This window comes from Hemicordylus capensis, chromosome 3, assembly GCF_027244095.1.
Source record: "Hemicordylus capensis ecotype Gifberg chromosome 3, rHemCap1.1.pri, whole genome shotgun sequence".
Taxonomy (NCBI): domain Eukaryota; kingdom Metazoa; phylum Chordata; class Lepidosauria; order Squamata; family Cordylidae; genus Hemicordylus; species Hemicordylus capensis.
Genome location: NC_069659.1, coordinates 218,502,533 through 218,646,711, shown reverse-complemented (window position 1 = coordinate 218,646,711; position 144,179 = coordinate 218,502,533). Strand labels below are relative to the sequence as shown.

The following is a 144,179-nucleotide window of genomic DNA, read 5'->3' as shown; positions in this document are numbered from 1 at the left end:
TCCATCAGGGAAATAGATTGAGACCTACATGGCTCATTGTTAGCTACATACAGGAAGAGGGGAAGGGAGAAGACTGAAGTCTTTCACTCAGGCAAGAGAATGAAACCTAAAGAATCAGAGTACAGAACGTTCCAAACAGAACATTTGGAACAGAACATTCCGAAGATAACATTCTGGGCAAAATATTCCAAAGATAACATTCCAGATGGAATATTCCAAAGAGAACATTCTGGACATACAGACCAAACATTCCAGACCGAACATTGAAGTCGAAACATTCCGGACTGAACATTCCGGACCGAACATTCCGGACATCCAGACCGAAAATTCCGGACCGGACATTCCGGAAGGAACATTCCGAACAGAACATTCCGGATGAAACATTCCGGACCAAATATTCCAGAATGAACATTCTGAACAGAATGTTCCAAACAGAAAGCTCCAAACAGAACATTCGGAATAGAACATTCCAAAGAGAACATTCTGGGCAAAATATTCCAAAGAAAACATTCCGTACCAGAGATTCCTAAGAGAACATTCCGAACAGAACATTCCGGACCAAACATTCCAGACCGAACATTCCAAATAGAACATTTCGAACAGAACATTCCAGACTGAACATTCTGCACCGAACATTCCAGGTAGACCATTCCAGACCTAACATTCCAAACCAAATATTCCAGACAGAACATTCCAAAGAGAATATTCCGGACCAAATATTCCGGAGCGAACATTCCGGACAGAACATTCAAAACAGAACATTCGGAACCGAACATTCCCAACAGAAAATTCTGGACCTAATATTCTGGACTGAACACTCTCCCAACATTTCGGTCACAACATTCCGGAATAAACATTCCGGACGGAATATTCAAAACAGAACATTCCAGACTGAACATTCTGAACAGAAAATTCTGGACAGAACATTAAGGATACAACGTTCTGGAACGAACATACCAGACCAAACATTCCGGACTGAACATTCTAGACCAAACATTCCAGACCAAATTTTCTGGAGATCATTCCAAACAGAACATTCTGAATGGAACTTTCCGAAGAGAACAACCAGAGTGAAATATTCCAAAGAGATCATTCTGGAAGGAACATTCTGGATGAATATTCCATTTGGAATGTTCCATTTGGAATGTTCTGTTTGGAATATTCCATTCGGAATTTTCGGTTTGGAATGTTCCATTCGGAATATTCAGTTTGGAATGTTCCATTTGGAATGTTCCGTTTGGAATGTTCCATTTGGAATGTTCCGTTTGGAATGTTTGGTTTTGAATGCTCCATCCAGAATGTTCCATCCAGAATGAATGTTCAGTATGGATGGTTCAGTATGGAATGTACGGTTTTGAATGTTCCATTCAGAATGTTCCGTTTGGAATGTTCCATTTGGAATGTTCGGTTTGGAATGTTCCATTCTGAATGTTCCGTTTGGAATGTTCCATATGGAATTCTAATTCAGAATATTCCGTTTGGAATGTTCCATTTGGAATGTTCCATTTGGAAAGTTCCGTTTGGAATGTTCCACTTGGACTGTTCGGTTTCTTATGTTCCACCTGGAATGTTCGTTTTGCAATGTTCCTTTCAGAATATTGCATTTGGGATGTTCCATTTGGAATGTTCCATTTGGAATGTTCCTTTTGGAATGTTCCTTTTGGAATGTTCGGTTAGGAATGTTTAATTCGGAGTTTTCCATTCGGAATGTTTCATTTCGAATGTTTGGTTTGGAATGTTCCATACGGAGTTTTCCATCCAGAATGTTTGGTTTGGAATGTGCAATTTGGAATGTTACATTTGGAAAGTTCAGTTTGGAATATTCCATTCGGGATGTTCCTTTTGCTAAATTCCATTTGGAATTTTCCGTTTGGAATGTTCGGTTTGGAATGTTCCATTTGGAGTGTTCTATTTGGAATTTCCCGTTAGGAATGTTAGGTTTGCAATGTTCCATTCAGTATGTTCCGTATGGAGTATTCCTTCTGGAATGTTCTGTTTGGAATGTTCCATTCGGAATGTTCCATTTGGAATGTTCCGTCCGGAGTGTTCAATCCGGAATGTTTGGTTCGGAATGTTCCGAGTGGAATGTTCCGGTTTGAATGTTCCATTTGGAGCATTCCGTTCGGAATGTACCATTTGGAATGCACCCTTCTTAATGTTCTGTTTGGAATGTTCCATTTAGAATGTTCCATTCGGAAGATTCCGTTCAGAATGTTTAATTCAGAATGTTCCATTTGGAATGTTCCATTCAGAATGTTCCTTTTGGAATTTTCCATTCATTATCTTCCATTCGGAATGTTGTATACGGAATACTTAGTTCAGAATGTTCCATTTGGAATGATTGTTTGATTTGCAATGTTACATACGGAATGTTATGTTTGGAATGTTCGATTCAGATTGTTCCGTTTGGAATGTTCGATTTGGAATGTTCCATTCGGAATGTTCTGTTTTAATGTTCTATTCGGAATGTTCGGTTTGGAATGTTCCATACAGAATTTTTGATTCGTAATGTTCGGTTTGGAATGTTCTGTTTGTAATGTTCAATACGGAATTTTGGAACAATGTTTATTTTGGAATATTCCATTTGGAATGCTTGTTTGATTTGGAATGTTCCATCTGGAATGTTCAGTTTGGAATTTTCCATTCAGATCATTCCGTTTGGAATGTTACATTTGAAATGTTCTGTATGGAATATTCCATCCGGAATGTGCAATTTGGAATGTTCCGTTCGGAATGCTCCGTTTGGAATATTCCATTCGGAATGATCCGTTTGGAATATTCCATTCGGAATGATCCGTTTGGAATATTCCATTCGGAATGATCCGTTTGGAATATTCCATTCGGAATGATCCGTTTGGAATGCTCAGTTTGAAATGTTCCATTTGGAGTGTTCCATTGGGAATGTCCCATTTGGAATGTTCCGTTTGAAACGTTCCATTCGTAATGTTCTGTTTGGAATGTACTGTCCGGAGGTTGGGTTGGTAAAGCTCCATCCTGAATGTTCCGTTTGGAGAGTTCAATTCGGAATCTTCCATTTGGAATGTTACATTTGGAATGTTACATTCGGAAAGTTCCATAACAATGTTCCGATTTGAATATTCCATTTGGAATGTTCCATTTGGAATTTTCCATTTGGAATGCTCCATTCGAACATTCCAAACAGAACATTCCAAAGTGAACATTCCAAATGGAACATTCCAAATGGAACATTAGGAATGGAACATTCCAAAAGGAATAATCAAAACGGAACATTCCGAACAGAACGTTCCGAATGGAAGATTCCAAATGGAAGATTCCGAATGGAACTCTAGAAACGGAACATTCCAAATGGAACATTTCAAATGGAAGATTCCGAATGGAACTCTAGAAACAGAACGTTCCAAACCGAACAATCTGAAAGGAACGTTCCAAACCGAACAATCTGAAAGGAACGTTCCAAACCGAACAATCTTAAAGGAACGTTCCAAACCGAACATTCCGTATGGAACATTCGAAACTGAACATTCCGTATGGTAAATTCCAAACTGTACATACAGTACAGAACATTCCAAATGGAACATTCTAAATGGAACATTACAAACGGAATATTACGAATGGAACATTCCGAATGGAACATTCCAAATGGAACTTTCAGAATGGAATAATATGAATGAAACACTCCAAATGGAGCATTCCAAATGGAACATTCCGAATGGAACATTCTGAATGGAACATTCCGAAACTAACATTCTAAACAGAACATTCCAGCCCCGAAATTCTGAATGGAATATTCAAAATGTAACATCCAAACGGAACAATCTGAACGGAGCATTCAGAATGGAACATTGAAAACCAAACATTCCAAAATGAACATTCCATATGGAACATCCAAAATCAAATAAACCTTCCAAATGGAATATTCTGAAATAAACATTACATATGGAACATTCCAAATGGAACATTCCAAACTGAACATTCCGAATGGAACATTCCAAACAGAACATTCCGAATGGAACATATTAAACAGAATATTCAAAAAGTTATATACCGAAAGGAACATTCCGAATGGAACATTCCAAACAGAACATTCCAAATGGAACATTCCTAATGGAACTCTCGAAATGGAACATACCAAACCGAACATTTGAAATGGAACATACAGAATGGAACACTCCGAATTAAACATTCCCAACCGAACATTCCAAACCAAACATTCTGAATGGAACATTCAAAAGGAACATTCTGAATGGAAAATTCCGAAGGCAAAATTCCAAATGGAACGTTCCAAATGGAACATTCCAAACCTAACATTCCAAACGGCACATTGCGCTCCAAAATTATGAATGGAACATTCAAAATGGAACATTCCGAATAGAACATTACAAATGCAACATTCCGAAAGGAACATTCCAAACTGAACATTCCAGATGGAACATTCCAACCCGAACATTCTGAATGGAACATTCCAAACCAAACATTCCAAATGGAACATTCCAAACCAAACATTCCAAATGGAACATTCCAAACCAAACATTCCAAACAGAACATTCCAAATGGAACATTCCAAACAGGAATATTTGAAATGGTACATTCTAAATGAAACATACCGAATGGAATATTTCAAACGTTTCATTCCGGATGGAACATTCCAAAACCAACATTCCGGATGGAACATTTCAAACATTTCATTCCGGATGGAACATTCCAAACTGAACATTCCAAACTGAACATTCCAAACTGAACATTCGAACTGAAAATTCCGAATGGAACATCCCAAATGGAACATTCCAAATGTTTCGTTCCGGAGTGAACGTTCTGAACCCAACATTCCGGATGGAACACTCCGGATGGAACATTCCAAATGGAAGATTTCGAATGAAACATTCCAAACTGAACATTACGAAACGAACATTCCAAACGGAAAATTCTAAACTGAACATTCGGAATGGAACATTCCAAATAGAACATTCCGAATGGAAAATTCCAAATGGAATATTCAAAACGCAAAATTCCGAACGGAACATTCCGAATGGAAAATTCCAAACGGAACATTCCAAATGGAAAATTCCGAATGGAACTCTAGAAAGGGAGCATTCCAAGTGGAACATTCCATTGGAAAATTCTGAATGGAACATTCCAAATGGAACATTCCGAATGTAACATTCCAAATCGAACATTCCGAAAGGAAGGTTCCAAACCTAACATTCCGTAAGAAACATTCCAAACCGAACATTCAGTATGGAACATTCCAAATTGTACCAAACATTCAAAATGGAATATTCTAAATGGAACATTCCGACTCAAACATTCAAAATGAAACATTCCGAATGCAACTTTCCAAACTGAACATTTCGAAAGGAACATTCCAAACTGAACATTCCGGATGGAATGTTCCAAACGGAACATTCCAACTGGAACATTCCAAACTGAACATTACAAATGGAACATTCCGGATGGAACATTCCAAAAGGAACATTTCTAATGAAACATTCCATATGGATCACTCCAAATGGAACATTCCAAATGGAACATTCAGAACAGAACATTCCGAATGTAACATTCCGAACGAAATGCTCCAAACGGAACATTCCAAACGGAATATTCAAAAGGGAACATTCCAAATGGAACATTCTGAATGGAACATTCCAAACAGAATATTTTAAATGGAACATTCCTAATGGAACTCTTGAAACGGAACATTCCAAACGGAATATTTGAAGTGGAACATTCTAAATGAAACATACCGAATGGAACATTTCAAAAGTTTCATTCCAGATGGAACACTCCAAAACTAGCATTCCGGATGGAACACTCCGAATGAAACATTCCAAACTGAACATTCCAAATGGAAAATTCCAAACGGAACATTCCAAATGGAACATTCCAAACTCAAAATTCCGAATGGAACATTCCAAACTGAAAATTCCAAATGGAACATTCCAAATGGAACACTCCAAGTGGTATATTCAAAACAGAACATTCAGAATGGAACATTCCAAACATTTCATTCCGGATGGAATGTTCTGAACCCTACATTCCTTAAGGAACATTCCAAACCAAACATTCAGTATGGAAAATTCCAAATTGTACAAACAGTACCGAACATTCAAAAGGGAATATTCTAAATGGAACATTCCGAATGAAACATTTGAAAGAAACATTCCAAACTGAACATTCCGGATGGAACATTCCAAACATTTCATTCTGGATGCAACATTCCCAACAAAACATTCGGGATGGAACACTCCAGATGGAACATTCAAAACGGAAGATTCCGAATGCAACTTTCCAAACGGAACATTTCGAATAAAACATTCAAAACCGAATATTCCAAATGGAACATTCCAAACGGAACATTCCGAATAGAACATTCCAAATGGAACATTCCAAAAGCAATACTCCAAACAAAACATTCCGGATGGAACATTTCAAACGAAACATTCTATATGGAACATTCCGAAAGGAACATTTCTAATGGAAAGCAACAAACGGGACATTCCAAACAGATCATTCCAAATGGAACATTCCGAATGGTAAATTCCAAATGGAACATTCCAAATGGAACATTCAGCCCCAAAATTCTGAACGGACCATTCAAAATGGACCATTCCAAATAGACCATTCCAAATACAACATTCCGAAAGGAACATTCCAAACCAAACATTCCGAATGGAACATTCCAAACCAAACTTTGCAAACGGAACATTCCAAATGCAACATTCCAAATGGAACATTCCAAATGGAACATTCCAAACCGAACATTCCGAATGGAATATTGCAAACCACACATTCCGAAAAGAACATTCCAAACAGAACATACCGAACCAAACATTCCAGATGTAACACTCCAGATGGAACATTCCAAATGGAACATTCCAAAGGGAACATTCCAAACCAAAGATTCCGAATGGAACATTCCCAACGGAACATTCCTAATAGAACATTCTGAATGGAACATTAAAAATAGAACTTTCCGAGCGTAACATTGCAAACATTTCATTCTGGAACAGAACATTCCAATCATTAAACAAACATTCCCAATGGAACATTCCGAACTAAACAAACCGTATGGAGCATTCCAAATGGAACATTCCAAATAGAACATTCCAAACTGAAAATTCCGAATGGAACATTCCAAACCGAGCATTGCAAATGGAACATACCAAATGGAATATTCCAAACCCAACATTCCAGATGGAACATTCCGGATGGAAAATTCAAAACGGAAGATTCCGAATGCAACTTTCCAGACGGAACACTCCGAATAAAACATTCAAAACCGAACATTCCGAATGGAACATTCCAAACCGAACATTCCGAATGGAACATTCCAAACGGAACATTTCGAATAGAACATTCCAAGCGGAACATGACGAAACGGAATGCTCCAAACAAACGGAATGCTCCAAACAAAACATTCCAAACCAAACATGCCGAAAGCAATATTCCAAACCAAACATTCTGGATGGAACATTTCAAACGAAACATTCTAAATGGAACATTCTGAAAGGAACATTCCTACTGGAATGCAACAAATGGAACATTCCAAACGGATCATTCCAAACGGAACATTCCGAATGGAACATTCCAGATGGAACATTCCAAATGGAACATTCCAAATGGAACATTCCGCCCCAAAACTCTGAACGGAACATTCAAAATGGAACATTCCAAATAGACCATTCCAAATGCAACATTCCGAAAGGAACATTCCAAACCGAACATTCCGAAAGGAACATTTCTAATGGAATGCCCCAAAATTCTGAACGGAACATTCAAAATGGAACATTCCGAATAGACCATTCCAGATGCAACATTCCGAAAGGAACATTCCAGATGCAACATTCCGAAAGGAACATTCCAAACCGAATATTCCGAATGGAACATTCTGAATGGAACATTCCAAACCTAATATTCCTAACGGAACATTCCGAATGGAACATTCCGAATGGAACATTCCAAACCGAACATTCCAAATGGAACATTGCAAACCACACATTCTGAAAAGAACATTCCAAACAGAACATACTGAACCAAAAATTTCGGATGGAACATTCCAAATGGAACATTCCAAATGGGACAGTCCAAAGGGAACATTCCAAACTGAACATTCCGAATGGAACATTCCGAATAGAACATTAAAAATAGAACTTTCCTAATGTAACATTGCAAATGTTTCATTCTGGAACAGAACATTCCAATCATTCCAAACCCAACATTCCATATGGAACATTCCATATGGAACAGAACATTCCAATCATTGAAATGTAACTGAACATTTCGAATGGAACATTCCGCATGGAGCACTCTGGACGGAACATTCTGAAAGCAACATTCCAAACTGAACATTCCGGATGGAACATTCCGCATGGAACATACCAAACCGAACATTCGAAATGGAACATACAGAATGGAACACTCTGAATTAAACATTCCCAACCAAACATTCCCAACCACACATTCCGAATGGAACTTTCAAAAGGAATATTTCGAATGGAAAATTCTAAATGGAATATTCCAAATGCAACATTCTGAAAGGAACATTGCAAACCGAACATTCCAGATGGAACATAACAAACCAAACATTCCAAACGGAGCATTCCGAATGGAACATTCCGAATGGAATGCTCCAAACGGAGCATTCCAAATGGAATATTCAAAACAGAACTTTCTGAATGGAACATTCTGGATGGAACATTCTGAAAGGAACATTCCTACTGGAATGCAACAAACGGAACATTCCAAACGGATCATTCCAAATGGAACATTCCAAACGGAACATTCCGAATGGAACATTCAAAATGGAAGATTTCGAATGCAACATTCTAAATGGAACATTCTGAATGAAACATTCCAAACTGAACATTCTGAATGGAACATTCCAAACGGAACATTCCGAATGGAACATTACAAATGGAACATTCTGAATGGAATATTCCAAACCGAACATTCCGAACGGAACATTCCGGATGGAACATTCCAAAAGGAACATTTCTAATGAAACATTTCATAGGGATCATTCCGAATGGAACATTCCAAACAAAACATTCCAAATGGAACATTCAGAATGGAACATTCTGAATTTAACATTCCAAACGGAATGCTCCAAACGGAGCATTCCAAATGAAATATTCAAAACAGAACTTTCCGTATGGAACATTCCGAGTGGAACATTCCAAACGTTTCATTCCGGATGGAACGTTCTGAACCCAACATTCCGGATGGAACACATTCAGAACATTCCGAATGGAACATTCAAAATGGAAGATTTCGAATGCAACATTCCAAATGGAAGTTTCTGAATGAAACATTCCAAACTGAACATTACGAAAGGAACATTCCAAACGGAAAATTCCAAACTGAACAATCCAAACTGAACAATCGGAATGGAACATTTCGAATGGAACATTCCAAATGTAACTCTAGAAACGGAACATTCCAAGCAGAACATTCCAATGGAACATTCCAAACGGAACATTCCAAATGGAACATTCCAAATGGAACATTCCAAACCGAACATTCAGAAAGGAAAGTTCCAAACCAAACATTCCGTAAGGAACATTCCAAACCGAACACTGAGTATGGAAAATTCAAAATTGTACAAACAGTACTGAACATTCAAAACTGAATATTCTAAATGAAACATTCCAAATGAAACATTCGAAATGGAACATTCCGAATGCAACATTCCAAATTGAACATTTCAAAAGGAACATTCCAAACCGAACATTCTGGATGGAACATTCTAAATGGAACATTCCAAACAGAACATTCCAAATGGAACATTCCCAATGGATCATCCCGAATGGAAAATTCTTAATGGAACATTCCAAATGGAACTTTCCAAATGGAACATTGCAAACGTTTCGTTCTTGATTAAACATTCCCAAGAAAACACTCCGGTTGGAACATACCAAACGGAATATTTCGAATGCAACATTCCAAATGGAACATTCCGAATAAAACATTCAAAACCAAACATTCTGACTGGGACATTCCAAATGGAACATTCCAAATGAAAAATTCCAAACGGAACATTCCAAAAGCAATATTCCAAACCAAACATTCCGGAGGGAACATTCCAAACCAAACATTCTAAATGGAACATTCCGAATGGAACATTCCAAACCGAACATTCCGAAAGGAAGGTTCCAAACTGAACATTCCGTAAGGAACATTCCAAATTGTACAAACAGTACAGAACATTCAAAATGGAATGTTCTAAATGTAACATTCCGAATGGAACATTCCGAATAGAACATTAAAAATAGAACTTTCCTAATGTAACATTGCAAATGTTTCATTCTGGAACAGAACATTCCAATCATTCCAAACCCAACATTCCATATGGAACATTCCAGATGGAACATTCCGGATGGAACATTCCAGATGGAACATTCTGAATGGCACATTCTGAATGGAACATTCAAAACCATATATTCTGAATGGAAAATTCCGAATGGAACATTCCAAAAGGAACATTACGAATGGAACATTACGAATTGAAAATTCCGAATGGAACATTTCAAACGGAATATTCAAAACAGAACATTCCGAATAGAACATTCTGAATGGAAGATTCCAAATGGAACATTCCAAATGGAACATTCCGAATGGAACTCTAGAAACGGAACATTCCAAACCAAACATTCTGAAAGGAATGTTCCAAACCAAACATTCTGTATGGAACATTCCAAACCGAACATTCCGTATGGTAAATTCCAAACAGTACATACAGTACAGAACCTTCCATATTCCGGATGGAACATTCCAAATGGAACAATCTGAATGGAACATTCTAAACCGAACATTTCGAATGGAACATTCTAAACCGTACATTCCGAAAGGAACATTTAAAACCGAACATTCTGAACCAAACATTCCAGATGTAACGTTCAGGATGGAACATTCCAAACAGAATATTCAAAAAGTTATGTTCCGAATGGGACATTCCGAATGGAACATTCGAAACAGAACATTCCAAATAGAACATTCCTTATGGAACTCTCAAAATGGAACATTCCAAATGGAATATTCGAATGGAACATTCCGAACGGAACATTGCAAATGGAACATTCCCAATGGAACTTTGTATGGAACTTGTATGAAACTTTGCAAATGTAACACTACAAACGGAACATTTCAAATGGATGATACCAAATGGAACTCTAAAAATGGAACATTCCAAATGGAACATTCAAAATGGAACGTTCCAAAGGGAACATTCCAAAAGGAACATTTCGAATGGAACATTCCGCATGGAGCACTCTGGACGGAACATTCTGAAAGCAACATTCCAAACTGAACATTCCGGATGGAACATTCCGCATGGAACATACCAAACCGAACATTCGAAATGGAACATACAGAATGGAACACTCTGAATTAAACATTCCCAACCAAACATTCCCAACCACACATTCCGAATGGAACTTTCAAAAGGAATATTTCGAATGGAAAATTCTAAATGGAATATTCCAAATGCAACATTCTGAAAGGAACATTGCAAACCGAACATTCCAGATGGAACATAACAAACCAAACATTCCAAACGGAGCATTCCGAATGGAACATTCCGAATGGAATGCTCCAAACGGAGCATTCCAAATGGAATATTCAAAACAGAACTTTCTGAATGGAACATTCTGGATGGAACATTCTGAAAGGAACATTCCTACTGGAATGCAACAAATGGAACATTCCAAACGGATCATTCCAAATGGAACATTCCAAACGGAACATTCCGAATGGAACATTGAAAGTGGAAGATTTCGAATGCAACATTCTAAATGGAACATTCTGAATGAAACATTCCAAACGGAACATTCCGAATGGAACATTCCAAACGGAACATTCCGAATGGAACATTACAAATGGAACATTCTGAATGGAATATTCCAAACCGAACATTCCGAACGGAACATTCCGGATGGAACATTCCAAAAGGAACATTTCTAATGAAACATTTCATAGGGATCATTCCGAATGGAACATTCCGAACAAAACATTCCAAATGGAACATTCAGAATGGAACATTCTGAATTTAACATTCCAAACGGAATGCTCCAAACGGAGCATTCCAAATGAAATATTCAAAACAGAACTTTCCGTATGGAACATTCCGAGTGGAACATTCCAAATGTTTCATTCGGGATGGAACGTTCTGAACCCAACATTCCGTAAGGAACATTCCAAATTGTACAAACAGTACAGAACATTCAAAATGGAATGTTCTAAATGTAACATTCCGAATGAAACATTCGAAATGGAACATTCCGAATGCAACATTCCAAACTGAACATTTCAAAAGGAACATTCCAAACCGAACATTCTGGATGGAACATTCCAAATGGAACATTCCAAACCTAACATTCCAAAAGGAACATTCCACCGCAAAATTCCGAACGGAACATTCAAAATGGAACATTCCAGATAGAACATTCCAAATGCAACATTCCGAAAGGAACATTCCAAACCAAACATTCAGAATGGAACATTCAGAATGGAACATTCCAAACAGAACATTCCGACTTGAACTTTCCAAATCGAACATTCCGAATGGAACATTGCAAATTGCACATTCTGAAAAGAACATTTCAAACAGAACATACTGAACCAAACATTCTGGATGTAACACACCGGATGGAACATTCCAAATGGAACATTCCAAATGGGACAGTCCAAATGGAACATTGAAAACGGAACATTTCGAATGGAACGTTCTGAATGGAATAAAACAGAACTTTCAGAATGGAACATTGCAAACGTTTCATTCTGGAACATTACAAACAGAATATTCTGTACGGAACATTCCAATCATTAAACAAGCATTCCAAATGGAACATTCTGAACTAAACAAACCATATGGAACATTCCAAATGGAACACTTCAAATAGAACATTCCAAACTGAAAATTCCGAATGGAACATTCCAAACCGAGCATTCCAAACAGAACATTCCAAAGGGAACATTCAGAACGGAACATTCCGAATGGAACATTCCAAACGGAATATTCAAAACGGAACATTCCGAATGGAACTCTTGAAACGGAACGTTCCAAACGAAACATTCCAAACGGAACTTTCCGAATGGAACATTCCAAATGGAACATTCCCAATGGAACGTTCAAAATGGAACATTCCAAATGGAACCATCCAAACCGAACATTCTGAACGGTAAATTCCGAATGGAACACTCCACACCGAACATTCCGAATGGAACATTCCAAACGGAACATTCCAAACGGAACCTTCAGAACCGAACATTCGTAATGGAACATTCCAAAAGGAAAATTCCAAACGGAGCATTCCGAATTAAAATGGAACATTCCGAATAGAACATTCCAAATGGAACATTCCACACAGAACATTCAGGATGGAACATTCCATATGGAACATTAGGAACCAAATGGAACATTCAAACCGGAACATTCCAAATGGAACATTCCAAACCGAACATTCCGTATGGATACTTCCAAATTGCACATTCAGTATGGAACCATCCAAATGAAATATTCCAAAAGGAACATTCCAAACGGAAGATTCCAAATGGAAAATTCCAAATGGAACATCCCAAACGCAATATTCCAAATGGAACATGACAATCCAAACATTCAAAACTGAACATTCAAAACTGAAGATTCAATATGGAACATTCCATACCGAACATTCTAAAGAGAACGTTCCAGATTGAACATTCCAAACCGAATATTTCGTACAGGACATTCTGGATGCAACATTCCAAATCGAACATTCCAAACCGAACATGTCATGCTAAACATTCCAAACTGAACATTCAAAACCATACATTCCATACCGAAAATTCCAAACGGAACATTCCAAATGGAACTTTCCAAATGGAACATGCACAATGGAACTTTCCAAATGTTACATTCCAAATGGAACTATTCAAAAGGAACATTCCAAACGGAACATTACAAAAGGAACATACCAAATAGAACATGCCAAACGGAACACTCCGAATAGAACATTCCAAACTAAACATTCCAAACTGAACATTCAAAATGGAACATTCCAAATTAAATATTCCAAACATAACATTCCGAATGGAACATTCCAAATGGAACATTCCAAACAGAACATTCCAAATGTTCATTCCGAATGGAAACTTCCAAACGGAATATCCTAACCGAACATTCCAAATCAAAGAAACATTCCAAATTGAACTCCGTACTAAACATTCTGTATGGAACATTCCGGATGGAACATTTCAAACAAAACATTCAGAATGGAACCCTCCAAATTGAACATTACAAAACAAACATTCCAAATGGAACATTCCAAATGGAACATTCCAAACGGAACAATCTGATTGGAACACTCCAAACGGAACATTCCGAATGGAACATTCCAAACCGAACATTCCAAAAGGACCATTCCGGACCGAAAATTATGAATGTAACATTCCAAATGGAACATTCCAAATGGAACATTCCAAACTGAACATTCCGGACCGAAAATTCCGAATGTAACATTCAAGATGGAACATTCCGAATGGAACATTCCAAACGGAATATTCCGAATGGAGCATTCCAAACGGAAAATCCCAAATGGAACATTCTGGACCGAAAATTAAGAATGGAACACTCCAAACCTAACATTCCAAATGGATCATTCCGGACGTAAAACTCTGAATGCAACATTCCAAATGGAACATTCCAAATAGAACATTTCAAAAGGAACATTCACAAACCGAACAATCCGTATGCAACATTCCAAATCAAAGAAAGTTTCCAAATGGAACGTTCAGAACACAACATTATGTATGGAACATTCCAAACGGAACATTCCAAACAGAACATTCCAAACAGAATATTCCAAATAAAATCTTCCAAATGGAACATTCCAAAAGGAACATTCAAAATGAAAAAAGGAACATTCAAAACAGAGCATTCCGAATCGAACATACCAAATGGAATGCTCCAAATGGAACATTCAAAATGGAACCTTCCCAACAGAACATTCTGAATGTAACATTCCAAACCGAACACTCTGAAAGGAACATTCCAAACTGAACATTCTATATGGAACATTACAAATGGAACATTACAAACTGAACATTTGAAACCAAAGATTCCGTACAGAATATTCCAAACCCAAGATTCTGTATGGAACATTCCAAACCGAACATTCCGTATGGAAATACCAAATGGAACATTCCAAACCCAACATTGCAGATGGAACAATCCGGATGGAACATTCGGAATGGAACATAACAAAGCTGACATGGAACATTCCATACGGAACATTACAGATGGAAATTAAAAATGGAACATTCCAGATGGAACATTCCGAATGGAACATTCCAAATGGAACTTTCCAAATGGAACATTCCAAATGGAACATTCCAAATGGAACATTCCAAACGGACCATTCCGGACCGAAAATTAAGAATGGAACATTCCAGATGGAATATTCTGAATGGAAGATTCCAAACGGAACATTCCTAATGTAACATTCCAAATGGAACCTTCCGAATGGAACATTCCAAAACTAACATTCCAAACTGAACATTCAGACCTAAAACTCTGAATGGAACATTCCAAATAGAACATTTCAAAAGGAACATTCCGAATGGAACATTCCAAGCGGAACAATCCGAATGGAACATTCAAAATCAAAGAAACATTCCAAATGGAACATTCCGAACAAAACATTCAGTATGGAACATTCCAAATGGAACATTCCAAATGAAATATTCCAAATTAAACATTCCAAATGGAACATTCTGAATGGAATATTCAAAACAGAGCATTCCGAATGAAGCATACCAAACAGAATGCTCCAAATGGAACATTCAAAATGGAACCTTCCCAACGGAACATTCCGAATGTAACATTCAATACCGAACACTCTGAAAGGAACATTCCAAACTGAACATTCTATATGGAACATTCCAAACGGAACATTCCAAACCCAACATTCGAAACCAAGGATTCTGTACGGAACATTCCAAACCCAACATTCCGTATGGAACATTCCAAACCAAACATTCCGTATGGATATACCAAACCGAACATTCAGCATGAAGCATCCTATATAATAAAAGGCTAAGTGAGTGGCCGTGGCTTTGGAACGTTGGGGATCTGCGTCCCTGCCTCCCTGGGCTGTTCTGGGCCTGCACGAAGCGCAGGCCCAGAAGAGCCCAAGGGACACAGGACTGCAGACACCAGTGTCCCACAGCCACGGGCGGCCATTAGCCGGTGTGTGGCGGCGGGGGAAAGTGGCCGAGGCGGCGGCAGAGCCACCGCCTCGGCCATGAGCTGCGGCACGGCGAGAGGAGGCCGAGGCAACCAGAAGCGGCCGCCCTGAAAAAGGCGAGGGCAATGGCGGCGGGGGAAGACCGAGACGGGGGACAGGGAAGCTGGGCGAGGTGGCGGCGAAGCCGCCAACGAGGCCCCCGCCCGCTCACAACCGTCGCCCCCGCCTGCTCAACTGCCCTCCCAGCTGCCCAAAATCACCTTCCCCGCTCCCCCCCAAAAAAGATTAAGGGCCAAAATGGCCCATGAGAAGGTCGCCGCCCCCGCCTATCGCCCTCCCGCCCACCCAGCTGCCGAAGACCACCTTACCCGCTCCAGCCCGAGGGAAAAGAGAGGAGCTCACGAGCAGAGCTCCTCTCTGTGCTAAGTCACTGCTCAAACTGCCGCTATGGAGGCAAAGGACGCCTATTGCGTCCATTGCGACAGTATGGGCAGCAGCTTAACACAGAGAGTAGCTCTGTTCCCGAGTTCCTCTCTTCTCCTTCGGGCTGGAGCGGGTAAGGTGGGCTCCGGCAGCTGGGTGCGCGGGAGGGCGATAGGCGGGGGCGGCCACCTTCTCATGGGCCATTTTGGCCGTTATTCATCCACACACACACACCCCAAAAGTATAAGCAAAATAAGGAAGAACAAAAACAGAGACAACAACAACAACAAAAACAAAAAGAGAGAGGGGACAAGGGGGAAAAAAAGAGACAGAAAGAGAGAGAGAGAGACAGAAAAGACGGGATAGAAAGCTAGCGCCCGTTATCATAACGGGCTTAAAAATACTAGTTCCAAATAGAACATTCCCAATGGAACATTCCCAATGGAACATACCAAACGGAACGTTCCGTACGGAACATTCTAAACCGAACAATCCGAATGGAGCATTAGAATCTGAACATTCCAAATGGAACATTCCAAACCCAACATTGCAGATGGAACAATCCGGATGGAATATTCAGAATGGAACATAACAAAGCTAACATACCGAATGGAACATTCCATATGGAACATTATGGATGGAACATTCCAAATAAAACATTCCGAATGGAATGTTCCAAACTGAATATTCCAAACCCAACATTCCAGTTTGAAACCTCCGGACATAACATTCCGAATAGAACATTCCAAATCAAACTTTACGGATGGAACATTCCAAATAAAACATTCCTGATGTCACACTCCGGAAGGAACATTCCAAATGGAAAATTCCAAACTGAACATTCCGATCGGAACACACCAAACGGAACATTCCAAATGGAACATTCCAAACTGAATATTCCAAACCCAACATTCTAGTTTGAAACCTCCGGACGTAACATTCCGAATAGAACATTCCAAACCGAACATTACGGATGGAACATTCCAAATAAAACATTCTTGATGCCACACTCCGGAAGGAACATTCCAAATGGAACATTCCAAACTGAACATTCCGATCGGAACACACCAAACAGAACATTCCGAATGGAACATTCCAAACAGAATATTCCAAACCCAACATTCCAGTTTGATCCCTCCGAATGGAACATTCCAAACTGAACATTACGGATGGAACATTCCAAATAAAACATTCTTGATGTCACACTCCGGAAGGAACATTCCAAATGGAACATTCCAAACTGAACATTCCGATCGGAACACACCAAACAGAACATTCCGAATGGAACATTCCAAACAGAATATTCCAAACCCAACATTCCAGTTTGATCCCTCCGGACGTAACATTCCAAACCGAACATTACGGATGGAACATTCCAAATAAAACATTCTTGATGTCACACTCCGGAAGGAACATTCCAAATGGAACATTTCAAACTGAACATTCCGATTGGAACACACCAAACAGAACAATCCGAATGGAACATTCCCAACAGAATATTCCAAACCCAACATTCCAGTTTGAACGCTCTGGACGTAACATTCCGAATATAACATTCCAAACTGAACATTCCGAATGGAATATTCCAAATGGGACATTCCAAACGGACCATTCTGGACCGAAAATTACGACTGGAACATTCCAGATGGAGCATTCCGAATGGAACATTCCAAACCAAACATTCCAAACTGAACATTCAAAACGAAAGATTCCGAATGGAACATTCCAAACATAACATTCCGAATGGAACATTCCAAATGGAACATTCCAAACAGAACATTCCAAATGTAACATTCCGAATGGAAACTTCGAAACGGAACATTCTGAGTGGAACATTCCTAACCGAACATTCCAAATCAAAGAAACATTCCAAATTGAACTTTCCGTACTAAACATTCAGTATGGAACATTCCGGATGGAACATTCCAAATGAAACATTCTGAATGGAACACTCCGAATTGAACATTACAAAACAAACACTCCAAACGGAACATTCCAAATGGAACATTCCAAACAGAACATTCCAAATGGACCATTCCGTACCGAAAATTACAAATGGAACATTCCAGATGGAACATTCCGAATGGAACATTCCAAACAGAACATTCCAAATGGAACATTCCAAATGGAACATTTCAAACCAAACATTCCAAATGGACCATTCCAGACCGAAAATTAAGAATGGAACATTCCAGATGGAACATTCTGAATGGAACATTCCAAACCGAACATTCGAAACCAAAGATCCCATACGGAACATTCCAAACCCAACATTCCATATGGAACATTCCAAACCGAACATTCCGTATGGAAATACCAAACCGAACATTCAGCATGAAGCATTCCAAATGGAACATTCCAAATGGAACATACCAAACGGAACATTCCAAATGTAAAATTCTAAACCGCAAAATCCGAATGGAGCATTAGAATCTGAACATTCCAAATGGAACATTCCAAACCCAACATTGCAGATGGAACAATCCGGACGGAACATTCCGAATAGAACATTCCAAACCGAACTTTACGGATGGAACATTCCAAATAATACATTCCTGATGTCACACTCAGGAAGGAACATTCCAAATGGAACATTCCAAACTGAATATTCCAAACCCAGTTTGAAACCTCCGGGCGTAACATTCCGAATAGAACATTCCAAACCGAACTTTACGGATGGAACATTCCAAATAAAACATTCCTGATGTCATACTCCAGAAGGAAAATTCCAAATGGAACATTCCAAACAGAATATTCCAAACCCAACATTCCAGTTTGAACGCTCCGGTCGTAACATTCCGAATGGAACATTCCAAACCGAACATTCCGAATGGAATATTCCAAATGGAACATTCCAAACGGACCATTCCGGACCGAAAATTACGACTGGAACATTCCAGATGGAGCATTCCGAATTGAACATTCCAAACAGAACATTCCGAATGGAACAATCCAAATGGAACATTTCAAACCGAACATTCCAAACGGACCATTCTGGACCCGAAATTATGAATTATGTTCCGTATGGAACATTCAAAATCAAAGAAAAATTCCAAATGGAACACTCCAAATGAAATATTCCGAATTAAACATTCCAAATGGAATATTCCGAATGGAACAGTCCAAGAGGAACATTCAAAACAGAACATTCCAAATGGAACATTGCAAACTGAACACTCTGAAAGGAACATTCCAAACGGAACATTCTATATGGAACATTACAAATGGAAGATTCCAAACAGATCATTCCAAACCAAACATTCCGTACGGAACATTCCAGACCCAACATTACGTATGGAACATTCCAAACCAAACATTCCATACGGAAATACCAAACAGAACATTCAGCATGAAGCATTACAAATGGAACATTCCAAACGGAACATTCCGAATGGAACATTCCAAACGGAACATTCCCAATGTAAGATACCAAATGGAATATTCTGAATGGAACATTCCAAACCGAACAATTCGAATGGAGCATTAGAATCCAAACATTCCAAATGGAGCATTCCAAACACAACATTGCAGATGGAACATTCGGATTGGAAGAGAACAAATCTAACACACCGAATGGAACATTCCATATGGGACATTACGGATGGAACATTCCAAATAAAACATTCCTGATGTCACACTCCGGAAGGAACATTCCAAATGGAACATTCCAAACGGAACAATAAGAATGGAACACTCCAACCCAACCATTCCGTATGGAACATTACAAATGGAACATTCCGAACTGAACATTGCATATTGAACAATCCAAATGGAACATTTCAAACTGAACATTCTGAATGGAATAATCAAAAGCGAACATTCAGAATGGAGCATTCCAAATGGAACATACCAGATGGAAGACACCGCACGGAACATTCTGATGCAACATTCCAAATGGAATGTTCCGAACCCAACATTCCGGATGGAACACTCCAGATGGAACATTCCAAATGGAACATTCCAAACAGAAGATTCCAAATGCAACATTCCAAATGGAACATTCTGAATGGAACATTCCCAATGTAACAGACCAAACGGAACATTCAGAATGGAACATTCCAAACCAAACTTTCCGAATGGAGCATTAGAATCCAAACATTCCAAATGGAACATTCCAAGCCCAACATTGCGGATGGAACGATCCGGATAGACCATTCGGAATGGAACATAACAAATCGAACATACCGAATGGAACATTCCATACGGAACATTACGGATGGAACATTCCAAATAAAACATTCCTGATGTCGGAACATTACAAATGGAACATTCCGAACCAAACATGCCAAACCGAAGATGCCATACGGAACATTCCAAACCCAACATTCGATATGGAACATTCCAAACCAAACATTCCATACGGAAATACCAAACAGAACATTCAGCATGAAGCATTACAAGTGGAACATTCCAAACGGAACATTCCAAATGGAACATTCCAAACGGAACATTCCCAATGTAACATACAAAACGGAACATTCCGAATGTAAAATTCTAAACCGAACAATCCAAATGGAGCATTAGAATCCGAACATTCCAAATGGAACATTCCAAACCCAACATTGCAGATGGAACAATCCGGATGGAACATCCGGAATGGAACATAACAAATCTAACATACCGAATGGAACATTCCATACAGAACATTACGGATGGAAAATTCCAAATAAAACATTCTTGATGTCACACTCCGGAAGGAACATTCCAAATTGAACAATCCAAATGGAACTTTCCGATTGGAACACTCCAAATGGAACATTCTGAATGGAACATTCCAAACAGAATATTCCAAACCCAACATTCCAGTTTGAAACCTCCAGACGTAAGATTCCAAATGGAACATTCCAAATGGAACATACCAAATGGAACATTCCAAACCGAACATTCCAAACCGAAAATTACGAATGGAACTTTCCAGATGGAACATTCTAAATGGACAATTCCAAATGGAAAATTCCGAATGGAAAATTCCAAATGGAACATTTCAAACCGAACATTCCTAACGGACCATTCTGGACCGAAAATTATGAATGGAACATTCCAGATGGAACATTCCAAATGGAACTTTCCAAAAGGAACATTCCGAATGGAACTTTCCAAACGGAACATTCTAAAATGAATATTCCATACAAAATATTCCAAACCGAACAATCCAAACAGAATATTCCTGACGGAACACGCCGTATGGAACATTCTGAATAGAACATTCCAAACCAAACATTCCAAACCAAACATTCCAAACCGAACATTCTGAATGGAACATTCCAAATGAAACATTCCAAATGGAACATTCCAAACGGAGCATTCCGAATCAAACATTCCAAAGGGAGCATTCCGAACGGAACGTTCCAAATGGAACATTCCGAACGGAACATTCCGAACGGAACATTCCAAATGGAACATTCAGGAAGGAATGTTCCCGAATGGAACATTCCGAATGGAACATTCCGAATGGAACATTCCAAATGGAACATTCCGACCTAATACTCTGAATAGAACATTACAAATGGAACATTCCAAAGAGAACATTTCAAAAGGAACATTCCAAATGGAACGTACCGAATAGAACATTCTAAATGGAACATCCCAAACCGAACATCCCAAACCGAACATCCCAAACCGAACATTCCAAACGGAACATTCCAAACGGAACATTCCAAATGGAACATTCCGAACAGAACATTCAAAATGGAACATTCCAAATGGAACATGCCAAACATAACATTCCCAACAGAACATTCCAAATGGAACATTTCAAATGGAAACTTCCAAACGGAACATTCTGTGTGGAACATTCCTATCTGAACATTCGAAATCACAGAAACATTCCAAATGGAACATTCCGAACTAAACATTCCATATGGAACATTCTGTATGGAACATTCCAAATGAAACATTCCGAATGGAACACTACGAATTGAATATTACAAACCAAACATTCCAAATGGAACACTCCAAACGGAACATTCTGATTGGAACACTCCAAACGGAACATTCCGAATGGAACATTCCAAACAGAATATTCCAAACCCAACATTCCGGTTTGAACCCTCCGGATGTAACATTCCAAATGGAACATTCCAAACGGAACATTCCAAACGGACCATTCCGTACCAAAAATTATGAATGGAGCATTCCAGATGGAACATTCTGAATGGAACATTACAAACGGAACATTCGGAATGGAACATTCCAAACTGAACATTCCAAATCAATCAAAATATCCATACTGAACATTCTGAACAAAACATTCTGTATGGAACACTCCAAAGCTAACATTCTGAATGGAACTTTCCTAAAGGAACATTCTGAACGGAACATTAAAAATGGAACATTCCAAAATGGAACAATCTATATGAAACATTCTAAATGGAAAATGCCAAACCCAACATTCCAAACGGAACATTCCGAATGGAACATTCTGAATGGAACATTCTGAATGGAACGCTCCAAACGGAACATTCCAAACAGAAAGTTCCAAATGGAACATTCCGAATGGAACATTTCAAGTGGAACATTCCAAACCAAACATTCTGGACCGAACATTCCAGACCGAACATTCCAAATGGAACATTCCAAATGGAACACTCCGAATGTAACATTCCAAACAGAACATTCCATATGGAACAGTTCAAATCAAACAAACATTCTAAATAGAAGATTGTGAACTAAAAATTCCAAAAGGAACATTCTAAACGGAACATTCTGAATGAAACATTCCAAAGGGAAGATTCCAAATGGAACATTCCAAATGGAACATTCCAATCGGAACGTTCCGAATTCCAATTGGAACATTCCGAATCAAAGATTCTGGATGGGACACTCCAGATGGAAGATTCCGTATGGAACATTTCAAACAGAATATTCCAAACAGAATATTCCAAATGGAACAGAATATTCCGAATGGAATATTCCAAACAGAACATTCCGAAGAGAACATACCAAACAGAACGTTCTGAATTTAACATTCCAAATGGAACATTCCAAATAGAACATTCCAAACCAAACATTTCAAACTGAGGCTTCCATATGGAACATACCAAACCGAACATTCTAAAGCGAACGTTCCGGATGGAACATTCCAAACAAAACATTTCGTATGGAACGTTCCAAATCAAACAAACATACCAAATGGAACATTCCAAACTTAACATTCCGGATGGAACATTCCAGATGGAACATTCAAAACCAAACCAAACCGAACATTGCATACTGAACATTCAAAACGGAACATTCCAAATGGAACATTCCAAATGGAACATTCTAAACGGAATATTCCAAACCGAACATTCCGAACCGAACATTCTGAACCGAACATTCCGGATGGAACATTAAAAACGGAATATTCCAAATGGAACATTACAAACGGAACATTCGGAATGGAACATTCCAAACCGAACATTGCATACCGAACATTCAAAATGGAACATTCCAAATGGACCATTCCAAATGGATCATTCGAAATGGAACATTCCGAATAAAACATTCCAAACTGAACATTCCAAATCAATGATTCTGGATGGGACACTCTGGATGGAACATTCCGAATGGAACATTCCAAATGCAACATTTTGAATGGAACATTCCAAATTGAAGATTCTGTATGGAATATTCTAAACCAAACATTCCAAATGGAACATTCCGAATGGAGTGTTCCAAACCGAATATTCCGGATGGAACTTTCCAAATCAAACAAACATTCCAAATGTAACATTCTGAACTAAACATTCCGTATGGAACATTCCAAACCTAACATTCCTAACCGAACATTACAAACTGAAGATTCCGTATGGAACATTCCAAACCGAACAGTCTAAAGCCAACGTTCCGGATGAAACATTCCAAACCCAACATTTCATATGGAACATTCCAAATCAAACAAACATTCCAAATGGAACATTCTGAACTCAACATTCCGTATGGAACATTCCGGATGGAACATTCCAAACCGAACATTCCAAACCGAACATTCCATACTAAACATTCCAAACCGAACATTGCATACCGAACATTCAAAACGGAACATTCCAAACGGAACATTCCAAACCGAACATTCTGAACCAAACATTCCGGATGGAACATTCCATACAGAACTTTTCGAATGGAACATTCCAAACAGTAAATTCTGAATGCAACATACCAAGTGGAACATTCCAAAGTGAACATTCCAAATGGAACATTACAAACTGAACATTCCAAACCGAACGTTCCAAACTTAAGATTGCGTTTTGAACATTCCAAACGGAACATTCCAAACGGAACATTCCATACTGAACATCCAAAACGGAACATTCCAAACGGAACATTCCAAACGGAACATTCCATTCTGTATAGAACATTCCAAATCAAACAAACATTCCAAATGTAACATTCCAAACTAAACATTCTGTATGGAGCATTCCGGATGGAACATTCCAAACTTAACATTCCAGATGGAACATTCCAAATGGAACATTTTGAAGGGAACATTCTGGATGGAACACTCCGGACAGAACATTCCGAATGGAACATTCCAAATGTTTATTCCAGATGGAACACTCCGGATGGAACATTCCAAACTGAACATTCTTAATTTAACATTCCAAACGGAACATTCCAAACAGAACATTACAAACTGAACATTCCAAACCAAAGATTCCGTATTGAACATCCAAACCAAACATTCCAAATGGAACATTCCATACCGAACATTCAAAATGGAACATTCTAAACTGAAGATTCGGTATTGAACATTCCAAATCGAACATTCCAAACCGAAAATTCCAAACGGAACATTCCAAATGGAAAATTCCAAACGGAACATTCCAAATGGAATATTCCAAACTGAACATTCAGTATGGAAAATTCCAAACCGAACATTCAGCATGGAACATTCTAAATGCAATGTTCCGAATGGAACAATCCAAATGGAAAATTCTGGATTGAATATTCCAAACCCAACATTGTGGATGGAACACTCTGAATGGAACATTCCCAATGGAACATTCCAAATGCAACATTCCGAGGGGAACTTTCCAAACTCAAGATTTCGTATGGGACATTCCAAACCGACTATTCTAAACCGAACATTCCAAACCGAACATTCCATATGGAACTTTCCAAATCAAACAAGCATTCCAAATAGAACATTGCAAACTAAACATTCCATATGGAATATTGCAAACGGAACATTCCGAATGGTTGACAGTATCGAAATCTGCCGAGGGATCCAAAAGGACCAACAGAGTCACACTTCCTCTGTCAATTGCCAGTTGGAGATCATCCATCAGGCCGACCAAAGCAGTCTCCACCCCATAGCCAGCCCGAAAACCAGTTTTAAATGGGTCAAAATAATCAGTTTCCTCCAAAACTGTCTGGAGCTGTGAGGTCACCACCCTCTCAATTACCTTGCCCAGGCACAGAAGGTTGGAGACAGGCTTGTAGTTGTTCAAGTCCAAGGGATCCAAGGTAGGCTTCTTCAGAAGCGGTCTAATAATTGCCTCCTTAAGACAAGGAGACATCCTACCTTCCCTCAGAGATGCATTTATAATCTCTACCAGGTCTTCTACAACAACTCCCCTGCCAGATAATATAAGCCATGTAGGGCAAGGTTCAAGAGAACAGGTGGTAGGCCGCACCGTTCCAATCAGCTTGTCCACATCCTCAGGAGTCACAAACTGGAACCGATCATTTATTCAGATTGAGATGATTTTAATGTTTTAATCTCATGTAGTTTTTAATTTCAAGCAAATCTTATTGTATTTGAATGTGTCCTGTTTCGTTAGCACACCTAGACTTGCTTTAACTGTACTCATGGCCCAGTATGTACAATTTAAGTTTAACACTAATATTAAATGGTGCCCAAATGGTGGCAGGTTGGGGAGTGGGGAGCCCAGCTACCTGACAGCGAATGCACACATTAGCACCTGTCGAGGTAGAACAAAGTAAACTGACAGTTTTTTCTACTCAGGGCTGGAGCAGCAGGGGCTACAACAGCACTCCAGATGACATGAGCTGGGTTAACCCAGGCAGCTCATGTGTGAGAACGCACAGCCTTGAGAATTTCCCTTTGTCATGTGGAAACTCATTAGGCTTCCTTTAAAAATTCCCAAATATTTTTCCTTCAGAGGTTTGCTTAAGATTTCACTTTATACAAATTTCAGTGCCAATCCCAATAGCAAGGGGAAGACTGTTTGAAGAACAGAAATTCAACCCCAATTCCTTGTGCAAGTTGCACAGTTCTTTGAATTCTGAACCATGTTTGTTGTCCCATTGTGTTCATAGTTTACATCACTCCATGCATCTCCTTTCAGTATATTACTGGACTTAGGCTTATGCTTTAACCAATTATTAATGCAATGATTTTTATGGCCACCAAATGGTTAAAGGCATAGCAGCATCTAAGTGGATGCTCTCTGCTTAACCCTCATAACAGATTCCTGCTCTATTTTACCAGGTTTTGTGCTAGAAAATGAAGGGTGGGGTGGAATGGACAATTTAACAACAACAAAAACCCTTATATGACATGGCTGGCAGGAAGCAGAGAGTAAATAATTGAAGAAATTATTGTGTAAGTATCAGTTGCATGAGAAGACTCCAATGGGTTTTAAACTTGCATGAAGTTTCTTGTAAACAGAGCTCCAGAGGGATTTGGATCGAAGAAAAATATCCATTCAGGGCAAGGCAAGTGTGAAAACAAAGTTGCTAAGGTGGCAAGTGCTGAAGGTAGGTCACTTCCCCACCTAATGAGGTGCAGTTGATCTGTATCTGATTTGTAGGAGAGCACAAGAAGGCAGATTTTCTTTTAAGAGCTAAGAAAAGATGGACTCTTTTCATCTCTTGAGTTTCTTTTCTGTTGTGTTTCTCCTTCAATTTAATGCAAATCTCATGGCAGCCATTTGGACCCTCTTTAGGTATGTTAACCAGCTCTGAAGTAGCTAAGGAGGCTTTATTTTTGGCACTGGTCCTGAAGAACCTTTCTGAGATGTTTCCCAATGTTACTCAGCTGTTTCTCATCTGAATTTTAAAATTCAAACATCATGTGGACAGCACAATGCAATGTCCATTCCCCTTTTAATTAAGGGCAGTGGCAGTGATGCAGTGACAGGTGCAATAGTCCAAAGACTACCCTGATGGATTATTGAGCTAACTATTGTTGATCAAAATAATAGCCATTTCTGAGAACTACAAAATAATAGTTCTTGAGTGTTTTAAAGGTAAAGTGTGCTGTCGGGTCAGTGTCGATTCCTGGTGACCACAGAGCCCTGTGGTTGTCTTTGGTAGAATACAGGAGGGGTTTACCATTGCCATCACACATGCAGTATGAGAGGATGCCTTTCAATATCTTTCTATATGGCTGATGCTCGATATAGGTGTTTGTCTGGGAAACATACCAGTGGGGATTCAAACCGGCAACCTCAGGCTTGCTAGTCCTTTCATTTCCCCTCTGTGGTTTGTTTGTTTGTTTGTTTATTATTAAATTTTTCTTATATATTGCCTCCTCCAAAGACTCTAGGCAGTGGACAGCAATACCAGTACCAATTAAAAAGAAATAAAATAAAATAAAATAAAATAAAGGGCAAACGCCTGACAAAACATGTAGGTCTTAAGAAGGGCCTTAAAAGCAGCTAGGGAGGGGTTTGAATGAATCTGGGGGAAAAACAAGAGTGCTCCAAAGAAGAGGGGTGGCCACAGAGATGGCCCTTCTACGGGCCGAGGCACTGTAGACATTGTTATCAGCATTTTGTCCTCAATTTAGAGTAGCCTTAAGGAGATTATGCGTGCAACCATTAATTTTCTCACTATACATTTGAGCAAAAGAACATATGAATTGCTGTGCTGTGTCAGACCAAAGGTTTAGCATTCTGGTACCACTAGTGACCAGCTCACTACCCACACCTCATTTCACCAGCCAAGCTGGCGGTTGCCTTACCAGAGGAGGGCAGGCAGGGAGGAGTAACATGGCTTGTCACAGAAGAACAGCAAGCAAGGCGGAAGCTGTGCTGGAGCTGCCCTCAATGCCGGGCAGGAAGGCATCGGGGATTGCCAGCAAAGTCCTAGCTGAAACACATAGGAAGGGTAAGGGGGTGGGAAGAAGGGGAGAGGAGATTCTGGGAAAGGGAACTGTGTACAAATAAATGGAGGTAGTGGTGGGGAGAGACTGAGGAGAAGAGCAGGGATGAGAGAAGGCTGGGGTATGGCACTCTGGACCAGCCTCCAGCAACTTACAAGCCCCAGGCTGAGGAGGAATAGGCTAAGAAAACCCATTCCCAGTTCATACTGAGACCTTGGATAGGAGTACGGCAGGAGAAAAAGGATGTAGCAATTCCACATTCACAAATGAAGGATGATGACGAGGCCATCCCTTGCTGATTTTCTATATCATCTGGTACTAGGGCTGAACACAGAGTTTCAATTTGGCTATTATAGCAACTAGCCACAGTCAAACTATCTTCCATGCGTCAGCTTGCTCTGATCTCATTACAGTGGTCCCTCGACTTACGAACTACTCGACATAAGTATTTTTCGAGTTACAAATGGCAGTTTTAGATCCGGTTTTAGATGCGGTTTTTTCGACTTACAAATTTTTAGATGGGGCTTCCTCGACTTACGAATTTTACATGCGGTTTCCTTGACTTGCCTGCCTGTTTACTGCCTGTTTATTCTTGAAAAGAAATGTTCCTGTGCAGTTTGCAAGCCTTACTGGGGGTCTGGGTCTTTTTTCTAGGCTCCGGAACGCATTAATCCGTTCCCAATGCATTCCTATGGGAAACCACTTTTCGACTTACGAACTTTTCGACTTACAAATGTGCATTCGGAACGGATTAATTTCGTAAGTAGAGGGACCACTGTACTTCTAAAGGACAGAATAATCCCACAAGTAGCCATTAGGGGTGTGCATGAATCAAAATCTTCTATTCAATTTAAAGTCAAATTGAATCACAGACCCCTCAAACTGATTAGTTGAAAGTATGCAACTTAGCTGGCTGCCTCAACAAATCAGCCCCGAATCACCCAAATCAATTTGGGTGATTTGCGTGCCATTTTGAGAACCATTTCCCTGGAAAAATGGGTCTTAAAATGGTGCTTCCCCCCATCCCCTGGGGAGAGCTGGTCTACCAATTAGAATTGATGGGTAGACCAGCCCTCCAGTCCAGATTTAGCACATCATGCCACCTTGGAGGACGGGTCTACCATGATAGACCTGTCCTCTGATATGGGCTGACGCGCTAAGTCTGGAGGGGAGGGCTGATCTACCCACTGATCCCAATTGGTAGAACAGCTCTCCTGTTTTTCCAGGGAGACCAGCTCTCCTGTTTTTCCAGTTGGGATTGGTGGGTACACCAGCCCTGCACTCTGGACTTAGCTTGCTTTGTTAGCCTACCTTGGAGAACAGGTCTACATGGGTAGAGCTGTCTGAGGTGGGCTGGCATGCTAAGTCCAGAGAGGAGGGCTGGTCTACCCACCGATCCCAATTGGTAGACCAGCTCTCTCCAGAAAAAAGCACAATTTTGAGGCCCATTTCCCCAGCAAAATGGGCTTCAAAATGGTGTTCGAATCACCTGAATAAATTCAGGTCAATTTGGGGGTGATTCTCCTCAACCCCAAATCAGGCCCTCAATTTTGAGGGTGAATTGCTTTGGAGTCAAATTTGCGAATCACCGCCGATTCAACCTGAATTGATTCAACAGCAAATCGAATTGTACACCCTGAGTAACCATAATCTCTGTCATAGTATAAGATCTCTTATTATGAATTTTAATCTTCATCGTTTATTCATTCAAGAAGGGACATTTATATACATTCAAGATGCTAGCGAGGCATTATGCTACCACTAATGCTTTTCTTTAGAACTAGAGTTAAGATTGGCAAGCCTAATTCTCATGCATGGTAAATGGTAATCAGTACAAAATATAAGCATGAATGGGGTAGCATTGCTATTCCAGGCACCAATTTTTGGTATAAATCCAAAGGATTGTCAGGTGTATATCGTGTTGCTTTGTTCTCTGTATATACACCAAGAAAAAAACTGGGTTAGAGTTCTCATTTAACCTATGAAAATATCACCTGTTAAATGATGCATGTTGTTTTCTGAAAGGTACCTATTTGTCACTGTTTGCTGGGAAGGCCTTATTTTTAGCAGTTTTGATGGAAATAATGTGGAAAATGCTATACTTCCTCCAAAGTGCTCTCTCTCTCTCTCTCTCTCTCTCTCTCACTCACACACACACACACCCATCCCATGGCAGCAAAGATGACTACTGCTCCCCACTGAATGAAAGTCGCCCTCCCATATGCACCGTGGGTATTATAAGTACAGGCATTTTGGTTTTGTTAGATATTATAGCTCTGCCATCACCATTTTTGTTTCGAACAGGCCCTAGGTTTCCTGTTAAGGACAGCTTCACAATAATCCCACCCTGCTAATGGGCCATCTTTCAAACATTTGCACAAGAAACAGAAGGACTGAGTCTAGATGCTCCTTACACCCACCAGAAAATTAACTCTGATAGTAAAATTCTGGTTCAACTCTAGAGCATGAGGGCGGCACTATCACACTCTGCTATATAAGATGTCCTCAGCACAGACAGAGCATTCTCTGGGTGTGTCCATGTGTGTATGTCCTCCCATGTGTGTGTCTCCCACTATCAACTGTGCAATGCCTATAGTGTCCCCTACTATAACTGTGCAATATGAACCAAATTGGGTACAGTTGCAGGGACACATAGGCACACCACAACGATGTAGTTTGTGATGATGTCATCCACCCCAATTCAAGATGGCAGATGCATAAATGTTTGAGGCACAAGTGGGCTCACTTGTGAACCGCCCAACCAATTTGAACCAAATTTGCTACAGCTGTAGGGACACATATGGATGCCTCAATGGTGCCATTTATAATGATGTCTTCTACCCCAGTTGAAGATGGTAGATGCATGAATGTTTGAGGTGCAAGTGGGAACAGATTTGGACTAAATTTAGTACAATGGTAGGGATACCTCAAGTGCATCGTTTGTGATGATGTCATCCACCCCAACTCAAGATGGCAAACAGATGGACATTTGAGGTGCAAGTGGACAAATTTATGAACTGTCTAACCAACTTGTACCAAATTTAGTCCAGTTTTACGGATAGTGAAAGGAATGTAGGCAGATTAGTTCTTACTGGAACCTCTTAGTTTCTAACCCGTTAGCCATGCGAGCTATGCCTCCTCCTTAATATGATGATGATGATGATGATTATTTATTTATTTTATTATTTATTCACACTTGTTTATACCGGCCATAACTTACATCTCTGGGCGGTTTACATCAAAATAAAAACAAAGTAAAACATTAGTTAAAACAAAAATGCAAAGTTTAAAAGAATATTTTAAAACAGCATTAAAACAATATCAATTAAAAGCCTAGGTGAACAGATGTGTCTTTAAAGACTTTTAAAAAGCTGTCAGAGATGGCGAGGCTCTTATTTCACTAGGGAGTGCATTCCAAAGCCTCGGGGCAGCAAGGAGAAGGCCTGTCCCTGAGTGGCCACCAGACAAGCTAGTGGCAACTGCAGACGGATCTCTCCAGTGGATCTCAGTGGGCGGTGGGGTTCATGACGAAGAAGGCGTTCTTCACCCAGGGCCCAAGCTGTTTAGGGATTTATAGGTTATAACCAGCACCTTGTATTTTGCCTGGAAATATATTGGCAGCTAGTGTAGCTCCTTTAATACAGGAGTTATATGGTCTCTCTGAGATGACCCAGTGACCAACCTGCCTGCTCCATTCTGGACCAACTGTAGTTTCCAGACTACATACAAGGGCAGCCCCACATAGAGCGCATTGTAGTAATCCAGTCTGGAAGTTACCAGCAAATGTACCACTGTTTTGAGGTCGTTCATCTCAAGAAATGGAAGCAGCTGGCGTATCAGCCGAAGCTGTTAGAAGGCACTTCTGGCCATCACCTCAACCTAGGAGACCAGGGAGAGGCTTGGATCCAGAAGCAGCCCTAAACGGCATACCTGTTCCTTCTGTGGAAGTGTGACACCATCCAGAACAGGCAGATCAAAATCGTCTCTTGAGTTCTAACCTGCATAATGAGTACCTCCGTCTTATCTGGATTTAGTCTCAGTTTGTTATCCCTCATCCAGCCCATTACCGACTCCAGGCAGGCATTTAGGGAGGTTATGCCCTCTCCCGATGATGCTGACATGGAGAAATAGATTTGGGTATCATCAGCATACTGATAGCACCCTGCACCCAATCTCCTGATGATCTTTCCCAGTGGTTTCATGTAGACTTTAAACAACATCGGAGACAATATGGAGCATTGAGGCACACCATACAAGAGCAGATTTTGAAGAACAGCAGTCTCCAATGGACACCATCTGGAACCTGCCCGAGAGGTAGGAGCGGAACCACCGCAAAGCAGTGCCTCCAACTTCCAACCCCCTCAGACGCGCCAGAAGGATACTATGGTCGATAGTATCGAAAGCCACTGAGAGGTCTGGAAGGACCAACAGAGTCACACTTTCTCTGCCCATTCCCAATTGGAGATCATCCATCAGGCCGACCAAGGCAGTCTCCACCCCATAGCCATCCCAAAAGCCAGTTTGAAATGGGTCAAGATAATCAGTTTCCTTCAAGACTGTCTGGAGCTGGGAGGCCACCACCCTCTCAATTACCTTGAGAACCAAGGTAGGCTTCTTCAGAAGTGTTCTAATAATTGCCTCCTTAAGACAAGGAGGCATCCTACCTTCCCTCAGAGATGCATATATAATCTCTACCAGGCCTTCTACAACAACCCCCCCTGCTACATAATATAAGCAATGTAGGGCAAGGTTCAAGAGAACAGGTGGTAGGCCACACTGTTCCAATCAGCTTGTCCACATCCTCAGGAGTCACAAACTGGAACTGATCCAACCCAATCACACAAGAGGATGTGATTAGGTTGGATCACCTAATCACCACTGGACACCTCCACATCAGCCACTGAGGTAATTGTGGGAGATGAAGTCTAAGTTGGCCCGAATATGAGAGATTTCCCCCACCAGGAATTCATTAAACACATCACAGTGGGTAATACAGTAGATGGTTCCAGATTCTGATTCAAGGGAGGACGGGCACATACTAGCCCTCTCACAACCCTGAACAACTCTGCTGGACGTGAACTTGCGGATGCAATATGGGCAGAAAAGAATCACTTCTTTGCCGCACGTATCACCTGAGCATAGGTCCTCAAATGAGCTCTATGTTGCAATCTGTCGGATTCAAGCTGAGTCTTTCTCCACTTGCGCTCCAGTCATCTACCTCACTGCTTCAGCCCTCATAGTTCTTCCGTATACCAAGGGGCTAGTTTTGAAGTAGGTCAGAGAGGGCACTTAGGAGCAATCATGTCTACTGCCCCAGTGAGTTTGCTGTTCCAATTCTCCACCAGGGCATCAACAGGACCACCAGCAGAGCCAACACTAAATCCCTCCAAGGCTTCTTGAAATCCTATGGGATCCAATGACCTTCTTGGGTGGACCATCCTAATAGGTCCCTCACCCATGCAAAGGTGGGAAGTGATTGTGAGTCCAACCTTAACCAGAAAGTGGTCCATCCATGACAATGGGGAAATCACAGGATTCCCCACCCACGGAACACCACCCTGATCAGAGTGAAAGACCCAATCAAGTGTGTCACCAGCAATGTGTGTCGGCCCCGAGACTACCAGAGATAGGCCCATAGTCGTCATGGCCGCAATGAACTCCTGAGCTGCCCCTGACAAAATGGTCCCATAGTGAACATTGAAATCTCACAGCACCACAAGCCTGGGGGACTCCAACACCAAGTCCAAGACCAAGTCCGTCAACTCAGTTAGGGACTCCGCTGAGCAGCGGGGCGATCGGTACACCAACAGAAGTCCCAGTCTATCCCTAGTCCCCAGACTTAAGTACACACATTCATAATGGTCCGACACTCTAACAGGGATCCTGGTAAAGGAAAGGTTATTCTTATAGACCACAGCCACTCCACCTCCCTGCCCACGGTCCCTCACCCGCTCCTCAACAGTGTACCCTGGAGGGAGAAGCTGGGACCACACTGGGCCCCCAGCCTCCCCCAGCCAGGTCTCTGTAATACATACCAGGTTGGCACCTTCATCCAGAATCAAATCATGGATGGTTTCTGATTTGTTCTGGACTGACCTGGCATTACAGAGGAGCAAGGTGAGGTTCCAAGGGTGGTCGGCACTGCTCCCCAAGGTCAGAGCTGGCAGGACAGCCGGAAGGGGAAACAGCTATTAGATTTCCAAGTCCCCTTCTCCTGTAGTGACCCGCTGACCTGCCAATGTTACTTCTTCTGTTCCCCACCACCACCGGAATGGCCGCCCCACAGTCAGTGGACACGCCCCCTGTCTCCCCATCTCCAGGTAAGCCCAGACACATCCTAGGATTATCTCACCCAGGACTAATTAAAACAGAAGCCCCACTATTAAATGCCCCCCCTTACAAATACCTGGGCCAGGAGACCTGGCCCTCACCCTCGCTATCCCCCGAAGTGGGGATACTTCAGCCACTGGCAGAACCCTATATAGCGCTGAGCAGACAGCTCTAGGCAGATGGAATGCAGGAAACTGCCAGGTCACCCTCCTCCTTGGGCCCCAATCCTGCAAGGCCTCACCTCAGCACAATAGCCAGTCCTGGGGGGCAGATAACAGGAGAAGCAAATAGGCAGGCACCAGTCTCTCACCCTGGGGTCTACCTAGGAGCAGATGTTGTCTCTCCTCTTCTCTCTCCTGCAAGCTTCTGGAAGGAAAGATGATGATGATGATGACGACGATGATAATATAATATGCCACCCTGCCCTCCGAGTTCTTTCCTCTTATCCCCTCATGAGATCAATTAAGCTGAGAGACAGTCTGCACAGTACAACTGTGCACATACTGCACATGCAATTAGAGCACTGCCCAGTGCTGCGCATGTGTAAACATTGCCAACAGTGTTTCGGAACAGAGCAGTTCTGCTCCAGCTTAAAGTTGCACAAATGCAGTTGTGTGATGCAACATGCATTGGGAATAATGTTGTGCAACTGTGATTGTGCAATGTTAAATCAGAGCGTAAGTACCCTGTTCCACAACACCATTGGCAGTATTTACGCACATGCAGCAGTGAAGGCAGTGCTTCAACCACCCACATTTCACTGTGCAGTATGTCAGTGACTGACTGGTCCAATATCACACAATGAGCTTAATGGTTGAGTGGCATTGTGACCTGGATCTTCCTACCCCACTATAACACTCTAAATCCTACCCCAACCTGGTAGGGATTTGCACAGAACAGATTCTGTGCACTCCTGGAAAGGTGGGGGGGGGTGTCACCTTAAGGGGCAGGGAAGGCACTCCCTACCTGCCAGCCCCTGCCCTGCTGCTTTCCCTCCACTGGTGCTCTTTCCAAGAACAGGTGTGCGGGTCTGCAGCATGCCTCCTTGTGGACAGGATCAACATCACCACACAAATGGTCGATGTTCATGCATGTGTGTGCCATGCACACACGCGTTGGCCATTTGTGTGGCGATGCTGATCCCGGCTGCAAGGAGGCACACTGCAGCCCTGTGTGCCTGCTTTTTGGAAGAGCACCAGTAGCGGGAAAGCAGAGGGGCAGGGCTTGGCAGGTAGGCAGTGCCTTCCCTGCTCCTTAAAGCGACACCCCACCCACTCCAAACTGGTTCGAATGCCGGTTGCTGGAACTGGTTCCGCACTCCTAGAATGGAGCACCGAACAGTTCCTTGCACATCCCTACATCCTGGCTCCTGAGCCCCATAGCTATGCTAATCAGCCACTCCTGGTAGGATTTCTGGCTCACCTTTGTGCCTTTCAATGAGCTCTGGTACTGCTTATCCAGCCACGACTCATAGACAGCTCTGAGCACATTGGATCCCTCCTTTGTACATTCTCACTGCTCATCTGTTCCTCGCTGTCTTTTTCAGGACATAAGAAGAGCCCTGCTGGATCAGAACTGAGGTCCACTTAGTTGAGCATAAGATATTCAACAGCAGCCAGTCAGATGCCTCTGGGAAGTGGGGCATAAAGGCAACAGTCATCTCTTGCTATATATTCCCAGGAACTGGTATTCAGAGACATGTTGCCTTCTAATTATCAGGGTTTTGCATATTCCTCTGTAGGGTTACCAACCAAAAAATAAACATACAAAACATTAGAATAAATTCTGGCTGTTTGGGGACTTTTGTTTTTGCTTTGGAGCTAGTTGCCAGAAAAACAAGAGACAAGGTTGTTGTCTCCTTTAACCATGTTTTTTTTTTTTTTAGCTGTACTTCTCAGGTGAATAAATATTCCTTTTGTTTTGTGGACCTATCCAAAATTGCTCGACTGCCCCCTCAAATTCACCTAAAATACCCTGGGCTCTGCCCATAATTTTCCCCAGTCTCACTCTGATCTCCATCTCTTTACCCAAAAGACTCGACCCCATGCCCCACCCCCGTGCTCTGGGGATTCCTCTTCCTGAAATAGTTTGATTCCTACAAGATAGTGGCTGACATTCCCTGCAATGCTTGGACAATTGAAGGAGCACTTTGGGGACACAGAGTTTGGAAACTAGCCGTGCTTCTTCCTTCCCCAACAGCAGTAGTGGGCGAGAGGAGAAGTTCTTTTCATGGCTCCCTTCTCCCTCCTAAAGTACTATTCACTTGCATAACTGTCCCTGAGGGCTGTACAGCCTTCAGGGACATATTCATGCAAGTGAATAGTCCTTATGGATAGAGGAGAGAGCAGAAAAAATGCTCCCCTCTTCCACTGCTGCTGGGCTGGGGAAGAAGGAAGGAGAAGAATTTCCACTCCTCCAGGAGCTTTTACATTGTTGTAACCCTGTTGGGAATGTCAGCCACTGTGTGGAAAGCAATATACCTTTCCACATAGGCACAGGCAGCAACATAGGCCCAGGCAGCACAGACAGCAACCTATGGTTGCCTAATTACAGGTTTAGCCCTGAATATACTGCCTCAGATCTGGGGGATTACTAGCTGACTTTATAAAATTACCAGTTCTCAAAGGGGCTCAGAGTTTGCATTTGACTTTCTGTTATAGAGTATTCAAGTAATCTTCCTTCCTTCCTTCCTTCCTTCCTTCCTTCCTTCCTTCCTTCCTTTTGCCCACTAAACATAGTTCTAATTAAATGTCCTCACAAATTGTACAGTGGTTGTATTCCTCAGAATAATACTTACCTGGCATTTACATATTCAAGCTGAAAACTAAATTGAGTTGTAATCACAAGGTCTGAAGTTGCACAACTTGAAAGAGAGCAAAAACCCATTTATTTCCAGTACTGTGTTTTCCTGGTCCAATGCCTTTCAATAGCCCCTTTCAAAGTCAATACTTGTGCAACAGAAGGAATACTTCTATTGGATATAGGGGTAAAGAGCAGTGATGGGGAAGCTCTCTCAATGAAATCCATTTGCTTTTTCTGAGGTTTTCCAGGGAGTTATTTGCACTTGGCTTCAGGCTTCGGAGTAATCACTGAGCGAAGCCACTTCAAAGTACACTCGCTGCATTGAGGGAAGCAGCCCCTCCCCTCTGCTCTCAGTTTTATTTTGAGACAAGTCCACATGGCATGCTCCATGTTTTCCTTCTAGCCAATGGGGGCGGGGAGAGATAGCTCCTGCAGAGATAGATCTGCATTTCTGAAGAGAGCATGCCTCTTATCATGCTAATGATTCTCTGTCAGTGCCTCTCCCATTTGCTCCGGCATTTTCAGAAAAAAGTAGCTTAAAACCAGCATTTTAAAAACCCGGACACATGTTGAGAGAAGTGAGAATTTGCATCACAAAGCCCGGTTTGTGTGTGGCGTAGATAAAAAAATCTCAAAGGGACTTTGAGGTAAGTTTGGCTGGTGTGTGAATGCACACACTCTCTTCTGAAGGAGATTCAGGGCAGAAGCCCTGTGTGTAAAGCCTGCAGGGAATGCTTGAAAAGGGGGGTGGTCAAATAATTTTAGAAGGGGTGAGGTGTCCAGCAGCAGGGTCCTTGCCAGTGAGGCCTTGTTAACCTCTCAGCTGGAAATAACACCCCTGAGCTGGAAAGGAAACAAGGCATCTAGTACAGGGATGTAACTATAGTACGGCAAAGGGAGACAGTTGTCTGGGGGCCCACTGCCTTGGCCCCCCCCCCCCGAGGCAGGTCAATGACAGAAACACCCCCCAGCCACGCATCCACCCAGGCTTCCTTCAGCTGTATTCATCCTCCAAAACTGATGTGAGTGTTAAGACCTGGAGCTACCAGAACAACATGTCTTTCTTTAGTACCATTAAATGACTTGCATCATCCTCAATTTACAAAACCTTAAAAAAATAATTTAGGATGATCTATTGTGGCACATTGGTTATATAGATATATACATTTTACTATGCTTTTTATTACCACTATTCAGCCTCATTTAAGATTTCTTTACTTCATGAGCTGAGTATGAGTGAGGGATGGCACCATTTCAAAATCTTGTCTCTGGGCCCACTCCAACCTTGCTATGCCCCTGATCTAGTAGACATATTCGAATCACTATTGATTTGATTCAGGGGCTGCCTAGGTACTTTAGAGGGTAATTCTGCCTGATTAGAAGAGATAACTTAAAATTGGGCTGAAGAGCTTCAGCCCACCTTCCTCCCCTGATTCTGCTTAAGTACTTACCAGGCTGAATCAGGAGAAGATGTCATTTATTTTGCTCCTAGTGGTGAGAGAACAATAGTTGCTGTGGTATGGCTTCAGCTTAAAAATACTTTTTTCTTTCCCTGTAGTCTTGGGATACAAGCAGGATATTTGGGGAACTGTAGTTTTTTCCCTGATTGCAGCAGCCTCTGAAAAAAAACTATATAAGAATAGTGTCATTCATTCAAGAAAAGGGATGGCATATAAACATGTTGTAAGGATATGCTGATTGGATGAATACTTAACACATCACAGGTATGTTGTTCTATGCAATTAGTTGGCATATTTATACATAATTACATTCATATCTTTATGATTGACAACATAATTGTAAATGATAACTTATGATTTGTGAACGAACAATAAGATGAATAACTAGAAGGAAATGTTTATCTTCACGAGAGTTATTGAGAGAACTGTGACAAATGTTTTCCTGTGAACATTTTCAACACAAAAGCAATGTTTTGGAGTGGGAGGGCGGAGTGTGTAATGGGAAATAAAATCTTACTCCATTGTTTTGTTATCTGCTCCCTGATCAGCAGCTGTATTGATGTCATTTTTAAAAACTGTACCTTCTTTTTGATGGGAATAGTGGTCTCAGTCAATTGTGAATCACATACTGAATGTAACCAGATTTGGCTATGGGATGATGCCACAAAGCCTATTCAGAGTGATGACAGGGTTTCCTTGAGAAGAATCACCCTATCTGAAGGACTAATTTGGATTGTACCAAATTAGCATCTCTTTGCCCAGTTACCAGACCACTGCTAACTGGGCAAAGAGGCACCTTTTTAACATGGTTATTCTCTTTATTTAGCAGGGGGAAAGTAACTGGCCCTATACAACCCCAGTACAGTACTTCCAGTGACTGTTGCTGGTGTCTATCTATGTTTCTTTTTAGATTGTGAGCCCTTTGGGGACAGGGAGCCATCTTATTTATTTATTATTTCTCTATGTAAACCACTTTGGAAACTTTTGTTGAAAAGCGGTATATAAATATGTGTTGTTGTTACATTGAACAAACAGAGTCGGAATCAGGATCATGGCTACTCTCACCTGCTGGCTGAGCCTCAATACATGAACAATTAATATTGTTCACAAAAACATGTACACATGTATAGATACCTGTATGCACATACATGATGTCTGAATACAGCTAGTGGGCTTGTGTATGGACTCTTTCATAGGTTATGCCAAGTGCACATAAGGGCTAGGTGTAGGACTAGTGGGTGCGATCCAGCTGCCCAGTCTAAATGCATTTTACAGGCAAACCTCGATATTCACAGGGGTTCCGTTCCTCGCCTACTACCATGAATAACGAAACCGTGAGTAATGAGGCAGTATGCCTATGGGAAAAGGGAGGTTTGGTTCCAGAATGGACCCAAAAGGTGGAAAATGCAAAACAACCCAAAATCAACCCAAATCCAAAACAGTGAAAAAACACAAAAATAATTAAAACAGTTTACTCTACCATGCTCCCATGTGCTCAGGAATGCCCCCTCCACCCACGAAATGTTCCCCAAACCTCCCCAAACCACCGCAGGATTTATTTTTTTAAAGAAATGAGCCACAAAATGCTCCTCCTGACTCCTCCAGACAAAATGGTGGATACATTTTAACCCTTTCATATCTGTGGATAATTAAGGCAGGTGTCAGTTAGACACCCGTGAACACAGAAAACCATGAATATAGAGTCGTGCAAGTAATGAGGTTTGCCTGTATGGAGTGATGGGTTCCTTAGTGGGTGAGCACTTTCACCTACTTTTGCAGCAGCCCCTGAAAAAATATAACTGAATGCAAGCTTATTTTTTTACAGCTCATTAGAGTTTTAGGGAAAACACCACCTCTTCTAGTTCAACCTTAATTTTGAGTGATGTCAGTTTAGGAGGATATCCACCCTATTTTCAGGGCACCATCTACAGTAGTGAGGGCAAGCCCTACTCTTGTCCCAAAGCAACTATTCCTCAGGACTACATTTACTTCTGGCCAAGACACTGTTTATTCCACACCATTAGTGACAATTGTAATAAAGAATTAAGTAAAATGGATGACTATCCCCTATTGCTTTAGTTAATATTTATTTATTTAACATATTTTTATACCGCCCCAAACTTACGTCTCTGGGCGGTTTACAACCAGATAAAAACAAAGGTAAAACATTAGTTAAAAACAGAAACAAGAAATTTAAAACACAGCAATTTAAATTTTTTTAATATGATATTAAAATAAATCATTAAACTTTGCAATCCTGTCTTACTCCTGCACTGAAAACTGAAATGGGTGGTAACTTAAATTACCCCTGCCTATTTTTTTTTCCATTTGGAAGGCAAAATAGTCACTGCAATGGGTGGCTTCACATAACACAGAGAACTGGTTCCTGGAGTAATCATGCGAACCCAGCTTCCAGTGTCGGGAGAGTTATACTGACATTTGTCATGTCATCCATACCCACTAATGTTGGTATATTAAGATTTGAAGGAGGGTACATACGTTGGGTTCAGAACCAGAGGTTAGGCAGGATATGCTGATGCTGGCGGGTTTGGATGACACACCCAATGTCAGCATAGCTGTTTCAGTTCCAAATGTTGGACTCATGGGCACACTCTGGGAACCAGCGGTTCCCAGTTCTCTGTGTAGTGTGAAACCATTCTATGTCTTCTGCTGTAATAAAGCAGAAGCATTAGAATTACTATAGGATATGTGTTAAAGGAGATAAAGTTCAACTTCAAATAGGAAAGTTGATGTATTAAAGTGGAAGCATTAGACTTACTATGGGATATGTGCTAAAGGAGACAAAGTTCAACTTCAAGCAGGGAAACCTGATCCCTCCTGAGCTGCTAGCTGCAATGTTGTCTTCTAGCCATCCAAAAAGGGTGTTGTTGACACACAGTGGCCAGCAGTTACCTTGGCAAACAAGGACAACCATCTCATCCATCCATTTATTCTTTCTCTATGTAAACCGCTTTGGAAATTTTTGTTGAAAAATTGTATATAAATATTTGTAGTCATTGTCGTTGTCATCATTGTTGTCATCATCAATGGCAGTGGCTCATGCGGTAAGACCTCTGAGCCCTGTTGCCAGAGCCCCGATTCAGGCTTAGGCTTTGGGGTCTGGTTGCCAAAAGTTCTACAACCCCTTACAGGCATTTGAGATGTGGAGGGCTCGTCATTATTGTGTTGATTCCCCCAAATAGATATCAGTGTTATCGCACAGTGCTTTAGTTATGAAGAGAGTGCCGTGCAACTGAGTCTCCTTTGGATGCTATAGATTTAGCTAGAGTCAGCTGAAACATGGGGATTGGTGTGGAGGGACACAGTAATAATACGTATGTACAAATGAATAGCCTCTGCCATTTTATGGTGACACATATCTCCCAGCAGATGCCAGAGGTATTTATGTTGCTGAAGGGAGAGCTACTGAGAGCATTCATAAAGTACAGCTTTTATCTCACTGCTTCTAGCCTACTTCCAGTGATGTCTAAATAATGTTTACAATATCCACAGAGACAGATGGAGTTTGCAGGTGCATTGTGTGTGTGCGCACACACACATACTGATAACGCATTCTGGTATAGCAGTGCTGATGTTTTCTCTTCCTATAAAAAAGTGGTTCTTTCTGCTCTGGCTTTTAAGTAAATAATTCCTCACCCAATAAGTCCCTAGTAATAGGAATATTAATATAGTAACCTTTTATAATGCCCCACATTTTTTGAGTCTGTTTGTCTCAACCTATCTATCTACTTTCTTCTCTTGAACTGCAGGTGGGAGAGATACTGTCTGAAAGCTGAGAAGGAGAACAAAGTAACACACTAGCCTGATTCAGACATTATGCTGTAGGAATGTACAGATGTCTGTCCACTCATACATGTGTTTGAGTGACTGTATCTGTGTTCATTTTAAAAGTGAATCTGTATACAGGCCCTTCAAATGCATGGTATAGAGAGGAAGTGTATTCCTGTACCTGTGTTCAACATAACATGTGAATGACTGTACCTGTGTACAGATCTGTACCTGTGTACACTATACACTCGTCGTACAAGTGTTGAACATAATGTATTAATAGGCCTACTGTTTCTGGAGAATGTGCAACTTTCCAGCTGGGAGAGAGCCTCCCCCAATTTCCTTTCCTCCTAGATACTACAAACAAAAGTAGCACTGCTTTTCCTGGCTTGATATATTAGCAACCAAATTTCCACCCTCACCTCAGACCTATTTGCACATCTCAGACCTATTTGCATAACAACCAATATATCTCACACTAAGAAAAGAGGCTACAATTGCCATGCATATAAAAGCAAAGGGTCAAGAATGAACATGTGAATTTTGAGGTGAGTGACAACCAGTGCAGCTATGGTCTAGAACAGTGTTTCTCAACCACCGGTCTGCGGACCAGTGCTGGTGCACAAGGAATTGGGTACTGGTCCATGAGGCATCACTAATAAAAATCGCCCCCCAAAAAAACAATTCTGGGCTGACAGGGGCCACCAGTGGGAGCTCTTCAAAGTTCATGTCCAGGCAGCCTTTGCTGCTGGACAATGTTCATCTTGAGGAAGCAAAATGAATGTTATCCAGCAGCGAGGACTGCCTGCCTAGAAATGAGATCTGGAGAGCTCGCCTGGGCTTTGTGTGCCCTGGGCCCTGCCCCCTTTGCACATGAGATCACCGGGGGAAGGGGTGACGGTGGGGGGGGGGGCGATCCCTTTACTAACTGCTGGTCCAGGAAACTGCATACAAAGAATGTACTGGTCCATGACTCAAAAATTGTTGAGAAACACTGGTCTAGAACACTAGTGACAGTGCAGGCAGATGGGGGAGCTGTGCCATATTTTCCACCATTTGGAAATAGGGATGTGCAGACCGGTCTGGCAGTCCAGAGGTCTGGCAGACTGGTCCGGGGTCCAGGGTCGAACTGAACCACCCCCTAGTTCCGGAACTAGGGACCGGAACTGAACCGCCGGGTCTGGTCCGGCCGGTCCGCGAATTTTTTAAAAATTAAATTACATTTTAAGTATCGTTAGCCCCTTTGGGGGGCTTGCTGAAGCCGCAGGGAACCCGTGTGTGTGTGTGACCGCACGGGTTCCCTCTCCCCCAGCCGGCCTTCTTCATCACTGCCGCGACCCGCCGTGGCCGGGTAAAACTGAGCATTTTCAGCCCTTTTGGGCCTTTGTACAAGCGCATGGCAGCCATTTTGGGACTGGACAGGACCGGGGGGGGATTCAATGGGGGGCCGGACCGAACTGGCCCGGTTCCATTCAAGGCTTGTCCAGCCTCGAACCGAACTGGGCCATACAGTTCCATGCACACCCCTGTTTGGAAATTTTGATGGGAATTTCACTGACATAGTCACAAGAATGGAGCTTATGTATTGTTACTTCCCTTGCCTTTCAGCCAACAGCCCCTAAGGTGGTTTACCACAAAACTAAAAATAATAATTTAAAATGTCACAACAACAACAACAACAGTTTAAGATCAGTATATGACACCAGCCGAAAAGCCAGTTCAGCAGCAAAGAAAATGACCATCTACCTTCTCTTACGTACCTTTAAAGTCCTGGGGAAATAAAACATTATTCTCAATAACTGTAGTCCCTGAACAAAATCCAGCCCTCTCTGACATGCTGCCTGGTCTCATCCAGTTGTCAACACAGAGGCAAAAGAGGTGTGGAGAAAGTGGCAACTGTGGCTATCAAAGCACTCCCCCGCAGCTGTGAATTGCATGGGGAGATCAATAGAAGTGGGCAGGGGTTAGAGTGGCAAGGTTGGATTGGGCCTCAGGACAAGAAGTGAAGAAGGGCCCTTCGGCTCCCTACCTTCTTCCCCTCCTCACCTTATCTCTTCAGCAGAAGAACGAAATGACATGATGAAAACAAAACATTCTCGTCACAATCTTTCTCTCACTTCTATGCAAATAGTATCACACACAGAAAGATACTTTCTCACACACACTTGCACGAATGCCTTCCCCTGGTAGGGATGTGAACGGAACTGGCTGGTCTGGTTTGGTTCAAGTCCGGACTGGACTTGAACCCGATCGGGACAGTTCGGTCTGTCACCCGCCCCCCCCCGAACGACTGCCACCTCTGCTTGGTCCAGTCTGGGGGTGGGGTTTGCGGACCATTTTTCTATTTTTTTAAACTTATCCCCTCTCGGGGGAGTTCCTGGAGGAAGCGGGGGGTTTGTGGAGGTTCCCCTCCCCACACTGGCTTCCGTTATGCCCCCCCCTTTGGCCTGTTCAGCTGGCTTTTTGCCCATTCAGACGCTCTTTGGCAGGTTTTCAGCCTTCACCCAGCGGCATGGTGGCCATTTTGGAGGCTGTGCACCTGTGCACTTGGGCCACACAGAGGCCAATTGCACAGGCACATGGCCTCCAAAATGGCTGAAACTCGGCCGAAGAGTGCCTGAACGGATGAAGAGCTGGCCGAACAGGGGGGCATAACAGAGGCCAGCGGGGGGAGGGGGAACCTCCACAGACACTCACCCCACCTCCAGGAACTCCCCCAAGGGGGAATAAGGTGGTATTATTATTATTATTATTATTATTATTATTATTATTTAGAAAAATGGTCCATGAACCCCCAGAACATTTGAGGGTGTTCGGTCCGGGGTCAGAACAAACAGGGGGTGCTTCGATTTGACCCCAAACAGTTTGCACATCCCAAACAGTTTGCACATCCCTATCCCCTGGCTCTGTTCTATTGTTTGCTGTGAGAGATAATTTTATTAATTTATTACACTTTTAATCTTAGAGAAAAGCTGTATATACATTTTAAAAAATAATGAAACAACAGTGTTCTAGAGCACATTCTAAGCTCAAGCACCTAGCATTTCACTGAGGAATGTTAGATAAGGAACCCTCGGTGCTCTGTAGAGCAGTTTGAAAATTGCTGTTCAAATTAACAAATAATTTAACTCTGTTTCTGAGATACTTTCTAAAACTTCTTTTTTTTAAGCCTGTGTTTCAGGTGTCATTTTTTCTTTGGGAAAAAATAAATTAAAATTACAAGTGACATGTCAGTGTGATTACTGCAGCAGGAGTATGATCTCATTAGCACACATGACATCGCAATTATATATCTCTCAGCACTTTTCATATGGTAATAACAATCAAAGGATGGACCACATCCAAGCACATTTCATGCCCACTCTAGTCAGAACTTGTAAACAGGACAATTTGAAACAGCTTGCAATGTGACAGCTTAATGGGGACTATGGACAGACATGAGATTAGCAGTAAGGAGCAGATCGAGGAGTGAGGAAGAGAAAACCAAGTGTAACATAGTTTGTAAACCAGAGATGGCCCAAAAAAAAGTTTTTAAAGTGGATACTACGATTCTGCTAGTGGAAAATATTAAGGCCATTCACATGACCACAAGGGGGTGGGCGGGGGAGAAGGCAGGAGCCTACGTGCCTTCCCCCACATGACTAGAGCCCGACCAGGGTTCCACCACATGAAAGGCCGGCAGCGATCAGGAGTGGGATCTGGGTCACCAGGTATCCCACATTGCACCACGCAGGCAGAATGATGCCTTGGGAAAACTTCCTGCATCCTGGCTGCTCCTTCCCCTGGCTCTATGATCCAGTTGATTGAAGGCAGCATGAGAGTAGCTGCCAGCAGCATGAGCACCCAAACAACTGGGGAGTGAGGTAAGAGGTGCATGTTTGTCCTCCTACCTCACTTTAAGCCCAGGTTCCAAATCAAGGCTACCCAGGGGAAGAGTGGCGGGATCTGAAGTGATACCAGCATGCCATACGACCCAGCCCTACCTGGGCTAGCCCTGTCCTGCCTGGGTAGGGCTGGTTATGTGAAAACCCCAAATAAGTCCTGATAGATTTTAAGCTGGGATGTTTAAAACAGTGGCACCGCAAGGAAGAGTCTCTTCACTCAAAATGGATTGGAACTGTGTTTTCTATTTCAAAAAATTTAGTTCCCACTTAAAAAACGGTGTGTATCTCCTTATATCAGGGTTTCTTAAACTTGGGTCCCCAGATGTTGTTGGGCTACAATTCCCATCATCCTCAGCCACAAAGGCCATGACCAGGGATGATGGGAGTTGTTGTCCAACAATATCTGGGGACCCAACGTTAAGAAACCCTGCCTTATATGAACTTGTCTTGCACTGATTCAGAGTCCATTTTGGACTATCCAGCCTAGCATTGTCTACTCAGAATGGTGCTTTCCAAGGTCTTATACATCATCATCATCATCATCATCATCATCATCATCATCATCTAAAACATTTATATTTCACCCTGTTGTGCTCCAGGCCTCCTAGGGCAGTCTGCTCATGCTTTGCATAAGCACTAGGAGTTTGGCAAGCCTCGCTTGGATTCTGTATTTGTGTTGGCTATTGTGGAGAGAAATGCAAGAAACACACACCAAATTCCTTTCTGCATTTACTTAGAAGAAAAGTGTATAGTTATTAAAAAGCTATTATTATTATTATTATTATTATTATTATTATTATTATTATTATATTCTAATTTAAATATTGAATTGATGATGATGATGATGATGATGATGATGGGGGGGGAGGGACGAAGATAGATTAGAACAGAGTCCATTTTGCATCTCATACCAGGGGCAAATGACTAGGCTGTCTATGCTTTTGGGTATGCAGATTACAAAATAAAGGGGGGGTTGTCTCTGAACCCTGTAGCTTGGCGTGAGGAGGGTCAACTTCCCTTGGCTTCATTCAGGGGTTCTCTCCCTCTACTTTTCCAGTGCTCTCTTTTTGTACCCCCTTTCTCCTGTGAACATTTTTTTAATTAATTGGAAATTCCATATGCTGTGTAGGACAGTCTTATCACTCCACAGGTTTCTTTCCTCTGCTAGCTCCAGTGTGCAAAATTGTCCTGCCCTTGAGAATAACAACAATAATAAAAGCCCCTTGTATGTCCGTTCAGTGAGCAATTAAGGCAGAAAAGGGGGCAGGGGAGGGGAAGGGTGTGGAAGCTTGGCAAGACTGCTCTGATACACATCTAAGGGCAATAAACATATCAAAGAAGAGAAACTGGCCAGATGGCTCAAAGGCAATTGGGTAGTCAAGAGAGGTATTTGCAGCCTTGTCTCTAAGGAAGCAGCTCTCTCTTGGATGACATATCTACTTCCTACAATCCCCCGCACCCTTTTAGCCTTAGCCAGTGGGCTTCTGTTCACTTGTGGGTTTGAAAATATGATCCAAATGGACTGGTCAGCTTATGGTCCATGACAACCCCTCCAGTACACCTACTGCTTGGGACGGTTCATAACAATGCAAAATAAAATGTTAACCAAGTTAAAAATGTTAAAAGACCAGACTAAAACCACATTTATAATTACAAATTTTAATAGTTACTAGCTGAACCCGCACAGATCATCTGTGCGGTAGTTCACTTCCTTTTGGGGGTTATTTGGGAGAATTTGTTGGCTGGTCCTCCCACAGCTCTCTCACTCGCTCTGTCCCCCCCACAACAGCTCTCTTGCTTGCTCTGCCCCTCCCACTGCCTCTCTCGCTCGCTCTGTCTCTCCCCCCACCATGCCTCTCTCGCTCTGTCTCTCCCCTGTGCCTGTCTCGCTCTGTCTCTCCCCTGTGCCTGTCTCGATCGCTCTGTCTCTCCCCCGCACGCCTGTCTCGCTCGCTCTGTCCCTCCCCCCGCGCCTCTCTTGCTCAATCTCTCTCTCCCTGTGCGCCTCTCTCGCCCGCTCTGTCTCTCCCCCACGTGCCTCTCTCTCTCGCTCTGTCTCTCCCCGCGTGCCTCTCTCTCTCTCTCTCTCCTCCGCACGCCTCTCTTGCTCGCTTTGTCTCTCCCCCGCGCGCCTCTCTCTCTCGCTCTGTCTCCCCCTCCCCACGCGCCTCTCTCGCTCAATGTGTCTCTCCCCCCTGTGCCTCTCTCGCTTGATCCGTCTCTCTCCCCTGCGCCTCTCTCACTCGATCTATCTCCCCCCGCGCCTCTCTTGCTCGATCTGTCTCTCCCCCGCATGCCTCTCTTGCTCGCTGTGTCTCTTCCCCGCGTGCCTCTCTCACTCGCTCTGTCTCTTCCCCGCGTGCCTCTCTCACTCGCTCTGACTCTTCCCCACGCGCCTCTCTCACTCGCTATCTCTCCCCGCGCGCCTCTCTCGCTCCCTCTGTCTCCCCCTCCCCACACGCCTCTCTCTCTCGATGTGTCTCTCCCCCGTGCCTCTCTCGCTCGATCTGTCTCTCTCCCTGTGCCTCTCTCGCTCGATCTGTCTCTCCCCGCGCACCTCTCTCACTCGATCTGTCTCTCCCCCCCATGCCTCTCTCGCTCAATCTGTCTCTCCCCGCGCGCCTCTCTCGCTCGCTGTGTCTCTTCCCCGTGCGCCTCTCTCGCTCGCTGTCTCTTCCCTGCGCGCCTCTCTCTCTCGCTCTGTCTCTTCCCCGCATGCCTCTCTCTCTCGCTCTCGCTCTCTCCCCCACGTGTCTCTCTCTCACACTCTCTCCCCCATGCGCCTCTCTCGCTCACGCTGTCTCCCCCCACGCGCCTCTCTCGCTCGCACTGTCTTCCCCCGCCTCTCTCGCTTGCGTTCTCTCTCTCCCCCGTGCTTCGCTCGCTCGCGCTCTCTCCCCCCCCCCCCGCGCGCCTGTCTCGCTCGATCTCGGGGGGGGGAGAGAGAGAGATCGAGTGAGAGAGGCGCGCGGGGAGGGGGAGACAGAGCGTGTGAGAGAGGCATGGGGGGGAGAGAGAGATTGAGCGAGACAGGTGTGTGGGGGGGAGAGAGAGCGCAGGGGGAGAGAGAGACAGATCAAGCGAGACAGGCGCGGGGGGAGAAAGAGACAGATCGAGCGAGAGAGGCGCGCAGGGAAGAGACAGCGAGCGAGAGACACATGCTACAGGGATTATTTCTGTACTGGAAATTGGACCTGCAATGCAAAGCATATGCTCTGTCACTAACCTGAAGGGGGCTTTTTCATATAGATTCTGTCTGGTATCATGGGCTTTGAAAACCAGGTCAAACTCAACATGATGCAGAAGACCTGTGGTAGAAACTTCTGACATCTTTTTCTTTTTCAAAAAGCAGGTGCAGAGGGGCCTGACATGAATCAGAGCTGTGACATGAAGGTGGAGGGTTAACCCTTTGCCCTGAATTAATCCCAAAACTTATATCCCACCACCTGGAGCTGCCTTTATCATGGAGGAGAAAACTTCATTCCAAAGCAATTCAGGCTAGAAATGTGTTCTCTTAATTTAAATTATAGCTTGAGGGATGAACAACACATGATATGCAAATCTGTGTAATGGTGACCCACCAGTTCTTCCACACCCTCTTCTTCTTTGCTGGAAAAGCTTTAGGAGAGGGCAAGTGGGAGCAAAGAAGCAACAGGGGATACTCAACCCTTTCCCCAAATTGGGAAGCTGCTTTAGTAATTTGGAGCAGTTTTTAAAATGCATATTTATCCTTGGAAATTGACATTTGAAATCTGGCGGGGGGAAGGAGCAAAGCCACCTGCAAGGTTATTTGAAGCAGAAAAACGGCAGGCAGACAAAGTCATCCTTACCCGCTGCCATTTCTCCTGGTCTTGTGGTAGCAGGCATGACTTGTCCCCTTAGCTAAGCAGAGTCTGCCCTGGTTGCAAATGAATGGGAGACTTGAGGTGTGAGCACTGTAAGATATTCCCCTCAGGGGATGGAGTCACTCTGGGAAAATCAGAAGGTTCCAAGTTCCCTCCCTGGCTTCTCCAAGATAGGGCTGAGAGAGATTCCTGCCTGCAACCTTGGAGAAGCCGCTGCCAGTCTGTGAAGACAATACTGAGCTAGATAGACCAATGGTCTGACTCAGTATATGGCAGCTTCCTATGTTCCTATGTACCTATCCCAAAGCAGCTTTTCTAGCACAAAAAGGATGATTGGGCTACCATTGCATGCATTTGCTTGTAGCTTGTAGTATGGACATGAGATGTTCAAAATGGGGCACCCTTCCCCCATTGGAGTTGGAGATGGAAGTCTGGTCCCCACAGACCTTGGGGCCTCCAAATTCCCTCCTGAGCTGGGTGCAGAGGAGTAGTGAGCTGCCACCAACAACACAGCGCCGCTGCTGACTGGGCCTCTCATTGCCCTAGCAGGCTCCTGCAGAGATGGAGAGCAAAGCGAGCAATCAACGCTTGCTTCCCCTCCCCTCACAGCAACACATGTGGCTGCCCACTCCAACTTCATTTGCACAGGGAAACACTTAACCCTTTGTGATTCCAAAAGTGTTGTGAATGCAGCTTGAGAAGAGAGATGCCATTTTGATCTACGGGGATGGGGTATTATTTCATTCTTTGCCCCATTAAGGCATTTCGGAGGTGATCATGGGTTTCTAGAATTTCAAAGAAATGCCTACAAATCTCCAAGAGCCAGTGGCTCAGGGTCATTTCCTCATTCCACTGCTATGTTTGGGCAACTATTATATGCACAGTGGGGACAACTTTGCAGAATGGCAAACCTTCTGCATATTTTAATGGAACAACCTGTAGGATTTCACCCATGCCATGCCACACTGTGCTGGATGGTGGAGTGCATGTTGTACTGTATGACCATGCCTGCACACACCTCTCTGTGCCCTTCCCTGCCTTTCCCCCTATGCTGGAATCCTGCCATTTTAATGAACAGTGGGAGAAAGGCAATGCTGTGGCAGTGGGCGGAGGGCAGTGCTGCTCTAACTGCTGGGGGACAGGGATGGGAGTGGGAGAAGATTAGCTTGTTTCCCACATTTCTTCCCTCCCTCCTTACTGAAGCAGCAGGTGGCATTCTTCCCCACTTGCTGGGGCTGATTCCCTCCATGGCCACATTCCTCCCACCAGGGGGTAGTGCCTGCTGAAGGATTGCTTCCTTCCTGCCTCAGTGTTGTGTTTCATCCCTCCCCATTTCCTTTTGCTGAGGCTAGTTCTCACTCCTGAGCTCCAAACAGAGGGGAGAGTGGCTGGACTGTCCATACACAATTTGTATCTTCAGGTCAGCGAGTGTCTGATTCAGAATTTCTTCTAAAAATATTTTCCTCCCCCCAAATATTTCAACCTTTCCCTGAGCATATCATGGTATGAAAAGGAAAGCATTCAGCTAATTTAAGTGGTAAGACCGTTCATGCAAAACGTGGTATCTGTGGGTCAGTGGGAAGTATCTTATTCAGATTTTTCTCTGAAAACACCCCCCTCCGTTTTAACCTTTCCCTAAGCATATTGTGGTGTGAGCTAATTTAAGTGGCAGGAATGAATTTGTGTTTGTCACTGATATTTAAATATTGGCAGAAACAATGGTAAATGCCACTGTTTTTACAAAAACTTGGGGACTGCAATATTCATGGTGCCTGTTGGTAGGATATAATGGTATCATACAATGATATAATGGTATAAGTTTTTTCTTGCAGTGGCGGGGGGCGGGGGCGGGGGCGATTCTAGGTCCATGCTGCAACATTACCTAGGTGCCTGTCTGGTTCAAGAATCCTTGTATTGTGGAATTGCAAAAGGTGGGGGGGAAAGCAGTACACAAACAAGACAACACTACTCACCACCCCCACAAACAAAAAAGTTAAATTCTGCACAGTCTCTCTTGTACTAGACCAAGTAAATCTGCATCACTACATCTATCATGAGAGCCATTTCACACATTACAGAGCTTATCCTAAAAAGAAAAAACAATAATGTGTAACAAAGCTTTCCACGAGTTTAGATAGCATTGTCCTTCCGGCAGGGAAAGAAAAGGTAATCTCAGAAAGGTGGCCCCAGTTTGATCTAGCAGGACCTTGCCAAAATATGCTCACAGCCTTCAGAGCAGGTTGCACATGCATTATTGAAGAGCTGTGCTTTTATATGCTGTTCCAAGTTGGCAGTGTTGCAAATGCAAAATTTAGAAGCTACTGGCAAGGAACGAAGGATTGAAGTGGAGAAGAGCTTTGGAGGGATTTCCCCCCTCAAGTTGCATTATGACAAAATTCTTTATTCCCCTCCCTACCCCAATCATTCTTTCATTTCCCCCCTCCTCCAAAAATCTTGATCAGCATGTAGGGGACACAATCTGTTTCTGAACGATCCATGAACAATGTGAAAATAAGTGGCAGTGGCAGCAGCAACAACCGCAGCAAATTAAGCCTTTTTAAAAGAATACCTGTACAGCAGCAAAAAGACCTACATCCAGAACCATGGCTCCATATGCCCAGACAATGATTTCCCTCTGGGGCTACACAGGCAGCAGAAGGAAGTGGTAAGAGTCCTGAGGTAACAGAATAAATTGTTCCTAGGGATGAGGTAGAGTTTCACATCTAGGGCAGAAGCATTTCTTGAATGGAGTGGGGCAAGTCCAAAACCCACTGCTTTTCAGCAGATACTTGGTCTATTCCATATATGAAAGGTGGGTTAAGTGCAGCTTAGGTTTTCCTGTTTCCCATGTCTATTGACACCTCCTCAGCACCCTGAAGGCTTAGTCCTCTCTGCCAGTGCTGGAACCAGGGAATGGAGGCCTGGATTCTACCCATCCCCAGTGGCCCTGCTGTGCATGTGCTGCATGCACCAGTGTCTCCCCTTGCACATGATGTCATGCACACATGGGTTTAGGCTGATTGCCGGAGAGCCACAGAAGTCTTCTGGAGTGCATTCCCAGCCAGCACTTGCTGGCTGGGTGCATTTATTTCCCTTCCTCTCCCTCCAGCAAGGGAGAGAAAGGGAAATAAATGCACCCAGCCAGCAAACGCTAGCAGGGAACGAACGCTGGAGGGCTCACATGGCCTTTCCATGGCTCACGGCCGTGTTCTTTGAACCCGTCCGCTCAATGGTGGCTCTGCCCCTGCTCTCTATATATCAGGAGTAGATTCTGGAATTCATTTTGGATGCTGAAATCCATTCAGGAATTTGGGTGGAGAGAATGAATTCATGTCACTCTCTGCCCAAACATCAGAGTGGAACTTATCCCTAATTGTACCATGTCAGGTTACAATGGGGGGACTTTTTTTTTTTTAATGCTCATCTACCTAAAACAATAGAAACCAAGTATGGCAGAATGAGGGCTGGACTGAAAAACTCTTTCCTCTGCTCCTTTTGTTTTCTACTTGCAGGGAGGTTTGTGATAAAACCAGGAGAAACAGTCAAAAATTGCTTTCCCTATCTGCAGTCTGAAGTGAAACAGTCCACTTCAAAACTCTTTCTATGTCACTAGAGGGCAGGGCCAAATGCACACGAGGTTCCACATCTGGTGGAGGAACCCTACTCATATTTGTCACTGCCCTCTGTAAAATCTCTGAATGTGTGGAGGCCCAGGTTGTGTGGCTGATAGTTATGATCCTGCTCCCCCCCAACCCCCACCCCACATTCATTATACTCAAGAAACAACATCTGAATAGGGCAGCAATAGTAAACTGAAGTGGTAGAATTCCAGGCTCTACCACTTCAAACAGCAAGCAAGGGGCATGTTATATGAATGGCCTATCGTGAAAGGCTCCCTACACATGGTAAACACGAACATAAGAGAAAGGGCTGTGCTAAACATTTCTCCTTGGTGTCCTGGTTTACTATATGTAAGATGGGTTTTTATGGGGGACCATTAAATATATGATCCTTCACAGTGTGGAGATACACCCGAAATGTTTTATAATGGCAACAACCTAAGCTATTTGTATGTGGATTGAAAAAGGAGGGCTGCAAACTTCAATCAGTTTAATTGGCAGATTAATGCACTGAAGTGCTAGTTGATTCATTGAATAAGTGATGACAAATTTTCATTGGCAGAGTTAGAGGTTAAGGGCGTGTTTCTTTGTCTTTGAGACTATTTTGGTCGTGGAATGGTACTGGAAAGAAAGACAATATTAAAGATGGACTTTCCTGTTGATGAGTAGAGGCTTTTTAAAATTAAACAATATGTGTAAAGTGCACCAATAGGACTGCATTCTTTCATTTTTAACACAGGTTTAAAAGGATAGTTTAATAAATGGTGAAATTTCTATATCATACTTTGGAAGTATTCTCCTGCTAGATCCAGCAAAGGAGATGCCAACAAAAGCAGTGCTCTGTACTTGTGTAGTGTGTGCTGATATGGATGTACAGCTGGAGGTACAACTCTGTATGGATTGTGGTGCTTCTCTGCAGGGGTAGTCCAAGGTATTGTGGTGCCTGAGACGAGGCAAACAATGTGGTGTAACAACACTGGCAGCAGCCTGTATTCTAAACGTGGTGCCTGGCTGCCACCACAGCCATTCTGCCATGCCAGCAGCCATCTTTCTCCCCTGTCACCCCAGTTCCCACAGCCACCTTCTCACTTGCCGCCTCCATGGTGGCTCACTATTGCTCCTCCCACTGCCAAGTCTCCGCCTTCATTTCCTCAGCTGTGGCAGTGGCTCCTAAAGTTCCCGGTGCTGTGGCAGCCACTCCTAAGATTTGCCCAGCTACTCCATGCTATAAATGATTTGATGTAAACCGCCCTGAGCCATTTTTGGAAGGGCAATATATAAATCATATCAAATAAATAAATAAATAAATAAATAAATAAAGAAAGAAAGAAAGAAAGAAAGAAAGAAAGAAAGAAAGAAAGACGGACAATGTGGCAGGCACTGGGACGTGATGTCTCCATAGGGTGCAGTGGCTGGGCAAGGTTTAGGAAGCTCTTGGAACTTGAGGAGCTGCTGCGGAAGCAGAGGCTTTGGGAAGGAGGCAAGACGGGGACCCAGGAGAGAGAGAGGCAACCCAGGAGGGAGCGGCAGCAGGCAAGTGGCCCCTGGCAGCAAGCGGCTTGTGTTCACAGAACACATCCATGTAACTGTAGTTCTGACCCTCAAAGGTTGTCTCTCAAGGGCACATGTTCCTCCTGCTTCCACATCAATGTGCACCTTTGTTACGTAACTCCCAATCATCACCTTTTGCAACTTTTCTTAAGCAAATTTTATTGTCATTGCACCCTTCCACTCACTCCTTTCATTTCTGATTTCAAACCACATGGTTTTACTTCAGGCATAGAAACAAGTGCCGTCTGCTCCCCTCAGATGTAAGCCTCACTGCTCCTAATGGGACCTCCATCCCGGAAGGAGAGAACAGAACCACACGCTTTGGGGAAAGAAGCTACCCCAGGCACTGCATTCAACCAGCTTCAAGCAGAGGAAAGAGGTGAGGAGGACAGCCAAGACCAGCAGCCACACAGCTGCCAATTGAGCCCTCCATCCCCAACCCTTCAGACTGCAACACCTGATGATCCATCTCCTTCTCCTCCCCTATTGTGTTTCCCCACAAACATTTTCTTTAAATAGCATGACCTACACTATACTACAGTATTGCTTGTTCTTCCTGCTCCCGAAATGGAAAGAGTGCAAGAACACCAATTAACAAAAAGCTCTTTGAGTCCTCTGCAAAAGGCTCATCTCACAAACACACACCTCAGTTCTGGCGCTGCTCTCCCTTCCTTCTTTGGAGGCCTGACCTCTTTCACACCCAGACATATGCCCCTTTTCTCTCCTTTTCCTGCCACACTAGCTATGCTCTTTTGGTGGGGGCAAGCTAGCCAGCTTGGCATGGAAGTATACTTTTTCATATCTGGGCTGGGCTTTGCAGACCACAAAGGCAACTGTTACCTGCATAATGGAATCACATTTACCCTCACATTTTTTCACATGCCTCTAATCCTGTTAGCACACCTGAAATTAGCCTGAGTGGGTGACAAAGGCTGCTTCTTCTGTCTTGGTTTTGTCACTCCATAGAATAAAAAAGAGGATTTTTCATGTTGGATTGGTTGCCTAGGTGCTATTTAAGGTATTTTTTAGGTATTTAGGAGTTAGGTATTTCCCCCCCCATACAGAAGATCAAAGACTGTGGTCTTGAGCACATTTTCTTGGAAAAAAGCTCCACTGAAATCCTTGAGGTTTCCATGCAGGAGTGTGTCCTATTGATGTGTAAAAAGACAGAAAGCAGGTCTGTGGAATTCTACCCCAAGTACTATAGGAGAAATCTGAATTTCTGGTATCGCTTGTTCTCTGAGCCCACCCCCTACCCCGCTAGCAATCACAAGAATGCTAATTATACATAACATCCAGGAAGAGGAGGAAATGGTGGTTTCAACAGCACAATCTTGATCACTGTGCTTACTCATAAGTAAGTCCCACTATAGAGGTGCTTACTCACTGGAAAGTATTCATAAGATTACAGCCAAGTCTGGTTTCAGTGGGAGGAAACTATTTAAGGAAGTGATCAGTGATCTGCAACAATGTTCAGAAAAGCATTCTTTTTTTAAAAAAATGGAGGTACCTCTAATCAGTGCAGTTCTGCTTAAACCATCTCCCTTCCTTATTCCAGATTCCACAGGAATCATAGAAGACTTGGCAGAAGGGGGTGAGGAGGAGCTGTAATACTGCAGAAGCATGCTGCCGAAGCTTAATCAATCAGAAGTGCACAACTACAGAATTTAAATATTTCAATAAAAGCCAGATTTAGATCAATGTCCCTCTTCTGCTCATGCCCACATTAAGAAAAGTGGGGAGATAGGGGCAATGGGTGGGATGGGTGCTCATTACCAACTGGATAGTGCCAGATGGAAAATAGTGACATGGGTGCAAAAAAGAAACCTGTGAGAATTGCTGAGTGTGGATGCTCAATTTCTCTTCCTTATGCAGTTCAGAAATCAGTGGGGAAAGCCCTGTATACCATTGAATTGATGCATAATAAGATCAAAAATATGGAGGGCAGGGTTTAATTAGGCAGCATTGTGTCTGATTGCCAGCCTATTTGTCCTCAATATTTAAAGAGCCTATTTAGCAAGGCAAATGGCCAGGATATGCCAGTAATAAATAAAATGAAACAAACAGATGTCTACACTGGACACATTTTTCAAGGCTGCTTGGCTTGTGCAGCTCACATTCTGCAGAAGGGGAGCAAGAAAGCAGGGAGGGAGGGAGAGAGAAAATACTCTTCCAAACAACCTGATTAATAAGATCTGGATGAAATCCAGACATTTACTAATTCTCCATGCCCTGATGTTTCACCGGTTAATTACATGTTCAGTTTTGACACATAAAGACCAAAATGAAACATTAAAAAATAAAAAAGGGGAGAGAGAATTTTGAGAAGACATCTTAGCAACGCTGTGACAGTTCAATGCCACAACTGCAGGAGGTCTGCTTGTCGGACTGCAGATTGCAAAGAGTAGCATCTCGACGCTTGCTTCTCCCCGCTGCCCCCCGCCGCCCGTTCACCTGAGGAGACAGACAAAGCAAGACATTAAACAGCTACCAAATCGCAAAAAGAAAAAAAGAGAAAGAGGGAAAAAGCAACACCACACTAAATTTTTTAAAAGGAGGCTCAGCTTGTAAGAAAAACGTGAGGAGAATAACTGACAATTCTTTTAGAGACTGGGAGAGGAAGAGAGAGAAACCTTTGGGAAGACAGCACAGCCGGAAGCCCAATCTATTTGTACAGTAAAATGCAGGCAAACCCCGCACATGAGCATGGCTGGAGACCTGGGCGGTCGGATTGGGCCACCCACACGATTGACAGCTCCGTGATGGAGCCGGCGGGGACTGGGGGGAGCAGGGGCTGATTGGCCCCCGCAAGCTCCAGCATGCCCTGCACGAGCACGCAGGGCATGCTGGCAAGACCCCCAGAGCCAGGAGGCAGTTTTTGGCCTCCCCTCCAGAGGTCTCCTCATGAGTAGGCACAGCGCGGAGCTTGTTGGATTCTATCTATATTAAAGAAGGGATAGAATCCAACAAGCTAGAAAACCTAGGAGGTTTTCCTCCACTTTATATTCAAGTGCTACTTCAACCCCTAATCCTTCTCTCCCTGTCCTTTCTGTAGAGTTTATATACAGGAATAACCGTGTCCCACAGATTCTCACCATTCTACCAGGTTTCCGTTATGCCCACTACATCTATGTGTTCATTAGCAGCCAAGCACTCTGGCTCACCCATCACCCAAGCAGTGTCTGAGAATGCCAGCTAAGGGATTTTTAAACTCAGGTCCCTACCTGCTATTTTGTTGCACCGCCAGGATTCTCAGTAGCTGTCCAGGAACTGGACCTCCCTGGGAGAGGTATACGTCCCATCTGGGGTGCCATGATTGTGGAAGAAACATTGCCTTCATCCTGTGTTTTGGTAATCCAAGTATTTATAGATACAAAGACAGTTCAGCTGAAAGGGTCAGTGAGCTCACACAGAAAAGCTGTGTGAGGCCCAAAGAAAAACAACAAAGCAAATCACACTGTCTTATCTAGTAAAAAGAGGAAGTTATATGTTTTGACTTAGTTTGTTTCAAGCATTCCAAACAGTTAACTGGACATTAACACATGTACACCAAACAAGGAAGTTTACAACAACAAGTCATTGCAAGTACTGCATGATAGAATGCTCCAAACATGTTTTGCAAAGCACAGCTTCTGTCTGTTTGCCTGTCTAATTCCAGGGGCTTTTTCTCAAATCTATTTTCAAGCTAAAACCTCAAGCAAGTGGTTTCCTGTCACTGCATTGAGCCTGTCATTTTTTGTCCCCTAGTTACAAATGTTTCTGCTTGGGCAGCTTTGGTATAGGAGCATAAAACAAGATGGCTTCAGAATGGTCAAGCAAGGCAAAACGGCCCCCACAGTTTGTACTCTCTCATCTTAGAGGTTTTGGATTGCCAGACCAGATACTACCCAGTTCCTGTCGGCAATCTCCCAGGCATCATTTTAAAAGTTGTTCTGTGACCTTTTTGATTTTAAGTGCCAGCAGTCTGGTTCCATCTTGGTTCAAGTGGAGCCCTTTTGTTTGCCCCAAAATGTTTTTTGCTTGCCCCAAAATGTATCCCAGTGCCTAACAAATCTAAACCTCTCCTCCCAGCACCATTCTCTCAACCACTCATTGAGACCCCTCAGCTATGCCTGTCTTGCTGGCCCTGTGCATGGAACAGGTAGCACCTCAGAGAATGCTACCCTGGGGTAGTTCTTTCCACTAGACCACATGGGCTCTCAGCTAGTGCTCCATATCCCAATATGCAATAATTCAACAGCCCAACTAGGCCCCATCATGCAATGCTGCACCACCTTGAGCTAAATTTGATACTCCTTCCCATTAGCTTTATATGACTGGAGCATGAGTCAATCAGCATCCATATAGCAAGAATGGGGCAGCTTCCATGGAAAGAGTGCAAGGAAAGTGCTCTGATCCCTTGAAATGTGCTATATGGATGCTAAGCATTATTACTCACATTTAGCATCAGTCACGACAGCTGGGAAGTCTGAGGGATTCCCTCAAATTCCATCAGCCCTCAGAGATGCACTATTCTTCCTGGTACACTGCCTCTTTAAAGGTGAGTGGTTGCTGCCAGTCTCAAAAGGAAGTGGCGTGACCATGAATTTTTGACAACCAGATCACTATCCTCCTGCCCAATTGAGAATATCAAGTGCTATCATATGACCTGCCTTGTGTTGGGCTAAAGACATATTAGGATAATCCCAAGGTAGTCTTGGAGTGAAGAAAATTTAGTAGTCAAGGGGAAGATAAATCATCTTATGAATCTTATGAATAACTTGTTCCAGTAAAGTCCTAGATAATAGGAATAAATGGACAGTATTCACAATGGAGGAAAGTAAATGGTGGTGTCTGCCAAAAATCTGTATTCAGACTGGTGTTTTTAACTTGTTCATGAATGATGAATAGGTGGGAACAGCGAAGTAGCCAAGATTGCAGATGATGACAAATTATTCAAGATGGCAAAACCTTAAGCAGACTGTGAAGAATTCTCTAAACTAACTCTGTCAGCAGAATGACAGATGAAGTTAAATGCAAACATTTGCAAAATAATGCACATGGGAACAGAAATCCTAACTTTACAAGTACTGGTGGGGTCTAAATTCTCCATAACTAACCTGGGAAGAGATCTTTGCGTCATAGAAAACTCACTGAAAACTTCAGCTTAGTTTGACGTAGCAATAAAAAAAAGGTAAAATCAATATTAGGAATTAATAGGAATATGGTTGGAAAATTGAAATAATAATTGCTGTTTTATCATAGTGCCATTTTTTCAATGCCAATTAAATCTCCTTGGTGGACAGTAAATCTACTGTTGTTTGCCCATAATAGCTAAAAATAGAACTCTATGTTCAGAGAAAATATACTTCTGATTACCAAATACTGAGGACAAACAGCATCAGATTGGCCACAGAGGGAGATTGTGCTGGATGAGTGTCAGGATCCAACTAGACTCAGGTCAGGAGGAGGAGCAAACCCCAGCCAAGACCCCAGCCCTAAGAAAAGCCCCTTGGATCCAATGGACCTTGAACACCTGAAGCTTGTTGCTTCTCCCCCAGCTGCTCCCTTAGAGGAACCCTGGAACTCTGCGAATCTAATGTCCCCAAACAGGACTCCTGTCCCATGCCCAGGATCTCATGAGCAGATGTGACACCAAACCACTTCCAATGTTAGAACCAGCCCTGAGGTGCTTGCTATCTTGCTATCTGCACTAGGTCTCCCTTCCAGTGGCCTTAGTTATGAAGAAGGGGAGTGCAGCTCAGGTATCTGCCTAAGGTTGGGGTGTTCTGGATCTCAGGAAAAGGCAGGACTCCTGGCTCACCATATATTTATATGTGTACCTGCTGCATACAGAGTTCCTCTTAGAGCTGGCTCCAGCCATTAAGCAACCCTGGTTTAGTTCCCTTCCCACTCCTCTCTGTCCCTGGCCTCACTTACTTTCCAGCCTTTTGTAGTGGCCTGAGCTTTGATCCTGGGTCCTTGATCCAGCCTTGCTGCCTAATGCAGGCTCTCTTCACCCCTCTAGACCCAGGACACAGACAGCTAAAGGGATATTTGATCTCTTCTATGAATATAATTATTCTTTTTAACATATCCAGGATAAATGTTGTATTGTGATCCATGAGGTAACAGAATCCAATCGAGCCATCTTTTAAAAAAATTATTATTATTACACTTGTATACCACCCCAAACCCGTGTCTCTGGGCGGTTCACAATGATAAAACAGTTAAAAACATATATAAAAACACATAAAAGCAATTAAAAACTAACAATTTAAAAATCAATCACAGAATTAACCTATACATTATCAAAAAGCTGAAAAAGCCTGAGTAAAAAGATGGTTTTTAAAAATGGTGTTTTTTTAAAATTGTCAGAGATGGGGAGGATCATATCTCAATAGGGAGTGCATTCCATTGTCCTGGGGCAGCAACCGAGAAGGCCCGTCTCCGTGTGGCCACCAGATGAACTGGCGGCAACTGGAGACGGACCTCCACAGATGACTGCAATGGCCGGTGGGGCTCATAATAAAGAAGACATTCTCTCAGATACCCAGGGCCTAAGCAGTTTAGGGCTTTATAACTAGCACTTTGTACTTTGCCCAGAAATCTATTGGCAGCCAGTGTAACTCCATCAGCAGAGGTGTAATGTGGTCTCTCTGAGGTGACCCAGAGACCAGCCTGGCTGCTGCATTCTGAACCAACTGAAGTTTCTGGACTATGTACAAAGGCAGCCCCACATAGAGCGCATTACAGAAGTCAAGTCTGGAGGTTACCAACAGATGTACCACTGTTTTGATCTCGAGAAATGGATGCAGCTGGCATATCAGCCAGAGCTGATAGAAAGCACCCCTGGCCACCACCTCAACCTGAGAAACCAGGGAGAGCTGTGAATCTAGAAGTACTCCCAGACTGTGAACCTGTTCCTTTTGGGGAAGTGTGACCCCATCTAGAACAGGTAGATCATAATCATCTTTGGAGTTCAAAGAAGGAAAAAATGTGACCAGATCTTGGATGTGGTGTGGCAGATCCATTTAGCTATTCATGACTAAGCCTTTTTAAGCCATCTCTAAGCTAGTATTCATTGCCTCATCTTGTGCTGGATAATTCCATATGCTCATTCTGTGTTACATGCATGGAGTACTTCTTACTTTTTGTTTGAAAAATCAACGTCACTGAGTAACCCCTACTCCATTTCAGTAATATAAGGAAGGAAAAGATTCCCCCCTCCATTCCTTTCTGTATACCCATATCATGCCTCTCCCTTTAGGCCTGATTCAGACATGCATGAACGTAATTTGGTTCTTCATATCTTGATTATTCAACACTTGAAGAATGACAGTTGAATATTCACTGAAAGGAATAACATTTGAAGCAATATTAAGGAATGCAAGACCATTCATGAATTATTCATGAATACACCATTAAGTGATGTAAAATAAGTGATTACCGCCCCCGCCCCCCGCCAGTCAAGAAGTGACAAACATGTATGTGTGAACTGGCCTTAAGCTATCTTTTTTTCTTTTTCTTTCAAAATTGACTGAGCACATCATGGGAACTCAGAGAGATCCTATTTTGTGTTGTAGATGCCTTTGCCTGCAATTATTTCTGATAAGGTATGCGAAAGTACTTCCAGAAGCTCACCAGTCTTAATCAGATGGCAACAGGTTTCATTGTTTGTCAAAAGCTAGATCTGTGCTACAATTTTAGTAAAAGGAGTGGGATTAAAGCCATTTTCCAGAGAAAGGAATTTATACACTACAAGATGAAATGATTGTGAAGGAGTCCTTTCCTGTTACCAGATACTTCAATAGTTGATTTAACTGTATTTGCCTTTTAACAGAACTATCAGTTAATATATTACATTCAAAAGAATTTCATTGGCCAAAACTTTAATACTGTATAGTTGCTTTCTTGAGGTCTTGAAGGAAGATAATTTAACAATTTAATAATCAAAAACTATGATGCATTCTTACAAGAAGAGGCTATATTTAATTCAGAGTTTCTTTTTCATTTTGTGTTATAACCGCTTACCAAAACAGACTCAAAAATAATAAGCAGGCAGGGCTGGCTGCACCACTTGAGAGGATTCATAAAGGTCCACAAATGGTCAATTCTTGAGTCATCATTATCTCTTTAACACCATGGGTTTCTCAGATACCAGAATGTCTGGGGCCATCTCTGCTAACATGCCTATAACCACTAATTAAAAAGAGCTTCCACTAATTAATCAACTGTTGATTAACCTCCTGATTAAAGTTTGAAGTTTTAAAACTTTGTAAGGCTACGTACTGAAAGTTACTGCCTGCTTCTCATACTTGTGCACATAACAGAAGCCTCGAAACTGATGAAATTAATCCATGTCATCTGTGAATGCATTGATATTCCCTTCCTATTATACTGCTCATTTTCTTTTCTTTCAGCACATAAATTATGAGCTCTGTTGTCAAACACTGTATGCAGTTGTGTTTAGTATAAAACCCAAGTGTGTGTGTGTGTGTGTTTTGAAGGAGAGATGGATGGAAGAGAGAGAAAATATTTTCTTCACCACAGAAGTGTAAAGTGAAAACAGTTTTATTATTAGTGATTGATCCTCATGAGCAACCATTGGTAAAATACACCAGAAACATGGCAGCGCAGAGAATTGGGATGGACACCTGTGAGGGCTTAATATAGGTCAGGGCATGGTAAATAAATGTTTAATTGGAACAATTCAGAGAACTGGGAATACTTCGGTTTTCCAGCATATGACCTTTGTGAAGACAGATGTGTAATGCCTTCATGAAAAACAATATTCTCTTAGAGATGATTCTGATATGCCAAGCAAATGGTGAGAGAGGAAGCACAAGTTAGAGTATTTTGCTGTTCTCATTTTTGGATCTCATTAGAGAAAGATGCACTTTCTCTCCCACACCCCGGGCGTTTCCCACACAGGGCTTTTAAAACCCTTTAGCTCGCATCTCCTCTGGAATGGAGGATGTGATTTACTCCGGAGTCCCTGAGAGCTATCAGGGAGCACTCCAGACAAAATTCGGGTTTTTACATTGTGTGTTAGAGCATAGCTCGATTTATAGCTAGGGTAAAAAAAAATCCACTTTTTGTGTCATCTTTTTTGGGACAGTAAAGTCTGTAAGGTAAAGCCTCGAAGTAAACTTGTGCTAAAGCCTGCTGTGTGAAGAATGCAATCATCTTCCCATGGGGAAATGTGGTGTGTTCCCATTACACGAACACATCTTTGGATGGGATATGTCTCCCTGCGGAGGGTGGGAAACCACAGAACTGTGGGGAGAGATAGTGTGAATGCCTCATATTTCTTTGAAATGGATGAAATGTCTTTGTGGTGCCCATTAGCTGCACAGGACCCATTTTTCTATGGGTTGATCCCATGATGCTGCTGTGACCAGTGCTGAGCTGAAAAGGGGAGGGGGAAATTTCATAAAACATTTTCCCCAGTGATGCCTGCTCCCTTTCTCAGTAATATACATTTGTAACAGTGAGTGAAACTATTCAGAAGAGAAGCAGGAGTCTGGAGAAGAGAGATGACACCCCTGTGTTTTACATAGTTGACTAGTTGGGGTGGGACGCGGATGCACATAAGCATTTGCATTCAGCCCCAACAAGTCATGTGTAAAGCTGAGCAGGAGAGTAGCTGGATTGGGGCAAAAGGCTTGTTGCTTAGCACTAACAGCCAACAAAATGATAGAGGAGCTCTGAGGTTGCAATTCCTTCTTCCTGCTCTCTTCAGATTGAGGACAGTGGGAGGGCCTCCTTTGCCTGGAATGGTGCCATCACAAATCTGACTGGCCATGTGGCAGCATCATGCAATTGTGTTCACTACATGTTCCCTGATCAGCTGGGATCATGAAGTAAAAAGCTTTTTCAGATTTTTGTTTAAAGTGTGCCAGAGCACAGCAAATTGGGGGAACAATGGCTGTGAATAGGTGCACAAGTGGAAGGTGAATTTTTTCATGGGCCATTCTGCCATCCACCTGCCCCCCTGCCAACAGTAGATTTTGCATTGAAAACTTAACCTCCCCAAAACATTGCTAGCTATAATGGTCAAAGGGTTGCTACCAAATGGGCAGTGCCAATCGCGTGGTAAAGACTCAGGCAATTATTGCCCTCCCAGGTTCATAGGAGATAATCAGAGGAGATACTGTAATCAGGTCATACATTATTGACTCCACTCTCTCAGTGGCAGGCCTTTAAGCACTGCTGTGGAACTTGGGCAGTAGACTGGCCTCTCCTAAGCACAAGTCTTGCTTCAGGCCTGGTTTCAGTACAGAAACTGCCTCGGTCACTCTGATGGAAGACCTATACCAAGAGACAGACAGAGAGGTGGTGACACTGTTGACTCTCCTGGACCTTTCAATAGCCTTTGATATGATTGACAATGGAATTCTTCTGAATAGGCTGTCTTGGTTTGGAATCGGGGCATTGTTTCCTCAGTGGTTCCATTTCTACCTGAAGAGCTGATTCCAGAAACTGGTGTTGTTTGGTCCCATATCCCCATGTTATGGGGACCCATAGGCTTCTCTAATCTCTACCGTCTCCCATGCTTGTTTTGGTAACATCGACATGAAGCTACTGAGCGAGGTCATCCATGGATTTGGAGTGAGGTGCATGGTGATGACACCCAGCTCTATTTTTTCCTTTTCAAATAGTTCAGATGGCTAATTATGAATTAATATGCTAAATCAGTGTCTGGTGTCGGTAATAAACTGAATGAGGGCCAATAAACTAAAGTTCATTACAGACAAAATGGAGAAATAATTGGTGATGTGTTCAACCTGTTCTGGATGGGGTTGTATGCCCCCTGAAGGATCAGTCTGAGAGTGCTCAAAGACGCAGCCTTGTCACTGGAAGCCCAAGTGGCCACTGGCACTGAGTGCTGTCTGCCAGCTGCAGCTCAGTAGAAGGTGAAATTAGTGGCAACTGGTGAATGGACCAATCTCTGGGTGTGATGTCCCTTCTCTAAAATACGTTCCACAGAGAGACTCACCTAACCTCACTTTGGGCACCAAGCAAATATTTCAGTATTTTTCCCCCAGGCCTTTCAATGGCCGCTGATGCTGGTTTTGTGCTGCAGAAGGATCTGTCATTTTATTCTTGTGATGCTTTCATAATTTGTTTGTGATTTTATTGTTTTATTGAGTTTTGTTTGTTGCTGTTAGCTATCCTAGGAATATTTGCTATGGAAAGATGGAATCAGGGGGGTAGTTGTCTGTAAAATTAAATGAATAGATGAATGCATGAAAGAAGTGTCAATATATTAAATAGAACATTGACTCCAGGTGTCTCAGGCATGCCAATAAGTGACCATTTTGTGGATCCTGCATGCAGCCAATTATCACCTTCTTTGCTTAGCCTTGGGATGCTCCAATATGCTTTTGAGCACAATTTCTTTTTCTTTTTTACCCTCACTGTTAGTAATATCGCTTGTAAAGCAACTGACCCTCGACTTTGGTAGGGTTGAGATATGCAGAGGCAAAGAATGCTTTGTGGCTTTTACGAGTTAAGTAATATAGTCAAGGCGTGGAGTTGGAAATAATGCTCTGGCGCAGAAGATCAGAAAGCAATTATGCATGGGCCGAAATGTATTCAGAAGTGATCCATCATGCTGTCTCGGACTGCTTTATATGCAGAAAGATCATCTGCTTTAATCTCACCATTCCATCCCCCGCCACCCTGCCCGCAAATTCAAGCTATGTGTCATACATATTATGCAAGAAGTTACTCTGGGCGGCAGCATCGAGTTCACTATTGAAGCCCTTTTCTTAGTTTTAGATGAGCCCTACTTTGCAGAAGGAAAAAAAACAACCCTTAAAGTCCTCTTCTCAAAATGGAAGGGTTTTGCCAGTCTGTATTCTGACACTTCTTTTCTTCTCTCACAAGAGCAGGCACTTAAAGTATATTGTTTTTAACTGTACACCACTGTTTCGCCTTATGTGAAATCTCCCTCAGGCTCAGGGAATTGTTTTCTTAAGCCTATCAGTTGGTGTGATACAGATTCCCTCCTCTGTTGCCTGCCACATACACAGAATTTCATAAAATCCCCCACTCTCCTCCAAACTTCTACACATATTGTATGCATGTTTTATTGATTTCCCTAGTGGTACTTGGTAAACTTTTGAGTTTACTTACAGTCAGCTGGAATCTATGCACTGGAAAACAGATTGTGGATAGAGAAGAAGAAAATGACAACCTTTGATTATTGAGAACTCAGTTACCTAATAGCCACAACCCACTGCTGTGCACAAATGGGTTATTTGTAGAGAGGAGCAGAAACACTTGTGACCCACCGAGTCAGGCAGTGTTTGACAACCCCCAGTCCCTCACAGGCAGCAAAAAGACAAGCGATATTTTGAGCGCCACTGCACCACCATCCTAGACAGTCCTCCATCCATGATAGTGGTCTGGATTTAGCTTGGGGTAAAGTTCTGCAGGCCTGCAGTGGAGTAAGAATTCTTAATGACAGTGTTGTATTAACAGACATGGAAACTGTATGCTGACTTATATTTGGGGGATTCAATACACCTTCCTGATCTGAATGCTGTTCTGCCTCATAAAGCACAGACACGCTTTCCCTTCCCTGCTCCTCCCATTCCCTCCCTCCCGTTCGCATCTCACAGCACCAATGCAGCAGCGGGTTCTAAAAATGGTTCCACATAGCAGCTCTCCATGTGAGCAGTTCTCATATTTCTAATGGCAGCTGCTGTTGGCCTGGATAATGACTGAGCTGAACCATGTGGTAAGTAGCATGCAAACATTAGGGCTCTCCATATGGAGAGCTACCATGCAAACGTATTGCCTAGCTGCCTCTGCATAGAATCACATTTTTGTGACATGGGCAGTTGTGAGAGTATAGTGCCATGTTTATAGTGCAATATTCTACCTGTATGTAGAAGTATGCATAATAGTTTGCAGCCAATACTTAATTTTGTTGTTGATGGCTATCTGTTCTTTGGTTCTGGTCAATGATTGTATTAATGTAATCTGAATCTGACTGCCCTTTCTCTACAGGGCTGTTTCCTCATTTCCCCACTCCCACATGTTCAACAGAATGTGTGAAGGAGATGGGACCATGCCATCTAACCACATCCCTAAATGTGGCTTTTAAAATGACGCTTGGGGAATAGCCAAAAGGAGCTGGGCAGTATCTGGTTTGGCAAATGCCATCCTTTAAAGTGTGAGGGTGCAAAGGATTCAGATAAAACAGGACACAGAGCAGAACCACATAAAGAGCAGACAGAAGGTGGTGCCAGCTGGTCAAAGAGTCAAAAGAAAGATAGCAGACACCAGGGAAGAGACCAGTGTATAGGTGCTTATATGCCAATGCCAGAAGCCTCTGAGCCAAGATGAGTGAGCTGGAGTGCTTGGTTGATAACAAAGAAATAGATATAGTGGGCATAACAGAAACATGGTGGAACCATGGGAACCAGTGGGACACTGTTATCCCTGGATATAAATTCTATAGAAAGGACAGGGAGGGGCACCTTGGAGGTGGAGTAGCACTGTATGTTATAGAAGGGATAGAATCTAACAAGGTAGAAAACCTAGGTGGACTGGAGTCCTCCACAGAAACCCTGTGGGTGACTATACAAGGCTGGAAAGGGAACGTGCTACTGGGGATGTGCTATCTCCCACCGGATCAAAACGCTGATGGTGAGTGGGAGTTGCAGGAGGAAATCAGGGAGGCATCAAGGAGAGGCAGGGCAATAATAATGGGTGAATTCAATTACCCACACATAGATTGAGTAAATTCACAGTAAAGTAATGATAAAGAGGTCAAATTTCTAAATAAGCTGAATGTCTGTGCCCTAGAACAGTTGGTCTTGGAACCAAACAAAGAGAAGGCGACCTTGGACTTAATCCTGTGTGGCACCCAGGACCTTGTGCGTGATGTCAGTGTCATCGACCCTTTAGGGAACAGTGACCATAGTGCGATCAAATGCAGCAAACATGCGGGGAGAGAATCAGCAAGGAAGTCTAACATAGACACTTTGAATTTCAGATGAGGAAACTTCTTCAAAATGAGGAGCATTGTGAACAGAACTCTGAAAGGGAAAATCAGGAGAGTCAATACTAGGGATGTGCAAAAGGTTTCGGGCACAGATCGATCTGTGCCCGAAACGGGCAATTTCGGGTGATTTGGGGCAGAACCGAATCACCCCCAATGCCCCCCAATATTTTTTGTGCCTGAGCCAAATCACCCCTGATTCGTGCCTGAAAAATTCAGGTGATTCGGGATGACGTCTCTTTGAATTTCCCGCCTTTTTGCCTCCATTGATTTGAATGCAAAAAGGTCTGATGTGACGTCAGCTCGAATTTTGGGTCAGAGGGGCAAAATAGCAGGGTGGGGTGGTAGTGCCTAATGGGTGGAGGCTACCACCCCAATTGCAGGGGAATTGGGCAAAGGGCTGATTTTTGGGGAATTTTTGAAGTTTTAGTGTCTTTGGGGCAGATCGGGGCATAGCGTGGGATCTGGGCAAAAAGAGTGGGGTGGGGTGGTAGTTCCTACTGGTAGGAGGCTACCACCCCAATTTCAGAGTGATTGGGCAGAGGGCTGATTTTTGGGGAATTGTTGAAGTTTTCGCGTCTTTAAGGGTTTTCTCCATAAAGAAGCATGGAGGTGTCAGCAAATGTATAGCTTCACATCGGGGGCAAAGGGGTGGCCTAGAGCAGTGTGGGGTTGGTGGTAGTTCCAGGTAGGGGCAAGGAAGCTACCTGAATTTTTTCAAAGGATTTGGGCAGAGGGCTGATTTTTGGGGAATTGTTGAAGATTACGCGTCTTTTTTCCTCATAAGGTATAATAATGGAGCTTTCAGCATCCCCATAAGTGCACTTGTGGGGTGCTGGGGTGGCCCAGAGCAAGTGGTGGTGTAGTGCACATAGGGTGCCAACCACCCCCATGGGTTTCTAACCCATGGGGTACAGGGTTCTGTTGTTTCTGAGGTATTCTGAGTGTGGATTCTATGATAGCAAATGAGATTTTCAATGAAACACCATGAATCCACTCTAATTTGCTATCATAGAATCCACACTCAGAATACCTCAGAAACAACAGAACCCTGTATCCCATGGGTTAGAAACCCATGGGGGTGGTTGGCACCCTATGTGCACTACATCACCACTCGCTCTGGGCCACCCCAGCACCCCACAAGTGCACTTATGGGGATGCTGAAAGCTCCATTATTATACCTTATGAGGAAAAAAGACGCGTAATCTTCAACAATTCCCCAAAAATCAGCCCTCTGCCCAAATCCTTTGAAAAAATTCAGGTAGCTTCCTTGCCCCTACCTGGAACTACCACCAACCCCACACTGCTCTAGGCCACCCCTTTGCCCCCGATGTGAAGCTATACATTTGCTGACACCTCCATGCTTCTTTATGGAGAAAACCCTTAAAGACACAAAAACTTCAACAATTCCCCAAAAATCAGCCCTCTGCCCAATCACTCTGAAATTGGGGTGGTAGCCTCCTCCCAGTAGGAACTACCACCCCACTCCACTCTTTTTGCCCAGATCCCACGCTATGCCCCCAAACTGCCCCAAAGACATGAAAACTTCAAAATTTTCCCCAAAATCAGCCCTTTGTCCAACCCCCCTGAAATTTGTGTGGTAGCCTCCACCCATTGGGCACTACCATGCCACCCCACTATTTTTCCCCTGGGACCAGTTTTTCTAACCCGAATCAATTCGGATTCAGATTTGGATTTAATCCGAATCCGAACCGAATCAGGGGTGATTCGGGTAGCCCATATTCAGGCACAGAACAGAACGGGGGTGATTCGGTTCAGGTCTCAAACCGAATCACCGAAAACCCGAATTGCACACCCCTAGTCAATACGCTCCAGAATGCATGGAGTTTACTCAAAACCACAATACTAGAAGCCCAGTTAGATTGTATACCCAAGAGGAGGAATGGTACCACTAAGTCCAGGAGGATGCCTGCATGGCTAACAGGTAATGTCAAGGAAGCCATAAAAGGGAAGAAGACTTCCTTCCAAAATTGGAAGTCGTTTCTAAATGAAGAGAACAGAAAGGAACACAAACTCTGGCAAAAGAAATGCAAGCTGACAATAAGGGAGGCGAAAAGAGAGTTTGAGGAACATTTAGCTAAAAGCATCAAGGGGAATAACAAAAACTTCTTTAAATACACCAGAAGCAGGAAACCTGCCAGGGAGGCGGTTGGACCATAAGACAATGAGGGAGCGAAGGGATTATTAAGGAGGATATGGAGGTTGCAGAGAAGCTAAATGAGTTCTTTGCGTCCGTCTTCATGGCAGAGGATATTGAGCACTTACCTGTTCCTGAACCAGGCTTTTCTAGGATGGAGGCTAAAGAACTGAGTCAGATAGAAGTGACAAGAGATGATTTTCTAAATTGTCTGGAAAAACTGAAAACTAGCAAATTGCCAGGGCTGGATGGCATCCATCCAATAGTCCTCAATGAACTCAAATGTGAAATTGCTGACCTCCTTGCTAAAATATATAACTTATCCCTGCAATCAGGCTCTGTACTAGAGGACTGGAGAGTAGCAAATGTAACACCGATTTTCAAAAAGGGATCCAGGGCTGATCCAGGAAATTACAGGCCAGTTAGCTTAACGTCCGTTTCAGGCAAATTGATGGAAAACATCCTCAAGGAAAAATTGTAAAGCACATAGAAGAGCAGGCCCTGCTGATAGAGAACCAGCATGGCTTCTGCAAAGGCAAATTTTGCCTCCCAAACCTTTTGGAGTTTTTGAGAGTGTCAAAAGGTGTGTGGATCAAGGTGATCCAGTTGACATATTGTACCTGGACTTCCAAAAAGCTTTCAATAAAGTTCCTCATCAGAGACTCTTGAGAAAACTTAGCGGTCATGGGATAAGGGGACAAGTACATGTGTGGATTGCTAACTGACTGAAAGACAGGAAACAGAGGGTAGGTATAAATGGAGAGTTTTCACAGTGGAGGGAAGCAAGAAGTGGGGTCCCCCAGGGATCTGTACTGGGACCGGTGCTTTTTAATTTATTCATAAATGATCTAGAAGCAGGGTTAAGCAGTGAGGTGGCCAAATTTGCAGATGATACCAAACTCTTCTGGGTAGTGAAATCCAAAACGCATTGTGAGGAGATCCAAAAGGATCTCTCCAAACTGAGTGAGTAGGCAACAAAATGGCAAATGCAGTTCAGTGTTGGCAAGTTATGCACATTGGGACAAAAACCCCCAACTTCAAGTATACATTGATGGGATCGGAGCTGTCGGTGACTGACCAGGAGAGAGATTTTGGGGTCGTGGTGGAAAGCTCATTGAAAGCGTTGACCCAATGTGTAGCAGCTGTGAAAAAGGCCAGTTCCGTGCTAGGGATCATTAGGAAGGGGATTGAAAATAATATGGCTAATATTATAATGCCCTTAATACAAAACTATGGTGCGGCCACACCTGGACTACTGCATAGAATTCTGGTTACCACATCTAAAAAAGGACATTGTAAAACTGGAAAAGGTGCAGAAGAGGGCAACCAAGATGATCAGGGGCCTAGAACACCTTTCTTATGAGGCAAGGCTACAACACCTGCGGCTGTTTAGTTCAGAAAAAAGACGACTGTGGGGAGACATGACAGAGGTCTATAAAATCATGCATGGTTTAGAGAAAATGGATAGAGAGAAATTCTTTTCCCTCTCACATAACACTAGAACCAGGGGTCATCCCATGAGATTGATTGCCAGGAAAATTAGGTCCAATGAACGGAAGTACTTTTTCACACAAAGCATAATCAACTTGTGGAATTCTCTGCCATGAGATGTGGTGACAGCCAATAACCTGGATGGCTTTAAGAGAGGTTTGGATAACTTCATGGAGGAGAGGTCTATCAACGGCTACTAGTCAGAGGGCTATAGGCCAGCTTCAGCCTCAAAGTCAGGATGCCTCTGAGTACCAGTTGCAGGGGATTGACAGCAGGAGAGAGTGCATGCCCTCAGCTCCTGCCTGTAGGCATCCAGTGGTATCTGGTGGGCCACTGTGTGAAACAGGATGCTGGACTAGATGGGCCCGATCTAGCATGGCTATTTTTATGTTATGTAATATTGGGACACAAGCTAGACATCTCATCTCAGAATTCTCATCTCAAAGAAGGAGGAGTCTGCCATGCTGCCTTGGTTGCCAGAAGGGTGGCTGGCAGCGCACTGGGTCCTAGTGCCCCTCCCTCAGCCTATGCACTACAAAGCATAATGGACACGGAAAGGCTTCCTTGAACCGATCAGACAGCGCAGGCTGGCTCGGAGTCTTGCTGGCATTAAAGAGGGTGGGGAGAAAATAAGAGGCTGCTGGGGAGAGCCCTTTTGTCACCCTAGCACGCCCCTCCCAAAGCCAGCAAATCTCCAAGCTCTGGATTCGACCCTTGGGTGGGAGGAGAGCGGGGAGAAAGCTTCTTCTGCACCCACACAGCGTGACTAGTTTCAGGCTTAGGCGAGAGAGGAAGCTGCGGGTGGCTTTTTCTATCAGTCAACATCCCCTTCAAAGCCTATAAGGGGGCAGATGGAGAGCCCACACCCAAGTCCATCTCTGGCGCCCCGCTTTAAGAGGTGTGCCATGAGGAGGAGACAGGTGGCTCCTTCACCCGTGGCTGGCGGCACCACTTTCAAAGCCAGACTGGACCCTTGCAGGCATTAATGAGGGGCGGGGGCAAGGAGGAAGATGCTGGCGGCTCCTTCTCTCCCCCCTACTGGGACATTTGCAGAGTGCTGGGGGAGTGCTTGCAGATTTGGAAAGGAAGGTCAGGCAAAAGACGTAGCTACCAACAGCCACTTTTCCTCACACCCAAACTCCCTGCAAAGATCCTATCAGGAGCCCTTACTGGGACCTCTGCAGAGTGCTGGGGGAGAGAATCAATCATAGATGGCACCAGGAATCATCCTGGCAGCACAGTCTGGCCCTGGCCATGCCTTACATCAGGGAATCTGCTGGCCATGCCTTCAACATCAGGAAGTATGTATGTAAAAGAAGTGAATAGCCCCTAAATGATGATGATGATGATGATGATTACATTTTATATCCCGCTCTTCCTCCAAGGAGCCCAGAGCTGTGTAATACATAAGTTTCTCCTCACAACCACCCTGTGAAGTAGGTTAGGCTGAGAGAGAAGTGACTGGCCCAGAGCCACCCAGCAAGTATCATGGCTGAATGGGGATTTGAACTCAGGTCTTCCCGGTCCTAGTCCAGCACTCTAACCACTACACCATGTAGATGTTTTTGCATGATTCATGGTTCTACTTCCAGTTTTAATTGTAAACCACCCTGAGCCATTTTGGAAGGGCGGTATAAACATCAAATAAATAAATAATAATAAAATAATAAATAAATCTGCATGTTGTCACATCTGAAAAGGGATAATGTGGTGACAGAGATGCTAGAATTGTAGGGAACATTTTAAGAAGGCTTGGCGATTATAAATTTTCAAAGAGTACAAGCCCACCCTCCACAGAGTGATACTCTCAGATAGCCATTCTATAACATAGGTCCATAACTTAGTTTCATGGTTAAGCCAGCAGGCCCACTCAACTGATGTAACTGTGTGATTCAGATAAACACACATGGTTTATTAGAAGGAAAATAAAGGACAGAAAGAAAAAGTGAAATGAGAAACGCTCTGGAAGATCTGTGATCAAATTAGCTCCTTTGTTGACCTGAAGGGATTCACAGTGCTCTTTTACTCATGGAGCAGGAACCCATTCCTAAATTTTCAGAGTCTTGTGATGCACATCCTTTTTACATTTGCAAATGTGGTAGCTGCCATCCAGCTGTCATACAGTGGCAGGTACTGAACAAGGATTCTTCGCTGCAAGTGTCATAAATTTCCGTTTGAGCTAAGCAGCAAGGCAATCATGACAATTGATTCACCTCAGACAGATACAAGCGAGAAGATGAGGATAGCTGTAATAGCCCCATCTTGAAATAATGAGGGTTTGTGTCTTCAGTCCCATATGATGAAGCTAAAGGAGGAACAGCATAATTCAGACACGTTTTGGATGCCCATTTGTGCTTCATTTAAAAGATTAAACTTCTGACATTCAGGGACTGGGAACAGACCTTCCATTGATTATGCAAAATGGCTCCAACTTGTGATAGGATATAGGAACATAGGAAGCTGCATTATGCCCTTGGTCCATCTAGCCTAGTGTTGTCTACACTGACTGGCAGTGGCTCTCCAAGGTTTCAGGCTTGAGCCTTTCCCAGCTTTACCTGCAAATATCAGGGATTGAACCTGGGACCTTCTGTATGCAAAGCCGATGCTGAGGTCATTCACACAATCCAAAACTGTTCTACCCAGGTTTGGGAGCTGTGTGTGCCTCCCAAATTTCATTTGTGTGGAAGCAAGGTAGGAGGAAAACCTGGGTAGTGTTTCCTCCTATTTTGCTTCCACACAACTGAAAATTGGGAGCACACACAGCTCCCAAACCTGAGTAGAACACAGTTCTGGATTGTGTGAATGACCCTGTTCTGTCATTGAGCTACATTTAAAATTAGTCCAATGGGGCGGACGAGTCCTAAAAGGATTTGTCTCATGGTGTTGAGAATAGACCTTTCTGCATGGGTCTTGCTTGCAAGCTCAGAATTTAACTGATTCACATATTTTCTCCCAGGTCAGGCAGATTATTTATTTATTATGTTTTTACATCACTCCAAACTTCCATTTCTGAGCAGTTTACAGCAACATGCAATATATGTGTAATTGCAATGTAATGCAATGTAGCAGACAAAGGCGGAGCTACAATTGGACAGATGTGTTCAAAGAACATGAACCACCTAGCAAATGGGTGGTTCACCTCCTCCCTCCCCCTGCTAGCCAGCTGCCCACTCCTGCTGCTCTCCTGGCCAATTACTTGCCACCCACACTGCCTCTTGCTGCCTGCTATGCCGCTCCACCACTCCACATCCCACCGGCTCCCAGGTTGTGGGAAGGAGAAAAGCCCCCAATCGGAGGTTCCTCCAGTTCTGGGCTGGGCAGAAGGAGGAAGCTTCCATTCAGGGCTTTCCTCCTTCCCACCACCCTGGAGCCAGTGGGATTGGGGGTAGGACAATAGGCAGCAGGTAGTGAGAGGTAGTGCAAGGCAGCACAGACAGCAAGAGGCAGTGCGGAATTCCCACCACCTAGGAGGCAGCCCAGGTGGTGGCTGAGGCAGTGGTAGAAGGGCCACCAATGGTAAGGGGGCTGTGCGCATAAAGCATACCCCACTGCAGATGGGAGTAGGGGCCATGCATGCAATCTGGCCATGGGCCTGCTGGGGAGGGGGGGTGAATGAAGACTCACCCTCCACTAGCTACACCAGTGGTAGCAGCTATGGTCATAAAGGTTTCTTGTCTTGTCCTGTTTTTTGTGCCCTAGCTGGGTGAAATTTGGTACTCCCTATTTCTGGCAAACAATTATCTGGATATTTGCATGTGTGGTGTGTATCAACTCTGGACACCTTTCCCCTCTATTGTCTCCTTTTTTTTTTGGTGGGAGAGTCATATTAATCAAGAGAAATCAGAAATCTGCAGGAAGGGATAGGGTTTTTTTTTACTAGTTTTTTTAACTAGTTATGCTTTTTATTTTTATTTTTTAATAATTATGCTCACAGATATTTTTAAAAATACCACACAATTTCTGAATGTGAATTTTGATAATGATATTGAGGATTCAAAATCTTAATATTGAATGTGAACTTCCAACTTAAAAATTGCATGCTTTTTACTTGTTGCCACCAAATGTGAATCCTCATAAGGTACCCAATACGGCTAAATACTAAATAGGACTACATGGCAACTATCAATATTATTAAACATAAGGTATCACCCAGAATGAAATGCTAAATATTACTGCACATTAATCAAATAAAACCAAATACTAAAATAACATTGAATATAGCTATCAGACAAAGTGATTTCATACATTTGACATCAAACTTCACAGAAGTAAAAACCAGGGCTCTAATTTCAGCTCTAATTTGTAGCTTTTTCAGGAGTTGTCCTTCAGCTCTGTTCATATTATCAGTGGTGACAAAACTGGGGTGCCCTTTGGACACTATCTCAGCTTTCGACTTTCCCTCTTGGTCAAGGACACCAGCTGAGTTTCGGAAACCCATAGTAAACAAGACAAGGGGCACCCAAGAGGTAGTTTACACAGAGTGCGGTAAATGCTCCAATAAAGGTGCATTCTATTTAAAATAGGAAATGGATCTTCTGTCAAAGTGTTGACAGGAGGATATTTTAAGTATATAGACAGGGCTGCTTTTTTCTCCCTTAACAAGAGATAAGCCTTTCTTCCTTTTGTTTATTTGGGATTTCCTTAGAATTTTACCAGCATTTAGAGAGGAAGAGATAACATCATTTCGATCTCTCTTCAGCATATTCTAGGGATGTATCACCTTGCAATTGGTGCCAGGGTGATAAGCGATAACACAGAAATGCTTCAATTTCCTTAGGTTTTGTTGCTCATCTTTCTTTTATTACCTCATCTAACACAAGTTCAGATTTTGCATCTTTCTAAACTGGTGGTGTAGCTGAGAATTCAGCTCTTGTATTGCAGTAGCTGATAAGGGTTGTGTCGGTATAGTTGCCACCAGAATTCATGATCAGCTCTGCTTTTGTGGGTAAAGAATCCAGATCAGCATCTTTATTGGAAGAAAGACTGTGCAGTCATTGCAGTCTTGCCCTCTAGCAGTTTCTTTAGATTCACAGTTGTATTGACTGTTCTCCATAATATACTATCAGGAAGAAGTACCATTTTAAGGGTCCAGATGCCAATTCCATCAGCAAGGGGCATTTAAACCTACTTAATATAGATGGTGAGGGTGGCGGGGAGGGTGCATTGCTCTTTGTACAAGTGTCTCTGATATCAAAAAGCACAGATAAATGCTTCAGCAGCAAGTCTTGGTTAAAAAAAAATGTTAGAGCAAGAAATGCATTTACACTATGCTCTAGAATTCCAGTGTTCTAGTTGTAGTAGGTACTAGGGAAAGATGATACTAAAGATAGCTCCTACTTCCTTATTTGCAGTGCCTAGTATCCAATTTGAATTGGAGGTCCAATAAATACTGAATACTGTGGCACCAACTTTGGTCTACCCAAACCTCATATCTCTCTGCAAGTGACCAATTGTGCTCCAGGAGGTGCCATTACAGTATATCTAAATCCAAAGCTTTGTTGTGACCATAGGGATCTTAAGGACATCATTCCTGGAGGGAGATGTGGTTTTCCTTGAAATAGTTTTCACTGAAAATGTACTTACAAAGAATAGAATTCCTAAAATAAGTTTTGAGCCTTCTGAAATTGAATATCCATGATACTATAGACTATGCTCAGTGGGGGACCTAGTACCATACCCAGCCCAAATCTTCATTTTAGCCCAAAGCATTCCAGATGGGCAACCAAAGCATTCTAAAAGATGGCTGATTTAAGGCCCTTCTTAAGACCCACCTGTTTCACCAGGCGTTTGCCCTTAAGTATTTTTTTAAATTGATGTTGATATTTCTGTTGTTTACTGCCTAGAGTCTTTGGAGGAAGTGGTATATAAGAAGTTTCAATAAATAAATAAATAAACCCCAACAGTGACACTGCTGTACACCAACAAATAAAGAAAAGCAAGGAAGAGAACCATCTGAGAACCTTCTCCAAAATTTCTCTTTGGGAGCACCCCTGTAGTGAGGGAAGGCTTTGAGGGAGGTATAGGTCTCACTTAGAGCAATTGCAGGAAGGGTTTTTCCTAATAAGGGGGGAAAGCCCAGAAAAATCAAAAGAGAAGGACCAATCCGGAGGACTGGGTGGGAACTAAACTCACAGCCACCAGCAGAAGAAGAGAAAGTTTCTTCTTTAGTTTGTTCTGCCCAGGAGTGCACTGAGGAAGCAGCTGGCTGAAAAGCTGCTGGGGAAATGGGAAGCAAAGAGCCCTGCCTGTGAGTAATAAGATAGGGACCCGTTCAGTTAGACACGTCAGGGAAGTTATTTTCCTTTATTGTATTGTATTGACAATCCAAGTTGTCAAGTTAATGAAAACTCTCTCTCACACACAATTTGTTTTATGAAAAGACAATTGTGCTTATTGCATAACTTTTTCTTTTAATCTAATAATAAATCCTTGTAGCTGAAGGGTGCTACTCTTCATTTTGGGTCACATGCCTTTGGAGGCCTAGGACTGCTCAGCTCTTCTAGGGAAGGATTTGCTGCTTTAATCTCACCTAGGAATCTTAGATGAAGAGAGTGGTTTGTCCCAAATTAAAATAAAGTGGATGGTAGCAGCCTTCTGTGAATCGCTTATAGTCAAGGATTCACCCCAGTGAACTCCCTCCTCCTCCTCTGGCTCTGGTAGAAGCTATCACAACCCCCTTGAAATTCTAGAGAAAAATTTTCTCTAGAGAAAAATGTCAGAGGAAGTTTCTGACATTCAGAGAGATTGTCCACTTTGGAGAATTTTCTCCACATTCCTAAGAATATGACTCTTCAGAGTGAGCAAGTCTGGAAAGCTTATTCCATGCTTCCCTGATATGCCATGCTATAAAGTTGTGGGGAGGGGCAGCAGGCATCTCCCAACAGAGCAGCGCATTTGAATGCAACAAACCTGTCTACAGTATACGGACATGTTTTTAGTGCATTGCGTAGTAGCTCTATAATGTCAGGATACCTTAGGAAGTGAAATGTGAACAAGGTCAGGTACAGGGTAACCTCAATGCACCTGTAGCCTTTTTATACAATTCTTCCAAACTGAATAGTACCAAATCCAAATCCCCAACTAGGTATATATGAGAAGCTGCTTTTTACTGAATCAGTTCACTGGTCCATGTAACCAAATATTGCCTTTCCCAACTGGCAGCAACCAGCAGGTCTCCAAGGACTCAGGCAGAATGATCTTTTCCAGCCCTGTATACAATATCATCTTTACTAGAGATGCTAGGAATTGATCTGGGGCCTGCTGCACACAAAGTATGTGCACTATCATTGAGTTAAAGCCATTCCTGCAAGCTGGGGTTATTATGTTGATACACTTCTGTTGTCATAGAGAGATTTTCTCTAACTCATCTAGTTTTTCAGTCAGTAGTCTTTTGGCAGGTGCCATGGACTCCTCTTTGGGGTTTTAGGGGTCTCTCATACCATGAGGAAAAACCTTGAACCACGTTCCCTGGGTACAGCTCAAAACTCCTCTTGCAGTTTTCAGCAAGTCCCTACCACTCTTCCATGGTTCCATAGGCATATGCTGGTAGATCCTGAGGATCCCAAACATGGGACCTTTTTTGGTTGAGAGTGGGGTAGAAAGAGGGAAATTGCCCTAGGCCACACACATAGAGTGGGGCATCTAAACTATGGTTAAGTCTTTGAAATGACCAGATCAATCCTGTTCATTCAAGGCAGTAAAACTAATCAGTTAAAATATAACCCCAGGATCAAGAGTTGTTTCAGTATTTTGGGTTATTACATTGACACATGCAGTGCTTCAATCATGTTCTGCACCCTCTCAGTGATGTAGATAGGTTATACCTCCCTTGCAGCTCAGGTGGAAGAGGAATGCTGCAAGTCCATCAAACAGTAGAGGAGGAGAAAAGAGGCCTTGAAGAATATATAAAGGACAGTGAAGAAGATGCACTTCAAATTGTCAATAACGAGGAACTATTCAACACCAATGAAACAAAGCAGGCCTACAAGAAAGAACAAGTCAAGAACCGAGCAGAAAATTGGAAAAATAAGCCACTGCATGGTCAATATTTGCACAATATAAGTGGAAAATCAGACATCACCAAGACCTGGCAATGGCTTAAGAATGGCAACTTGAAGAAAGAAACAGAGGGTTTAATACTGGCTGCACAAGAACAGGCACTAAGAACAAATGCAATAAGAGCAAAAGTCGAAAAGTCAACAACAAACAGCAACTGCCACCTTTGAAAAGAAGCAGATGAAACAGCAGATTAGGACCACCTAATCAGCTGTTGAAAAAAGATTGCACAGACTGACTACAAAGGCATGACAAGGTAGCAGGGATGATACACTGGAACATCTGCAAAAAATACAAGCTACCTGTAGCCAAAAATTGGTGGGACCATAAAATTGAAAAAGTTGAAGAAAATGAAGATGTAAAAATATTATGGGACTTCCGACTACAGACAGACAAACATCTGCCACACAATACACCAGATATAACTGTAGTTGAGAAGAAAGAAAAACAAGTTAAAATAATCAACATAGCAATATCCGGTGATAGAAACACAGAAGAAAAAGAAATAGAAAAAAACCAAAAAATACGAAGATCTACAAATTGAAATTGAAAGGCTGTGGCAGAAGAAGACCAAAATAATCCCAGTAGTAATTGGTGCTCTAGGTGCAATTCCAAAACACCCTGAAGAGCACCTCAACACCATAAGGGCCACAGAAATCACCATCAGCCAATTACAAAAAGCAACTTTACTGGGAAGAGCCTATATCATGTGACGATATCTATAATAATAACAGCAACAATATTAATAATAATATTCAGCCATCCCAGGTCCTTGGGAAGGACTCGATGTCTGGATAAAACAAACCAGTCTATAACACCTATCTGACTGTTTAAACAAGAATAATAATAACAACAATAATAATTAATACAAATAATTAATAATATAATAATTAAATAATAAATAATTAGTAATAATATACCACTTTTCAACAACAGTTTCCAAAGCCGTTTACATAGAAAAATAAATAAATAATAAATAAGATGATCCCCTATCCCCAAAAATCTCACAATCTAAAAAGTAACGTAAGGTAGACATCAACAACAGTGGAAAGGAAGGATGTTATGCTGGGGTTGGAGAGGGCCAGCTGCTCTCCCTCTGCTAAATCACCACTTTGAAAGGTGCCCCTTTGCTCACTTAGCAGGGTTTGCAACCTTTGCAAAGAGCCCCAGGTGCTTGTCTCCTGATTCTCAACTGTGCCTGTAAGGTCAAATCAGCACTGCCCTGCAGTAAATATGATGTTATTTCCCTGTCCTCGTCATTTGCAGTGGTTTCCTTCTAGCTGCCCTCATACTCCTGCACAGTTTCATGATTATACAAGTTGTTCTAGTAAGATCTAATCAGCCTACTTTCCTTTCACTGTCTCTACAACTGGACTAAATTTGATTCCAATTGAGGTCCACAAGTTATATCTCTTGTACCTCAAATGTTCATGCATCCACCATCTTGGATTGGGGTGGATGACATCATTACAAACTACACCACTGAGGTGTCCCTGTGTGCCACTCACTACCACTGTACCAAATTTGGTTTAAATTGGTTAGACAGTCCTCATGTTAGTGCACTTGCACCTCAAAGGTTCACACGTCCACCATGTTGGATTGGGGTGGATGACCTCACCACAAACTACACCATTGGGGCATCCCTATGTGTTCATACAGCTGTAACAAATTTGGTTCAAATTGGTTAGACAGTCCACAAGTTAGTACACTTGTGCCTCAAAAGTTTATGTGTCCACCATCTTGAACTGGGTTGGATGACATTGTCACAATCTACACTGTTGAGGTGTCCCTATGTGTCCCTACAGCTGTAGCAAAGTTAGTTCAAATAGGTTAAGCAGTTCACAGGTCAGCCCACTGTGCCTCAAAAGTTTTTGTGTCCACCACATTGGACTGGCATGGATGACATCTTCACAATCTATGCTATTGCGGTGTCCCTGTGTGTCACTCACTGCAACTGTATCCAGTTTGGAGCAAATGGTTTAGACAGTCCACAAATTAGCCAGCATGTACCTCAGAAGTTCACACATCCACCAACTTAGAGTGGGATCGATGACATCCTCATAAACCGTGCCATTGAGGCATGCCTATGTGTCCCTCCAGATGCAGCAAATTTGGTTCAAATTAGTTAAGCGGTTCACTAGTTAACCCACTTGTGCCTCAAATGTTTACTTGTCTGCTATCTTGAATCAGCATGGATGACATCATCACAAGCTATGTAGTTGAGGTGTCCCTGTGTGTCACTTACTGCAACTGTACCTCATTTGGTTTAAATTGGTTACACATTCCATAAATTAGCCCGCTTGTGCCTCAGACATGGCTGCCATTTTGAATTGGAGTAGATGACATCATCACACACCATGCCATTTGGGCATCCCTATGGGTTCCTACAGCTGTAGCAAATTTGGTTAAAATCGGTTAAGTGGTTCACAAGTTAGCCCTCTCGCGCCTCAAATGTTCACACATCTGCCATCTTGGATCAGGGTGGATGACATCATCACAAACTATGCCATTGAGGTGTCCCTAAGTGTCTCTACAACAGTACCTGATTTGGTTCATATTGGTCCACACGTTGCAAAGTTGATACCGGGGGCGGGGGGACGGACGGACACGGACGTACACACACAGAGAAAGCGAGGCTAAAAATCAATGGCCAGGAATTCCATCACATTTTAGACAGTTTGGACAGATGACTCCTTTGTCCAATAGGCAGGCTGACTTTCTTTTAATCCAATCATTTATTTTCATAAGATTTAGGATGAATTGATGCTATAAGACTATAATGAAAAAGCTTCCATTTTGTGACGACGCAGGTCATTAGGCTCAATGCCAGTGTGTTCATTCAGCTAATGGACTAATGTGTAGTTTTCATTTCCCATCAATTCCTATTTGCAAGCTGTAATAAATGTATAACCCTTTATAGAAATTCATCAGTGATTAATAGGAATAATGACCCATAGCTTTGAGTAAAATCCTCTACAATGTAAAGGAAACAGCATCATGCCTATATCATACAGAAAAGAACTATTGAGAGACCACATTCATCTATTAACTATTATGATTCTTAGCAGTTACCAAAAGATTTAGAACCACTTCTCCATCTTCCATGTTGACTGCATTTTTAACATTTTCCAGGAAATAAACCATGGATTTAATGGGAGGTCTTACTCTGTGATGCCTTTTAATTTCTAGCACTTTCCCCCCAGAACTCCTTTGTTTTGACAGTGAATGCAAAAATTATCCACTTTTCCTCTTCTCCAACACTTATCATTCAGCATAAGAAACATTTTGTCAAGTGTCATATACATCATGTAAATTGAGCCCTTTGCAGACATGGAAGCACCTTTCCCCCCACACCCTGTGTGAATCCACTTTAAGAATTTTTTCATTGAAAAGTGGTATATAAATATTGGCTGACATATTCCACAATCTTACAAGGATTGAGCAAGAGCTCCATTATGGCAAGCAGTGACTATACAGTGCATGAGGCTTGATTCTCAGCACTGGGTGGGTGAAAGGGAAGGGAAAGGAGAAGCAGGTTTTGCTTCTTTCCCCTCCCCACAAAAGCCCTTTCCGAGTCAAGGAATAAGTCCATGAGGGCTGTGTGACCCTCATGGACTTATTCCAACACATGGATAGGGCTTTTGCTGGGAGGGGAAAGGAGCAAAATTCTCTCCCCCCTCCACCCATACAGGGTGCTCTTGACCCTTGCCCTTCATGGCTAATAAAAGCTGCCAGGGACGGTACAGGTAGATGGTTGGAGGTGATTTTAATGCCTCATTAAGAAAAGGCAGGATGCCATCATGCCTCAAGGAGGCGATGGTAAGACTATTATTAAAAAAGCCCTCCCTTGATCTGTCCAACCCAGACAACTATAGACCAGTCTCTAACCTGCCTTTTTTTTGAAAGGTGATATAGCATGTGGTGGCTTCCCAGCTGCAGAGGGTCTTGGATGATATGGATTATCTAGATCCTTTTCAAACTGGCTTCCGCCCCGGATACGGGACTGAGACTGCCTCACGTCACGGCTGGATTACTGTAAAGTGCTCTATGTGGGGCTGCCCTTGAAGAATATACGGAAACTGTAGCTAGTGCAAAATATGGCAGCCAGGGTTTTATCTGGAGCTGTCCGATGGGAGCACATCACACCCATTTTGAAAGAGCTGCACTGGCTACCAGTTTGTTTTCAGGTCCAATTCAAGGTGCTGGTTTTGACCTTTAAAGCCCTTAATGGTTTGGGCCCAGGATACCTGAGGGACCGCCTGCTCCCAAGGGTTGCTGCCCACTTGACGAGGTCATCTGAGGAGGCCCTGCTCCAGGTGCCGACAATGAGGGAGGCTCGGTTGTCATGCACGCGGGACAGGGCCTTCTCTTTTGCTGCCCCTAGACTCTGGAATGCTCTCCCGGTGGCTATTCGCTCCTCGGTCTCCATCACAGCTTTTAGAAAACATGTTAAATCCTAGCTTTTTAACCAGGCTTTCATATGATTGTCTCTGCTGCTGCTCTTTGTATTTTGTATTGTTTTTATGCTTGTGTTTTAAATTTTTTAAATCAGATTTGTTTTATATTTTTAGCTTAATATCTTAATTGTCATTTTTACAATCTTGTTATTAAATTTTGCTGTAAACCGGCTTGGGATTGTTTTAATGAAAGGCGGTATATAAATTTAACAATAAATAAAATACAGTTCTGCAAAAGAAATTTTGCACTCTATCAGTTTAGTCAGTCCTCGTAAGGTTGTGCAGCATGTCAGCCAATACAAATGCAAATACAAATACAAATAATAATAATAATAAGAAGAAACAGCTTTTGGCTTAAACACCTAACAAGCCTTTATAAACAACTATCAAAACAGTTCAATCACATTTTGAAAGGAGGTGATATTGAGCAATGGCTAACCACTGGGAAAACTCATCTCATCATGAAAGACCCAGCAAAAGGTGCAGTTCCAAGTAATTATAGACCGATAACCTGTTTGCCAACCATGTTCAAATTATTAACTGGAATAACAACAGATGAAGTAATGCAACACTTATTAACTAACAAACAGCTTCCAGTTGAACAGAAAGGAAATTGCCCCAACACCAGAGGCACAAAAGACTAGTGGCTGATTGACAAAATGATTTTAGAAAATTGCAAGAGAAGAAAAACCAATCTAAGTGTTGCATGGATTGACTACAAGAAAGTCTTTGACTCATTGCCTCACACATGGATACTAAAATGTTTAGAAACAAACATTTCAACAGCAAAAACATTCAGATATTTATAAAATAAAATAAAAGCAATTAGCATGTAGAGTACACAGTTAACAATCAATGGTGAGACACTTGGACAGGTTAGCATTAGAAGAGGTATTTTCCAAGGAGACTCACTATCCCCTCTGTTGTTTGTAATCACTATGACTCCACTTTCACAAATACTAAACAAAACAGGCCTCGGATACCAATCAACCATCTGTCAACTATCTGTCAACCATCTGCCAATCAACCAAGTAAAATCAACCATCTGCTGTACATAGACGATCTGAAGTTGTATGGAAAGTCCCATTCAGAAATCGAATCACTGCTAAACACTGTCCGTATATTCAATAGCGATATAGCAATGGAGTTTGGACTAGACAAGTGTGCTGCATTAATAATGAACAGAGGGAAAATAAGAAAAACAGAAGGAATAGAACTGCCCAATGGAAGCAACATCAAGAACCTGGAAGAGAAAGAACATTACAAATACTTGGGCATTCTCCAGGCTGATAACATTGCACACGCTGAAGTTAAAAGAAAAATTGGAAGTGAATACATCAGGAGAGTTAGAAAAATCCTCAAGTCCAAACTCAATGGCGGGAACACCATAAACGCCATAAACACCTGGGCTATACCTGTTATCAGATACACTGCAGGAATAATAGACTGGACCCAGGCTGAGCTAAAGATGCTGGATCGTAAGACCAGGAAAATCATGACCATCAATCATGCACCCCCGCAGTGAAGTAGATAGGCTATACTTCCCTCGCAGCTCAGGTGGAAGAGAAATGCTGCAAGTCCATCAAACAGAGGAGGAGAAAAGAGGCCTTGAAGAATTTATAAAGGACAGTGAAGAAGATGCACTTCAAATGGTCAATAATGAGAAACTATTTAACACCAATGAAACAAAGCAGGCCTACAAGAAAGAACAAGTCAAGAACCAAGCAGAAAAATGGAAAAGTAAGCCACTGCATGGTCAATATTTGCACAATATAAGTGGAAAATCAGACATCACCAAGACCTGGCAATGGCTTAAGAATGGCAACTTGAAGAAAGAAACAGAGGGTTTAATACTGGCTGCACAAGAACAGGCACTAAGAACAAATGCAATAAGAGCAAAAGTCGAAAAGTCAACAACAAACAGCAACTGCCACCTTTGTAATGAAGCAGATGAAACCGTGGACCACCTAATCAGCTGTTGTAAAAAGATCGCACAGACTGACTACAAACAAAGGCATGACAAGGTAGCAGGGATGATACACTGGAACATCTGCAAAAAATACAAGCTACCTGTAGCCAAAAATTGGTGGGACCATAAAATTGAAAAAGTGGTAGAAAATGAAGATGCAAAAATATTATGGGACCTCTGACTACAGACAGACAAACATCTGCCACACAATACACCAGATGTAACTGTAGTCGAGAAGAAAGAAAAACAAGTTAAAATAATAGACATAGCAATACCAGGAGAGAGCAGAATAGAAGAAAAAGAAACAGAAAAAAATCACAAAATACAAAGATCTACAAATTGAAATTGAAAGGCTGTGGCAGAAGAAGACCAAAATAATCCCCGTGGTAATTGGCGCCCTAGGTGCAATTCCAAAACAACTTGAAGAGCACCTTAACACCATAGGGGCCACAGAAATCACCATCAGCCAATTACAAAAAGCAACTTTACAGGGAACAGCCTATATTTTGCGACGATATCTATAATAACCAACAGTATTGATGATAAAATTCAGCTATCCCAGGTCCTTGGGAAGGACTTGATGTCTGGATAAAACAAATCAGTCAATAACACTGTCTGACTGTGTAAACAAGAAATAATAATTTTAGAATGAAGGCCTTTCTTTAAGGTTATACTTGATACCTAACTGAGCAAACCTCTGTTAATGATTGAGCATTACCAGATTTACTAATCTTAACAGGCTTCATAGAGGGAGAAACACTCTCTGAGATAAGCAAGTCCTAGTCTGGGTATGGTTTTAAAGCTGCCATATACTGAGTCAGACCATTGGTCTATCTAGCTCAGTATTGTCTTCAAAAACTGGCAGCAACTTCTCCAAGATTGCAGGCAGGAATCTCTCTCAGCCCTATCTTTGAGAAGCCAGGGAGTGAACTTGAAACCTTCTGCTTTTCCCAGAGCGGCTGCATCCCCTGAGGGGAATATCTTACAGTGCTCACACATCAAGTCTCTCATTCATATGCAACCAGGGCGAACCCTGCTTAGCTAAGGGGACAAGTCATGCTTGCTACCACAAGACCAGCTCTTCTCTCCTGTCAGAACTAGTGATCTGAAATGTGCCCCACACCTGGAATACATTGCAATCATAGGAATCAGAGCTGGCCCTTCCATTCGGTGAGAGGAAGTGAGGTGGCAAATGTAGTGTGTGGAAGATCTGGCAGTGTCCGGCCAGTTTGCTTGTTCCCTAGCTCAACTGCTTGTGAACTTGCTTCTGCCAGTACTAATAGCACCATAGAGGAGACCGTTTTGCCCAGTTCTGTGGGCAGTACTCTCTTCACTTCTGTCTCCACTTCCTTTTCCTCATTTCCCCCCTGCTATTTTTTTTTAAAAATGCATGAAGAAAAAGATGAGAAGTGGCCATTCGCCCATCTGCTGGCTGGGCAAAATACATAGCTGTCACCAGGCAGACATCAAGTCTCAGCAGAGCAATCAGGTAAGGGCATAGCAGATGGGGGCTGGAGAAAGGGGGCAGCATTTGGTGCCTTACCTCTTGCACCAAAATGTCTTAGGTTGCTACTGATAGCTACACCATCAGCATGCAATCCTGCTACCGTATCAGGGCCAATGAGGCCATGTCCAGCTATGTCTGAATTCAGATGTGTTGTGTGTTTTCCAGTAATAGGTTCAACCCAATCAATTGCAGGGACTATGAGTGGAGCCTCAAGGGCTGCTGACAGGAGGTAGTACATCAAGCAAGGAGAGAAGGCCTTGCCAGTTCAGGGACTCCTAGCAGTTAAATCACCAGGTCTGGGCAATCCAGCGGCTTCACGTTGCCTTACAATTGCAGGGACAGTGTTATGCATCCCTATTCCCTTCTGTTCATGAAGAGGGCCCTGAGGTCAGAGCACACACAAGCCATCCTACTTTACTAGCATAAGGGACTTATGCCCTGAGATTTCTTACTCAAGCTTCAGAGTCCCCAACTCTACACACTGCTTAGGAACTTGTCTATGGCATTCTGCATCAGCTGAAGTTTCTGAATGATCTTCAAGGGCAGCCCCACAAATTAGTGAATTCTAAAGATTACAAGAGCAGAGATTATAGTTGCCAGGTCCTTGAAAAACATATTGAGCTTCTGAACCTCTGGAGGGGCATCTATTGAAACAGTCACTAGAGGCCATCCCAAGTCCACCATCCAGGCATGAGTTCATATTTAAAGGTAAAGTGTGCCCTCAAGTCGATTTCATATTGAGGGGTTGGAAATGTTGCTGAGGTCATCCTGAACATCCCTGTTGAGTTTTCTACCAAAGAGACACAAATCAGTAGTGTGAATATAAAAATCTGCTGTGATAGGATAAGCAGCATTTGCAAATGGTTTGTAAGCCCACACTGTAATGCAGATGTGACTAAAAATATCCCAGTTAACAGGGGGGGAAATGATATTATGAGCCCATTCCCACTACTAGGGGATGGAGAGCAATTTTTCCCCCAGTTTACCTGTTGCAAACAAGCTTCAGTAAGTATCACATATAAAAGAGCACCTGTAAAAGTATGACACCTTTTATTGGAATAACAACTTGACAGTATCACAAATATAAACTCACAATTCCCTGGAGGTCAGAATCCATGCACAGTTGTGCACTTTATACTTACTCTGTTACTGTAAAAGCTGAACTCTTCGACAACGAAATACCTTTTATGCATGTGACTTTCAACCTGATTTCTAAATGTGGCTGTCACTATTAATAATCCCAACTGCCTATAATTTGAAATAATGCTTGTTTACTGGAAGATAGCTGCCCGAAGATGACCTTATGCCTCGATGGTGTGTGGAGGAATGGAGTTTGCATTTGAACTCATTCCCTTCATGGGATTTGTTTGGTTTTAATTATAAGCTACCATAACAAGCTATGCTGCCTTTTAGATATTGAGGGCTTCCTCCAGGGCTTCTCAAATCCTTCTTCCCTAAGAAAACCTGCTGTATTTCTCTTATATCCAAGAGGGGAGTTGATTAACTGTTGAAACCAGCAAGGCTGTGAACCCAGTGTGTTCTCTTGAGGCAGTGGTGTGTGTTAAGGCAGCTTCAGGCTTTGTAAAAAATGCCCCACTGTAGCCATGTACAGCGGGGTGAAGGGAGAGGAAGTCCCACCCCTGCTGCATCACCTGTGCACCCCACTGCTCACACTTACAGCCAGGCTCATCTAAAAGAGGCTAGAATAACCTGCCTTCAGGGAGCTTTTGAACAATACTGTGCTTATCTTTTGGAGGAACTGTTGCATTCTGCCTGGAACCAGTATCAAGGGGATGCTTCTTATTTCCCTGCATGAGGCCTCAGTAGTGAAGGAGAGACTGTTTTCTGCAACTCAAATCTTCCTCCTCTGTAGCATGTGTCTTGTGGCTGCCTTTGTGAGGTAGGGGCCTGCCATCTACTACCCATCTGTCTACCTCCTTGGCTTACAAGTACCAATGAATACTCCCTCTCTCCTCCCTGTACCCTAGTGAGAAGTTGACCTGACCTCGGAGGTGCTCTTACCCCTTCAGGGCCAAAGTCCAGGGCCTCCACGGCTCCTGCCCCCCCAATCCTCTTTAGTCTGTCCTGGGTGGTGATGGTTGCCCAGCCAAGTATGATGATGCTTAATTTGCAGGCGGGTGGGGTGACTCCAAAGGCCTTAGGTCCAGGCCCCAAAATTACCTGAGTGCACCTCTGCCTGCCCTGCCCTCACAAGACTTCCTCTGCTCAATCTCACATGTGTCCTGACATGTTGCCCTGGCAACCTTTCATGCTCATTTGAGTGTGCACCGAGGCCATGGTCTCAATTCTGGTGTATCCTGATGGTTATTGGTGGTGTTTTGACTTCCTGCAAAAGGAACATGGCTTTGGGAATTGTGCCAGGGATGAGTCACAATGGTAGGGTGTCTTAGGGAAGAAGTGGTGAACAAGGAATACTGACAGTGAGGAGGCAAGGAATACTGACAGTGAGCTTTGAGCAATGTAGTAGTTTTTAAGGCATGTTCACATGGGCCACAAACCGAAATCTTAACACAGCTTCACATTGTTATGGAGGATTTGTAGTGTAGTGGTGGGCAAATCTTTCACAGAAACTAGTCTGCCATGACTGAAGGTACAGTTGAGAAGCCCTTTATATGCCTTTGAGGAAACCCAGGTCTCAGGAAGACAAATAAAGCAGCAGAATCAGCTGGTAACCTATGCTATTTCAGTCTTGGTCCTCCCCATCAGGAAAATGGGAACAATGCCCCCACCTCTGCATCTATTCATTTATCATTTGCATTCATAATTACAAAAGTCTTGGTGTAGTTTACAAAGCTTGTTTAGCTGAATAGTTAAAATACATCTCTGTGGAATGATTACAAGACCATAGGAGTTCAGTCATTTTCAGTTAGTACCATGAAGCATTCATGCTTAAGAATGCACAGAAGAAAAGCAAAAATATACACAGAAGGAAGAATAGCTGAAGGAAGCTATTATTCAACCACTCCTAAAAAAACGTAGTCTGAACCCAGAGGGTGTAAACAACTATAAGCCTGTGGCCAATATTTCCTTCCTGGGCAAGTTGCTTGAGCATGTAGTGGCTAACCAGCTCCAGACACTCTTGGAGGAAACAGATTATCTAGATCCATTTCAATCAGGCTTCAGGCCTGGTTTTGGAATAGAAACTGCTTTGGTTGCTCTGTGAGATGACCTGTGCAGAGGGCGGGTGGGGGGGATACCTCTCAGCAGCTTTTAATACCATTGGCCATGGTATCCTCTTGGATAGGCTGGCCAAGTTGGGTGTGGGAGGCACTGTTTGGATGTGGTTCTGCTCCTACTTGGAGGTCCGTTTCCAAAAGGTGGTGTACTGCTCAAACCCTTGGCAGTTGTGTTTTGGGGTTCCACTGGGTTCTATTCCACCCCGAACCCTGCATGCTGTTTAACACCTACATGAAAACACAGGGGGAAGTCATCCGGAGATTTCACATGACGTGCCATCAGTGTGTGGATGACACTCAGTTGTATCTCTCTTTTTCATCAGACACAGATGAGGCCATGACTATCCTGAATCAGTGCTTGGATGCAATAATGGACTGAATGAGAGTGAACAAGCCAAGACGCAATCCAAACAAGACACAAGTACTTGTTGGTTGATGGTTCCTCTGCCCAGGTGAATGATGTTTAGCTTGTTGTAGATAGGGTTGCACTTCTTCTGAAGGACCAGGTGCACAGTTTAGGGTGCTCATGGATCCAGCACTGTCACTAGAGGCTCAAGTGGCCTCTGTGGCTCAGAATAAAATAAAAATAAAATAAAAATTAAATAAAAATAAAAATACTTAGGAGGAAGCTGAGTGGTGGCAAACTGGTTGAAACCCTACCTGATATTGCTCAAGTCCCCATTCATGACCCTCCGTGAGTTGAGCCTTCACATATACAGATTCTTTTAAACATACTCTTTGGCTATGCAAAGTGACTCCTTTCCTATGTTTTGGGGTGCTTTTTTGTGATAGACCATCAAGCCATCTTTTTTGTCATAGGCAAGGATGCAAAGAACTCCCCTGAGAAATTTCACTTCCCTTACATAAATTTATTTGGCATCTCTCGAACATGCTCAAATGTTTCACCTTGAAAGATGCTTTGAAATTCACTTTTAATTTCACTTAAAAAAAAAAAAAGCCAATGCTAGTAAATAGGCCAGTTAAGCCAGAGAGGGATGTCTCATTCAATTGTGTGGGTGGGAAACAGAGAATCAGATTTAAACTTTGATCAGAAAGAATCAGTTTTGTATTTGACCATAGAGAAAGAGGAACAGTTTCAGTGGGATCCACAGCATCCCATTCATACTTGGAGGCTTTCCTACTTCCTCTGCCAGTGGCAGCCCCCCTTGCATCCTGAAAAGCTCCTCCAAAGGTGAAGGTGTTCTTCAGTGTGGCATTCCCAATAAGTTCAAGGGGCTGCCCCAGAAAGAAATAGCACAGAAGTGCTGTTTCATGGACCAGAGTGTGGTGTTGGAACCTATCCTTTGTATTTTGGTGATAGCTCACAAGAAGCAGTCTTGTAGAAACTGCTAGGGTAATGCAGACCAGCATTTCCAGCTAGTGATTAACCAAAGCATTCATATATCCACTTGATAAACTAGCCAAGTGTATTATCCTGCCAGGTAGCAAGGATAATTTTGATACCCTGCTTTTCACACAGGGCTGGCATGAACCTGGAGCCAGCACACCATGTACAGGTATGGAAGTTGTGTAAAACCACTTAGCAGGGTAGTACAGGTGAACAGTTTATCAAGTGGTCTCATGAACAGCTATGGTAAGTTACCTCTTTGGAAATGATCATCTGCTGTATGTTGAGTAAGGTCATTGGTCCATCTAGCTTAGTATTATCTACACTGACTATTTTATATATTTATACATTTATACCCTGCTCTTCCTCCACAGAGCCCAAAGTGGTGTTGTGGCAAATTGGTGGAAATTTCCTTTCCTGACACAGGTCAGTCAATGAATAAGCTGGCTGAACTGGTTTTAACCAGCCTAGCAGCCTTCTCAGTCAACTAGCTCAGAAATGACTCCTATCAGTGATGAGTCATTTCTGCAGCATGCTCAGAAAAGCTGCCCATGAAAGATTGAAAATCCTTAATTTTGCAAACCCATAAAAGTGAAGAAAAAGACTCTTAGTTCTGGTAGTTATTAATATTGTTGCCACCAAGCACTCTATGACTTGCAGAGAACCAGACCATTGGATTGAGTGCTTTAGTCCAAGGTCCCTCTGTAACTGGGTATTGGGCAAATACAAAAATCTGCTCCCCCTTGGTTAATAGGCAAGAATAAAACCAATTGTTCTCCCAGGCATCTGCCTGCATGTGGAGTTAATTGTTACATTGGCCAAGCTGTCTTTGAGATCTGTGTGCACCAGTGGGTTTGTTCCCCACCTCCCTGCTCCTGTTGGGTTCAGGGGCGTAACAAGGCTGGAGTGGGCCCAGAGACAAAATTTTAAAATGGGCCCCTCGCTGATACACACACACACACACACACACACACACACACACACACACACACTTACTTCACAATATATAGTCATGTGACTTGCCTCTGGGGGGGGGGCCTCGAGGCGTGGGAGCCCCCAGGCAGCTGCATCCCCTTGCCTAATAGTAGTTACGCCCCTGGCTGGGTTAATAATCCAACACTTAGAGGCTTGGAAAACTAAAGAACAGAGGGGAAAAAACTTTTTATCAAAATTTCTACAGACTAATTCTGTCTGAGGCTTTTAGCTTTTTAGAAACACTTAAAATGTTTTAACTTGGTTTCAGGAATGCTTCAGTACACCTTGCTGGCTATAAGGCGGCACACTTTAAAATCTGAGTTACTCAGTTGCAAAGAACAGATTTTTAGGACAATGCAAAACACACACACAAAGAAACATAAATTCCTGATGAGAAGTCTGACTGAACACTCTTTCCCTATGCTAAATTCCCAAAGCCAAAGCTCTGGCTTCCTGTCCTTGAACTCACCAAACTCCTGATGAGAATCAAGCCTCCTGCAGATTACTCACCCTGAGAAGTTACCCTGCAGTTCCAAACTTGAGGCATCCAACCTCATGCTAGTCTACACTCTCTGCCAAGACTTCCTTTCTTGTTCCCAGAATTCCCCCCTGCAGCTCTCGTGTCCCACCCAACTGGTGGACTGATTGGTCAAGCCCTGGAGGTCACCAGCCTATCAGTCAGGACAGGGGTTCACTTCCTATTAACCCTATAGAGGGAGGGAAGGCTGGTCACTACAGGCATACATGGCTGTGTTTATCTTGCAACAACCCTATGAGGTAGGTTAGGCTGAGAGATAAGTGACTGGCTGAGAGTCACCCAGTGAGTTTCATACCTGAACAGGGATTTGAACTTATGGCCCCCTGATCCTGGACCAACACTCTAACCACTACACCACAAGGGTCTTTCCTAGAAATGGCAGGGATTGAAACTTGGACCTTTGGCATTCAAAGCATGAGCTCTGCCACTGAGCTTCAGCCCTTCACCAGCTGCTCTCTCAAAATTCTGTTCCTCCCCCAACATGTGTCACACAGTGATCGACTAATGCTGGCCACAACATATGAACCAAGAAAGAGTCGCGCCAAGAGCATGCTCACCATGACATCACTGAAAAATGTCCCAATGTGCTGCCAGAGTGTCCCTTAATCACGTGTGTATGTGGGTGGTGGTGCTGGTGAATTGCCTCTCTACACTTGCTGCAAACCTGTTTAAATGAGGTTTTACAGCATGTGTGGAGGGGTGATTTAGATGACTGTCCAGCTCATGCATTTAAAGGATGCCACAATAGCACATCAAGACATTCTTCAGTGATGTCAGACCAGGCATGTTCTCAGCGTTACCCCATCCTACTCATGTGTTGTGGCCAGCATTAGTCTAAAGGGACCCATAGTGTTACCTCTTCTTGGTCTATGGGCCACTGTTTGAAGCACAGCAAAGCACTTTAATGCACCCTGGGAATTGGGAGGAGAGAGAAAGGCTGATATAATAGCTGTCTGGCAGTAATATCTGGAGGTTCATTATCTTTCTAAAGTGTAGCTATTAATCTCCCCCCCCCCCACCTACCACCTATAATATTCTGTAATTCTAATTCTCATTTTTAATACTGGAAAGCTAATGACACAAAAAAGTCTAATATACATAACTCAAAAAAGAAGTGTTTTCCACAGCAGTACAGTAGGCACTGTGCCATCAGTACCAATTTAAGCCAGGGCTGCATGTGCTTAGTCTATCTATCTATCTATCTATCTATCTATCTATCTATCTATCTATCTATCTATCTATCTAATTGTTAAAATTTTATACCACCTTTCATTAAAAACAATTCAATAGTGGTTTACAACAAACTCAAAACAATAGAAGACTATACAAATTACACAGTTAAAATATTAAATTGGAATATAAAAATACAAATCTGATTAAAAGCTTTTTAAAAACATGCACAATATAACCATATAATACAAAGCAGCAGCAACAGAAACATTCATATAAAATGCCTAGGTAAACAGCCAAGATTTTATTTGCTTTTTAAAAACTGTAATGGAGACTGAGGAGCGGATGATGACCACTGAGAGAACATTCTAAAGTCTGAGGGTAATAACTGAGAAGGCCCTGTCCCACATCCTCTTCAACCGAACCTCTTGCACCATCAGCACATGGAGCAGAGCCCACTCTGGTGACCTAACCTTGTCAAGCGGGCAGAAACTCTTGGGAGTAGGCAGTATCTCAGGTATCCAGAGCTCAAACCATTAAGGGTTTTAAAGGTCAAAACCAGCACCTTGAATTCTACCCAGAAACAAATTGGCAGCTGATGTAGCTTTTTCAAAATGGGTGTAATATGATCCCAGTGGGCAGCTCCTAACTAAAATCCTAGCTCCTGCATTTTGCACTGGCTGCAGTTTCCAAATATTATTCAATGGCAGTTCCATGTAGAGTGTGTTGCTGTAATCCAGCCATGACATGACTAAGGTGTGGGTAACGATTGCCAGGTCTGCCTTCTCATGAAAGGGACGCAGTTGGCGCACTACCTGAAGCTGTGCAAAGGCACCCCTGGCCACTGCCTCCACCTGAGCTTCCAAAAGCAGAGCCAGGTCCAGCAATACTGCCAGGCTGTGCACCTGCTTTTTCAAGGGGAGTACAACCCCATCCAGAACCAGTCAAATCCCCTCATCCTGATTGGCTCTCCTACTGACCAACAGTACCTCCGTCTTGCCCAGATTTAATCTCAGTTTATTATCCCACATCCAACCCATTACTGCCTCCAGCCCCTGATTCAGGACACCCCTGTCTCCCTAGGATCAGGTGACAAGGAGAGAAAGAGCTGAGTGTTATCTGCATATTGCTGACAACTAAGTCCAAGTCACTGGACGATCTCTCCCAGTGGTTTCATGTAGATGTTAAACGGCCTGGGGGACAAAACTGAATCCTGCGGGACTACACTGGCCAATGGCCAAGGAGCTGATCAGTAGTCTCCCAGTACCACCTTCTGGACCCTCTCCCCAAGAAAGGACTGAAGCCACTCCAAAGCAGTACCTCCTATCCCTATACTCAAGAGGCAGTCCAGAAAGTGTCCATGACAAGGGAGTTATCTCGAATTCCCCCATCTCCAAATCATTTATTTCCTGGTCAGCAAAAACCAGATCCAGAATATGTCTGCCACGTGGGCCTAACTAAGATAGGCCCATAGCTGCCATGGAAGCCATGAAATACTGAGCTGCTCCCACAAATGGGGCTTCAGCATGGACATTTAAGTCCCACAAGTCAGTAAGCTTGGGGGAACCCAAAGCCACCTCCAAGACCACCCCCACCAGCTCAGAGAGAGAGACTGACGTGCAGTAGGGTGGTCAGTACACCAAAAGAATCGGAGGCCCACCCTCAAGGACAAACATTCAAAACTCTGAGATTGCCTAACCAGGCACCACCAAGGGGAAAGGTCTCATGACAGATGACCACAATGTCCCCTCCCCAACCACCAGGGAGGGGCTGCTGCAGAATCATAAAACCTGGAAAGGCCAACCTCACCCATCTCATCCAACCAGGTCTCCATCACAAGTGCCAGGTCAGCATGTTCATCCACAATCAAATTGTGGATGAGAGGTGTTTTGGCATTAACTGACCTGGCATTCAACAGCAGCACCCTAATCCTTGAGGAAGTGTTCCCAGAGATCCCTGGGGCTGCAGGGTTGGGAGAAGAACTGGAAAAAGGAACAGGCCTCAATTGCCTGGAGCGTTTTCCCCATAATGGTCTGCCCAACTCCCACTGCCATCTCTCTCTTCCTCCGCTACCCGTGAAATCACAGCCCCCAAATCATTCCTACTCTTCTGCTCTCCTAGACACATCTCCCCAGCCCAAAGCACCCCAGTTCCTCTGTTTCAATAAAACTACACTCACAACTTCCTCAGTCATGCAACACTATCTTGCTGGCTTTTTCTGTCAGGAGCCGTGTTCTAAATATATTGTTCCTCTCATTCTTAGATTCCCTGACAATTTGGATGAATTTTATATAAACTTATTTCTTTCTGATAAACACACTTATGTCTTGCATTCAGTAGCCAAATTCTGTATGGCTGTGATTAAAATCCGCTCATGGTGTGTCAGAAACGGTCAATTTTAATCGTCCCTCCTTTTTCTTTCTTTTTAATTTTGTTTTATCCTATACTCTTATCTCAATCTTCTATGTAACAGATTCTACATTTGTATATGCATGTGTATGTTTATACTGATATCAACCCTCAAGGTTTCTTTTATTTGATCTGGATTGTGTATTTGATCAAAGTTCGCAGTAAACTGAACTGAACTATCTTGCTGGCTCCTTGATGAAAACAAGAGATGTTCTATTTGTCGTCTGAGGCCCCAGTCTGTTCATTTAAAGGCTGACAGCCAGAAGGATGAGAGCCCTTGTGATCTCACCCTTCAGCTCGCTCCAAAAGGCTCATGCCCCTGGCACAGCCTGTTGTCTTATAGCAAGCAAGCAATCACCTGGAGGAGGGGAGCAGAAGCAGAAAGACAGTCAGGGCCCCATCCAAGATGACTCGCTTCCCTTCCCTTTTGCACCAGGCAGTCCAAACCCTATGAATTCTGTATCTTCTTTTACATTATGCATATTAAACAATATGCATGATTTCAGTGGTGTAGCAAGTGGGGGTTGTACCTCTGTGAAAAGATAGTTCTATGTTCTTGGAGTAAGTGGTATAAAGCCCCTGTTTCTAGTTTCTCTCACATGGACTAGGAAGACAACGCAGGATCCAATTAGATAACCAAAGTTGGCATGAGTGTTGATTTAGGCGGAGGCCCTTTTTGTGTGGGCTGAGGCTGTGAAGGGCTTCAAAGGTTGACTATGATCCCATTGTCCTGTGCTGTTAGTGCATTTTACAGAGGGCTGCTTCTTGTGCTTCCCCAGCACTATTATAGTAATACTCAGGGGCGTATCTAGGGTGGGGCAGGCAGGGCACGTGCCCCGGGCACCACTTGAAGGGGGGGCGCCATTTTTTAAAATTACATTTTTTTAAAAAAATGCCCACCGAAAATAAAATGGCTACTGCACATGCTCAAATGGCCTCTGTGAAGCCCTAGGACATGCCAGGCCTCGCAGAAGCCATTTGAGCATGTGCGGTGGCCATTTTGTTTTCAGTGGCAATTTTTTTAAAAAAAATTATTTTAAAAAATTGCCACTGCACATGCTCAAATGGTCCCTGCAAGGCCCTAGAGGCCAGCGGGGGAGGGGGAACTTTTGCAGACCCCCCCATGGCCTTTAGTAGGCCCCCCCAAGGGGCTACAGGTTAAAAAAATTGAAAAAAATAATATAATATAAGTCCCTGTACACATATTCAGTTTGGCACTATGTACAGAGAATCAGGGTTTGTGAATACTGAGCTGAAGCTTATGAGCTAGGATTGTATTCATTTGCTCTTACTTTGCTTCTTGTGATTAGTGAGTTAAATGTGATGTCTTAATAATCTGGCTATTAATGGTGCGTTTGTCTTTTAATCAGTGAAAAATCCTTAGTATTAAAGCCCACTGGGAGTTTCTTGCTCTCTTTCTCTCATTTTAACTGTCTTTCTGAAATACTAGAATATATTCCAAGCAGTGACATAGTTTACTCTGCATATCCTTTAATTATTTTCAGAGTATCTGGAAAAAGTCAAATGCTCCATTTAATTTTAAAACTTATGTAATAGTGATGCTACAATGCATAGTAGAGAATTAGACAGGCACTTCTGTTTAGTTTTCCAAGAACACCTCCACATAGTATTTGGGTATTTCATGAGCCCCAGCATACTGAAATTTGTAGTTTCCCAGCATTTTTTGGCCTGGCTACGTCCACTGCTAAATAGTTTTTGAAATATTAAAAGAGTAACGAGCTTGACTTGTATTTTTGAGCTAATATTATGGTAAACTTATCTGAAAGATGGGTATCAGATGTTTGGGCAGGGGGCACAATTTCAGTGCTTGCCCTAGGCACTATTTTCCCTAGATACACCTCTGGTAATGCTATAAACTGCTGTAAACCTATGGGACAGAGTGGGATTATAAACCGATCAATGAATAAAACAAACTCCAGCACATTGGACTGAGTCCAGGAGAATGCTGGTGCTGTAGAAGAGGCGTATCTAGGGAAAATAGCACCTAGGGCAAGCATTGAAATTGCACCCCCTGTCCAAACATCTGACACCCATCTTTCAGATAACTTTACCATAATATCAGCGGAAAAATACAAGTCTGAAGGTCACATACAAGTCACATATCTGAATATGTGTACAGTGACATATAATATTAATTTTTTAAAAAATATTACCTGTAGCCCCTTTGGGGGGCTTCTAAAGGCTGGGGGGGGGGTCTGCAAAGGTTCCCCCTTCCCCCTGCTGGCCTCTAGGGCCTCACAGGGACCATTTAAGCATGTGCGGTGGCCATTTTTAAAAATATATATATATTTTTAAAAAATGTCAGCTGAAAACAAAATGGTCACCACACATGCTCAAATGGCCTCTGTGAGGCCTGGTATGGCCTAGGGCCTCTAAGAGGCCATTTGAGCATGCGCGGTGGCCATTTTGTTTTCGGCAGCCTTTTAAAAAAAAATTAATTTTAAGAAATGGCGCCCCCCTTCAAGTGGCGCCCGGGGCACGTGCCCTGCCTGCCGCACCCTAGATACGCCCCTGTGCTGTAGCTAGTGCAATAATCTTCTATGCTTACCCTTTCCACTGTTTGTGATTCCATCTTGGGCCAAATAATGAGTAAATTTCAAAACACCACATCTATGGAGGAAAATGGGATAAAACAGCAGCCATAAATACACAATGTCCAAAACATTGTATCCCTCTCCCCCTCTTTCTGGCATGTCTATCCTTTATTCAGTGAGATTGCAACAAATTGCCAGTTGGGCAGTCACATAGGTTGCTTTCTGGTAACATAAGCATGCTGGATAAAACCAACTTATGTATAGAATTGAAAGAGAAATGTATCTTTAAAACGTTTTTGTCAAACTATCTTCACCTGGCTAAAATCAGATTGGAATTGGTATGTTAGAAGTACAAGGTGTGTGTTTCATGGCAGGAGTAAAATATCCCACAATTCATGTAGAAAATGAGCAGACGGGGGCAAAAATCAATGCTACTTCAATATAGAAAAGATATTTCTGGTTATGAGACAACCCTGTCAGCAATTACTGGGATCAGCCGAGTGCTACAGAGATGGAACTAGGTCAGCTAGAAATAACAGTCACAATCCAGAAAGTCTTAAATGCACATACTTAGAAGTTTGTTTTCTACGGTTATTCATTTCCCCCCTACATTCAAGGCAATTTATGATTTTTAGAATTCCATATTCCTCAAATGTTAATATTTTTTTAAAGACACTGAAATTACAGCTCCCAAAAGGAATATCTATTCTACAAGTATATCTATTTGTAAATTCAAGAAAACAAAATGGACACACTGTATAGGGCTCGACAATTTCCAGGCGCCACCTCACTATAGCATTAGTAAGTTGTTTTAAAGTTGGCACTGTACTGCATGAATATTATAACTGTAAGCTTTGATAAAGGGAAATCATTATGGCTTTAACTTTAAAAATGACTGTGTGCTCATTGCTTCTAAGAAACATTTATATATTATATCATTAATTACATATATTGGTGTTTCCAATTTTATTATACTTGTATGAAAACAAAACATTGTGTGTCTGGAGCTATGGCTTTACAAAGTTGACTATGTACCAGCTGTATCACCATTTATTATTCAGCTGATGACCACAAACTCACCAGCTACATTCTTCCATGGCTGCAATTGAACACAATGTGGACCCGCAGGTCCAATGGACCCGCAGTTCCACTCCCACCCCACCCCACTCTCCTGTCCACATTCAGACGAAATGGAGGGTGGGCTCTCTGTAGCCAAGGAGACTGCAGAGAGGAGGGGAAACTGGCTGTGCGGGCTTCCTTCTTGCTTGAAGGACAGTCTGCACAGCCAATCACAACTGGAGAGAGGGAGGAGCTTTCTCTAATTGGAGTAAGAGCAACCTCCAGTGCTGCATTCAGATGTAACACTCCACAACTCCAACCCTGATTATGAGCAGTTGCTTGGTGGGAAGATGAAATCCAAGACCTCTGAAGTAGCATTTTCAGAAATGCTAACTGTTACACATGCAGGGCTGGCTAGATAGACTGAACAGAGGGTTCTTAATGTGTGGATGAAATAGTGGTATTGAGAGGAAGGGCTTAGATTTGTTAGGCACTGGATGGTTTATACAGTTATGCATGGAGAAAGTGGACAAAGAGAAGTTTCACTCTCTTATAATACATAAATTCAGATCATTCAATGAAATTAGTTGGCAATAGATTCAGGATAGACAAAAAAAGTACTTATTCACACAACACATAATCAACATATTGTATTGACTGACAAGAAATGTAGTGATGACCCAGTAGCTCAGATGTCTTTAAAAAGGGATTAGAGCAATTCATGGAGGATACATCTCGCAATGGCTGTTATTCAGTGGCATAGTCTGGAATCTCCAGACTATGCCACTGAGTATTATTTGCTCAGGAGGAACAGCAGGGGAGAGTGATTGCTTTTTGCCCTGGCTGTAAATATCCTTTAAGCATGTAGTTGGCTACTATGGGAAACAGCAAGCGGAATTACATGGACTTAACAGCATGGAAGTCTATGGAAACAGCATGCTGAATTACATGTCTCATCCAGCCTTGTCTGTCACAAGCTGTTTTGAATTGTGTATATACACACACTGTGACTATGGATGGAGAATTATTCTACATATGTTTCAAGCTAGATATTTTTTTTTTTACTCAAAGAATTAGTGCTGCCGTGATTGTTCTTCATATAATATTTTTTCTTTAATTGGGAATACATGTCCTCAACATTGTGGTAATTGGGTAAAGTTTGTCTAATCATTTCTGCACCATTTTCCCCTCATAGTATTTCACTGGTATGATAATGGCCATGCCTTGGGAAAGAGTTAGGCACTGTAGCCTTCTGAAACGCCCCTGCAATGTTAGTTCTATGCATGTTTTTTTAGAGTTGGCTAAGCAACCATTTGAAGTTGTGGGTTCCCAGCATGCCTGAAAATAACAGCTCAAGTTTTTGTCATTCCAATGCTTCATTATAACCACCAATTTGCAATTATTATATTATTATTATTATTATTGCTATCAATGTACATAGTACTTTATGAGAGCTAGTTCCATGCTTCAAAAAGCTTGAGTCCGAATTATGTTTCTTTGCTGCCTCAGTGCCAGATTGCCCAAGTCTGTCTGACTCACAACATGGTGGCTTCAGCATACTAATTGATCTGCCCTTATCTCGGGCATTGCTACCACAACCCTTCAAGGCATCCTTCTCCTTTGCTGTGCCCGAGTTTGCCGTCCCATATCCTGTCTCTCAAATTCTCATTGTCGTGGCTGATGCAGTAATAAGCAGAGCTTCAAAATCTTCAGCTTTGACTTCTTTTGACTTTTCACTCTTCTCTCAGAGAATAATGCCCAGGGCTTGCATACCACTGTGACTGAGTACTTTCAAAATGGTGGGACAATTAAACTCATTTCTGCGGCAAAACTACCTAAAAGATCCTCCCTGCTTTATCTCCTCTCCTTCTCTCCAGTTTGCATTTTCCCCCATGGTGATTGATTCAAGGATGTAGTAGACTCCAGCTGGCAGAATAGCCTCATTCAGGGATGTTCTCCTAAACTGATGCCTCTTTGGCTCTCTCCTCCTCCTCCCTCCTTTTCTCCTGAGTAGAATAATGAGGCTCTCTACAGCAACGGTTCTGAATGTGTCTATTAAACAGCTGGGGGGGAAATGAAGATAGTGTGACAAACAGTAAATTGCTGGATTACTGCAGACCAAGGGAATGAGAAAACAGGAAAAGCTTGAAGGGAGGAAAGCAGTGGGAGCTCTTCCCCTTAAACAGGCTGGCCCAGTGACAGTGAATCCAGTGGTATGTATACTGATCTGGAGACCCCACAGAGAACAACAATTTGTGTCTGGATGCTGTCCCACTGTTTGTTCTATGGACTTTAGTACACATCAGCCTGAGGAGTGTGCACACATTGAAGAATTTACAGAGTGCGTAAGTGCTAGGTTTGTTCCTTGTCTTATTTCCCATTAGTCTTCACAGTAAGAGAGTTACATTTTAAAAATGGGAGGCAGTCATCCGGCCACCCTTATGCAGCTTCTGTTCATGTCCTCTGGAGTCCTGTTCAAGGCCTTTGGATTTCCGACCATACAACAGAAGCCATGGTTTTTGCTGCACACAGAGACACTTACATTCTTCAGCACCTGTACACCCCGCCACACTCATCCTCCTTTGCATGTCTAATATGTTGTTCAGATTACTGACCTGAGGGCAAGACCTGTATCACTGAGAAATAACACCAACTAGATGTAGGTGTGCTAGAACACGGTTATGATAACTTTTTTTGACCATGTATTGATTTCCTGATCAAAAACAATTATGGAAAGGCCAAAGAGTCACAACATCAGTGCACAGGCAAAACAGATATCTGCAGCCATGCTACCAGGGCCTACTCCAGGTTGGGCGGAGCCTCCAGTAGGGTGGCTGTTGTTGCACACACACTCCACCCACTCAACAGGATCAGCCTCCTCTCTTGGACAAGCAGCAAGCCCCACTCCACCACAACAGGGCCTCCCTTGAGTGAGCAGCAGCAGCCCCTTTCACCATAGCAGGCCAGCACAAGCAAGAATGCTGCTGTGATAGGCACAGTGCTACATTTTAAAAGTTTCAGTCGGGGCAGCAGCGTATCTCCCTGCTGGCCCAGTGTCTTCGGCCAGAAGTAAAAGGAAGTACCCAGTGCACATGCGCATGCCAGTCACATGCATGCGCACATTGTGCTTACTCATATGCCTGCCTGACATGTGCATGAGCGAGCGTGATATGTGTGCACGCACCTAGCATGCACACAAGCCGGGTATTTCCTTTTACTTCCAGCCAAGGACGACACTGGGGCAGCAGAGAGGTATGCTGCCACCCCCAGGGGCGTAGCTAGGGGAGAGGGGCCCTGTGTTCATCCCTTTCTCTGGCGGCCCCCCAGACTGAGGGAGATAATGAAGAAAATAGGGAGGGATGTAGCTGGAGGGCCCTCTGGAGCTGTGGGGCCTGTGTTCTTTGAACCCTTTTGTTCAATTATAGCTATACCCCTGACCACCCCAACAAAGACTTTTTTAAATGGAGCTCCAGCAGGAGAAACATGGTGGGAGGTGTAAGGGCACCCTCCCCCACCCTTAAAAGGTGTGCCCCCCTTCAAACCACCCCACCAGTTCCGTGCACATCCCTACCTGCCACATACTCGAGTGAGTGAAGGTCTGTTCAGCGATCCACCCTTGCACAGCACTCACTTCCCCCCATCTCAGAGAAGAGAGTGCTACGTGGCAGTGAGTTGGTGGGCAGGCCCCCCCACCTTCATTTCCTACCTTGTCTCCTCTTCCTTCCTGTGCACAGTCACTCATCTGCCCAGTTAAGGAGAGGAGAAGAGAAGGGGCCAGAAAGGAGGGGTGAGTTCTCAGCCAAGCAATGCAATGCCCCACCAGCCAAGGCAACAGGAGGCTGCAGTCTGCTGGACCCAATCCATCCATGCAAAGCAGGAGTCAAGGAGTAGGGCTTCCCAGGGCAGTAGGCTCTCAGCAACTGCCTGGGGATGCTTGTGACACCTGACCTACAAACCAAGATTATAGGTATGTTTTTGTACTGAATTGGAAGCCATATCAAAAATGCCTACAACTTCTTTTTATGGTTATACAGGTTCAGTTTTTAATAGCGAATAGGCCAAAAGATTGCTTTATCATGCATTTCTACAAAACAACTTTCCTTCATTAGTCCCCCCCCACCCTTAATCTTACCTTATCCTGTCTCTAAAAGCCATTTTTCCCTCAAAAAAGAAAGAAAGAAAGAAAGAAAAGTCAAAAAAAGGCAACCACTTTTTTTTCTTCTCAAAAGTGGTTGGTTAAAGTCTGTTCAGACACAATTCTGCCTTTATGAAAAATACAGACCCAATTCACTCATAATGAGTGTTCTTGTTATTACAGATAGAGTTCTCAAAATGTGAACAATCCATACAGATTATAGGGGCAACAGCCCTACTTGATAGAAGAGGTGTGCATTTTCTACTCATGATGCACAGTTATGTACAAAAAGTCAAATAGAATCAACTCCTAAGTCAGCTCTTCAGGAAGAGCTGATGCAGGTACATGTATCCAATTTTGGATTAGATTATTTGGCCTGGATCAGAAACTAGATTGTCTAGAGGGCCAATTAAAAACTCAAATGTGGGGTGCTTGGTCAGCATGTCAGCCCCCATCTAAGCCCTTATAGCAGACTAGTCACCAATTATGTTGCCACAGAAATCCTTTTCTCCACGACCCGACACTGGCAACTAGAAGAACAGTTGACATCCCTTAGGGGACAGGATTTGGCCTATGGGTCTACAGTTCCCAACTTCTATCACAGGGACTCAGAAGACAAAACTATGCCTTCAAATGAGCCCTGACATTCCAGCTGCTGACTTGGTTTTGAGACCATTTTATGCAGGGTAATAGGAATTGCACAGATTTTATGTCACCATGGTCTCAGAAGCCCCCTGCAGCTGCTCACAGTGAGCTGAAGCAAAATATCAATCAAACCTGATCCAAGCCAACAGAGTGCTCATGAAACCTTGTTCATTTGAAGCACACACTATTTAACCCTAGCTGTTGTTGGAAATTCTCTGTGGTGAGAGAATCCCTTTCTCATTATAGCAGAGTGCACAGAGGCACAACACAGCCGATTTAGTTAGACATGTGTGTATGCTGAGAGTAAAGTAACTTGGAGCCAATTCATAGTTTCAAATCAATATATAAGTCATTTATTAAGGAACTCCATTCTAGATAGGAAAGTGAGGAGTTAGGATCTCTAATCTATCTATCTAGCTGGATGCAGATGGATTCTGCATCTTCTCTGCACATATGGTGCAGGGAGAGAGGCTTGCCATGTTGCAAGGTAGAAGGGCAGGTAGGGAAGAGAGGAGAGGAAGGAAGTTAGTCCCTGAGATTAACAATCTACATATCCAAAGGGATAGTGTCAGAGCAGTGGAGAAGGGATGACCAATGTCTTGACCCTCTAGCCCTCTGACTCACTAGTCTGTCCTCCACTGTCTGAGATGAGACAGTGCAAAGTCCTTAACTTCCAACAGCTGTTATGTCAGCTCATGCTCATTGGTTCAAATTTGTTTCATGAGATCAGGCAAGCAGGGAAGGTGCACCTTCAAGGTAGGAGATTAGAAATCAATACACTTTTCTCCTTCACCCTGACAAATAGAAGATGTACACAATGGTGGGGTGCGGAATGCAACTCTTGGTCAATAGTAAGCAAAAAGCATTACAAAAGACACAAGGGCAATGGCCGGAAAGCTGAAACATGGGAAGTACAACAGTTTAACTTGCCATTATGCCAAGGAGCCTGAATGACAATGAAAAAACAACTGAAATCCACACAGCAAGCTGCCTTGCAACGATGGTTTACCACAAAGTAAACCTCCTGCTCTCATTGCCTTGAGGTGTGCTGATTGACTCACTTAATTGCACCAGCTGGATTGCTTTATTGAACCATTTCCCAATGCATGATATAATTTAGCAACAATGTCCACTGTGGTGGTGAGGTGTTGCCCCCGCACTCATGGCTGGATTAGATTTCTATTTGCATACATTATGCATAGATTCCCCCCCCCACCATTGTTTCCTCTAAGGTGTGCATGTGTGCCCATGTTCACACATTTTTTAATCTCTGCTCAGTTAATTTTATATCCTGCTCAGGTTTAATCAGAAAGGTCCCACTCTGAATGCATGTGTGCTCACACTGTCTTGATACTGCCACCCAAAACAAAACTCATTCTGCACACGGAGGAAAAAAAATTAGAGAGAACTCTGTCCCCCACCCCTGGAAAAATTCCTGTAGACACCCATGTTTATCATCTTGCCACCTTTTCTCTGCTTCCACATTTTTGCAAGCTGCATAGGAGACAGAACTCCAACAGGTGAAGCTTTTCAACACCAAGGCAGTTCACACAATCAAAAACTGGGGGACAAATGTAGTACTCAACTTCAGTAGCTGTGCAGATTCCATGGAGAAGAATCAGTTACTTCAGGATCAAACAATAGTGCCTTGGGGGAGTAGTCGACAGGCTCCTCTCCCAGTCTTCATGCACTTATTAGAACTGCTGGTCCACAGTTGTTAGGGATGTGCAACTGGCTTGGCCTGTTGGTTTGAATTCAAACCCAAGTCAAATCACAGAGCATAGGTTGGGTTTTGCTTGACCCCCTGCCCCAGTTCGGTTCAAATTCGAATCCCATTTGAACTGGATCTAAAAGGTTCTACATAGGGTATAATGGGGACATGAACTGGCCCATTTTTTCCTATGCAGAGCACCTAGGGGCACAAAACCTGGGTGTGTAGTAGGCATCCAGAGGTGCCAACTACCACCTGAACTCCAAAGCAATCATATACTCCTGTGATTTTCAATGATTTTTTGAAGATTTTTCCAATTTTTGCTTCACTCCCATAGCGAATAATGGGGATGTGAGGCAGTCCCATTCCCCCCTTTAGGGGATGCCACGGCACCCCAAAGTGGGCTTGGGGCACCACAGGTTGTACCACAATCCACCCCCCTGGGAGCTTGAAGCCAGTGAGGTTTATAATTTATTTTTTCAGGACATTTCTGGCCTTTTTCATGGTCTATCAGAGTGGATTCTTAGCAGGGTGTGTGTGTGCGCATGTGTAAGAAAAGGTCTTCATAAGACCTTTATGAAGGTCTTAAGAAAAGGATTCTTTGAGCGAACGAATACCTCAAGCAATAATCCAATTTGTGTTTGGACTTGCTGCTGTATGCTGCTCAGAGGAGTGGTGTCACCACACAAGCTCTTCGTGGCAAACAGGAAGGGCTCTAGTGCTGACGCTGGGTACATCCATAGTGATGAGATGGTGAGGAAGCCCATGGACATGCTGCCGCTCGCGAAGCAGGCGCCTGGATTTCTCACTCTGGTGGAAGTGAGCTGCAATCTTGTGGGACTTCTCCACAAGTGCAGCCATGGCAGCAACAGCACCTGCCATGTGGTGGCCCTGTTCCCTAGACGCCCTCACCTCCTTGAGGCCAAGGGCATCCCTGAAAGCCAGGTGGAGTATATGTGCCATGCAGCAGATGTTCACACACTCCAGCACTGACTCCACCACTGGCATGGCATTGGACCCATTGTCTGTAACAATGAAGCCCTGGGTGAGGTGTGGCAACTCACCTGTCCACTCCTCAATTTGGCGGCCAAGTATGGCTGCCACTTCCTCCTTGGTTTGCTTGACATCCAAGGTCTCCAAGTGCAAGATGGCCCACCTGTGCCAAAATATGGTGTGGGACGCGCTGGAGCCAGAGGCAGCACCGGAAGTCCCCCCCCCTTGAGCCCCACCAGTGAGCAGTATTCTACTCACACTGTTCCAGAAATCAGTGGTGAAATGCACACTGGTGCAAGCTGGTGCTGCACACAGCATGGTTGACACAAGCTCCCTGCATCTCGCATACAGGGAGGGGACCATGTTCCAGCTGAATGTGATCCTTGTGGGGATGTTGTATTCTGGCACTAGCCTCTGGAGTATCTGGCGGGAGCTGGCGTTCTCGACCAACTGAAAAGTTTGGGCATCAGTGGCCATCATCTCCCCTATGAGGTGGATGAAGAATCGTGGGTCCACGTGACCGGGATGCTTCTTGCCCAATGACAGCATCCACCCCTTGACTGGCAGCGTGCCCTGCTTCATGGAAGCCTTTGCACAGCCCTTGTCAGTGCTAGTCGTAGGCACACTAGGCACAGTAGTGCTGCCAGTGGAGTCAAGGAGATCTGGGTGACACTGTTGCATGTGTTGCCACATGGAGGTCATCCTCAGATGCTTAGCATCCTTGTCCTGACTGACCTTTGCCCTGCAATGGACAGGGTGCTCTTCTGGGTGGCCTCCGACGTCCTGGATGGTGCCGTGGGCCTTTATGTGACAGTGGATCAGGGTGGGGGCTGCTGGTGCTTGCCCACTGCCATCACCCACCCTCCTTCCACCCTGCACAGAAGAAGAAGGGCCCAGCTTCAGTGGAGAGGGCGCCTCCACCTCTGTAGCAGTCCCTTCCTCCTTGGGAACTGGACTCCACCATGATCTGGGCATCATCAGGTGGTCTCTCACTGTGTGGTGAGAGGAGCATTGGAGGGGCCATAAGAGGGAGGGAAAATATGGCTGCACTGTGGTGGTTGCCCCTGTAAACATATATAATGGGCTTGGCACCAATAAGGAGGAGGCCAGTGGAAATGGAAGGTGGCTGCCTGTATGGGCTCCTGGGGACAAGCAAGGCATTCCTTCTCCCTGGTAGATGGAGGAGGAATAGGGTGCTTAGAACCCCTTCCCCACCTTTCTGAGGCCTGTATGTCCAGGGGTTGTGAGGCTTGTGAAGAGGAAATGCCACCATTTTACATGTTATACTCAACAGAAGTTCAGCAGTACACTTCCTGCCTGTACCCTGAATTTGAGAGGGTCTATACCCAAGCTCACCTTTAAAATAATCTCAGGTAAAGTCATTCACACAACCACATGTACATGTGTACCAAAACCTCAACACATATACAATGCAGTGTCTGAAATGCGCTATAAAGAGCTTTCTCTGTGTTCAGCTGTATTGCAGAGGCTCACAAGACACACTAGTGCATATGTATAAGTTGGGGGGAGGAGCCTCTCACTGCAATGCTGCTCCACACATTCGTTTAACCCTACAACAATGTTTGAAAAGAGCAAGTTTCTCATCATTTTCCATTCAGGGGAGGAAAGTGCATATTTAGCAACATATTTAGCAAGGCACGGCAGCTGAATTAAAACAGACTCTTAAATTAAACTTTTAATTTAGGCTGTAATCCTACACATACACTCACTTGAATGAAAATTTTATTGAAATGAATGTTATTTGCTTCTAAGCATAGATGTTTGTTTAGGACTACATTAGTATGAACTAGAGAATGGCTTCTGTTTGAGAAGGTTTAACATGTGAGGCAGAGAATAGAACACCCCAGAATCTACTTTATCTTTTCTTCCCCGCTTCTCTTCTCAAATTGTTTGGTGTCCCATACCACTGAGTTGCTCAGCAGTTCCTGGAGAAAGCTGGTGGGAGGATCAAAAGTTGAGGCCTTGGATGAGATCACAGCCTCTTGTGGTACTCCATTTCTTTATACATAACAAAGAACTAAGTGGCTTGAAGAATGGAAAGAATGGAAATTTGTTACACACACACACACACACACACACACACACAGAGTATATGTATATGTATATATATGATGTTCAAAGGAGTAAACCTCTTGGGAGGAGAACTGGTCTTGTGGTAGCAAGCATTAATTCTCACATTTGCTAAGTAGGGTCTGCCCTGGTTTGCATTTGAATGGGAGACATGTGTAAGCAGTGTAAGATATTCCCCTCAGAGGATGTGGCCACTCTGGGATGTGGCTTGCATGCAGAAGGTTCCAGGTTCCCTCCCTGGCATCTCCAAGATAGAGCTTCTCCTGACTGCAACCTTGGAGAAGCTGATGCCAGTCTGTGTAGACAATACTGAGCTAGATGGACCAAAGTTCTGACTCGGTATAAGGCAGCTTCCTATGTTAGTCTTCAAGGCAGAAGTAAACCCCACCACTAAGCCCAGGCTGGGTGTGTCCAAAATGGTAACAGTTCCTTTGGACAGCATTAGGGAGATTAACAAAAAAGCACACACTGAGGGAAAAACAAGCACGACAGCTTGTGGACCCACAGTGGTCAGCTGGCAAAATGGCTGCATTTGTCTTGCCAGAGAGCAAGATAAATTTTGAAATGTAAAAGAAGCAGCAGAAGGTCATTAACCATCCTCTACAACTCCCCCATACCCCACCATAAGGAGATTATTGACCTAAAGGCTGATGGTGTTATCTGCAACAAGCAGCTGAGGAAACACACAACTAAAGACATGTCAGCCTCACTGCAGCTTCCCGTTAATCCTTTTGCTTCATTAGTTGGGGTGAGTTGTGTTTTCTATTTGCGCTGATAGCAATAGCTCTTGGAAACATCCCTCACTATTTCTTGGGATTTGGTTTTGTTTCAGGGATTTGCTTCTGCTGACTCTTCAATTTGGTCTGGAATAATATATGTAGAAAAGAAGCTGCGAACTTCTGTGTGTTTTTTTGTTATTCTCACAGAAAAAAAATCACTTTTTCATAGCTTCAAATAAATGGCCCAACTAAAGCAACAGGTTTATGAGAAGTTTTTACAGATTCTATGAAAGAGAAATAAGTAGAACTAATGGTGCCTACTTTTAACTTCTTACCCAGGACTCATCCCCAATGTACTGTGAATTCGGTTTGTATCCAAATACTAGCTCATGGATTACAGAGGGGTGTGGAATATATTTCGAGTGGCCGCCATCTTGAATAAACATGACGGATAGGCAAAAAATAGGTCCAATAAGGTCCTCTAGGACTCCTTCCCATGTGCTATGAATTTGGTATGTATTGGATTTACACAAAGCTTATTAGATGAGGCCCCATAGACACACACAGACACATGCTGGTCTCATAAGCTTTCTTTCCTTTGGAAAGCAGGCTAAAATTGTGGCACTTTTGTAATTTTGGTACTGTAATTAAAAATATATGGTGACTTGTACAAGAACTTGGACACTTAACCCTTTTTCACAGAATGGGGAAGAATTTGCAACAGTCTGGTCTTATGTGATGCAGCCTGGCACTCTGTGCAATGGAGCCTGCTTTGCACTTTGACAGGAAACGCTGCTAGCAAACGCGTAGACGGTTAGCCAATCCCAGCTCTAAATCTCTCAGAAACAAACTGTTCCCACTGGGCGAAAGGTGAACTCCATCCCCCCTGAGCAAGATGGGTACCGATAAAAGAATGCCCAGGTGTTCTATGAGACTGCCCCCAAAGGAACTTACAAAATGTGCCATTTGGGCGTTAACCTTCTTGTGGGCTACCCTATAAGGGTCCCTGGTACCTCTCCAAACCCTACGCTGCATCATGGCCGACCAAATGACTGAGATCCCTGGACACCACTCTAAAACCTGCAAGATGTCCCTCTGCAAATTGTGGATGATGGATAACCCTGACTGAGCCCCCAGATCATTCTCTCCCAGGTGAAGCACAAGGATGTCAGGTGGTGGATTCACCGCCAAATATTCCTGTAACATGGTCAAAAATTGGGCAATGACCATCCCCTGATGACTGATCCAGGAGATCGATGCCCACTTCCCAAGACCTAGTTGTGTTCCAGGCTGTGCCCCACATGCTGCCTTGTGGGCCTTGAACACAATGGAATGGCCCAGAATGAGGACTCGTGCCCTTTCCGCCCGTCGCGCTGGGCCTGTAAAGAGAAAACAATCAGTGGCTGCCCCCAGGGCACTAGCACACGTATCTTTTGTATGTGGCAGACTGCCAATGCCTGATGCACTGGATGGCCTCGCCTGAAAGACCCAGCTGGGAAGCCGCCGGGGAAGCACCAATGTGGAATGAATGGAGAGACAGCTGTGCAGTGGAGACCCCCGCTGCCTCCAGTGCACAATGCACCACTGCCCAAAACTGGCATTGAGAAAGGGACCGCACCTCCTTGTGGATCAAAAGGCACCTGGGTCCGGATCTCCGGAGGGTCACATAGGTGTTTAATGCCTGCACCGGGCACAAGAGCGAGTTGTTGGCCTGATGCAGTGACACGAGCTGCCCCCTGCCTCTTTGATCCGTCTTAGAGAAACGAAGGCTTAGCTGCACTCTGGCCCACTCCATGACAACATCCTAAAATGCACCACCTTGAAAATAGAACCACTTTGCCCCCTGGGAAACAACTCGCTGGCCTGAAAGGCCCCCCCAAACATAACCAACGTAGCTGCGTGGAAAAGCGCAGTCTCATAGGGGGACTGGCAAATGGCTGAGAAACGCTCCACTGTACCTTGAACAGCAGAGGGCATAAGGGGCCTATGACTGTCGGCCTCAGCCGGGCGTTCCCATGCCCAGCCTCCTTACCCTAAAATCCCCCATAGTATTGGTAAGGCCCTGCGATTTGGCCTGGAAAGCCAGGGCAGCTAAGTAACCCGCCAGAGCCCTGGGGGATAACCCCTTACCCTTGAGGTGTACCAAAAACTGCATCAGCTGTTCCGCAGGCAGGGGCCAGTCCTGACCCAATCCTACCTGCATCCTAAACTCCTGGAAGACCTTGCACTGTTTATCATATGCTGCCTGCGTGCTGGGTGCCAAAGAGGCCAAAAAGGCCCTCTGCGCCTCTAAGCGCCAAGGCTCCACAGCCACGATGGCATCTGGTCGGGCTGACGCTCTGCCTCCGGCACCAGCTGGCGAAAGCACTGCACCTGGAAATGAGACAGCACATCCGCCAGGCTGTTCTGGACACTAGGTACGTGGCATGCTATGAACAGGTGATAATTAGACAAACAGGCCAAAACAAAAGCCCTGACCAGGTTCATCACCCTAGGGGACTTGGAGGTCTGTTGGTTGACCACCTGCACTGTGGCCTGGTTATCACACCAGAAGTGCACAGTCTTATTCTGAAATAGGTCGGCCCAAATGTGTATGACCACAATAGGGGAAAATTTCAGAAATGTTAAATCCCTGATAACCCCACTTGCTGTCCAGGCATCTGGCCATCTTTCAGCGCACCAGCAGCCATGAAAATAGATGCCGAAACCTGACCTGCCCGCAGCATCCGACTGGACTTGCAGCTCCGCCTCTAACAGGAGCGAGTCTTGCCAGAAAGATACCCCATTATGAGATTCTAAGAAGGATGCCCATAGCCACAGGTCAGCCTACATAGGGGCAGTGACTCTGATCCAGTGGTGACCACTCCTAACTCCCCTAATGGTATCACAAAGCCGGAGTAGAAAAGGATGGCCAGGGGCCACCACCCAACATGCGAAATTTAAATGTCGAATAAGCTGCTGCAGCTGTTTAAGGGTGACCTTGCGCACCTGTATACAGGAGCCTAATAATGCCCGCAGGGTCTCAAGTTTAGCCCTGGGCAGCCTGGAACTACCTGATATGGTATCCAGCTTGATACCTAACAATGTAAGGATGGAGGAGGGGCCCCCAGTCTTTTCTTGATCCAATGGTACACCCAGTTCTGCGCAACTGGAAAACCTCCAGAAGGTGCCCACACTGGTCAGTCCCAAACCGGCCAACCAGAAGAAAGTCATCCAAGAAATGAGCTGTGGTCTTGACCCCTCCCTCCTACAAAGTGCCCACTCCAACATGGAGCTAAAGGTCTCAAAGGCAGCACAGGAGACCGAGCAGCCCATGGGCGGGGCACGGTCAATGTAAAATTGGCCTTGAAACGCAAAACCTAAGAGGTTGAAATCCGCTGGGTGAACAGGAAGGAGCCAAAATGCAGACTCAGTGTCACATTTTGCTAGTAGTGCACCATGTCCACAGGATCTAACGATCCTAACCGCCCGGTCAAATGAAGTATACTCAACAGAACAAAGCCCGTCTGGAATCCCGTCATTAACGGAGGAACCATGGGGGAAGGAAAGGTGGTGAATCAGTCGGTACTTGCCTGGCGCCTTCTTGGGCACCACCCCCAGAGGGGAGATGTGCAAGTCCAGCATGGGCAGCTCTACAAATGGGCTGAGAACCCGCCCCAGAGCTATCTCTTTGTGAAGCTTCCGAAGCACCTCCATTTCCATTCCGACCACGGACCTGAGATTTGGGGCTGTACTATGTACCCTAGGACCAACATAAGGAATACAAAAACCTTGAGTGAAAACTTCCCACAGATAGGCCGCTTGTTCCCTAGGCAGGTAATCCCCCAAAAGGCATGCCAGGACTGGGATCTTAACTGGGCTGGGGGCCTTTTCCAGAAGGGCCCCCCTGCACAGCTCCCCCGCCCTTCCTGCTACCCGGAGGCGGTTCCCTTGGGCCTCCCCGGGAACCCTTGACACGCTGGCAGTGAATGCTGCCATGCTTCCCACCGCAGAAACCGCACTTGTGCCAGAATCGACGGGATGATCGATTGCAGTTACCACTGGTGTTAAAAGCCCAGCATGGCAGAGTACTTTGAACACCCTGCGCAGCAACAGGCCCTGGAGACTGCGCTGCAGGAGTTCTTGAAATCAGGTGGCCACTATCAGCTCGATCGCCCTGAATGGGCCTTGAGGGTGTCATGATTAGGAGCCAAAGCTCCTGATGCTGCCTCTCCCAGGGGATAGCTGGGTTCAAGGATGCCCTGAGTCTGAAGGAGTGGTCATAGCGCTCCCAGGCATTGCCCATAGAGTCCATGTAGCCACATTGTATTATGTCCATGTACTTTACCAGGGCGGGGCCTTTGGACATGTGCACCTGCAGCATAACGCCCATGTAGACCGTGTATGCTGACAGCCAGTTGGCCCAGTTGTGTTCCACTGGCTTACATTTTGATTTCACATCCTCCCTCTTCTGTTCCCCCTCTTTCAATATGGGTTCAGGCTCCCTGAATAGCAGTTAAAAAATGTCAATGAATTCCCTACGCCATATGCGCTCCTTAACTACCGGCAAGAGGTGGTCACCCAGTGGTAGGGAGGTGTCACACAGCGGATATGGGATCTAGGCCCCTGAAGTATCCAAAGGAGTGCCAGCCACTGCAGGCTGGGAATCAGCCACAGAAGTTGTGGCACCCTGCCAGACCTGAGCGCATGCCCCATATGGGGGTAGAGAGTCATAGAGGCCCGGATGCCATCCATAAGGATTATTTGTGTGAACCCAGAGAGACATTCCCCAAGGCCAAGTGTGATGTAAGGACTCACCAGACCCCTGCTTGTCTGGGCCACGTGGCTCGCCTCCCTGGTGCTCTGACACGTTCGAGGAACCATTCCTGTCCAAGGTCACGTCCACCACTGTCTGGAGCGGCTGTTGATCCCTTGCTTCCAAGGCCTCAATCCTGGATGTTAGTGATTGCATGAGCTTAGCCTTCTTGGCCGCCCTCATAAACCTTTTAGGATCAGTTGGTACACCGGATGGACCACCCTTCTCCGTTCTAGGAGCCACCCCCTGTCTCTCCTTCTTAAGGGCCTCCAGGCATGCAATGAGTGCCCTAATAGTGCCCATGTCCCCATCATCCTCTGAGGAGGAATCAGAAGCGGGTGCAGGGCATGGTGGAGGTCGAACCTGCTTCCCGCCCATCTTTGCCTTGGCTTTCTTTGGCCCCATCTGAATGTCCCTGGGCAGGTCCGGTAGCAGGCAAAATGTCCCCACCCCCGCTCGCTGTCTGAAAGTTAGGAACTAGGTAGTATATAAACCAAACTAACTGAAAAACAGTGAAATACCCACAATACTTGAACCAGCCCCTGGCAAGGCCACCAACAAAGACACCCCGAGTCAAGGTCTTGTAGAAAAAGTGGGGAGGGGGAAAGCCCTGTAGAGCTGTTGCTCCTGTATGCCACCCCCTACAGAAGTAAGGGGCCTACCACTGCCCCAGGCTGCTATTATCCTGGGGGGCGGGAATTCCAACACCTCCTGCTGCCTGGGCATGCCCAGCAGGCTGACAAGGCCTCAACAGGCCAATTTATCCCCCAACTTGAGGGAGGGAGGGCCCACTAAATACCCCCTTATGCCAACGCGGGACCCCCGCCTCCCCGCCTATCTTGTGCCGGGCCACACCAGACCACCCTACCCCCGGCTGGGGCCTAAGCCCCGATGGGTTGCTACCCACCCCAAACAGCCAAAAGGCCTCTCCAAACCTTGGTAGGCCTAAAAAGTCACCCCCCTTTGCTGCCACCACTGTTCAGGTAGAAACCACTCTCGTGCCGAGCCGCCCCAAGATCCAGGCAAGAGCCGGTTAAGTGTCCTGCTCCGTTGCCTGTTGAGAGCGAACTGAGCTCTCCCAGGCCCGGAGCACGATGTGTGGCCGAAGCCCTGCCCCCTGCACGGGCCCATCGGCCAATCAGGCTGAACCATGCCTCATGCTTCCCCAGGGGGCCAGGCAAAAGTGCTGCACTGCTTATTCAAGCGGCGAGCAGAGGAATTATGCACAACTTAAGAAAGACCTACACCAACCAGAGTCTTTGGCTGCATTCACACATTAGGAGGACCCCGCCTCCTGTCTGCATTTGGACAACAGACAGAGTGTCCTCTGTGCAGTCAGTGAGACTGCAAAGAAGAGGGGGAACTGGATGTACAGGCTTCCTTCTCGCTTGAAGGAGAGGCCGCACAGCCAGTCACACAGGGAGAGAGGGAGGAGCTTCCACTCTCAACTCCAGTGCGGCCGAATGCAGCCTCCAGTGCTGCATTAAGACACAAAAGAGGCCCTGTTAATCCTGGCTTTGAGCTGTGAAACTCACTACAAAGCAAGGGTTCAAACTGGAATCTCAGGAGTGAAACCTCAGGTCACGGAAGGGACAGGACCGGAGTTGCACATGCTCGGACATAACAACAGCAAGGAAACCACAGGCCCCTGCAACTCCAGTTCCCTGTTACATACAAATGTGACCTTTGTTCTTTCTATGAATTTCCTGAATCTGCTTTCACAAGATATATCTAGATCAATTTTTCTATTTCTCAGAAACATGGAAAGACATCCCACCAGGGGTGTAGCAAAGGGCAGGAAGGTGGTCTTGTGGTAGCATGCATGAATTGTCCCCTTTGCTAAGCAGGGCCCACCCTGCTTTGTATTTGAATGGGAGACTACATGTGAGCACTGTGACATATTCCCCTTAGGGGATGGGGTCACTTTGGGAAGAGCATTTACATGCTTGCATGCAGAAGATTCCAAGCTCCCTCCCTGGCATCACCAGGCAGGGCTGGGAAAGAATCCTGCCTGCAATCTTGGAAAGCTTCTGCCAGTCGGTGTAGACAATACTGAACTAAATGGACCAATGATCTGAAATGGTATAAGGCAGCTTCCTGCAGTATGTTCCTAAGGTTGGAAGAAGCCCTGGGGCAAGATTTGAGGATGTGACTTGTCCCTACAATCAAGCTCTGCACCAGAGGACTGGAAAGTGACTAATGTAACTCCCATTTTCAAAAAGGAATCCAGTGGGGATCTGAGAAACTACTGGTTTGTTAGTTTAACTTCTGTGCTGAGTAAATTGATGGAAAACATATCAAAGGACAAAATTGTTAAACTTATAGAAGAACAGGCCTTGTTGAAAGAGAAGAACCAGCATGGCTTCTGCAAGGGCAAGTCTTGCTTCACTCACCTTTTGGAGTTCTTTGAGAGCATCAACAGGAATGTGGATAATGGTGGATAATGGTTGACATAGTATACATGGAGGTGAGTCTCATGATTGGTGAGACCCTCCTTCAGAGGGTTTGCAGGAAGAGAGGAATTAGCCCGCTCTCCTCGCAGATGATCCCCAGACAGCCCAGTGTGGCTGGATCGGCCGCCCACATGACTGCCAGCTCTGTCATGGAGCTGGCAGGGGCTGTGGGGGTTGGGGGCCATGGGGCCCCCCAGAAATTCCAGGATGCCCTGTGTGAGTGTGTGGGGCATACTGGAGAGACCCCCAGGGCAGGGAGGCTGGTTTCAGCCTCCCGCCGGGGGTCTCCTCATGTGTTGCTGTGGCGCGGAGCCACACCACAACAATACATGATCAGGGAGAAGAGGTTAACAGAGCGAGTGCTCTGTTAACCTCTTCTCCCTGATCATGTATTGTTGCGGCGTGGCTCCGTGGATAAGGGGAGGGGGAATTAGGTGGGTTAGCTGCCGGGAGCTGTGCAGCTCTCGTGGCAGCACACGACTGCTAAAAAGCTGGCTAGACTCCCTTAGCCCACTTTTTGGCAATTGTGAGAATCACCTCAGTGACTTCCAAAATGCTTTTGCCAAAGTTCCCCACCAAAGGCTCTTGAATAAATGTAGCAGTCATGGGATAAAGAGACAGGTTCATGTGTGGATCAGTAACTGATTGGGGCAGGAAACAGGGGGTAAGAATAAATGGACAGATTTCACAATGGAGGGAAGTAGAAAGTGGGGTCCTGCAGGGATCTGTACTGGGACCAGTGCTCTTTAACTTGCTCATAAATGATCTGGAAGTCTTGGTAAGCAGTGAAGTGGCCAAATTTGCAGATGACACTAAACTATTTAGGATAGTGAAATCCAAAGCAGATTGTGAGGAGTTCCAAAATGATCTCTTCAAATTGGGTGAGTGGGTGACTAAATGACAAATGCGATCCAATGCAGGCAAGTATAAAGTGATGCACATTTGGGCAACCCCCCCCACCCCCCCCCCACTTCACATATATACTGATGGAGTCTGAGCTGTCAGTGACTGACCAGGAGAGAGATCTGGGGCTTGTGGTGGACAGCTTGTTGAAAGTGTCAACTCAGTGCAGGGCAGATGTGATGAAAGAAATTTCCATGCTAGGGATCATTAGGAAGGGAACTGAAAACAATAATGCTGATGTTATAATGCCTTTATACAAATCTATGCTGCAGCCACATTTTTTCTTACAGTTCTGGTCACCGTATCCTAAGAAGCTCATTGCAGAACTGGAAAAGGTGCAGAAGAGGGCAACCAAGATGATCATAGGCCTGGAGCACCTTCCTTATCAGGCTAGGCTACAGCATCTGGGGCTCTTTACCTTAGAAAAAGAGTCAATTAAAAGAGGGGAGACACGATCGAAGTGTATACAATTATGCACGGAGTAGAGAAAGTGGACAGAGATAAATTTGTCTCCCTCTCTCACAACACTAGAACCAGGGGTTATCGCATGAAACTGAAGGCTAGGAAATTTAGGACTGACAAAAGGAAGTACTTTTTCACACAGTGCATAATTGATCTATGGAATTCTCTGCCGTGGGATGACCACTAGTTTGCATGGCTTTAAAAGGGGCGTAGGCAGATTCCTGGAGGACAGCAGGGCTGTTCTTATGGCCCCCTCTGACCGTCACCCCCTGTCTTCACAGCTGCCTCTGCCACCTGCCTTCACTGTGGAGTCAGAGAAAGGCTGAAGTGCTGCTGCCTGTTCTCACTATTATTGGGGCACCAGTGCCTCGGTTGGAGAGAGTGGCAGCTGCACCAAGTTGGTGCTACTTGGGGCCAAGTGCCCAGGGTTGGATTATGACATACTGAGGCCCTAAGCTATGTAGAGCTTAAAAGTCCTCATAGCATTAAAAAAAAAGTTTGAAGTCCACCCTGGTGCATCACTCACCCCCCATCTTGCTGCGCAGCTCACAGTTACAGCATTGTTTGTCTGAAGAGTCTAATGCTACCTTTAACTGTTGGTCTATTCCAGGCCCTGGTCTAATACAAATTTTAAATAATGGACAGTTATTTGTGCACAGATTTATACACTAAATATTAAAAATAATTGTGTAGATAGTTGTGTAGCCATAAAAGTAAATGTTTGTCTTATCAGAACAATAGTCTGAGCCTCTTTCCCCTTTTCCTTTTAATTTCCAATCAATTGTGTCAATATTTAGTCATTTTTTGGTATTCAGAGGCCTCTCATGATGTGAGGCCATGAGATGCAACTTACTTAGCTTGTATCTAAATCCAGCACTGCAAGTACCCCCTATTTCCATTATAGCTATGCCCCTGTATCCCAGCAATCAGTATTGTACATGTTCAAATGGTGATGATTGCACTGTCTTGGAAAGGCCATACTCACAATTTTCCAAATGTGGGGGAAATAATCATTCCCTGAGTAAGAGAGGCTGGATAACCTAAAAGTCTTGTTTTGCTTATGAGAATCACAACATAATTGTATCCATTATTATTAATCACAGTTTTTACATTCCATATCCATGAAGTGCCAGTTCATAAAATGCAACTTCTCAATGCAATTCCTGTACCCAGGAACCACTGGAAAAGACTGTGTACAGGTTATCTGCAGTAAATATATACTGTGTAATGAGATCAGGCCAGGTTAAAAGGGAAATCAGAAATAGGTAACAAAAGTGCTGCTGTAACCACTCTGCACCTCTCTCACTGTTGCTCTGCGTCATTGTTAGAAGGTTATCAGCTAAATCATCATTGTTTTTCTGAATTTCAATTTCCTCTCTTTGATCACACTAACCACTCAATTAAGTTTTTCTTTCCCAGTAATTGGGTGCTGGATGGGTTTTACTCCACTGCTTAATAACATGCCAATTAAGAAAGAGAATGGTGTTCCAGCCCTTAGTTTTCTTTTTCTATGTACCTTAATTAAGCGAGATTCAGCAGATGTGTGGGAGTCTAGATAAGTATGGTATGTTCTTTGGTAATCAGCCATTTATAACAGCATTAGAGGTGGCCTAAAAGATGCCAGGAAGTGCTGGTATTTACTTACCTCACAGCAGTTACTACCTTTTGAAGTGTAAGGTGTAGGCATTATGCAGTGGACAGATGGAGTGAAAAGCCAAACTGCTGTAAGAACATGGATTATAAGTGGAAGATATGTTGCTTCAGGGCATTTGGGACAACAAAGGAACAGACTTGAAAGTGAACAGATTTATTGAAACGCACTCAGATAAACTAAAGGCCAAAGGAATGCCTCCCTAAGAGCACATTGATTGCTTGTCCAATTATTGCCCTTAAACATCTTACTAATTGGAATGTCATCCTCCCTAAAGACAGGAACATGGAGCAGGACCTCAGCTGCTGAAAACAATAAATGGAAAGGTGTGGGTGGTCATGTGGAAGCAAAGGTTATTCTAAAATATTCTGAATCCAGACTTTTCAGGACTTTCAGTGCTGACACCAACAGGCACTTGGAAGCCAGGGACCTGCCAGTGCAACTGAACAACATCAATATTAGGGCTGCCCATTGTGTTGGATCAGACAGACATGCCAGACCTGACATGCCCTCTGTCAGGTATTATTGGAGGGCATTCCAGAATGACAGCAGGGAGCCTTCAAGAGTTTGAAGCCCCCTTGTTGCCAATCTGGAACTCTATTGGTGATCCAATGTGTCTCTTGGACCACTTTCCCTTTCTTACCGTACCTCTGTTCACCCTCCTCCCCAGCTCTTTGTCCGGGACAAAGGTAGGGCAGGAGACAGGCTACCTCACATCCTCTTCACTCTGGAGGGAGCACTCAGTTGTCATGCCTTCCAGAGTTTCTGGATAAAGGGCACTTTAAAAAAAACAACCCCAACCTTTTTAGGTCCTGGAGTGGTGCAGGTGGGATCCATAGTTTCTTCTGAGGCTGTAGCCATGGTCAACATGGCCTCTCCTGACATTGCCACTTTTGGGACGTATCATGTTGGGTTGGAATATGACATTTCAGACCACGCACAGGCCTAATTAATATGCTCTCTGCCCAAGTTATAACTTCCAAATAGTTTTCAAAGGCAGTCCCAAGTGCAACTCATTACAGCAATCAGTCCAGGATGTTACCAAGGCATGCATGCTGGTTGAGTTGGCCTAAATGTGAAAGCTCACATTCTGGTTTTGAGTCACTAGGCCCTTTACCTGAAATAAGTTTCTAACAAGAATGGTTAGAAATCTCCAAAATAAGGCCGGCTCTGGATATAGCCGGAGCTAGTCTGCACAGATAGCAGATCATGTGGTAAAACCGGCAGGGGCGTAGCTAGGAGAGAGGGGGCTGTGATCGCCTCTCTCTCTGGCGGCCCCTCGGAGTAAGGGAGCTAATGAAGAAAATAGAGAGGGGTGTTGCTGAGATGCCCTCAGGAGCTTGGAGGCCCAGGATCTTTGAATCCATCTGCTCAATTATAGCTACACCCCTGAAAACTGGTAATCATGTGGATCATGTGGTAAAAAGCAGATCATGTTGTTATTTTGTAAACTGCCAGTTTATTTTGTAAGCCACCATAGGACATTGGTAGGAGGCAGTCTAGAAATTTAATCAATCAATCAATCAATCAATCAATCAATCAAATGCATCTGAGAAGATGCCTTTTCAGATTATAGTTAGAGAATTGCAAGAACAAAGACTTTCTGTACCAGTTCCACAAGCACCCAGTATCAAAAAGGGTTAGTTTTCTCCTGAACATAATTAATTGCTAATGATCAGAAGAGAAAGTTTCCCCTAAGGAACTATTCCAAAATAATTATACAAGTCAATACATAGTAACATAGTAACTAAACAATTCAGTAGGGAAGCATCTCCAAAACACCCCCAAATTCAGAACTGTCCACAAGAGATATTCCCAACAGTATCACATTTGTTATGTTATCTGCACTTCAGATAAAAAACTAGGGAAGAGGACTACCTTAGCAGTATCACATTTGTTATGTTATCTGCACTTCAGATAAAAAACCAGGGAAGAGGACTACCTTAGCAGTCAACCTGAAATGCTAGTTTTTGGTGTGCAGGGATTTTACCCACAGAGAAGCATTTATTTATTTGAAATATTTATGCCCACCCCTCCAGTACACTACTGCTCAGGGTGGCTCACAACATTAATAAAATAAATACAATGTAAAATAAGACTAATAAAGTTAAACAAATTAATAGACTAGGCTAAACCCACATTTAAAATACATTTCTTTTTTTTTTTAAGTTTCAAATTAAAAGCTAAAAATTGAGAAATATAAAAACTAAAGAACCTACCAGATAGGCAGCAGCTAACATTAAAAAGCCTCTTTTAAAAGATGTGTTTTTAATTAGTTTTTTAAAAACACTGAGGGAGGGAGCATGGTGAAGCTCTTCAGGGAAGGTGTTCCAAAGCTGAGGGGCAACCATAGAAAAGACCCTGCCTCTAGTCCCCTCCAACTAGATCTCTTTTACTGGTGGGCCATGAACAGGGCCTGAAATGCCAAGTGGAGATGCTGAGCAGAAGGCCCTGGCAAGTTCATATGGGCAAATATGGTCTGACAAGTACCCCAGCCCCAAGTAGTGTAGAGCTTTAAATGTCAAGACCAGCACCATGAATCTAGCCCAGAAGCAAACTGGTAACCAATGAAGCTGCCGCAAGATGGGTGTGGTACTCATGAAGCAACTTGTGGCCACAAACATCCTTGGAGCAGTGTTCTGGACCAGCGGAAGGTTCCGAACCATCTTCAAGGGCAGCCCCACATAGAACACATTGCAGTAGTCCAATCTAGACATTACCAAAGCATGAGTGACTGAAGTTTGGTCCAACTTCTCCAAGTAGGGTCCAGAAACACCCCCAAGCTGTGGACTTTGTCTTTCAGAGGGAGTGTGACCTTGCTGAAGACCAGATTTACCTTGCTCCTCAGATTATCAGTTTTACCAACCCAGAGCACTTCGATATTATCTGGATTAAGTTCCAGTTTGTTTGCCCCCATCCAGTCCAGAACAGCCTCCAAGGCCCAGTTCAGAGCATCCACTGCCTCCCTGGTGTCTGCTTATTTAAAATATAGGTGGAGCTGAGTGTCATCAGCATGCTGATGGCACCGCAACCCATACCCAAGGATGACCTCTCCCAGAAGTTTCATGTAGATGTTAAACAGCATAGGTGACAGAATAGATCCTTGTGGCACCCCATAGGCCAAAGACCAAGGGGTGGAGCAGGCACCGCCCAGCACCACCTTCTGAGTACAACTCTCCAGGTAGGAGTGGAGCCACCATATAACCATGCCCCCAAGTCCCAACCTGGAGAGACGACCCAGAAGGATACCATGGTTGATGGTATCGAAAGCCACTGAGAGGCCCAGGGGAATCAACAGAGTCACACTCCCTCTGTCTGTCTCTTGGTGTAGGCCATCCACCAGGTGAATTTATTTATTTATTTTATTTTTACATTTTTATACCGCCATTCGTTAAAAGAAAACCCCAAGGCGGTTTACAAAAATTAAAACATACAATAAAAGCAGTAAAAACATCAAGCTAAAAACATACATAAAAAACAAGACAGCAGATAAAAAACACACAAGAACAGCAGTAAAAAACGATTATGTAAAAGCCTGGGTAAAAAGCCAAGTCTTTAAAAGCTTTCTAAAAGCTGTGATGGAGTCTGAGGAACGAATGGCCACCGGGAGAGCATTCCAGAGTCTAGGAGCAGCAACAGAGAAGGCCCTGTCCCGAGTGCACGACAGCCGGGCCTCCCTCATTGTCGACACCCGGAGCAGGGCCCCCCCCAGATGTCCTAGTCAAGCGGGCAGCAACCCTTGGGACCAGGCGGTCCCTCAATGACTTACCCATCTACAGTTTATTGTAGTACAGTCCATGAACAGTTTACGACATGACCTGCTGTTCGTGTAGAGACCAACCAGTCCTAACTACAGCCTTACCTCACTATCTGTGGGCTCACCATCCATGGTTTTGCATATTTGTGATCAAGCAATGGACAGCCAACCTCAGCATATGTGGGAAAACTCTGGCCAAAAAGGGATTAACTCCAAGTGTCCGCATGTTGAAGATGCCAGAAATGACCCTGGAGCTAATTTCTGGTTGCCATTTTGAGTGCGGGAGCCATTGGTTTTTCTGTTGTTTTTTAAAACTTGATTTTTCTGCTGAATTTCAGGGACTTGTGTAATTGCAGGGGAAATCCTTGTACTTCTGAAGGCCTGCAAAACATGGTAGGACACTTTGGCCCATTTTTGCATTTGGGGGGCAATTTTTGAAGTGTTTTTTTTAAATCAGGAAACCTAACCCCCATGATCCCATAGGCTCAATGACCCATTATCCTCAGTTTCATTACCTGCAGTAATCTGGTTGCCTATCTAGGCCTCTCACAATTCTAAGGAGAATCTTACAGGTTAGGTAGCCAACTGACCAGGAAAAATCTTTCCTCCAGCTTGTCCTTATGCATTTAACCGTAGCTTGATCTATAGAATCAGCAGGTGAAGCGTTTCATGACATGGAAGTAACCTGGTAATGTCTGCAGATCAATCTGCAGTAACGGCACAGCTAGTAGGGCTGGTAAAGAAAAAGGCTGGCCACCCTACTCATCTGTGTTTGCTTCTGTACTCTTCCTCCCTTGTTTCTGTACTGATTAGAACCAGTGGCTGATAAATGCGTAGGTCCCAGGCTGTCCAACTCTTGCTTTATTTACTACTAAATAATAGCAACCATAGCTAGCAGCTGCTTGCTGTCAGCTCTGTAACTTCCCTAGTATTTGTGCCTGAGAGTCATTCTTCTCAAGGCTTTCGTCTCAATTATTGTTTGAGGCAACAGATTTTGCATTGAGACTAGCTGCTGATTCCCACTGAGGTGGGAGTGGAGTTGCCTGATTGACAGTCCACAGAGAATACAAAGCTTTCATATGCAAAGAAATGTTCAGAGGTGATGCAGTGCTTTGGAGGATACTGAGAGGCTGACATCTCACCTCATCCCCCATGGGACCACTCAGCTGACATGGCTTTGCTTTGTTCTCCTAAGCCATAGCTAATATGCTAACAGAGGGCAGAGCGGATGCCTTGTTTCCCATGCAGTCATAACAATTAAGAGATTGTGAATGTGTTCTAGGCTACATGTTATCCATCCCACCAGTTGCCCCCAAAGTACAGCCCTGTGCTTCCTCAAGCACAGTTTCACATTACTGAAAGGAGCAATCAATTTAGCTTCACAGTTTTCACTGAGAAACCACACTGGTTAAAGAAAGGGGTTTGGGATGCATCGGAACAAAATTGTTGAGCAGAATTAATTAAGTCATAGGGAAATCAATAGAAATTAGTTAACCCATATTGAACTCAGTTACATAGGGCTCTGCATATTCTTCTTCAAATAAGTCACAAAACACTGGACAATTTCTGTCTCTGATCTGAAGCTCCCCACTGCCATGTACAGTACCTGTTGTCCACATGATCTGTTCTTGTCCAAATGCACATGACTATCTATTGTGTTTTATCATGTCCATGGCATGCATAAATGGTTGCCTTGTATAAACATCATGCAGTCTCTGAGGTCATTCAAACAATTAAAAACTGTGTTCTACCCAGATTTGGAAGCTGTGCATGCTTCCAATTTTCAGTTGTGTGGAAACAAAGTAGGAGGGAAACCTGGGTAGAAGTGATTGTGTGGAAGCGAGGTAGGAGGAAAACTTGAGTGGCTTTTCTTCCACTCAAACAAACATTGGGAGCAAACACAGCTCCCAAACCCAGATATAACACAGTTTTTGATTGTGTGATTGGCAAATTGACAACAGTGCATATGTATTATGTAGACCAGAAGTCTTCATACCTTTCAGTCTCAAAATCTGTGTTTCTTTGTAACATGGGTTCCACTATAAGTATTATTATTTACTACTAATGTCCATCTTTCCCTTTCTCTCTGCTTTCCCCCCCATCTTTCTTTCTCACATCTTAAATAAACATTTTGTGTTGATAGTATTATTAGGACAAGATGACCAAGTGTGGTACACCAGCCCAATTTGGAGTCATCAGCTGAAATCCAGTGGCACAGACAACAAACTAGGTGATGGGAAGTGCCAGAAACTGCAGGTACAGGACAGTCCCCCTGTGGTACTTGGACAGCCGGCACAATTCCATGGAGGCCCTTGGAAGGATGAGGACAGGTAAGTATTTGTGTATTGCTAAGTATTTATTTAATCATTTACATGGGTTGAATATTGCTTTGTCTACCTCTCCATAGTTATTTTCCTTTAGTAAATTAAAGGCAATACAGGGACATCCTCAAACAGTACTTCTGGATAGGGGCTAGGTGGGCTCCTTCACTTGCTATCATTGGAGAGATCCACATCATTCCCACTCTGAGAACCCAAATATAAACACAATTCACAGCACCAAGAACAAAAGAAGGAGGTAGCTGCAGGTAAGGAGGACTGGTGTTAATATTCTGTTTGCTGATTGGTGATGACTGGATTGCAAGCCAAACCCAAGAGCAGAACAGCAACTTCTTATACAAAAATAGATAAAGACACTGTCTTTATCACAAGCAGCTAAGCCCATGAGAATCACCAGGATCCAGGCAGGTCCCAGAGGAGCCATGGCACCAGATCCAGCGCCAAAGCCCGGCTCTTAGCCTGGATTAACAGAGCAAGTGCACCATTAACCCCTGCTAACTTGGCAAGGAGGCACCTTTGACCGTGGTGATTCTCTTTATTTAGAAGGGGGAGAATAACTGGCCCTATTCACCCCCCGCACAGTACTTCCAGTGACTGTTGCTGGTGTGTGTCTTATGTTTCTTCTTAGAATGTGAGCCCTTTGGGGACAGGGGGCCATCTTATTTGTTTGTTGTTTCTCTTTGTAAACCGCCCTGAGCCATTTTTGGAAGGGCGGTATAGAAATCGAATTAATAATAATAATAATTAACCCATGCTCTAGGATCCTGTGTCAGTGCAGGCTGCTAGCAACCCACGCTGATAGAGATGAGAGCCTAGAGTGCTGGTCTCCTGTGGGAATCCCCCAATGCATCGCACTTATTGCATGGTGCATTGTGGGATTCACCCAGCTTCCAGAACCCTGTGCTGGTCACCGTATGGTGATCATGTGCGCAGCGGCACAGCTGGGACCAATCTTGAATGTCTACAGGGAAGATAGGCTTAACCCTGCCTTCTCCCCCATCCACATATCATATGAAAGACCCCCAAAACCTTTATAATGTCCTGCTTCATCTAAGTTTTCTAGTCAAGAAACAAATATTGAGCTATTCCAATGCTTTAAATTCTGCTCTTTCTTGCGTGTGATGAAATACATCCCAACTGTGTCCTTCACTGGATTAAAATTGCTAATGAATTTTGCTCTAGCCTGAGACTGTTTTCTTTTGAAAGCTTCAGGCTGTAACACAGTGGATCAGTGCTGGCAAGCAGGCCCATGTTTGATATGACAGCTCCTGGAGACTGAAGGTCTCAATTTAAATGACAATTTGTGGTGCAGATGGATGGGCAGCAGCCATAAGAGCACCCCCACGATGCTCTGTCAGTCCCTGGCATCTTCGTTCTGGCTGCTCATAGGGCTGCCAATTAGGGCCAATAAGGGCAGACGTTTCTATCTCCATTTGGCATTAGCTAAACTATCTTGTTAACACAAGAAGGTGGTATCCTCACATACCATTCTAGCTGGCATCAGTTTGCTACTGAACAGGATTTACTTAGCACAGGAATGTGTGTGCACACATTGTGGCCTGAGGACAAAATGTTAGTAATTCAGGGTGCCTTTGGGGTTTTCTGAAATCTCTGAGGAGAAGTTGGGTTATGCTGTGTGGAATTGACATAGTGTATGCAAATTTGTTGTGTATTTATTTTTATGTTTTATCTCACCTTTTATTCAAGGAGCTCAAGGCAGTGCACATCGCCCCCCACCTTTATCTTCCTCTTCTTTGAGCACGAGTGGGGATTGGAGAACCTACTACAACTACAACAAATATTTATATACCACTTTTCAGCCTAGCTCCAACATCTGAGTCACTGCACTGTAGCTTGAGCACACAGTATTTCCAACATTTGGGACTAAGTAATCAAATGTCTGCATCCTGATATTATCTTATCTAGGAATAAAACAAGTTACTGAACTTTCTATTCAGTGAGGCTATTCACACGATGGGCGAATCACCGGGCTCAGCTGTGAGCCCAGTGGTTCTTAAACGGGTCACCCGCTAAAGTACCCCTGCCCTAAGCCCAGGTTAGTGGAGCAAGTGCTCCGCTAACCTGGGCTCTGTGATCGTGAGTTGCTGCAGCGCGGCTCTGCAGTGCGGCAACTCATGAGTAGACGCCCAACCGAGAGGCTTAAAAGCATCCTCCCGGTTCGGGGGTCTCTCCAGCATGCCCTGCACGCTCGCGCAAGGCATGCTGGAGCTTCCGGGGGCTGTGTGGCCCCTGATCCTCCCAGCCCCTGCCAGCGCCATAACAGAGCCAGCGGTCGTGTGAGCGGATGCTTCAGCCACCTGGAGCAGATGGCCTGCTCGTGTGTGGGGAGAGCATGCCAAGCCCGCTCTCCCCGCTAACCCTCCCCAGGCGGGAAACAGATATAAGGGCAGCTCCAAACGTCTTGCAGCCTATGTGTTTGCTGTGTGTACACTCATGGCAGATCAGTGTTTCTCATGAATATGGGTCATGCATCTCAAGACCTTGGTCCACTTGTGGGTTCCTAGATGTATGACCATGAGTATCAGAAGACCCATGTATGTTGTTTACCACACTTTGTGTTTGCTGCAGGAAATAGTGGTGTAACACTAGTGTACATGCAGCAAAGGTGTTTAACATGTTAAATATGGAGCTGAAATAACATTGTTAAGGAATGGAAACCATCTATGATTGGGAAATGCATGTACTGAAAGAAACAGGCAGTGATTTACGGGCAAAGGCACATCTTCTCATGAGTAATGCCAGAGACTGCATGCTTGCACCCAAGGGGAAGAGGTGCTCTCCCACTTTCCCCTACTAATTTGTACAAAAAATAGAGCAGAGCCACTCAAGAATTCCAGGGGCTGCCTTTCAACCCACACTCCGGGTATCACTCCCCTGGCATGTGTTATCTTTGTTGGGAAACAACCAGGTTGTTGGGTTTATGGTGCCACCAGGACTCCATGTACTTGTGCAAATATTTCTTCATCACTTGATTTATGGAGACCTCTCCACAGAGTGCCTGTTTTGTCATCCCATCCCCCTTTCCTGCAGATTGCCAAAGGAGGGAGCATGAGACACAGTGAAAAGTGAGCATTCCCCAATGTGGCTTTTCCCTTTGACATGCTTTGAAGCTTGGGATGTGGCAACGTGGCATCCCTGTTGCTGGGCAATGGCTGGAGGAATACAGAGACAGCAGAGGGTAGGGCAAGTGCTCTGCGAGTTGGCCAGCAAGAAGCACAGCAGGAATAGAGTTGCCGCTTTTCTGGGCTGGTCTGAGCTGCCCTTTCTATGGTTTTGGTAGCAACCACAGCACACAATCCAGGTTACAGTGGCAGCAGAATTTGTATGACACAAAGCCATCTTCAAACCTCAGGTTGGAGCAGCAAAACTCACTACAAAGTGAAGATTCAGGTTATAGTTTGGGTTCGCAAACCTCGGGTCACTTTTGCGAGAAAACCGTGGTTTCATGCATTTGGACAACAATGAAATGGAACCTCTTGCTCATTCGCCTCTGGTTTGGCGTTATGTGCGAAGGTGGCCACAGACAGGGAGATTGTGATGGCATGAAGGCAACTGCTGGAACAACCTGGAGGATCCATTTTACAAAACCTGATTTCTGAATGAAGTTGTTGAAGCTAAATTCAAAGCAAATTATGTGAGTTTGAAAAATGAGAGAAGCAAAAGAAGTATTGATGATACTAGAGAAATGTCCTCTGTGGGATGTGTGTTTCTGCACATATTTAGATTGTCACCAGACTATACCTAAAATAAAATTCAGAGCAAATTTGAGGGTTCTTTCTCCTGTGGCATTTTAAAAAGGAATTTCTAGTGAAGTTCCCAAAAGGTACAAGAAGCCTAACACATTTCTCATGTGTGTGCTGTCCATTCCTAATCTGAAGCAGTTACCACACTATTGATTGTTTGAACTGGGCTTGGTGGGCTTCACTTCTGGTCAAAAGGTGAGAAATGACAAGTCTATCACAATCTGGAAACATATGCCAGTGGTGGATCCACTTGGTAAACCATACGGGAGCTGCCACTCCTGATCAGGATTATCCCAAGACTCAGTCACTCACAAAAGGATTTTTGGATGGCATCTTTCTTTTGAAAAAGTAGATCTCCTGGCAGGTTGGCTATCATGATGGATACATTTGTAAACCATAAACAAACACTGTTTTTCCTGACCTTATTGAAATCTTCTTCTGTGGGGGAAAAATCAATTTTCCATTCTTAAACTGGGGCATTTAATTATCATCAATATTGATTTTAAAGTATCTCAAATGGAATCAGACGTTGGTTTGAAAAATACAAAGCAGCAGCAAAACTGCTTGCAGTAAATCTCTGATGCGGCAAAGATGTTTCTGACAAGGCGAATTTTGGTACTCGTTTTTCTTTCCCCTTTCCCCAAGTGAGACAAAATGCCCCACATATGTGAACAATCACTGGACAGCATGTGTTATCAAAATGGACATGCAGCTTTAAACTAAATCTCCGCCATCTGTTCCAGTTTGTAATTACAGATGCAGCAAAAACACAAACTCTTCCTGAATCATAAAAGAGATGCAATACATGCAATTTAAATGCCTTGCTGGGTTTGTCCATTATAATGATGGATCTTCGAGAGGTCTTGGGAGACAATAGGAGACCCCGGGGTCCTATAAACTCATGATTTGGCTGTCTTGGTCTAAGTCATAGGGAGCTAGTTGCACCTTGTTGTTAGATACGTTTTGCATTGCATCTGCAGTGTTAGTCAAAGTAGTTTCAGTGATCTCATCTCAAAGTGAAGCATAATATTACCAATTGTAATGCATGTTAAAAGGATATCATAGCTGGCCACTCTCAACCAATGTTCTGTTTTCGCAAGTTATGCAACAATGCCCCTTAGTCCGGAGTGTGTCATCTCTCAGATTTGCTAACATGAGACAGAGAGCTGAAGAGAGACTGTTTTGAATCAAATGTATGTTCTATCCCTGCAATTCCCAAACTCCTGATAGCAGAGGTACCCTTTTTTTTCTGAATTAAATAATTGTGGGGCACATTTCATTCTGACACTTTGTAAGAGCAAGAACTATCTCTCCTCAGAGAATAATGACCTCCTGTGCTTCTGTGTCACTGACTGACATTGTGTGCTGTGAAATGCAGGCAGTACAGACCTTTCTGGGTGGTTGCAGGCATCTACAACAACACCTGTGGTGTTGCAGGACAGGACTGGTGTCCTGTTGCTTAAAGTTGCACTGTCACAGTTGTGCAATGTGATGTCCATTGTTTCTAATGGACATAGCGTCATGCAACTGCAATTGTGCAATTTAAGCAGCAGCACACCAGCCCAGAGGCATATCTAGGGAAAATAGCGCCTAGGGCAAACACTGGAATTGCACCCCCAGTCCAAACATCTGACACCCATCTTTCAGATAACTTCACCATAATATCAGCTGAAAAATACAAGTCAAGCTTGTTAATCTTTTAAGATTTCAAAAACTATTTAGCAGTGGATGTAGCCAGACCAAAAAATGCTGGAGAACTACAAATTTCAGTATGCTGGGGCTCATGAAATGCCCAAATACTATGTGGAGGTGTACTTGGAAAACTAAACAGAAGTGCCTGTCTAATTCTCTACTATATATTGTAGCATCACCATTACATAAGTTTTAAAAATAAATGGAGAATTTGACTTTTCCCAGATACTCTGTCAATAATTAAAGGATATGCAGAGTAAACAGTGTCACTGCTTGGAATATATTCTAGTATTTCAGAAAGACAGTTAAAATGAGGGAAAGAGAGCAAGAAACTCCCAGTGGGCCTTAATACTACAGATTTCACACTGATTCAAAGACAAATTCACCATTAATAACCATATTATTAAGACATCACATTTAACTCACTTATCACAAGAAGCAAAGTAAAAGCAAATGAATACAATCCTAGCTCATAAACTTCAGCTCATTATTCACAAGCCCTGATTCTCTGTACATAGTGCCAATCTGAATATGTGTACAGTGTCTTATATTATATTAATTTTTCTAAAAAAAATTTTCCCCTGTAGCCCTTTCAGGGGGCTTCCTAAAGGCTGTGGGGGTCTGCCTTCCCCCCACTGGCCTCTAGGGCCTTGCAGGGACCATTTGAGCATGTGCAGTGGCCATTTTTTAAAATAATCTTTTTTTAAAAAAAATGGCCACTGAAAACAAAATGGCCACCGTGCACGCTCAAATGACCTCTGCAAGGCCTGGCATGGCCTAGGGCCTCACAGAGGTCATCTGAGCATGCACGGTGGCCATTTTGTTTTCGGCAGCCTTTAAAAAAAAATTTACAAAATGGGGCCCCCCTTCAAGTGGTGCCCGGGGCACGTGCCCTGCCTGCCCCACCCTAGATACGCCCCTGCACCAGCCCTGTCCTGCAACACTGCAGGTGTGGTTTTAGATGCCTGCAGCAGCATGGGAGGATCTGTACCACCTGCATTTCACTGCACAGAGTGTCAGCCATTATTTTGGACAAGGGTTTCTGAGAGTAGACAATTCTGCTGCATCTCTGTACTGGGGATGACTAACTGATCAAACCATTCCTGATGCACAGATGTGGCAGAATTACCCACCCACCAACAAAGGCTAATTGTACAAAGGCAAGTCCAGAACAGTGGATCTGCCAGAGATGCAGCAGAAACGTCCTCTGTGATAATTTTGTTTTATCTATTGTGACACCTTAATAGTTCACTTGTGTATGTTTGTGCACCCTAGCACACAGTTTGGGAATTACTGTGCTAGCAAATGAAGGTTTAACATTCAAATGTCAGGAAATGTAAATGGGATGGGGGGACCAGCATCATGTGAGAAAATGGCTTAAGACCACAGAGCAGAAGTGACTTAGCAAGTAATATGATGCTCCTTTGGGATCTAGATAAGTCGGTGACCTAGTCATTCACTTCCAGAAATTCTTTGAAGTTCAGCAGTGGTGAGCTGATTAATCACACTGGATGATGAAACAGGGATCTGTATTTTTAGGCTTTTTTCTTGTATTGGCATAAAATGAAAAAACAAAAACAAAAGCTAAACAACAGCTAGAATGTAAGCAAGAATCAGAAGTGCTGCAGACAGAAGGTAAGCCACCTGTCAATAATGAAATTCTGTTTAAATCAATAGAGATATTAAAATAACAACAAACAACAACAATGCAATTAAATCACAAAGCCAGCCAACGACATGGAAATCCTACACAAGCTATAAAAGAACAGCATTAAAACTAGGTATAAAATGTGTTGGACAAATTTAAGAAAGTGTTTGCCTGGCACTGAAAATATATCAAAGTTGGGGCCAGCCAAGTTCCTGTGGGGAGGACATTCAGTATTTAGAGTACTTGATTAGCAAAACTCTATCCATAAGTGTAGAAGAAGAAGGTCCTAATATTTATGAATCTTTATGGCTCTTCGTCTTATGTACTCATTCAGGCACTTCTGCCAACTTAAGTTAGTTGGTTGGTGACTGGAAAGAGGATCCTCTCAGTCATGGTGCCCCAGATATGGAAATCATCACATAGTATATTTCCCTGCTTCTACCATGTAATGTGGGAGCAGGGTAACATACAATATGCTGATGATGTCATGAATTGAGTTGAGCAATCCTACACTTTACAGTGGAGAATTCGGCATGGGGCTGCTGTTTTCAGGAGCAGTTCTGTTTTGACTATAATGTGCCATTTTGCTCAAAGAATACTTGGTGATGAACATTATAAGGCTATTTAATCAACACAAGCCACCTGGAGTAAGCCAGGTGGTTCATGTCATCTAGGGTGCCGGGAGACCTCTGCTCCCTGCTGCTCCAGAATGCGGTAGCCTTGTGTTTTTTTAAACCCAGAGGTCATTCACAATCGAAAACTGTGCTCTACCCAGGTTTGGGAGCTGTGTGTACTTCCAATTTTTGATTGTGTGGAAGCAAGGTTAGAGGAGAACCTGGGTAGAAGTGATTGTGTGGAAGCAAGGTAGGAGAAAAAGCTACCCAGGTATTCCTCTAACCTTGCTTCCACACAATCAAAAATTGGGAGAACACACAGCTCCCAAACCTGGGTAGAACACAGTTTTCGATTGTGATTGTGATTGTGTCCGACCTCCCAGGGTTTTACTGAGGTAAAATGAACCTCAGCAGGCAATCATGTGCACGATTGCCCCTGGGTCCCCCCCCCCCCGCCCAGCGCCATTTCTGGCAGTGAGCTGGGGGGAAGGAGCAGCCTCACTGTAATGAGAGCAGCAGCTGTGCTTGTGGTGCAGGGCACTCTGGGATGCAGGTGGAGGAAGTCCTCCCACTCCCAGCTTTTGCCTTTGATGTGCTGCTGCTTGTGTGGGTGAAGGCAAAGGCAATGAAGGCAAAGACAACAATGCTCATCTGCCCCAGTGGAGGTGTGAGGTCGTGCGAATGACCTCTATGTGTATTTTAAAGACCAGTATATTTTATCTTTGGTGGATATTGCAGTTTCAAGGAGAAAACTTACTGCATGAAGTTTTCCGTAGTGGAACAGAATAAAGAACAAGTTAATAAGCATTTGCTTGATTCATAAACATGGCTAGAAAATGACACCCTGAGCAATTTCAGAAAGGGTTAAGTTTAGATACAGAGCCCTAGAAATGCCCAGAAGAGAGATTTTGATTCCTTAAATGTTGCTCTAGCTTTGCTTTATGGACATACATAAATTACAGTGTAAATCATTAATATCCAATTTTGGAAAGCCACTGAAATGTGGCTTACAGTGCAGGCAACGTAAATGAAAATACAAAGCTACCAGCAATATATTAATTTTATAGTGCTTCAGATGGAGTCAAGAGCTGTACTGTGCCTAAAGGGTCTGGCTCTCCTTTATCTGTTGAGTTAATCCCTATGAAGGGGTGGGGCGGGGGGAGCCTTAATGGTATCTGGCACATTTCAGATCAAAGCAATTTGTTTATTCTGGAGACCAAGAAAGTTTCCTGGTTGTAGTTTAAGTGAAAACACAGCCTTAGGAGCAAATGGTACCATATCTAGCTGCATCTCCTGTCACTTTGCATTCCTTTGGAGTAGTCCCATCCTTTAAACGAATCCTTTTCTCTGACTTCCAAAAATCAGTTTGCAGTATTGTTGGGCAGGCAATAGGGGATAATAGGAAAAGTGGCTGACAGCCTGACTACAGTATGTGTGCAGCTATGCACTGAAAAGAAACATTCCCACTGTGTTCAGCTTCCACGGCACACATCATGCAGGGAGTAGGGATGTGCATGGAACTGTAGATGGCTGGTTCGAATGCAGGGGGGTTATCTTTAAGGAGCAGGGAGGGTGCTCCCCCCATCTCTTCCTTGCTGGCGCTGTCTGTAAAATCGCTGGTGTGGGGCAGCAGCATACCTTCTTGCCATCCCAGCCAGCATCAGTGGCGGGTGTGCATGCGCAACTTCTGGGCTGATGATGGCAAGAGGGTACACTGTTGCCCCGTGCCAATGATTTTGCAGACAGCCCCAGTGGCAGAAACATGGGGGGGGGAGAGAGCACGCTCCCTGCTCCTTAACAGCATCAAATTAGCCAAACTGCTGGACCTTCAAACTGGTTTGGAGGTCCAGAAAAGGGCCTCTGAACCAGTTCATGCACATCCCTAGCAGGGAGGGAAGTAATTTTTGCCCATCTCTTCTATTCCTGGAAGTTTCCTGTGTCACAGAAAAATATGTCCCTGAGGATCATGAAGCCCGTTATGGAGGGGATAGGACAAGGCACTTCCAGGTGAGGGATAGATGAAAAATACTGCCCTGCCCCCTGAAGGATAGGTGCTGTGCAGGTAAGGAAGCTTTTTGCAGTGTGTACACATCTTCCAATCATGTGCCCACAATCCTAGTCAATCCTAGGATGTGTTACCAGGTTCTCAGGGAAATATCACTATGATTTTCTAATTTGAGGTAAACATCTGTGTACACCAAAGAATATTCTGGATATACTGAATACTGGCCTATTATGCATTGTGCCAGTTACCACAACTGAGAATCTGTGAAATGCTGGCACAGAATAAGCTACTGGGGGAAATTCTCACATTTTTTCTTTCCAAGTATTACAGCTGGACACTCACATTCCTCTGGAGGTTTTTTTGCATATCCCTAGCTCAGCTCTTATTCTCTTCTTTCTTCTGCAATCAAACCCGCACTGAATTCTCTCTCCACCTGCTGGTAATAACCTCCAGTATGGGTTGGTCACCCTTTCTATACTGTAGTATCTTACTGTGGTGGAGAACCATCCCTTTGCCTGTGACTTCCCTTCACCTGCCCAACTCCTTTTCCCAAAGTGCTGTTGTCTCAGCTAAGATGACTTCCAGATTTCACTATCATGCTGAACTATATTGTACATCTCACCTGCACACCCATTTGCTATTAAAATCAGGCACTCACTGCATCTTCCTACTTGAGGCAGCTCCATGTTTAAGCATAAGGAATTGCTACAGTCACCTCTGGTGTGTTCCTCAGAGTCTTTGGTACATAAATGATTCTGTGGTATCACTGCATGGGTTGTGATTGGATCTGAATTTCAGCAGAATTGCCTGCCCTTAGGAAAAGCAGCCCAGTAATTTGCACAGAACACTGACACTTATTTCAGACATTACCCTGAACATGCGCACAGGTGTCTGCACACAAGTACATGTTTTTGTATGAATGACAAGAACATGTTCATATTACAAGTTCATGTTACAAGTGAAGCTGGGTGTAGATATGAAATGTACTACTGTGCTTGTGCTGAATATAATGTCTGAATAGGGTTAGGGAGTGACTCTCTTCTGAGGCCAGATAGTTCTTATCCCTGGCAACACAGGACTGAGAGAGTCTCCTGCCTGCAGCCTTGGAGAAGCTGCTGCCAGTCTGTGTAGACTATGGATGAACCTAGATAGACCTATGGTCTGACTCAGTATATAGCAGCTTCCTATGTTCCTAAGCTCTAAAATAAACATTTACAGATTGAAGAGTGAAGTGTACTCCAATTTTAATTCAGAAGAAAATACACATCAGCTATGAGATGTTGAGGAACTGTTGTTCTAGTAGGATTCTCCACCACCCCTTATTTACACTTTATTTCATTGTGGTGGCAAATCACTTGCAATAACCCCCATCTTCCCCTTATTATGAAGCTTACTCAGGCATGTAAGAAGTGGATGAGGAAACATTTTAGCCAAATGGAGATCACTGACGAGGAACTAACACATGCAAAACTCTCAGGGTTTTCTTCTCGGCTGGTCATGCCTTGGCCAAAACAAAGGCTGACAGACTGTAGAACAGTGACATGAACCCCTCACCAGGTTATCATGAGATATCAGAACAAATTGAGTGTGAGAGCCCATGAAGATTCCATCTGTTTCTAGTGGAACAACCATGTTGCTTTATGTGAGCAAACCCCAGCGATACTATATTACATGGAAGCCTGCCCACATCACCAAGATATGCAACAGAGCATAACAGAAGACTGCAGTTAGCAGTAAATTGAATATTCACTGAGGAATCCATGTCCAGTTAATTGTGTGGTAAATCCAGATTCAAAGCTCAGCGCTTAAGCTTTATATCCAGATTCATTGTGCACTGAGGCAGAACCTCAGTTGGGGCTAAAACTACACATTTAAATACACACATGGTTTGGTCTTGTGTCTTTTAAAATTTTAAATATAAGCATGGTGAGGGGACTGATCAGGATTTGGAGGGTGTGGAGGGTATTTGACCCTTTCCCCTTGTCCTGTGGTCTGGATGAAAATGCACCCCGCTGTTTCTCTCCACATGCAAATAGTAGCTTGTGGGGGCATTTTTGTTGGGACAGCAGTGCAAGTGATGGGTTAACTCCCACTCTATATGCACTGAAGTTCCAATACTGACCACTTCTCTATACAGCTTTTGAAGTTAAAAAACAAACAAACAACCCAGCAGCCAAAAATACATGTTTTGTTATATTATACATTTAACATAACATGCAGTTTGGCTCTAAGTGAGGTTCTGCTGCAGTGTACTCAATGAATATGGATATAAAGTTCAAATTGAATTAGACATTTAAACATAACATCTAGTTCGGCCCTTAGACAGTGGAAATACCTACCTGAGGCCCACTTCTGTGGCTATTTCCATGTGGTACCTTCACTACTCTGTATCATGAGTACTCATGTAGTTAGAGGGCATTACTAATTTCTCCTCTTTCTTTTTCTTCCATTTTCTCTTTCTTCCATAGGTGGAAAGGTTCCAAAAGTACTCCTTAACATGTTGATGCTTGATATCAACTAGACACTCTCAGACCTTTTGCCAAGTATTCACCAAATGGTCTATGATATTTGACAATATATTTTATGGTTGGCACTTTATAGTATTTCATATTAGGCAACTGACAAAATCAACATAACCAGGAAATGCCAACAAATCAAAAGAACTCAGATTTTGAGACAAATGTTTACATTGAAATTTTGCATTCAAAGTGGTGAAATTTAAATCTGTTGTCATGTTGCACATTTTGATTTAAACTCTGATGACAAGGAAGAATATGAGCAGGTTGCTAGGAAACAGGGCCATATATTTTCTCACCCCCGATCTCTCAGGGACCCCAGAACAGCCTGCAAGCTCAATACCACGAGGAAAACATTCAACTGAACTGCAGATCGTGTTTGAAGATGTTTATACAAACAAATAACCCTGTACTTATATGACATGGCCAGATCTTGTAAAATCTTCTCGGAGCCAACCAGAAGTCGTACCAAACAATATTCTGATAAGTGAGCTGTTGGCGATAGCCTTCTTCTAGGACTGACACAGAGAGAGTATCTTTGTGCAGGAAATTCTAGGGCCTGTAGTTTGAGAGAAAAGAGAAAAGTGTGCCTCTGTGAGCCTTGTATCACCGTGAACTGAGCCACCAGAGGGCTCAGGATCACCTTTGCAGGCAAAAAGAAGGATTGCATCTAAAACTCTGGTCAGTGGTCATCCCTATAAAGATGCTTGGGACAGAAGCCCTAAAGACTATTCACATGACTGGAGGCAGGGTGTGCGGGTGGGGGGGGGGAGGCTGCACGGAACTTACCTGCCCCTCAGACCATCTTCTTGCCCTCCCCACTGCCTCCTGGGTGTATGGCTCAGCCGCGTACATGAGTGGCTCTCCTGGGAGCGGCACAGCTTTTGAGAAGCTGGGACAATGCATCCCATTCCCAGCTTCCCAGAATCCCACAATGCACTGCGTGTACTAGGGATTCCCCCATCAGACAGGTGCTCCAGGTACCATCTCCGTATCTGTTTGGACTGCAAGCAGCCCACGCAAACACACAATCCCAGCCACCAGGTTAAGGGCATGCTCACGTCCTGAACCCTGGCTAAAGGCCAGGTCAAAAAGCTAGGCATTGTTAGGCACGTGGCAGCGTCGAGATCCACCTTGATCCCAGTGCTGCACACGAGCAGCCTAACCCAGGCTGGGCTGCCCTGGACTGTGATAGGCTGTTTGTGAAGACTGACTTCTAGTCAGGTTAGGCTGTAATGAGTCAGAAGCAGGAAAGAGGGACTAAACAGCTGCTGATGGGATGATGCTAAAGTGCTGCTAGTGAAGGCGAGTCAATAGAATTCTTGAGAACCTAGCTGCCGGCTCTCCATTAATGGCAAGGTATGGCAACTTCTAGCTCATGCATGGTGATGTGGAGGTGCCCTCTGGACATGTATCTGTCAGCCTCCCCAGTGATGTGTTCCTTAAGAGAGTATAAGCCAGAGTTCCTTAGTTTTTTTCTGACATTTCCTATACACAAGAGGAGCCAACAAGGTGTGGCAGCCAACTGGCAGAAGGAGGACAGGATGAGCACCATAATAATTAGGGAACCTGAGATCTCAGGGACAGTGGGAGACCGTGCTGCTATTGGGATGTGCAGACCCCAAACAACAAATGTGCATAACTGAATTAGGCCTCTAGCCACCTTGGTGCATAGAAGAATGGACGCAAAATCCCAGAGCAGGGGACAATGTCTAAAAGGACATTTGTCATTGCAGCCAGAAACTCAAGGAGATTAAACAAAAGAAACAAAAAGAAGGTACAGAACACCAATCAATTATCCATGTTTTCAAAATAGACAAGAAACTGGGGGAAGGGGAACGTTTATACTGGGCCTGGAAAAATAACACTTGGGCACTGGGAAAACAGTTGCAGGGTTCCATCTTAATGAGTTCAGTCTGAAAGATTTTTTTTTCTGCAAGATATAGAGGCTATTCTCATGATCACCCCAAAACAGGCACCTAGCCCTCTTTTGGGCAAGCGTGAGAACCACCGGGCTTGCAGGCGAGCTCAGCTTCCTCAAAGTGGGTAACCTGCTGAAGTAGCCCTCTCCTAAAATGAGGTTAATGGAGCGAGCGCTCTGTTAACCACTTTTTTAAATCGTGTATTGGTGCTGTAAGCAGCCTCCTGGGCTCGGGGGTCTCTCCAGCATGCCCTGTGCACTCATGCGTGGCATCCTGGAACTTACGGGGGCTGTGCGGCCCCTGATCCCCACAGCCCCCACTGGCTTTGTCATGGAGTCGGCAGTCATGTGGACGGCCGATCTGGCCACCCAGGGCTGCTGCCTTGATCGTCTGCAGGGAACGCTCTCCCTGCTAACCCCCTTACGCCGAGTGTCACTGATCATGAGACTCACCTCCTCGAGTACAGAAAAAGCACCTGTACAGGATTGTGTGTGGCCTGTGGCCCTGTTTGATACATGTATC

General features: G+C 43.8%; 1 protein-coding gene across 2 annotated transcripts; it reads right to left on the bottom strand.

The window, feature by feature from the left end:
- Window positions 1–58,275: 58,275 nt before the first annotated feature.
- On the bottom strand, window positions 58,276–118,980 carry LOC128350090 (uncharacterized). 2 transcript variants are annotated; one of them, XM_053307761.1, is made up of 4 exons: window positions 117,934–118,980; window positions 101,798–101,859; window positions 59,180–59,296; window positions 58,276–58,409 (listed from the first exon to the last, which is right to left on the bottom strand). In XM_053307761.1, exons 1-4 carry the CDS (start codon window positions 117,997–117,999, stop codon window positions 58,406–58,408), a joined length of 249 nt encoding a protein of 82 aa, XP_053163736.1. In that variant the 5' UTR covers window positions 118,000–118,980; the 3' UTR covers window positions 58,276–58,405. The 2 variants fall into 2 exon arrangements, with proteins under 2 accessions (XP_053163736.1, XP_053163735.1); XM_053307760.1 differs by lacking the exons at window positions 58,276–58,409; window positions 59,180–59,296; window positions 101,798–101,859 and adding an exon at window positions 112,064–115,509.
- Between the last annotated feature and the right edge of the window lie 25,199 nt (window positions 118,981–144,179).

Bases quoted from the DNA above. Each gene is read 5' to 3' on its own strand.
- LOC128350090 (XM_053307760.1), bottom strand. From the start codon at position 118,336: ATGGGGCCAAAGAAAGCCAAGGCAAAGATGGGCGGGAAGCAGGTTCGA. The intron at 115,510-117,933 runs GTGAGTCCTTAC...TCTCATTTCCAG, and splicing joins CCCAGACAAGCAGGGGTCTG to GTGCAGTGCTTTCGCCAGCT.